The sequence below is a fragment of the Mobula hypostoma genome, chromosome 10 (genome assembly GCF_963921235.1).
Source record: "Mobula hypostoma chromosome 10, sMobHyp1.1, whole genome shotgun sequence".
In the NCBI taxonomy this organism is placed as follows: domain Eukaryota; kingdom Metazoa; phylum Chordata; class Chondrichthyes; order Myliobatiformes; family Myliobatidae; genus Mobula; species Mobula hypostoma.
In genome coordinates this window covers 32,427,842-32,572,020 of record NC_086106.1, presented here as the reverse complement: position 1 = coordinate 32,572,020, position 144,179 = coordinate 32,427,842, and the positions used below count along the sequence as shown (strand labels likewise).

Here is a 144,179-nt window from a genome sequence, read left to right as displayed (position 1 = left end):
GGGAAGGAGGAGCACCACAGAGAGGTGATGGGTGGGCAAAGTGAGAGAGGGAAAGGGGCATGAGGAATGGTGAAGGAGGGTTGGGGGAAATTACCAGAAGTTCGACAAATCAATGTTCATGCCATCAGTTTGGAGGCTTCCCAGATGCAGTGTAAGGTGCTGTTCCTCCAACGTGAGTGTGGCCTCATCATGACAGTGGAGGAGGCCATGGATGGACATATGGGAATGGGTGGCCACCTGGGAGATCCCACTTTTTCTGGCAGACAAAGTTTAGCGAAGCGGTCTGCCAATCTACATCAGGTCTCACCGATATACAGGAGGTCACACTGGGAGCCCTGGACACAGTATATGACCCCAACAGACTCACAGGTGAAGTATTGCCTTATCTGGAAGGACTGTTTGGGGCCCTGAATGTGGGGAGGGAGGAGGTGTAGGGGCAGGTGCCAGGAGGGAGATCACTGGGGAGGGACAAATAGACAAGGGAGCTACATAGGGAGCCCTACGGAATGGAGAAAGTCGGGTGGGGGAAAGATGCGCTTGGTGGTGGGATCCTGTTGGAGATGGCGGAAGTTGCGGATAATTAAGTGCTGGACACGGAGACTGGTGGGGTGGTAGGTGAGGCGAAGAGGAACTCTATCCCTAGTGGGGTGGCGGGAGGAGGGGGTGAGAGCAAACGTGCGTGAAATGGAAGAGATGCAGTAGAGAGCAGCATTGATGGTGGAGGAAAGGAAGCCCCGTTCTTTGAAGAAGGAGTACATCTCTTTATAGACAATAGGTGCAGCAGTAGGCCATTCGGCCCTTCGAGCCAGCACCGCCATTCACTGTGATCATGGCTGATCATCCACAATCAGTACCCTTTTCCTGCCTTCTCCCCATATCTCTTGACTCTTTATTTCTATATTGAAAAGCTTCATTCTGAGAGCAGATGCGGTGAGACCTGACATAGATTGGGAGACTGCTTCTCTGAGCACCTACGCTCCATCCACCAGAGAAAGCAGGATCTCCCAGTGGCCTCCCATTTTAATTCCACTTCCCATTCCCATTCCAATATGTCTATCCATGGCCTCCTCCGCTGTCATGATGAAACTACACTTGGGTTAGAGGAACAACACCTTATATTCCATCTGGGTAGCCTCCAACCTGATGGCATGAACATCAATTTCTCAAACTTCCAGTAACGACCCCCCCCCCCACACCATTCCCCATTCCCGTTTCCCTCTCTCATCTCCCTCTGGTGATCCTCCTCCCCCTTTTCTTTCGTAAAAGGTACATTTAATGTCAGAGAAATGTATACAGTATACATCATGAAATGCTTTTTCTTCATAACCATCCACAAAAACAGAGCAGTGCCCCAAAGAATGAATGACAGTTACATATTAGAGCCCCAAAGTCCCCCCCAGCTCCCCCCCCGTGCGTAAGTGGCAGCAAGTAATGATCCCCCCCCCACCGGCAAAGAAAGCGTCGGCACCACCACCAAGCACTCAAGTGTGCAGCAAAGTCACAGACTTACAGTACTCTAAAGACTACTCGTTCACCCGGTATTCAACATACCACAGGCTCTCTCTCTCTCTCCCTAATAAGGGAGAAAGAGATGTCTCCATTTCACAGCAAGAGAGGAGACATAACAAACAACTCGCTGGTTTATGAAGTTAAAAATCTGTTGCGTACCTTTCTCTGAGTTCTGTGCCCAAAGATCTCAGGTCTCTGGCACACAGCCTTAGATCTTCCAACTCCCACGACACACTGATCTCCTGCCTGGACACCGACCACCCATCCCCCCCCCACCGTCTCCAGAGCCACAAAATCTCAGACCTCTGAGGGTGAGCAAAGCTCTTAGGCCGAGCCCTTGGCGTGCCAAATAACGACCAGCTTTGAAACCCCGAGAGCGGGTCCCATTCCCGCAAAGAACCGTAGGCAGTGTGTAACTCCAGGTCAGGGTCTTCAAAAGGGAAAAATAGAGGTATTAGAGATGAAAATAGAGCTGTTTCCAAAGATGTAAGTGGAGTTGTCATTAGGTGCCATTGATTCTCCTAAACTCCACCGACTTCCATGGCCTTCTGTCCTCTTCTATCAGACTCCCCCTTCTTCACCCTGTATCTCTTCCACCAATCAACTTTGCAGATCTTCACTTTACCCTTCCCCCTCCAGCTTTCACCTAAAACCCTGTGTTTCTCTCTCCTCCCCCCACCTTTTAAATTCAGTCCTCAGCTTTTTTCTCCAGTCCTGCCGAAGGGTCTCGGCCCAAAACGTGACTGTACTCTTTTCCATGGACGCTGCCTGGCCTGCTGAGTTCCTCCAGCATTGTGTGTGTAGTACTTTATAAATCAAAGCATAATTGCTCGACACAGATTCTTTTCTTTCTTTTTTCAATCTTTTTATTGATTTTTGTAAAAAGTGTGTATACAAACAAGAGGAGAACATCTCTGGTAGGTAAAATAAACAATATCAGAATCAGACATAGTGTTAATCTATAAGGTATAAATTTCATATAGAATGTATCATACTGAAAAAAATGTAATTCATTCTCTTCTTATCAATTTATGAAGAAAGGAAGGACTGTTAGAAATTTTTATATAAAAAAAGAAAAAAAACCCACTATTCTAAACAGAAGGGGAAAAAAAGGGCAGTTTATCCTGAGAGAAAAACCAAGAAAAGAGAGACTCTCTGATCAAATCCAAGGTTCTGAAAAATAGCTGGAAGAGAATCAGTACAAAAATCAGATCATATGAAAATACTGAATAAAAGGTCCAGGCAACACACACAAAAGTTGCTGGTGAACGCAGCAGGCCAGGCAGCATCTGTAGGAAGAGGTACAGTCGACGTTTTGGGCCAAAACCCTTCGTCAGGACTAACTGAAAGAAGAGCTAGTAAGAGATTTGAAAGTGGGAGGGGGAGGAGGAGATCCAAAATGATAGGAGAAGACAGGAGGGGGAGGGATGGAGCCAAGAGCTGGACAGTTGATTGGCAAAAGGGATATGAGAGGATCATGGGACAGGAGGCCCAGGGAGAAAGAAAAGGGGGAGGGGGGGAAACCCAGAGGATGGGCAAGTTGGAGGAACAACACCTTATATTCCGTCTGGGTAGCCTCCAACCTAATGGCATGAACATTGACTTCTCAAACTTCCGCTAATGCCCCACCTCACCCTCGTACCCCATCCATTATTTATTTATATACACACATTCTTTTTCTCCCTCTGTCCCTCTCACTATACCCCTTGCCCATCCTCTGGGTCCCCCCCCCTTTTCTTTCTCCCTAGGCCTCCTGTCCCATGATCCTCTCATATCCCTTTTGCCAATCACCTGTCCAGCTCTTGGCTTCATCCCTCCCCCTCCTGTCTTCTCCTATCATTTTGGATCTCCCCCTCCCCGTCCCACTTTCAAATTTCTTACTAGCTCTTCCTCCAGTTAGTCCTGACGAAGGGTCTCGGCCCGAAACATCAACTGTACCTCTTCCTAGAGATGCTGCCTGGCCTGCTGCGTTCACCAGCAACTTTGATGTGTGTTGCTTGAATTTCCAGCATCTGCAGATTTCCTCATGTTTGAATAAAAGGTCGCCAGATTTCTGCAAATTTAAAGGATGTATCCAGTGTCTGACTTCTGATTTTCTCTAGACTTAAACGGGACCTGACAGAGGAAAGCCAATAAAAGGCAGTCCTTCCATGTAAGTAAAATGGCTTTCCTAGCTAATAAGGTTGAAAAGGCTATCATCCGCTGAGCAGAAGCAGTATATCCTGCTTCCAATAGAATAATCCCAAAAATAGCTGTAGGTAAGTTTGGTTGTAAATCCAGATCCAGCACTTTTGATAAGTTTTTAAAAACATCTTTCCAAGAATTCTCCAACTTTATGCAAGACCAAAACATGTGAGTTAAAATGGCCACCTGAGTAACACATCTATCACAAATAGGATTAATATTGGGAAAAATACGGGCTAATTTATCCTTTGACATATGGGCCCGATGCACTACCCTGAACTGTATCAAGGAATGACGGGCACAAATAGATGAAGTATTTACCAGATGAAAAATTTTACTCCATTGATTATCTGAAAGTAACTCTTGAAATTCCAATTCCCAGGCAGCTTTAATTTTATCGTTAGATATCATTTGTAAATTCAATAACCATTTATAAATTGTAGCTATAATCCTTCTTGGAGTGGTTTAACCTGGAAGAGGGTATCTATTATATTAGACGGATAAGCAAAGGGATAATTTGGAAGCAAAGTGCGAAAAAAAAATTCCTAATTTGTAAATATCTAAAAAAGTGTACATTCAATAAATCAAATTTATCCGCTAGCTGAGTAAAACACATTAAACAATCCCCTATAAACAAACCTGAAAAAATTATTATTCCTTTGGTTTTCCAAATTTAAAAAGCCTGATCTAAAATTGATGGTTTAAAAAAATAGTTACGATATATTTTACTAGAAAGGAGAAAATTATTTAATTCAAAAAATCTGTGAAATTGAAACCAAATTCTTAATGTATGTTTAATAATAGGATTAAGGTCTTGTCTACCAATCTTAGAGAACAGAAAAGAAAGAGGAGCTCCCAGTAAAAAGGCCAACGAATACCCCTTCCCTGAATTTTTCACCAAATCCACACATAAAGGACAGTCATATATGTCTGAATAATGAATCCAACAGGTAATATATGGAATATTAATTGCCCAGTAGTACAGTCTAAGATTTGGCACAGCCATACCACCATCCTTTTTTAATTTCTGCAATAAATGTTTAATCAATCTAGGATTTTTATTGTTCCAAATATAGGATGAAATTTTAGAGCCTACTCTGTCAAAAAAACTGTTTAGGAACAAATGAAGGAACTGCTTGAAATATATATAAGAATTTCGGTAGAACTATCATTTTAATAGCATTAATTCGACCAATTAATGATTGCGTCATAGGAGACCATTTAGAAAGTATTTGTTAGGTATAATCAATTAATGGGAGAAAATTATATTTATACAGATCTTTAAAATTCTTAGCAACTTTAATACCAAGGTAAGTAAATTGATTTTTAGCAGTACTAAAAGGTAATTGCTCATACTGATCCAAATGATTATTAATGGGAAATAACTCACTTTTGTATAAATTTAACTTGTATCCAGAAAAACTACTAAATTCAGAGAATATGGATAACATAGAAGGAATAGATTTCTTAGGATCTGAAATGTAGACTAACAAGTCGTCTGCATACAACGAAACCTTATGCATTTTGTCTCCTCTCGTAATACCCTGAAGAGTATTGGAATCTCTAAGAGCAATAGCAAGAGGTTCTAAAGCCAAGTTAAATAGCAAAGGACTAAGAGGACAGCCCTGCCGGGTACATCTGTATAGGGAGATTTTCGATCGTTAGTTATAACTGCAACCATAGGAGCTTGATAGATCAATTTGATCCAGGAAATGAAACCAGGACCAAAATTAAATCTTTCTAAAATTTCAAATAAATAAAACCACTCCACCCTGTCAAAGGCTTTCTCTGCGTCAAGGAAAACGATACATTCAGGTTCTTTGGATGGAGAGGAATAAATAATGTTCAATAGTCTCTGAATATTAAAGTGTGAATATCTATTCTTAATAAATCCAGTTTGATCGTTAAAGCTAACTTTAGGTAAAATATTCTCAATCCTATTAGCCAAAATTTCAGAAAGAATTTTAGAATCCACATTTAGTAAAGAAATTGGTCTATAAGAGGCACAATCAGATAAATCTTTTTCTTTTTTAGGAATTAGTGAAATTAAAGCCTCATAAAAAGTTTACAGAAGAGTCCCAGAGGATATAGAATCAGTGAAAACTTGACACAAATGAGGTGTAAATATTTCAGTAAAAGTCTTAAAACATTCCACTGTCTATCCATCTGGTCCCGGGGCCTTACCTGACTGAAGAGAGGATATAGCCCTTGTTATTTCCTCTTGTTTAATAGGCGCATCTAATGTATTCATTTCTTGAGTAGCAATTTTAGATATATTCAGCTTTTGCAAAAATCTATTCATAGTAGTATTGTCTGAAAAGTAGACACAGATTCTTACCGCCCACAATTTCATATTTGAAAGCCTCAGATGTATTTCTTGCACTGATCATTTGTAACCTGGCTTTACAGGGGAGGACTTGGCAGCCACAGAACAAAACTTGTGCATCGCATTAAGATCTGGCAGAGCACTGACCTGTGAGTGTGGGAGGAGAAATGTTTGCCAGTTCGGTCTCTGTGGAAGAAATGCAAAGCTCTGGTGTGAATGTCGGAGCTCCAAGTGTGAGAGCGATGCTCCTGTGAGAGTGTCGAGGTTCAGCGTGCGGAAAGTGTGTTGACTGGTTACAGACCCAGAGAGATCACAGCTTCCTGTTCTGCCCGTGGTTCTGGATCCAACAGACTGTCCACCCTGGAGGAGAAGAGAGAAGCACGTGAAACCGAGAAACCTTGCAAGTGTGAGGACTGTGGGAAGGGATTCAGTTACCCGTACCAACTGGAAACTCACCGGCGGACCCACACGGGGGAGAGGCCGTTCATCTGCTCTGTGTGCGGGAAGGGATTCACCCAATCGTCCCACTTGTTAACGCACCGGCGGGTCCACACGGGGGAGAGGCCGTTCACCTGCTCCGTGTGCGGGAAGGGCTTCACTCACTCGTCCCCTCTCCGAACGCACCAGCTGATTCACACCGGGGAGAAACCGTTCAAATGCTCGGACTGTGCTGACAGCTTCAAGAGCTCAGCCGAGCTGGTGAGACACCAGCGGGTTCACACCGGGGAGAAGCCGTTCACCTGCTCGCTGTGCAGGAAGGGGTTCGCCCAGTCGTCAGACCTGCTGACGCATCACCGAGTCCACACTGGGGAGAGGCCGTTCACCTGCTCCATCTGCGAGAAAGGGTTTACCCTGGTTGGCAATCTGCTGAGGCACCAGCGGGTTCACACCGGGGAGAGGCCGTACATCTGTACCGTCTGTAGGAAGGGGTTCACCCAACACTCCAGCCTGCTGACCCACCAGCGGCTTCACACCGGGGAGAGGCCCTTCATCTGTGCTGTGTGCGGGAAGAGATTCACTCAGTCGTCCAACCTCCTGACGCACCAGAGAGTTCACATGTGACTGCGGGAGTCGGCCGTTGTATCTAGGACTGAACCACGTTCATTCTGTTAGGTGGAGTTCACTTCCAATGTTAATTCTCCAACCTAAACTGGAATAGGGTTTAATACTGAATGTACAGTCAATAAAGGAGCAAGGTTTTAAACACATTGTCATTCTGTATTACATGAGTGTAAAGGAGAACAGTGATTGTTCGTCCAGATCCAATGCAGCAGAAAGAATGCCAGAAGCATAAGGAACACAATAAAAAAACACAATAAATATAAATACGAAAGCAATCCCACAAAACACAATGCACAATTGATTGTATATTTGTCCAGTGATGAGAATGGAGTGGTGCTGAGGTGGGTGAGTGGGTGGAGGTGTTGCTTGAGGGAAGTAACTGTTTCTGAATCTGGTGATCCTGGCATTAATCCCTGCACAGCCTCGTCCCTGATGGGATTGGGACAAACAGTCCCTGAGCAGGGCGGGTGGGATCATTCACAATATTGCCGGCCCTTTTCCTGGCAGTTTTATGTGTACGTGCCCTTTGTGGCGGGTAGGTTGGTGTCGGTGATACGTTGGGCAGTTTTAACTACCTGTTGTGGAGCCCACCTGTCCACCGCACAGCAGTTTCTGTGCCACAGAGCAATGCAGCTTGTAAGGATGCTCTCAACTGTGCATTTGTAGAAGGTCGTGAGTATTAGTTGAAAACGTCATTTTTCGCTATGTGACTGTTTAGCATCCAGAGAGCAAAAACAATTGCAGATACTGGTAATACTCATCAGGCAGGCCGCATCTGAGGAGGGGAAACATTTGGCCTCTCTTCAGATCCTTTGAGTGTTGATGCTCTGAGCTTTAGTTAGGTAATGACAATGAGGAAGGAAGAGGGCTTTCATGTCTTAAGAGACCCACAGCACTCTTTCCTATCTTGTACTCTGAAGCCAATGCTTTTGAATTTGTTGAGAATCACTCTGCAATACTCTGCCCCAGAACCAGAAAGTGCACAGCCTTAACAGCAAACAATACGCTGGAAGAATTCAGCAGACCAAGCAGCATCTGTGTGTCGAGTTGATCAAAATATTGACAGATTCTTTCCTCTCACAGATGCTGCTCAACCCACTGAGTTCTTCCAGCGGATTGTTTGTTCTTCAGATTCCAGCAACTGCAGCCTCTCATGTTGCTTTTTCAGATTTTAAATAAAATAGACAAAATTGATCAAGGACTTACAACAGAAAGGAAAAGCACACTATTGTTTTTTTAAAAAAATTGGTATAAACTCAAGATGGGGCAGATGTAAAGATTCCACATTTTTACAGCTGATAACAGGAATTTGGTAAATGAAGGTAAGGAAATGATAAGTAAATTTGTTTTGTGTGTGGTGTTTGTAGTAGAAGGTACTTCAGGTGTGCCAAGGAGACACTAAAACCAACTAACTCTTTTGTGTGGGATGTAACTATTGTTTAAAGGCCCGCACTTTGACACCATCCTCTCCATTTCTTCTACCTCCGAACTCTGTCTCTTCCTCTGATCCTCTCCAGTCCTTCTATTTTGTCCCTTTCTGCACATCTCCTTCAACCGCCCCCCCCCCACTCCACTCAGATCCATTCACCTCCCCTCCGGCTCTTCCATACACATACTACCCCTCCCGCTCTTCTGTACACATACTACCCCTCCCGCTCTTCCATACACATACTACCCCTCCCGCTCTCCCCCACCCCACTCGGATCCATACACATACTACCCCTCCCGCTCTCCCGCTCTTCCATACACATACTACCCCTCCTGCTCTCCTCCACCCCACTCGGATCCATACACATACTACCCCTCCCGCTCTCCCGCTCTTCCATACACATACTACCCCTCCTGCTCTCCTCCACCCCACTCGGATCCATACACATACTAGCCCTCCAGCTCTCCCCCACCCCACTCGGATCCATACACATACTACCTCTTCCGTACACATACTACCCCTCCTGCTCTCCCCCACCCCACTCAGATCCGTACACATACTACCCCTCCCACCCTACTCAGATCCGTACACATACTACCCCTCCCGCTCTCCCCCACCCCACTCGGATCCGTACACATACTACCCCTCCCACCCTACTCAGATCCGTACACATACTACCCCTCCCGCTCTCCCCCACCCCACTCGGATCCGTACACATACTACCCCTCCCACCCTACTCAGATCCGTACACATACTACCCCTCCCGCTCTCCCCCACCCCACTCGGATCCGTACACATACTACCCCTCCCACCCTACTCAGATCCGTACGCATACTACCCCTCCCGCTCTCCCCCACCCCACTCGGATCCGTACGCATACTACCCCTCCCGCTCTCCCCCACCCCACTCGGATCCATACACATACTACCCCTCCCGCTCTCCCCCACCCCACTCGGATCCGTACACATACTACCCCTCCCGCTCTCCCCCACCCCACTCGGATCCGTACACATACTACCCCTCCCGCTCTCCCCCACCCCACTCGGATCCGTACACATACTACCCCTCCCGCTCTCCCCCACCCCATTCGGATCCGTACACATACTACCCCTCCCGCTCTCCCCCACCCCACTCGGATCCGTACACATACTACCCCTCCCGCTCTCCCCCACCCCATTCAGATCTGTACACATACTACCCCTCCCGCTCTCCCCCACCCCACTCGGATCCGTACACATACTACCCCTCCCGCTCTCCCCCACCCCACTCGGATCCGTACACATACTACCCCTCCCGCTCTCCCCCACCCCACTCGGATCCGTACACATACTACCCCTCCCGCTCTCCCCCACCCCACTCGGATCCGTACACATACTACCCCTCCCGCTCTCCCCCACCCCACTCGGATCCGTACACATACTACCCCTCCTTCTCTCCCCCACCCCACTCGGATCCGTACACATACTACCCCTCCCGCTCTCCCCCTTCCCACTCGGATCCGTACACATACTACCCCTCCCGCTCTCCCCCACCCCACTCGGATCCGTACACATACTACCCCTCCCGCTCTCCCCCACCCCACTCGGATCCGTACACATACTACCCCTCCCGCTCTCCCCCACCCCACTCGGATCCGTACACATACTACCCCTCCCGCTCTCCCCCACCCCATTCAGATCCGTACACATACTACCCCTCCCGCTCTCCCCCACCCCACTCAGATCCATACACATACTACCCTTCCCACCCCACTCAGATCCATACACATACTACCCCTCCCGCTCTCCCCCACCCCACTCGGATCCATACACATACTACCCCTCCAGCTCTCCCCCACCCCACTCGGATCCATACACATACTACCCCTCCCGCTCTCCCCCACCCCACTCGGATCCATACACATACTACCCCTCCCGCTCTCCCCCACCCCACTCGGATCCGTACACATACTACCCCTCCCACTCTCCCCCACCCCACTCGGATCCATACACATACTACCCCTCCCGCTCTCCCCCACCCCATTCAGATCCGTACACATACTACCTCTTCCGTACACATACTACCCCTCCCGCTCTTCTGTACACATACTACCCCTCCCGCTCTTCCATACACATACTACCCCTCCCGCTCTCCCCCACCCCACTCGGATCCATACACATACTACCCCTCCCGCTCTCCCCCACCCCACTCGGATCCATACACATACTACCCCTCCAGCTCTCCCCCACCCCATTCAGATCCGTACACATACTACCTCTTCCGTACACATACTACCCCTCCCGCTCTTCCATACACATACTACCCCTCCCGCTCTCCCCCACCCCATTCAGATCCGTACACATACTACCCCTCCCGCTCTCCCCCACCCCATTCAGATCCGTACACATACTACCCCTCCCGCTCTCCCCCACCCCACTCAGATCCATACACATACTACCCCTCCCACCCCACTCAGATCCGTACACATACTACCTCTCCTGCTCTCCCCCACCCCACTCACTCCTCCGTGTGGTCCTGGTTCCTTCTGTCTTTCACCTGGTTTCCATTATTGCCCCCCCCGCTTTATCAGATTTTTGCTCTGGTAGCCTTTGTGTTCATGCTGGAGTCCCTCCATCAGCTGTCTGCACCTTAGATTAGATTATGGGAACACTCAGTCATCTTTTATTGTCATTTAGAAATGCATACATGCATTAAGAAATGATACAATGTTTCTCCAGAGTGATATCACAGAAAACAAGACAGGCCAAAGACTAACACTGACAGAACCACATAATTATAACATATAGTTACAGCAGTGCAAAGCAATACCGTAATTTGATGAAGAGCAGACCATGGGCACGGTAAAAAAAAGTCTCAAGTCCCGATCAACTCCTGAGTCCCCGATAGCAGGCAGCAAAAGGGAGAAACTCCCTGCCATAAACCTCCAGCCACTGACAACTTGCCAATGCATTGGAAGCACCCAACCACAGCGGACACTGAGTCCATCCATCCGAAAACTTCAAGCCTCCAACCAGCCTCCCGAGCACCATCCTCTGCCGAGTGCCTTCCACCTCGCCCCGGCCACTGAAACAAGCAAAGCCGAGGATTTGGGGGTTCTGCTCCGGCGATTCCGGTTACCACGCAGTAGCAGCGGCACTTCACCTCCCCTCCTCACTGCTCCTGGCTCTACCTTTCTCCTTTCATTTAGTCTGTCTCAATCCATCACGTCTCCCAGCTCCACCACACCCCTCTGGACAACACACACACAATGCTGGAGGAATTCAGCAGGCCAGGCAGCTTCGATGGAAAAGAGTACAGTCAACGTTTCAGGCCAAGACCCTTCAGCAGGACAGGAAGAAAGATGAGGAGTAAGAATATGAAAGTGGGGGAAGGAAGGAAGAACCACAAGGTGATAGGTGAAACCAGGCTGCGGGGAGAAGGGTGAAGTAAAGAGCTAGGAAGTTGATTGGTGAAAGAGAATGGGGAAATCTGATAGGAGAGGACAGAAGGCCGTGGAAGGAAGAAAAGGGGGAGGAGCACCAGAGGAAAGGATAGCAGAAGGTAAGGAGATGAAGAGAGAGAGGGAAATGGGAATGGGGAATGGTGAAGGAAGGGTGGGGGGGGGGGTCATTACCAGACAAGTTCACGGGAAGGAGATGTGGCTGTGATAGCGAGTCTGGGTGAGAACTTGATCAGAGAGTCAGAGGGCAGTAGAAATCACAGAGGGGGAGCAGTGGGCAATGGTTGTACTGAACCTTCATCAAAGGGAAGATCCAGGGTAGGCATCCCTGGAAGAGACTTCGCAGTGTAGAAGTCCAATCACAAATGAGAAAATCTGCTGATGCTGGAAATCAAAGCGACACACACAGAATGCTGGAGGAACTCAGCAGCCCAGGTAGCATCTATGGACTGTACTCTTTTATAGAAATCACCTCTGGCTTCAATCTGACCGGTCCTCCTCCTCTTCCATCTTCCCTCTACACCCTCAGTGCTGACACGGGGCTTGAACCCCAAACATCTCTAACAGTCTGTTTGTTGCTCCAGATTCCAGGATCCATACTCTCTTGTCATGGAGTCATAAAGCACAGAAACAGGTCCTTTGACCCAACTTGTCCTTGCTGACTGAGATGCCCATCCAAGATAGTCCCATTCGGCCCACGTACCTCCAAACCTTCCCTATCCATGTACCTGTCCAAATGCCTTTTAAATGTTTCATATCCAGTTACTATCCTTAGATAGATGGTACTGGTGAACCACGACAATGTTCTGCAGGCTACATACAATACATTCTTCAATCAGTAAAACAATCAGGAACCATCACCCTCGGCTTCCTATTACTAAATCAGCTCTGGATCCAGTTCAAAGTAAATTTATTATTATGTCACCATTTGCTATATTTTCTTGCAGGCATTCACAGTGGAACAAAGAAATACAATAGACTCAATGAAATAAATACACACACAGAAGACTGACAAACAACCAATTTGCATAGGAAGTTTTTTTTTAAAAAAGTAAATAAATAATGCTGAGACTATGAATTGTACAAAGTGACTCCATAGGTTGTGGAATCAGTTCAGAGTTGAGGTGAGTTTGCCCGATACCATGGGCGGTAATCCCTGTGGAGCTTTTGTGGACAATGTCTGCCAACTGCTCTCATGAATGTACTCATTTAACTTTACTGAGCTGAGACATTATCCCAGTGGCAGTCGTGAGAAGCAACGCGGGGTCCTAGAGGGACACAGGAATACTGGCACCACGAAGGGAGAGTGAAAACATGGGGACTGTGGCCATGGATTCAATTGCCCATCTCAGCCAGAAACTCACCAATGTCCTTACACCAGCGTGGGGCCGCTCTCCCGTTTTGTGTGTGGGGAGGGATACTCTGTGCTGCTCATCGTGCTGACAAACCAGTACATTCATTTAGGGGACAGACCACTCACTGAACACTCTGCCCCCCTGACACTCAGCTGGGGATAGACCACTTGTGCCAGAAGACTTGCAGTGCACCAAAGTGAGCACCTTTACCTCCTCCACTACAACAGGTGGGATTCCCAGGTGGCCATCCATTTTACCTCTACGTCCTATTCCTCAATCCTTCATGTCAGTCCATGGCTCCCTCTGCTGCCATGATAGGGCCACATTCAGTTTGGAGGAGCAACATCTCATATTCTGTATGGGTTAGCCTCCAACCTGATGGCATGAACTTCAATTTCTCTAACTTACAGTAATTTCTTCCCCCTCTCCCTCTCTTTTACCATTCTCCATTCTTGCTCCCCTCTTCTCAAGTTTAAAGTTCCACATTCTACTATCCTCGCCTGCCCATCTCCTCCCTCTGGTGCCCTTTACCCTTTCCTTTCTCCATGGTCTATTCTCCTCTCCTGTCAGATGCCTTCTTCAGCGCTTTGCCTTTTCCACCTATCACCTCCCAGTATCTCACATCATTCCCCATTTCCCCACCCATCTCCCTTCCCCCTCACCTGATTTCAGCTATCACCTGCCAGTTTGTACTCCCTTTCCTTCCCCCAACTTCTCATTCTGGTTTCTTCACTCTTCCATTCCAGTCCTGATGAAGAGTCTCGGCCCGAAACATTGGCAGTTTATTTCCCTCCATAGATGCTGTCCGATCTGCTGAACCAGTACTAAGTGTGTTGCTTTTAGTACTTTGTTCCACCTTGTATATGTATATTGAATAGATTTAAAAATTGTGCAAAAACAAATAATATAGTTCATGGGTTCAATGTCCATTGGATGGCAGAGGAGAAGAAGCTGTTCCTGAATCGTTGAGTGTGTGCCTTCAGGCTTCTGTACCTCCCACCTGATGGTAACAATGACAAAGGGGCATGCACTGGGTGCTGGGGGTCCTTAATAATGGGCGTTACCTTTCTGAGACACTGCTCCTTGAAAATGTTCTTGGTACTTCGTAGGCTATTACCCAAGATGGAGCTGACTAGATTTATGACCCTCTGCAGCTTCTTTCGGTCCTGTGCAGTAGCCACCTCTCTCCCCCCACCCCCCCACCACCACCAAACAGTGATGCAGCCTGTCAGAATGCTCTCCATGGTACATCTATAGAAGTTTTTGTTGATATACCAAATCTCATCAAATTCCTAATGTAGTACAGTCGCTGTCTTGACTTCTTTATAACTGCATTGATTTGTTGGGACCAAGTTAGGTACTCGGTGATCTTGACACCCAGGAACTTGAAACTGCTCACTCTCTCCACTTCTGATCCCTCTGTGGGTTGGTATGTGTTCCTTCATCTTACCCTTCCTGAAGTCCACAATCAGCTCTTTCAACTTACTGATGTTGAGTGCAAGATTGTTGCTGTGACACCATTCCACTAGGTGCATATTAGTACAAATGGTGTACTTTGGAAAATGGAGGAGGTCCTGAAGAGAGAATATCGGGAGCTAGGTATAACATTGCAAAGCTGGACCTCCATGGCAGCAGTCTCTTCAATTGCAGCCTGTGTCATGCACCAGGGAGGGGAAGAATAGAATGATTTGGCAGATGAATGTGTGGCTGAGGAATTGGTGCAAGGGGCAGTGGTTGACATTTCTGGACCATTGGGATCTCTTCTGGGGAAGATATGACCTGTACAGAAAAGACAGGTTACACCTGAACCTGAGGGCGACCAACATCCTTGGAGGTAGGTTTGCTAGAGCTGCTGGGGAGGGTTTAAACTAATTTGGTAGATGGATAAGAACCAGAATGATGGGCAGTTGGTATACAAGCAGATCTGTATGAAGTTGATTTCTTTGTGGTCATGTTTGCGGATGATACGAAGATAGGTGGAGAAGCAGGTAGTATTAAGGAAGCAGGGAGTCTGCAGAACAACTTAAACAGATTGGGATGATGGCCAAAGAAGTGCCAGATGGAATATAGTGCATGGTCATAAACTGCTTTCTAAACAGGGAGAAAAATACAAAAATCAGAGACAGATTAGATTATGAGGACACGCAGATGCAACAGGTCTTGGGAGTCGTTGAACAAGGTTAACTTGCAGGTTCAGCCAGTGCTAAAGAAGACAAATGCAATTTTGAGAAGACTAGAATATAAAAATAAGGATGTAATTCTAAAGCATTGGTCAGAGCACACTTGGGAGTATTGTCAGCAGTTTTGGGCCCCTTATCTAAGAAAAGATATGCTGACATTGGAGTGGGTCCAGAGAAGGTTCACGAGAATGATTCTATGAATGAAAGGGTTAACATATGAGGAGCATTTGATGGCTCTGGGTTTGTATTCACTGCAGTTTAGAAGAATGAAACTTACCGCATATTAAAAGATAGAATGGATGGGGAAAGGATATTTTCTAGGACAAGGGGGCACAGTTCCAGGGAATCTATTTAGAACAGAGACAAGGAAGGATATCTTTAGCCAGAGGTGGTGAATGGGTGGGATTTCTTTCCACAGATGGCAATGGAGGCCAGGTCACGGAGTATATTTAAAGTGAAGATTGATAAGTTCTTGATTAGTCAGAGTGTCTAAGGTTACAGGGAGAAGACAGGAGAATGGGGTTGAGAGGGATAATAAATTAGGCATGATGGAATGGTGGAGCAGATTCAATGGGTGAATGACCAAACTTTGCTCCTGTGTCCTATGGCCTCATGGTGTTCTTTTGCACATCGGTAGTTCGTCAGTCTTTATTTAAATCAAGTTTTTCACAAATTCTACTAAATTTCTTCATTTTCCTGTAAATGCCTGCAAGAAAATGAATCTCAAGGTAGTGTACGGTGACATATATGTATTTTGATAATAAATTTATTTGACCTTTGACTTTGAGATTGTGAAGATGTGGGCAGGTGGTTGGAGTTGCAGTGTTGTGAAGACGCCTGTAGAGGGAACACGATCCTGGTGCGGCAGGCAGGTAGTCATCAATTGAGATACAGTGAAAATGACTTTGGTTGTGGGCCATCCAGAATGCAACCACCCCTCAGAGAGTGAACGGGGAGTGGCATTAGGTATGATATTTAATGCACAGAAGTTGTGAGAGGTAAGTGGAACATTAAACAGGACTGGGATTGAGTGGGCAGTGGGACTCAGTAGGTCATGACAAAGCAGGGGAAGTGAGGGACGTAGGATTTGACCAAATATAATGTGAAAGGATGTGGAGGAGAGTGCAGAAATTAGGATTAGATGGGTGGCCAGGAGTGTACAGGGAGTGAGGAGCAAATGGAATTTGACTGGGTGGGACACTGATGGATGTCAGCAGTGAGGAGTGAATGGGATTACACTGAACAGGTCTGGAATTAAATGGGGGAAATGCAGTGGTTCACCATCTAGTGCTGCAATCCCACACAGACCCAGGTTCAGTCCTGACCTTGGGTGCCGCCTGGGTGATATTTGTTTGTTCTTGGATAGGCTGGGAATGTCACCATATCATATCCTCACATCAGCCATTCCTATCTGGTTTGATTCAGCATCCTCTCACAATATCGGAAAATGACAGCAGGAATGGTGATTAGCAGCAGTCTTCCATCACTGCATGAATTGTACATGTCCAGGTCAAGGAACTGGGCAGAAAAATTCACTGTAGACCCTACCCACCCTGCAAACTGCCTTTTCCAAATCCTCCCTCCCGGAAAGCGCAAAAGGCTCTCTCCTGGTTCCAGTGTCTTTCTCTCACTTTATCCCTTTCTCGATCGCACTCCCTTCCCTTATCTTTGCTTCTCTTTATCGCAGTCTCACTCACGTTCTCATTCCTGCTCTTTTGCTTTCTCATGTTCCTCCTCCCTTTCACACCTGTCTCTTTCTCACCTTTTTCTTCTAGTGTCTTGCGAGTATCTCTAAGTTTGCTAATTTCTCTCAATTGGGTCTCGCTCATCCTCTTCCATTTCCACAGCACCTGTATCAACCACTTCTACCCTTTCCTTTTCCCTCTTTCTAGGATGTGCATCCTGATTTTGGGAAGGCCCATTTAGTTCACTGGAATATTCTCTTACTAATCCTTCTTTTGCTCCCTTTACGCTCTGATCTCTCCTCTTGGTTTCCTCATCCACGACATTATCTGACAAATACTCTGTTTTTGTATCTGCATTGACTCCTTTCTTTTTTTGCCCATTCATCCAGCTGGGCTTTGGTCTTTGCATCTACTTTTATAATCAGCTTTTTGTCTCCCACTTAATGTTCAGGCAGAATCAGAATCAGGTTTATTATCACCGGCATGTGACATTAAATTTGTTAACTTAGCAGCAGCAGTTCAATGCAATACATCATATAGAAGAGAAAAAATAAATAAACAAATTACAGTATACATATGTTGAATAGATTTTAAAATGTGCCAACAACAGAAAGACTGTATTAAAAAAGTGAGGTGGTGTCCAAGGGTTCAATGCCCATTTAGGAATTGGATGACAGAAGCTGTTCCTGAATCGCTCAGTGTGTGCCTTCAGGCTTCTGTCCCTCCTACCCAATGGTAACAGTGAGAAAAGGGCATGCCCTGGGTGCTGGAGAGTCCTTAGTAATGGATGCTGCCTTTCTGAGACACCGCATCCTGAGGATGTCCTGGGTACTTTGTAGGCTAGTGCCCAAGATGGAGCTGACTAGATTTACAACCCTCTGCAGCTTCTTTTGGTCCTGTACAGTAGCACAGCCCCCCACCCCCATGCCAGACAGTGATGCAGCCTGTCAGAATGCTCTCCACTGTACATCTATAGAAGTTTTTGAGTGTATTTGTTGACATGCCAAATCTCTTCAAACTCCTAATGAAGTATAGCCACTGTCTTGCATTCTTTACAATTACATCGATATGTTGGGACCAGGTTAGATCCCCAGAGATCTTGACACCCAGGAATTTGAAACTGCTCACTCTCGCCACTTCTGATCCCTCTATGAAAATTGGTATGTGTTCCTTCATCTTACCCTTCCTGAAGTCCACAATCAGCTCTTTCGTCTTATTGACGTTGAGTGCCAGGTTGTTGCTGTGGCATGACTCCACTAGTTGGCATGTCTCACTCCTGTATGCCCGCTCGTCACCACCTGAGAATCTACCAATAGTAGTTGTATCATCAACAAATTTATGGATGATATTTGAGCTATGCCTAGCCACACAGTCATGTGTTTATAGAGAGTAGAGCAGTGGGCTAAGCACACACCCCTGAGGTGCACCAGTGTTGATCATCAGCGAGGAGGAGATGTTATCAGCAATCCACAGAGATTGTGGTCTTCTGGTTAAGAAGTCGAGGATCCAATTGCATTAACCTTAATGCACCCAGAGTCGATTGGTCCTTTATACTCACGAAAGCCCAATACTTGCAACTTTCCTGAAGCTCCTTGAACTCTCTTCCAGCTTAAAACCAAGTCACATTTCGCAAGTTACTGCTTGATTAACGTATCAGATGCTTTCTCAGATACGTTGCCTAAAACATTGTTGTAGTCAGACCACTGCTTTCATCACTTTCATGATTTCTCTGAGCAGAATCATCTTGTCCAATATATTTTCCAACCAGAGGCACAGTGGTTGGCACCAGCACCCGTTTGCCCTCTGTTGGGCAACGGTTCATAATCTTACATCATGAAGACAGTCGTGGCACCATCCTTTCTTAATTTGCGTTCAATAGCCTCTATTGCAGGGGATCTGGCGTGCAAACAGCGGATGGATCTCCAATCAAGCTGTAGTTGTCTCAGCCATTCATGCCACACAATGCTGGCCCTCTTGTTTTTCCCATTTACAAGCCCAATGTGGGTTGTTGGTTACTGTATTTCACTGGTATAAATGTCATCCCCACGGGGTTATCCAGCATGAGGTTCTTTGTTGGATATCTGCAGGCTTCAGTTTAGTATTTTTGAAATTCCATTCAAACTCATTTTGTGGAATGACTGAAACGGCCATGCTAGTGCAGCTATTGCAGCGCAAGTGCTACACCTGTCCCTGCACGTTCTCTCTTGCCACCACTCAGGGCCCCAAACAGTACTTCCAAGTGAGGCAACACTTCACCTGTGAGTCTGTTGGGGTCATCTATTGCATCCAGTGCGGCCTCCTCTACATCGGTGAAACCCGACGCAGATTGGGGGACCGCTTCATTGAGCACCTCCGCTCCGTCCACCAATACAGGTAGGATCTCCCAGCAGCCACCCACTTCAACTCTGCTTCCCACTCCCATTCAGATATGTCCATACATGGCCTCCTCTACTGCCATGATGAGGCTAAACTCAGGTTGGAGGAGCAACACCTTATATACCATCTAGGTAGTCTCCAGCCCTTTGGTATGAACATAGAATTCTCCAACTTCCGGTAATTCCCTCCCCCTTCCCTTCCCCTATCTCTATGTCACTCTGCCCCCTCCCCCAGCTGCCTACCTCCTCCCTCTTGGTTCCGCCTCCTTCTACTACCCATTGTGTTTTCCCCTATTCCTTCTTGACCTTTCTTGCCTATCACCTCCCTGCCTCCCCTCCCCCACCCCTTTATCTTTCCCCTTACTGGTTTTTCACCTGGAACCTACCAGCCTTCTCCTTCCCACCCTCCCCCACCTTCTTTATAGGGCCTCTGCCCCTTCACCCTACAGTCCTGACGAAGGGTTCCGGCCCAAAACATCGATCGATCTTTTCCACTGATGCTGCCTGACCTGCTGAGTTCCTCCAGCGTGTTGACAGTGGGGTGCCCCACTCTTCACTGTGATCACATTGAGTGACCGCCCTCTCTCTTCACTGAAAACATGTAGGATCCCCCTCTCCTCACTGTGATCACATATACTCCCTTTCTCCATACTGATCACGTGTGTGTCCCTCTCTCTTTACTCCTACACCCCATGGTGTGCTGGGAGATTAACCAATCACTGTAAATTACCCCTTTCTTCATGTAGGGTGCAAAAGGGAAGTTGATGCCAGTCCACATGAATCCCAATTGCTACATTGAGCCCATGTCCTTCTGCTCCTTTCCGTCCAAATGTCTTTTAAACAGTGCTTTCTGCCTTCACCATCTCTTCCCTCAGCTTGTTCCAAATTAGATTAGGTTAGATTCAACTTTATTGTCACTGTGCCGAGTACAGACACAAAGTCAATGAAATGCATTTGGCATCTGACCAGAAATGCAAAGAATAGTGTTATTTACAAAATAACTGCAAATAAAAAAAGTGCTACAGCACACAAATATAAAAGTACTGAGACAGTACAATATGGATGCAGTACTGTTTAGCGCTGTGATGAGAGGTTCAGCAGTGTCACAGCCTCAGGGAAGAAGCTCTTCCTGTGCCTGCTGGTGCGGGAGCGGAGGCTCCTGTAGTGCCTAACGGATGAGAGGAGAGTAAAAAGTCCATGGTTAGGCTGAGATGCATCCCTGATAATGCTTTTCACCTGCCCAGGCAGCGCTTATGGTAGATGTTCTCAATGGTGGGCGATTGGGTGCCGATAATCCACTGGGCAGTTTTCACCACACACTGGAGTGCTTTGCGGTCCGATACGGGACAATTGCCATACCACACTGAGGTGCAGTTGGTGAGTATGATCTCAATGGTACAGCGGTAAAAGTCCATCAGTATTCTGGGACAGAGGTGAGCTTTCTTCATGCCTTCCTCCCTTTGTGTGAGGAAGAGACTGATTTGAGACTTCAGCTCCACAGAGGAACTCTTGTACCTGTTTGTATATTGAACCTGTCCCAGTCAAAGAACATAGGTGGTTAATACATACAGGAAGAGACTATTCAGTCCATCATCTCTGTCCCTGCAACTCGCTCATTCCGCCATCATAGAGTCATAAAATACTACAGCACGGCAAGAGACCCTTTGGCCTATCTAGTCCATGCTAACTTTTCTCTGCCTAGTCCCATCTATTGCAAGGCAGACAATATCCCTCCAAATACCTCCTAACCGTGTACCTGCATCTACCGCTTCAGCTGAAAACCCGATCCACACTCTCACCACCCTCTGAGTGAACAGGTTCCCTTCAGGATCCCCTTAAATATTTCACCTTTCACCCTAAACCTATGACCTCTAATTCTAGTCTCACCAAACCTGAGGGGAAAAAGTCTGCATGCATTCACCCTACCTGTATCCTTCGTACTTCTACATACCATTGCCAGATCTCTCCTTATGCTCATATGCTCCAGGGAGTAGAGTCCTAATCTGTTCAACCTTTCACTACAACTCTTGTCCTCAACTCCTGGCAACATCCTTGTAAATCTCCTCTGTATTCTTTCAAGCTGAATGATATCTTTCCTGTACGTAGGTGACCAAATACATTACCAATGTCTTATACAACTTCATCATAACATCCCAACCCCTGACTTACGAAGGCCAATGTGCTGAAAGCTCTCTTCATAACCCTATCTACTTGTGAGACCACTTTCAAAGAATTTCCTTCTTCTACCTCAGTGTCCAACCGTTCACAGCTGATGTCAGGCTCATCAGCCTACAGTTTCCCAGCTAATTCTTACAGCCTTTCTCGAATCCTCTAGTACCTTGGCACCTCGCCAGTCACTAAAGGCTCACTCCCCACACCCTTCACTATAGTCTTGCAAATTTTTCACCATATGTTTATCCAATTCCTCCTTAAAAGTCATGATTGATCCTGTCTTCACATCTGCAGTCACTGCTTTTCAGATGCCAACTACACAGTGTTAAAAAAAAAATTCTCATGGCACTCTTATCTCTCATCGATGACTCCTCCACTAAAGAAACAGCCAGCCTTCTTCGAAGATCCCTATCTATTCGATATTCTTCTGTGCAAGTTACAGCAAGGCAAATGTTAAGATGATATGCTGATACAGACAGTGTGCAGACATTGTACAGTCACCCGAGCTAAACATGGCAACCCAAGCAAAGCTCAATCCTTGAATACCTAGCTCCATTTCTGTCCAAGCCTGGGTCCCAGGACCAGCATACCAAGATAAGAATGCTCACGAAAGTGTGATAGCACTTACAAAATATTGGGTAGTTATTTTACTAATTTTCAAGTATTATGTAGACATTATTAACAGCAGAAATATGTATTTATAATTGATATTTATCTATGCAAACAATGTGATTCTGAAGTGCAAAGTTTCTATTGGATATAGAAATGTGTATAAAAATTGACAATTGTGAGCTGTAGCTTCAGAACAGTTCAGTGACAGGGGCTGAGTTCTCCTCCTTGTGCACAAGTAAATAAAGTCTGCTTGACAAAGGTATGCAAGAGGTCCAGTTAGTCAGTAATGACACCTCTGTCAAATCTACCCTCAAATTTCTCTTTTCTAAAGAAACCAGGCAAACACATAAGAAGACATCTCCAAACTACTAAACCTAGGACTCAACACCACTTTTACAATTGGATCTTGACTTCCTCACCAACAGACCCCAATCAGTGAAGATAAGCAGATGTTTTGGTATCCTTACTGACTGACAGGTGCAGAAAGAGCAACCTCTCACTCGACATCAGCAAAACTGAAGAGCTGATTGTTGGCATGAGAAAGGCCAACATGTACCAGTCCGCATTGGAGAATCAGTGGTGGGGAGAGCCAGCAACTTTAAATCCTTGGGCATTAACTTATTGAGTGACCTGCCCTGGGACCAGCAGATAAATGCAAACACAAGGAATGTGCGCCAGTACCTTTACTCTCTTAGGAGGTTAAAGAGGTTTGGTTTGTTTCTAACAACCCTCTGGATGTACTGCTGAGTATCCTGACTGGTTGCATCATGGTCTGGCATGGCAAATTGAATGTGCAGAAACAGAAGCTGCAGAGAGAGTGGACTCTGCCCAATAAATCATGGGCTCATGCCACCCCACCATCATAGTATCCACAAAAAACAATATCTATGTTGAAAGATCCTCTCCACCATCTTTTTACAGCTATCATTGAGCAGGAGACACATAAGCCTTAAGTCCCTCACCATCTCGTTCAAGAACTTCCCTTGAACCCTTTGGTTCTTGAATCAACCAGCACAACCTTAAACACTATGACTAATGTGCAGTAAACTGGGCTATGTTTTTTGTTCTAATTGTGTTTTCCCTTGTACAAATCATGTATAATTTTAATTTGTTTTTCTTGTGAATGCTGTTTATATAAAGCAATGTGGTGGTGTTGCTGGAAGTTTTCCATTGCATCTGTGCACACATAGTATATACAGTGCCTATAAAAAGTCTTCATGTTTTATTGTTTTACAACATCCAATCACAGTGAATTTAATTTGGCTTTTTTGACACTGATCAACAGAAAAAGACTTTAGTGTCAACGTAAAAACAGATCTCAATAAAGGGATTTAAATATAAAATACGAAGTAATTGATTGCCTAAGTATTCACTCCCTTTAATATGACACATCAAATCATCACTGGAGCAGCCAATTGGTTTTAGAAGTCACATAATTAGTTTGACCTGTAACACTTCACTCTGCATTCTGTTCCTTGGACTACCTCAATGTTCTATTGTAAAGAAAAGACCTGTGTGAAAAACAAGATTTTCACTGTACATGTGACTGAAATAGTCACAACTTCTCCAATCTAACCATGTTATTGCAGTCCCAGTTTTTAGAAACCATACTCGTCAATATTTTCTGGATGCTAATTCTTCCCTGTAATTGAGACAAATCAGAATGAATGCAACACTCCAGTTAAGGCTGGACCAGTGTTTTATGAAATTCCAGCCTGACATTCCTGCTCTTATACTGGAGGTTTGTATTGGTGAAATCCAAATCGTGTATGCCTTCATAACCTGTCTCACCTCGATGGGCATTCGCTATCCAGGGTCAGGAGTCCTTTTGCTAAATTCAGCTTTTTTTAAACCACTGCAGAAGAAACTGTTCAAGGTTCAAGATATTTATTGTTAATTTTTAACTAGTATTATTTAGCCAGCCTCTTAAGAAACAATACTGTCCAGGCTCAGGGAGCCCACCATTAACTTAACTGAGATTGCAGCCTAATCACAACATTATCTGCTAACCACAGGCTCCTGCCATCTGACCAGATCAACAGAGTTGTGAGAGCACCCACATGCAGCTGAAGTCATCACTAGGTGACTGGAAAATAGAAATGAATAAAAGCAGAAGGGTGGGGAGGAGTCCACTCCTCAGCTTCCACTCACGAAGGATCATCTGCCAGAGCCTTCTCTTTTGCAACAGACAATTTGTTTGCCTGCAATTCATTGGTATGGGTTTCTAATTTGTAAGAATTGTACTTGTGTTTGGAAACTCCTTGTAGAATTTTAATCTATTAGAATTATTTATCAAAATAAACATGTTCGATGACAAATAAAATAACTGTTTAATCTGCTTCATTAGCTGGAAGTATCCCCTCCTTGGTTGGGAGGTTGGAATCACGGCTCAAAATAGTGATTAAACCCCTTCAGAAAAGAGACCACAGTAGGTCAGTAAATTAGTCTTTGAATTATAGGTTGATGCAATATAATCTCCCTAAAGTGAGGGTATTGCTAAGTATACAAGTTAAGGTCTAGGCTTAAGTTGAAGACTCTAGAATAAGGATACTGTACTCAGAATCATCACCTTACTGACCTGAGCACCTGTTAGAGTGAGCTTTTGGGTAGATGATTAATTTACACTTAAATTACTTTGGCCACCAGTCTTCTGTTTGACAAAGTACCGTGGATTGAATTCACAACAATGCATTTCCTAAAAGCTGTGAATATCAGAATACTAGCCAGACGTTGCACATGGAAGTGAGAGTTTACAGGTAGTTTCAAAACAGCCTTATCTATACTTTCTATACAGTTCCATTATATTAGCACGTAAAATACCAAATAAATGTATTGTGGATTTGACTTGCACTCCTAACGTCATAGTCCGGTCCCTGAAGTCCGTATTCTGGTTCACAGTCCGGTCCATCGACCCTTGCTCCAGGTTTTCCTGTCTACCCTATTTCTGTCCTTGTTGAGCTAATTGAGGCAGCTGATGCTAGTTGGGGCTGGCTGCATAAATACCTCCAGAGACCAGGGCGTGGCGGCTGGATTGTTCTTCTCCTTACTCCTTGTATCCCTTCCTCTGCCTTCTGTTTCCTGGCCAGAAGCCCTGCCTTGTCTTGCCGGTAACTCTCGCCTCACCTGAAGTTCTCGTCTTGCCTTGCTTTGCCAGTAGCCTTGCCTTGTCTTGCTGTCTGGTCCTGGAGCCACCCTGTTCCCAGCTCCTTTCCTGTCCCTTGCCTCCGCCCAGGTAAGGCAGGCAGTCTTGCCATTACCTGGGGTTGGTTCTGTCCCTTCTTGTCCCTTGCCTCTATCGGGTGGTGATCTGCGCCTTGCCCAGGAGTACCGCACCGTGCCCAGGAGTACCGCGCCCTGCCCAGGAGGAGCCTGCCAAGCCTCGCCTCAAGTCTCCAGCCTCCAGCCTCGCCTCAAGTCTCCAGCCTCCAGCCTCACCTCACCTCAAGGCTCCTGCCTCCAGCCTTGCCTCGTCTCCTGCCTCCAGCCTCCAGCTTGCCTCAAGCCTCCTGCCTGCAGTCTCCAGCCACGCCTCGTCTCCTGCCTCCAGCCTTGCCTTAAGCCTCCTGCCTCCAGCCTCGTCTCAAGCCTCCTGCCAAGCCTTGCCTCGTCTCTTGTCTAGCCTCCAGCCTGTAGACTCCAGCCTCTAGCCAAGCCAAGCCAAGTCTCCAGCCTCTAGCCTCTTGCCTAGCCAAGCCAAGTCTCTAGCCTCCAGCTTCTAGCCTGAAGACTCAAGCCTCATCCTGCCTGCCAGCCAAGCCTCGTCCTTGCCTCGTTCTGGGGTCCGAGCCAGAGGCAAGACCCAGGTACTGGGTCCTTGTCCAGTCTCCGGCTCGGAGTCCAAGCCTGGGCTCCTAGCTCTCTTGTTCAGTCCTGTTCCAAGTTCCTGGTTTTCCTGTCCATGTCCTTGCCATCACCCTGTATCCTAGTCCTGTCCCTAGTACTTCAGTGTCTGTGTCTTGCACTTGGGTCCGTTCCCAGCCATGCCCTTATGACACCTAAAGGCTGTGAGTACCAACCCAGACATGTTGGCGTCAGGAGGAAAGGATGAAGTCAGGTGTGATGTTTTGTATACATTTCAAAAGGAAGCATTGTCTATGCATTGTCTATAACTTTGTAAATAGGAATTGCCCTTTATGTTTAGCATATAAATATGGAGCCCACATTGGGCTAGCAGACCTTTCCACCGAAAGCGTCTCCGTCTGTATAAACCTGCTGTGCTTTGTTGTGTTGAATAAAGTAGCTGCTTTGTATCTACCAGTGACTCTGTCTCTCCGGTGATTACATCCACGCTACAACAGCACCCATACCACATCCCTCTGCTCCTACATTCACAATGATATCCTTCATTCTGCATTGCCTTTCCTTATCCCTCCTACCAGAAAGCACCACCTCACATTTCACTCACCCTGGACAGTCTCCCTTCTCCTACAGGATATACAAGATATAAAAGCCTGAAAGCACATACCACCGGGCTCAAGAGCAGCTTCCGGCCCACCTTTATAAGACTATTAAATGGTTCCCTAGGATGATAGGATGGACTGTTGACCTCACTAACTACCTCATTGCGATTTTGCAAGTTATTCTTGGCTTCCCCTGCAGTTGTTGCACTTTATTCTGCATCCTAAAATCTAAAATCTGCAGACTCAGGTCACAATTGCAGATTCCCTTTAAGAAAAAGGAAGTGAGGCAAGCATGCTGGACTACAAGTACAATTGAAACACAGATCCCTTAGACACTCACACCCCGCCCAGTCCCTACTATCTTGCTGGTGAATGCACAGTCTCTGGAAAATAAAACTAAAGACCACAGAGCAAGATTGCAGCACCAGGGGGACATCAGGGATTGCTGTTTACCGTGCTTCACAGAAGCATAGCTCACTCCCGCTGTTTTGTACCACAAAGGTAGAGGAGGCGGAGTATGCTTCATGATTAAATCACCGTGCTGCACAGACGTGGTAGTTCTATCTCAGTATTGCTCACCTGACCTGTAACATCGAGCAGTAAAGTGGCATCCATTTATCTGCCGAGGGAGTTTTCCGCCGTCATCTTGGTAGCTGTACATTACACCCCGGACCAAGGTCAGTCAGGCACTCGAGGAGGTGAGCACAGTGATAAGCATCACAAAACAGGGCACCCTGATGCCTTCTCTATCACTGCGAGGGCTTTCAATCAGGCCAGCTTGAGGAAGTCATGACCAGCTGCCACCAACACATCACCAGTGGAACCAGAGAAAGCAACACACTTGTAACCACTGACACGAGGAAATCTGCAGATGCTGGAAATTCAAGCAACACACATCAAAGTTGCTGGTGAACACAGCAGGCCAGGTAGCATCTCTAGGAAGAGGTACAGTCGACGTTTCGGGCCGAGACCCTTCGTCAGGACTAACTGAAAGAAGAGCTAGTAAGAGATTTGAACTGTACATACCATGCATACAATCACCTGAAAGTACTTCCGCTCCAGCATACAAGCAGAGACTAAACCACAGCACCAGTGGTGAGGACCAAGAAGGTATGGTAAAGGGAGGCGGAGGAGTGCTTAAGTCAGTGGATTGGATAATATTCAAGGGTTTATCTTCAGATCTGAATGAATAGCCGCAGTTGTCACTGACTTCATCAACAGCAGTATGGAAGAGTGTGCGCCTCTGAGAACATACCGGACATACCCAAGTCTAAGGGTGTGGGTCATCCTGATTTGTAGTCTGCTAAGAGCTAGATCTGACTGCTGTTTATTGATTACAGCTCAGTGTTCCAACACAATCATACCCTATGTACTAATCAACAAACTCCAAAACCTGGGCCTCCGTACCTCCCTCTGCAACTGTCAATGCAGATCAGAAATAACATCTCCTTCTCACTGACAATCAACATTGGCGTAACTCAGGGATGTGAACTTAGCCCACTGCTCTACTCTCGCTACACCCATGACTATGTGGCTAGGCACAGCTCAAATGACATTTGTCAATTACACAACCACAATCAGTAGAATTTCAGATGATGACGAGATGGTGTACAGTAGTGAGATGGGTCAAGTGGTTGAGTGGTGTCACGACAACAACAACCACAACAATGTCAGTAACACCAAGGAATTAATTCTGGACATCAGGAAGGCACAGTTGAAGGAACACACACCAGTCCTCAAGAAGGGATTAATAGTGGAAAGGGTGAGCAGTTTCAAGTTCCTGGGTGTCAACATCTGTGAAGATCTATCCTGGGCCCAACATATTGATGTAATTACAAAGAAGGCACTAGTTTCAGGAGAGTTGATATGTCACCAAATACGCTAACAGATTTCTACAGATGTACTGTAGAGAGCATTCTAACTGGTTGCATCACCGTCTGGTACGGAGAGGCCACTGCACAGGATCAGAAAAAGCTGCAGAAAGTTGCCAACTCAGCCAGTTCCATCATGAGCACCAACCTCCCCAGCATCAAGGACATCTTCAAAGCAGATGACTCAAAAGTAATGCATCCATCATTGAGGACCCCAACACCCAGGACATGCTCTCTTCTCACTGCTGCCATCAAAGAGGAGGCACAAGAGTGTTAAAACACACTCTCAATATTTTAGGAACAGCTTCGTCCTCACCACATACACTACCTCACTATTTCCTTCATTTTTGCATTACCTATTTGAGATATATTAAAAATATTTTATATATATATACACACACATACACACACTTACGATAATTTGTAGTTTTTAAAATTATGTATTGCATTGTACTGTTACCACAAAACAATAAATTTCACAATGTATGCCAAATATTAACCTGATTCAGATCTGTAATTGTTTTATCTTGTTCTACCTCAGTGTAGTGATCTGATCTGTTTTAATAGTGTGCAAAACAAACATAGAAGCATAGAAAATCTACAGCACAATACAGGCCCTTTGGCCCACAATGCTGTGCCAAACATGTACTTACTTTAGAAATTACCTAGAGTTACCCATAGCCCTCTATTTATCTAAGCTCCATGTACCTATACAGGAATCTCTTAAAAGACCCCATTGTATCCGCCTCCACCACCGTTGCCAGCAGTCCATTCCACGCACTCTGTGTAAAAAACTTACCCCGACATCTCCTCTGTACCAACTTCCAAGCACCTTAAAACTGTGCCCTCTCATGTTAGCCATTTCAGCCCTCGGAAGAAGCCTCTGACCATCCACACGTTCAATGCAAACCAACTAATGAAAACAAGAGCTGAATTTTATATAGACAGTGATAAATCTGGTAAATTATTAGCTAATCAATTAAAAACAGCTTCGGTCAAATGTCAAATCACTAAAATTCGTAAATCTGATCATACTCTGACAGTCGATCATGACGAGATAAATAAATAAATCTTTTCAAGAATTTTATACATTTTTATATCAGTCAGAATTTCCTCAAGATCTCAGTGAGATGTATGACTTTTTAAGGAAATAGAACTTTCTGAAATTGACGTCCGAAGAACGTTTAAAATTAGAAATACCTATTACGGATGAAGAAATAAAGAGTGCTATTTCTTCAATGAATTCTGGTAAATCACCCGGTCCAGATGGTTATACAGTACAATTTTTAAAGTCTTTTTCTTCCATTCTTTCTCCTTGGTTGTGCAGAATTTTTAAAGATGCAATTAGTACAGGCAAACTACCACAATCATTTTATGGAGCCTCTATCGCCCTAATTTAAAAAAAAATAAGGACCCTATTGATTGTGCATCATATAGACCGATATCCTTGCTGGATGTAGATTCTAAGGTTTTTTCTAAAATATTAGTATCTAGGTTAGAAAAGGTATTACCTCAAATCATTTCTGAGGATCAAACTGGATTTATTAAAAATCGTTGTTCATCTTTTAATATTAGATTATTGCATATTGTTTATACTCCTTCACTTAGAACTCCAGAATGTGTCATCTCATTAGATGCTGCGAAAGCCTTTGATAAAGTTGAATGGCCATATTTATTCAGTACGCTTGAGATGTTTAACTTCAGTCCGATATTTATATCTTGGATTAAATTGATATATCATATCCCTCTAGCTTCGGTTTTTACTAATAATCAAAGATCTCCCTTTTATCGATTATTTCGTGGTACTAGACAGGGTTGTCCTTTAAGTCTTTTATTATTCGATATCCCTTTAGAACCTCTAGTAATTGCTATCCAAGATTCACCAAATATTTTAAGTCTTACTCGTGGGAATGAGATACATAAGCTATCATTATATACTGATAACAACATACATCAAAGTTGCTGGTGAACACAGCAGGCCAGGCAGCATCTATAGGAAGAGGCGCAGTCGACGTTTCAGGCCGAGACCGATAATTTATTACTATATATTTCTGACCCAGAGAAATCCATTCCTGCAATATACCTTTGTTGGCCAAGTTTAGCATATTTTCTGGCTACAAGCTGAATCTTAATAAGAGTGAACTTTTTCCGTTCAACATGCAGGTTCCAAATTATAAATCCTTACCATTTAGATTGGTCACTGATTATTTTACTCATTTAGGAGTAAAAATCACCAAGAAGCATAAGGATTTATTTAAGGCTATTTTTTTTTCCCTTTATTTGATCAGATTAAATGTTTGTTTACCAAATGGTCACCAATGATGTTGTCTTTAACTGGTCGGATCAACGCCATCAAGATGATGATTTTACCCAAGTTTCTATATTTATTTCAAGCATTGCCATTCTTTTTTGATAATGTTGATTCAAAAATTTCTTCATATATACGGCAGAATAAAAATCCTAGACTAGGTAAAAGAAACTTACAGAAGCCCAAAAAGGAGGGTGGTTTAGCATTGCCGAACTTTAGATTTTATTATTGGGCAATTAATATTCACTACTTGAAATTTTGGACATGGAATTGGGACACAGTTTCAAGTCCACAGTGGGTTAATCTTGAATGTATATCCGTTTCAGGGTTTTCATTAGGTTCTATTTTAGGGTCTCCGCTTCATTTTGGTTTTTCTAAAGTGAACAAACATATGGATAACCCATTAGTTAAATATACTCTTCGAGTATGATTTCAGTTTTGAAAATTTTTTGAATTTAATCAATTTATTTTAGCAAGCCCTATTCTACTTAATTTTCTTTTTCAACCCTCTTTTTTGGATCAAGCCTATCTAGTCTGGAAAACTAAAGGTATATGTTTTTCTGATTTATTTTTAGATCATTGTTTCATGTCTTTTGAACAATTATCTAATAAATATAATTTACCTAGATCCCATTTCTTTAGATACTTACAGATTAGAAACTTTTTAAATACCGTTCTTACTACCTTTCCGATTTCATACTCATCGGATATAATGGAAAGAATTTCAGATTTAAATCCTTTTCAGAAAGGTTCAAGAGCAATTATTTATAATATGATTATGAAAATAAATCCAGATGTATCGAATACAATCAAGAATGACTGGGAAAGGGAACTTAAGCTTACTTTACCTATTGAGAAATGGCAAAAAATTCTTCAATTAGTTAATTCTTCTTCTATATGTGCTAAACACACGTTGATACAGTTTAAAGTAGTACACAGAGCTCATATGTCCAAGGATAAATTAGCTCACTATTACTCTCACATAAATCCTGTATGTGACAGCCTTGTTAACTCACATGTTTTGGTCATGCCCTTTGCTGAAGAAATACTGGGATGATATCTTTGATATTATTTCAACTGTTTTGAATATTGATTTACAACCCCATCCTATTACTGCAACCTTTGGTTTACCAATGATAGAACAACTCATCTGACTCCCTCAGCTTGTCGGATGATTGCTTTTGTTACACTAATGGCTAGAAGATCCATACTATTGAATTGGAAAGAGATTAATCCTCCTACTACATTTCAATGGTTTTCGCAAATTATGTCTTGTTTAAATTTAGAAAAAAATTAGAAGCATCATTTACAACCCTTCTATTAAATTTGAAGAGATTTGGAGACCATTTATTCAATACTTTCATATGATGTAATTTGACCCTTTCCAATTCTACTTTGTTATTCAATATACGGGGAGAGGAGCAGAGTTAATGACACTAATGGTCTTATCTGAGGTATCATAATAGCCCATTTTTTTTCTTTTTGTTAGTTTAGTTTTTCTTTAGATGGTTTAGATTTTTTTTCTTTTTTGGGGGGAGAATTTTTTTTCTTTTTTTTTCTCTTTTTTCATGATATTTTTTCCATTTTTATCTCATATTTCCCTATATTTGAGCTGTACTTTTTGAGATTTTGGGAGGCTTATGAATTATGTGTCAATTTAGATTATATTTGTATAAACTATCTTTTCAATAATGTAATCCCAATTTCTCTGTATCTATTTTTCTGTAATGTATATGACGCTGAAACTAATAAAAAGATTGAAAAATAAAAGATCAATGCCCCTCATCATCTTATACACCTCTATCAGGTCATCTCCCATCTCCGCTGCTCCAAGAAGAAAAGACTGAGTTCACTCAACCCATTCTCATAAGGCATGCTCCCCAATCCAGGAACTCAATCCCAAGTTGATGAAGGCCAATACACCGTATGCCTTCTTAACCACAGAGTCAACATGCACAGCAGCTTTGAGTGTCCTATGGACTCGGACCCCAAGATCCCTCTGATCCTCCACACTGCCAAGAGTCTTACCATTAATACTATATTCTGCCATCAGACCTACCAAACTGAACCACCTCACACTTATCTGGGTTGAACTCCATCTGTCACTTCTCAGCCCAGTTTTGCATCCTATTGATGTCCCACTGTAACCTCCAACAGCCCTCCACACTATCCACAACACCCCAAAACTTTGTCAACAGCAAACTTACTAACCCATCCCTCAACTTCCTCATCCAGGTCATTTATGCAAATCACAAACAGAAGGGGTCCCAGAACAGATCCCTGAGGCACATCACTGGTCACCAACCTCCATGCAGAATATGATCCGTCTACAACCACTCTTTGCCTTTTGTGAGCAAGCCAATTCTGGATCCACGAAGCAAGGTCCCCTTGGATCCCATACCTCCTTACTTTCTCAATAAGCCTTGCATGAGGTAGTTTATCAAATGCCTTGCTGAAATTCATAAACACTACATCTACTGCTCTACCTTTATCAATGTGTTTAGTCACATCCTCAAAAAATTCAATTAGACTCGTAAGGCACGACCTGCCTTTGACAAAGCCATGCTGACTATTCCCAATCATATTATGCCTCTCCAAATATTCATAAATCCTGCCTCTCAGGATCTTTGCCATCAACTTACCAACCACTGAAGTAAGACTCACTGATTTATAATTTCCTGGGCTATTTCTACTCCCTTTCTTGAATAAGGGAACAACATCTGCAACCCTCCAATCCTCTAGAACCTCTCCCGTCCCCGTTGATGATGCAAAGATCATTGCCAGAGGCTGAGCAATCTCCTCCATCACCTCCCACAGTAGTCTGGGGTACATCTCATCCAGTCCCGGAGACTTATTGAACTTGATGCTTTCCAAAAGCTCCACCGCATCCTCTTTCTTAATGTCTATATGCTCAAACTTTTCAATCCACTCCAAGTCATCCCTACAATCGCCAAGATCCTTTTCGGTAATGAATACTGTTATCTCCTCCAGTTCCATACACACTTTTCCACTGTCACACTTGATAGGTCCTATTCTCTCACGTCTTATCCTCTTGCTCTTCACATACTTGTAGAATGCCTTGGGGTTTTCCTTAATTCTGTCCGCCAAGGCCTTCTCATGGCCTCTTCTGGATCTCCTAATTTCATTCTTAAACTCCTTCCTGCTAGCTTTATAATCTTCTAGATCTCTATCACTATCTAGTTTTTTGAACCTTTCATAAGCTTTTCTTCTTGACTAGATTTTCAACAGCCTTTGTACACTACAGTTCCTGTACCCTACCATCCTATCCCTGTCTCATCGGAATGTACCTATGCAGAACGCCACACAAATATCCACTGAACATTTGCCACATTTCTGCCATACATTTCCCTGAGAACATCTGTTCCCAATTTACGCTTCCAAGTTCCCGTCTGATAGCTTTGTATTTCCCCTCACTCCAATTAAATGTTTTCCTAACTTGCCTGTTCCTATCGCTCCCCAATGCTATGTTAAAGGAGATAGAATTGTAATCACTATCTCCAAAATGCTCTCCCACTGAGAGACATGACACCTGATTAGGTTCATTTCCCAATACCAGATCAAGTACAGCCTCTCCTCTTGCAGGCTTACCTTGGTACATGTGACAATAATGAATCAATTGCAGGTCCACATTAAGCTTCATCTCATTCCATGTCCTGCTGCAATTTATCATCAACCCCATGAGATTCACATCATCCAGAAGCTTAGGAACTGCGGCAAGCACCCCCCAAGTCAAGGTCATTAATAGCTAAAATAAGCAAAGGCTCGAACACCAATACCTAGAGAAGACCACTATTCCCCACACCCCTCCCCGTATGAAAATCAAACATCCTGTGAGGCAGCCAACTTCATTCCCCTTTTATACAGGTGCTTCAAGCTTCTCCAGAAGCCCAATGTGCATTATCAATACCCTTCTGGAAGTTCACGTACACAACACTGATTGCCTGGCCCTACCTCAGCAAATTCTATCATGTTGCTTAAACGTGATTTGCTGAAAGCAACAACTGGCTGGCTCGCCTGAGTTAATCTATTTGTCTCTTGGTGATAATGAATCCCCTCTCATGTTGTTTTCCAAATGCCTTCCCACTTTCTGGCTTAAATGGTCCAGCCTGTAGTTGCTGGCCCCGGCCCAGCCCTTGCTCCCTATTTGGGAGGAGGGAAGTGAAGTTCACCAGTCTCCAGTCCTCTGGTGCCACCTTCACATCCAGACAAGTTTAATTTCCCCAGTGCATACCACGCATCCCATCCAATTCTGGTGACCTGCCCTAAGTTCAGCCAACTCTGCCAAGTTTCCACCTTTGAACAAGGTACTTCAGCTACCTTCTCATCTAATTCTATTTCTTTGGAGGAATGCCTTTCCCTGGAGAAGACAGATGCAGAGTACTCACTCAGTATCTCAATACCTCCTTTACTATCCATAGGCACATTCACAGTTTCATTACTAATAGTCCTCAGACCTTTTACCATTTGTGTGGTTAGAGAACAGTTCCAGGTTTACGCTTCTTTTTCCTCAAATGTTTTCTTTGCCTCTCTTCCCCTCTCATTATTTTGTAATCACTCTGGGCAACCTTTTTTTCAACTTTCTGTTACTTCTGCATTTCTTCAGGCATCTGGGGATCTCTGGATTGATTCATTCCTTTGCTTGCTCCGATTTACCTGGGCAGATTCACACTCATCCTATTGAAACTGGTCCTCCTCTGAATAATAGTTTTACTTCTTTTTTTACAGCTGACCCAAATCTCCTGATGTCATGATCATTGTTGCCATTATTTTGAGAGGACTAGAATATAAAAGCAAAGGTGTTATGCTGAGGCTTTATAAGACACTGATCAGACCACTCTTGGAATATTGTGGGCAGTTTTGGCCCCCGTATCTAATAAAAGATGAGCTGGCATTGGGAGTGGGTCCGGAGGAGGTTTATGAGAAGGGTCCCAAAAATGAAAGGGTTAACATGAGAAAAGTTTGAAGGCTCTGGGCTGTACTCTCTGGAGTTTAAAAAAATGAGGGGCGGGTGAATGTCATTGAAACATGTCGAATATTGAAAGGTCTACATAGAATGGACTTGGAGAAGATGTTTCCTACAGCAGGGGAGCGTAGGACCAGAGGGCACAGCCCCAGAATACAAGGACGTCCCTTTAGAACAGGGATGAGGAGGAATTTCTTTATCCAGGGGGTGGCGAATCTGTGGAATTCAGTATCACAGAAGGCTGCAGAGGCCAAGTCATCGGTATATTTAAAGCGGAAGTTGATAGGTTCTCAATTAGTAAGGGCAACAAAAGTCACAGGAAGAAGGCAATAGAATGGGGTTGAGAGGGATAATAGATCACCAACAATGGAACGGTGGAGCAAACTCAACAGGCCGAATAGCTCAATTGTGCTCCTCCTATGGAGTGCTAACACGGGCACTTCCTGAGGTTTAACGTCCAACAAGGGCAAATATGTTAGTATATCCTCTGACTGCAGGAGAGAGCGAATGCACCAACTCTGTGTACACATACAATCAATCGGAATCACGAGAGAAAGGGACTTTTTTATGTCATACAATTCTCTCTTTTTATTCTCCACAACTAAGATCCCAATCGTGAAATTTTAACAACTATTTCTGTAGAGAGCCTGTGTGCAGCAATTTTATATCATCCCAATTATTCGTAATTAATCAGAACCTATCTCACAACCTGCTAAGCATCCATGTTAGATGAGAAAGTAACATCTGAAAATTGGTCACTGAGTGAAAACTGATAAAAACTACAGTAACATCACGAGAATTAAGTTGTGAAGTTGAAAGCAAGAAATGAAGGAGAGGGAAGCTGAGCTCACTGTATAAAAACAACTTATTCTCTGGAAAAGCACCTCATCACTTCACCAACAGTTATATTTTGGATCAAGTGTCAACAGAAGGAAAGTGTTTGACTCTGTGGTCAAGATAAGAACAAAGCATTATAAAAAATCTATGTTTTAACTCACAGTTGAGACATCTGCATCTGATGTAGCGAAGGGAAGGGAGAGCTTGGTGTGAGAAAGGAAAAAATAATTTATAAAGTAGGAGAATTCTTTTAAAAAGCTGTCCACGAATTGATGCCAGAACTCAAGCAGGACCTGCCCGTACAATGGAACTTAGCAGCTAATCAAAATTCTTAAGACATGTTTGTGTGGGGCGACAACGTTGCAATCAGCCACTCAAAGCCTGATGAACAGAATGGAGGTAGACATCAGCCGTGACCAGTACTGTTCCTCTTACTCTAAAGCAGCTCCCTGCCGTCAGACATGACCTCGCTGGTGTCTCAGTTGGTTGGAGGACTGAGTGAAGCCCTTCCCGCACACAGAGCAGGTGAAGGGCCTCTCCCCAGTGTGGACCCGCTGATGTGTGAGGAGGTGGGATGAGTGAGCGAAGGCCTTCCCGCACACAGAACAGGTGAATGGCCGGTCTCCAGCGTGAACCCTTTGGTGCGTGAGGAGCTGGGAGGTCCGAGAGAAGCCCTTCCCGCACGCAGAGCAGGCCAACAGCTTCTCCCGGGCGTGAGTGTGCTGGTGCTTAACCAGTTCCTTGGTGCTTTTGAAGCTCTTTGCGCAGTCCGAGCACTTGAAGGGTCTTTTGGTGCTGTGGACCCTCCGGTGCTTCACCAGGCTTGTCGAAACAGCAAATCCTTTCCCACAGACAGAGCAGGTGAACGGCCTCTCCCCGGTGTGGACGTGCTGGTGGGTCAGCTGGTGCGACAACTGGGCGAAGTCCTTCCCGCACTCGGTGCAGGTGAACGGCCTCTCCCCGGTGTGGACGTGCTGGTGGGTCAGCAGGTTGGACGAGCTGACGAATCCTTTCCAGCAGATGGTGCAGGTGAAGGGCCTCTCTCCACTGTGCAGACGCTGGTGAGTCAGCAGATTTGCAGAGCTGGTGAACCCTTTCCCACACAGGGGGCAAGTAAATGGCCTCTCCCCCGTGTGGACTCGCTGGTGCATCAAAAGCGTGGACGACTGTGTGAATCCCTTCCCGCACAGCGAGCAAGTGAATGGCCTCTCCCCAGTGTGAATCCACTGGTGTGTCAACATATTGGACAGGCGTGTGAATCCTTTCCCACACACAGAGCAGGCAAACGGCCTCTCTCCAGTGTGCACACGCTGGTGTATCAGGAGGTGGGAAGACTGTGTGAATCCCTTCCCACACATAATGCAAGTGAACAGTCTCTTCCCAGTGTGGCTGCGCCGATGAATTTCCAGCAGGGACGGGTAACTGAATTGCTTCCCACAGTCCCCGCATTTACACGGTTTCTCTGTGACATGGGTGTCCTTGTGTTTCTCCAGGTTGGACAATCAGCTGCAGCCTTGTTTGTGCGTAGAAAATATAGTACAGTCTCTCCCCACAGAGAAGGGGACAATGTTTGACAGGCTGTGGAAGTGCTTAAAGCTGTTTCCAGAGGTAATAACTGGAACACTCTCCCCTGGGGAGGGGTGCATTTGTATGCGTCTCCCAGAGCTTTTAATTCTCCAGTCACACTTGTGTCTGAGATCTCTTCCCACTGTCAGAACAGACAGACATTTCTCTCTCTGCACCTTCAAAAGCCAATGACTGGTGTGACCGATGTTCAGATTCCATCTGCAAATCCTCTACTTCTAATGCCCTGTAAAAAATGTTTACAGAAGTCAGCACTAAGTATAGGACAAAAGTTCAGTGCGGACAGTCTCGTTTCTGCAGAATTTTCCTCATTCCTATCTCAAGGCTGCAGGTCACATCCTCCCTCCTGCTCCGAGACTCACCAGCTGATGTCCAAACTGCCAACTCTTTCCTCTGCTGCACTTTATCGAACACAGCCTGTTTAATGAATGGGTTGTTTTCTCTGCAGCGTCGGAGACTGGGGGGAGATCTGATAGAGGTTGATAAGAGAGTGGGACAGAGAGCATCTGTTTCCCAGGGTTGTAATGTCTAATATCAGAGGGCATGCATTGGAGGTGAGAGGGGGTGGGTTCAAGGGGGATGTGAGGGATAAGTGTTTTACTCAGAGTCATGGATGTGTGGAATGCACTGCCTGGTATGGTGGTACAGGCAGATACATTAGAAGCTTTTAAGAGATGTTCAGACAGGCACATGGACATAAGGAAGAAGGAGGGATATGATTAAGGTGTAGATAGGAGGCATTAGTGTTTTTGATTGGTTTTCAGCTGGTTTGGCACAACACTGTGGGCTGAATGGCCTGTTTCTGTGCTGTTCTATGTTCTAATATTCGGCTCTGCTCACTGGCCACAACTGCAACATTTCAAATCTGGGGAACACACAGTCTGTCTGCTCTGGTGCCTCAAACTGACATCTGCTTGCCCGGACAATGCCCAGTCATTTCCAATCTCTGACATGATGTCCCCACTCATACTTGCAGATCCAAGTATGTCTCAATCCTTGTTAGCTCCAATAAGATGACAAGACATAGGAGCAGAATTAGGCAATTTGCCCCTTCATAGCTGATCCTTTATCCCTCTCAACCTCATTCTCCTGCCTTTTCCCTACAAACTGACATCCCGATTAATCAAGCTCCACTTTAAATATACCCAATGACTTGGGCTCCACAACCGTCTACGGTAGTGAATTCCACCACCCTCTGGCTAAATAAAAAGTTATAAAGAAAACAAAAGATGGAATACAAAGGTAAGCTAGCCAATAATATCAATGAGGATACAGAGGTTCTTCAGATATATAAAGAGTAACAAGAGGCGAGAGTAGATACCAGACTATTGGAAAATGATGCTGGAGATGTTTTAATGGAAAGGCGGACAAACTGGATGAGCATTTTGCATCAGTCTTCACTGTGGAAGACACTAGCAGTGTGCCAGAAGTTTGAGAGTGTCAGGGGGCAGAAGTGTGTGAAGTTGCCAGGGAAATTTCTTAGGAAACTGAAACTGAAGGCAGATAAGTCACCTGGACCACATGGTCTACAAGATGGGTTCTGAAAGAGGTGGCTCAAGAGATTGTGGAGGCATGAGTAATGATCTTTCAATAATCAGAACTGGCAAATTGCAAATGTCACTCATTCTTCAAGAAGGGAGACAGGCAGAGGAAAGGAAATTATAGGCCAGTTAGTCTGACCTCAGAGGTTGGGAAGATGTTGGAGTCAATTGTTAAGGATAGGGTTTCAGGGTACTTGAAGGTCCATGATAAAATAGGCATAATTTCCTCAAGGGATAATGTTGCCAAAAGATCTGTTGGAATTCTTTAAAGAAATAACAAGGATGATAGACAATGGAGAATCAGTGGATGTTGTGTACTTGGATTTTCAGAAGGACTTTGACAAGATGCCACACATGAGGCCGCTTAACAAGTTAAGAGCCCATGGTATTATAGGAAAGATACCAGCATGGATAGAGCACTGGATGATTGGCAGGAGGCAAAGAGTGGGAACAAAGGGAGTCTTTTCTGATTGGCTGCCAGTGACGAGTGGTGTTCCACAGGGGTCAGTGCTAGCAGTGCTTCCTCTTACATCATATGCCAATAACTTGGATGACAGAATTGATGGCTTTGGGCCAAGTTTGCAGATGATATGAAAATAGCTGGAGAGGCAGATAGTGTTGAGGAAGCAGAGAGGCTACAGAGGGACCGAGACAGATGATAAGAATGCGCATTGAAGTGACAAATGGAATTGTATGCTCACGCACTTTGGTAGAAGAAATTAAAAATGTAGATTATCTTCTAAATGGAGAGAAAATTCAAAGATCGAGAAGCAAAGTTCTCATACAAGATTCCCGAAAGGTGAATTTGCAGGTTGAGTCAGTGGTGAGGAAGGCAAATGCAATGTTAGGATTCATTTCAAGAGGACTAGAACATAAAAGCAAGGGTGTAATGTTAAGGCTCTATAAGGTGCTGGTGAGGCCGCATTGGGAGCACTGTGAGCAGTTTTGGGCCCCTTATCCAAGAATAGTGGGGTAATCTGGGACAAAAGGCACAGCCTCAGAGTACAAAAGGGCTGTCTACAAGAAGGGTCAGAGCCGTCTCCATTTCCTGAGAAGACTGAGGTCCTTTAACATCTGCCGGACGATGATGAGGATGTTCTACGAGTCTGTGGTGGCCAGTGCTATCATGTTTGCTGTTGTGTGCTGCGGCAGAAGCTGAGGGTAGCAGAATCAACAAACTCATTTGTAAGGCCAGTGATGTTGTGGGGATGGAACTGGACTCTCTCACGGTGGTGTCTGAAAAGAGGATGCTGTCTAAGTTGCATGCCATCTACGACAATGTCTCCCATCCACTACATAATGTATTGGGTGGGCACAGGAGTACATTCAGCCAGAGACTCATTCCACCGAGATGCAACACAGAGCGTCATAGGAAGTCATTCCTGCCTGTGGCCATCAAACTTTACAACTCCTTCCTTGGAGGGTCAGACACCCTGAGCCAATAGGCTGGTCCTGGACATTTCATAATTTACATATTACTATTTAACTATTTATGGTTTTATTGCTATTTATTATTTATGGTGCAACTGTAACAAAAACCAATTTCCCCTGGGATCAATAAAGTATGACTATGACTATAGAACAGAGAGGAGGAGGAATTTCTTTAGCTAGAGGGTGGTGAATCTGTAGAATTTGTTAGTGAATATTGTTTCCTTTCAGATTTTAACGTTCATGAATTCAATTTGTAAATCTAATAATCTGCAGTTTATAAGCTATAATAATTGGTAATTATCATGTGAGTGGAAACCAGGCTGCTTTCAGTTCACATTGATTTACGGTGAGAAGGGAAAGGTTTAAACAGGTCCTGAGGGGTGGGTAACATTTCATGCAGAGTAGTGAGTATACGGAACGAGCTGATAGAGGAATTGGTTGAGGCAGGTACAATGGTATTATTTAAGAAACACAGAGAGGTACACGGAGGCGTGGGGTCTCAGAGAGAAATGTGCCACCTGCAGAAAATTGGGACTAGCAAGGTAGATGACATGGTCAGCATGGACTCATTGGGCCCAAGGGCCTGTACACATGTTGTATTGCTCTATGGCTCTATAACTTATTGCCACAGGCCAATTCACTGAGTCTATTTAAAGCGGAGGTTGATATGTTTGATATTAATGAGGACATCAAAGGTTTCAAGGATAAACGAGGACAATGAGGTTGATTGGCTCCTTTACTGAGCCAATTTCAGTGATGTTGTTTCTACTGTGATTCAGGTCTCTGCAACCCACTATCTAATTCACTATTCTATAGATTTAAATGCAAGCACTAATGTCTGCATTTAAATGATTAATTTTACTGCTGCTTGGTGACACAAACACCTTTGCTATTTGCTCTCATCCCACGGTTCATTCCCACACCAGCAGACCCAGGTCTGTAGATCCCAGTGCTGCTCCAGAAATCTAAAACTCACCCACGAGACCCATTCCTCAACACCCCACCCCCCCATACTTCTAAACTCCAATGAGTACAGACCCAGGGCCATCAAATGCTCCTCATACGCTAACCCTTTCATTCCCGGTATCACTCAAATATTCAAAGCAGTTTTACTGTGAAGCTCCTCTCAACACTCTCGATGTCAGCACATCCTTTCTTAGACGATGGCTCAAAGCTGCTCACAATACTCTGTGGGGTCTGATCAATGCCTTAAAAAGCTTCACCATTACATCCTCGTTTTTTTATTCCAATCCTCTTGAAATTAATGCAAATTATTACATTTGCCTTCCTCACCATCGACTCAACTTGCTAGTTAACCTTTAGGACTCCCAAGTCCCTTTGCACCTCTGGATGTGCTCCCTGTTTAGAAAATAGACCATCCCTTTACTGTACACTGTATTTCATCGGTCACTTCTTTGCCCATTCCACTAATCAGTCCAAGTGCTTCTGCAGACCCCCTGCTTCCTCAACACTACCTGCACCTCCACTTATCTTTGTATTCTCTACAAACTTGGCCACAAAGCCATCAATCACAGACATCCCACCCTGCAAAAACTCATTTCAGGGAGGTAGCACCACCACCCCTGCAATCCCATATCCACACCGCGCCCCCCCACCCCGGTCAACCTCCAAGGGTGTATGTATGCAGGATATTTGATTATGGAAGAACACAACAATTTATTTGATCACATATTGAAACTATTTACACACACACACATATATATACATACACATGCTATGCTAATGAACGAATGACACCTGTTAAACTCACACAACACACATAAAAATTGCTGGTGGAACACAGCAGGCCAGGCAGCATCTATAGGAAGAGCTACAGTTGACATTTCGGGCCAAGACCCTTCGTCAGGCCTAACTGAAAGAAGAGATAGTAAAGAGATTTGAAAGTGGGAAGGGGAGGGGGAGATCAGAAAGAATGTTAAACTCACCTCAACACGTCTTTTACAGTCTTAACCCACCATGGACAATAGAAAAGTCACTGTTACAAGCAGTGCAGCGAGCAACACTGTCATTATTTTGGACCCCCATTAGGCAGGGGTACTCTTTAGTGTAGTCTGGGGTGAAGTACGTTTTATATTTTCTTTTTTTGGAACACTCTGCCATGGCGCTGCAAGACACTAAGCTGAACTGATGGACAATGAAAGAGAGAGAGGAGTCGACTGTAAAGCCCGTTGTGACGAGAATACACATAAATTATGATGTTTGCTGGCCTGGGACAGCACCAGTGGCATCAGCAGTTGGTCTGCCACCTGTCCTCAGGGGAGGGAGAGATAAGGAACACAATGAGGCAGCATTTGGAGATGTTAATGAAGGAGCCATCAGTCTGGGTATTGTCAAGATTGGCTCCCCCTTTGAACCCTGAACTGTTGAAGTGATGGACAGGCGATCTGGAGCTGTGTAATGAAGGGACGGGAGAGAGAGTATTGGAAAATGTAAACGCATACATTGTATTTTCTATGTATTACAGTATTTACAATATTTACTCAACAGTATTTCAGTATTCACTCAAATGCACACATTATATTTTCTATATTTACTATGTAACCACTGCTCGCTGAATAGAGGGTATTCACTATGTAGCCATGACTTTTGACCTAATCACTATTAATTCATGAACAGAACTAGAATGAAACCAAGTAGGAAGACAACGGTGGCGAGTAAGGTAATGAAATATGTGGCAGTATGTCAAAACAAGACCAATTAAGAAATAACTGTGGTTAGGGATGAGGGGACACCTGGTCTAAAAAGTAAACTAGGACATGATTAAATTGGGGAGTAAAACAATAGTGGAAGGTCGAGAGCGGATGTATTGATGATATGTGATCACAGGCCGTCTGGATATGATAATGTAGCTAAGATAGGAGATTGCTATAAAAAATGCTGTGTACAAGCCTCGATGGGCAGTCAGCTACTAGCTTTCTGATTGTCTCAGCTCTGATTTGCAAATTAAAGTTTAAAATGTCGAAGGATTTTCTGCGTCTCCTTGTTGTTTGTAAGAAACGAGTAACCACTACAAGAGCTGTCTGGAGCGGCTCCCCCTTTGAACCCTGAACTGTTTGAAGTGATGGACAGGTGATACCCCAGCAAGGGGATAAAAAGGGACAGGTTCGCTAAGGCAGGACACACACGACACTCGAGGTAACGAGACCCTGGAAGCGGTGCGTCTCTCACGAGTCGGTGGGAAGTACCGGGCCACAAACGCACAGGGTGGAAAGGTACGATCAGCAGGAACCCGGTGTGTGTCCGCCCTTGCTTGGGTGCCAGGTTCACTGCAGAGGATCGACCGCATCTGGAGGAGGGGTCACAGTCGGTGACCTCAGGTGACATCACAAAGGACTCGCCCCGAAAGCTGCTTGTGAGCAATATCGCCGGTCTGTGAGTGGAAGCCGTTCTGAACGATCAGTCGTTCCAGTTCTCTCTCTCTCTCTCCCCCTACGTTGTCCATCGCCATGGCAACGATTACTGCAAACTGAACTAAATTGAACTGGACTTTGTGTCACTTTGAAATTGGTCATTTACCCCTAGACAACGATAGAGCTTGATTGATCCTGTTATCTTAATTCTGTGCACATGTGTGTTTATCATTGCTGAACTGTTGCATTTATTATCCTTTCGATTACTGTGTTGCTTCTTTCTTTAATAAAACTTTCTTAGTTCCAGTAATCCAGACTCTAACTGAGTGATCCATTTCTGCTGGTTTGGCAACCCAGTTACGGGGTACGTAACACCACCCACAGAGAAAACTGATAGGTCTACTTAGCACAAAGAGAGATCAATCAGGATTTCTCTCTCTCTCTCTCTCTCTCTAATTTCTGCAATTATGTCATCCTAATCATTGACTAGAACATGAAAAGAAGTGGGCCCAATACCAGCCCTTGCAGAACACCACTAGTCACCAGCAGCCAACCAGAAAAGGTCCCCTTCTTTGCCTCCTGCCAGTCACCCAATCTTCTATCCATGCTAGTATCTTTACTGTAATATGATGGGCTCGTCTTTTTTTTTTTAGCAGGCTCATCTTGTCAAAAGTTTTATGAAAATCAAACTAAATAACATCCAGACTCTCCTTTGTCTATCCTGCCTGTTATTTCCTCAAGGAATTCCAACAGATTTGTCACAGGTTTCTGTAAACAATACTATAAAGTCAGCTGGGAATGAAATGGTTAATGTATGAGGGACATGTGATGATTCTGGGCCTGTAGTCATTGGAGTTGAGAAGAATGGGGATGTGGGGATCTCATCGAAACTAATCAAATATTGAAAGGCCTAGATAGAATGGATGTGGAGAAAATGCTTCCTAAATTTGTTGAGTGTAGGACCAGAGGACGTAGCTTCAGAATAAAGGGATGTCCATCTGTAACAGAGATGAGTAATTTCTTTAGCTCCCCTTCTCCAAGAGACTTCATGATTGGCACAGTTCAGCAGGTGATCGTCCTGAGAGAACACAGTCCCTGATTGATGGCTTACTGTCGGGTGGACACGGTTTCAGCTGTTCACTCCATTAGTGTTTCTGTACACCTGCCTTACTTGGATTTTGCTTTTGTAGATGAAGTTTAAATATCCCATGATTTTATTACTTAATTTATTTAACAAAAGAGTGGTTTTTCAAGGGTTCATTAATCCTACACCCGAGAGAGGTCATTGAAAAAGCGTGACTATACTTTGTGTTGAGATTCGTGCTTTGCCTGTGTGCCAAATGGTTTAGAACTGAACTTAGCTTAAAATATAAAATGGCGATCCGCTCCAGGAGAGTTACAGAACATGACTTACAGGTTTCCGGTACCCAGCTCCCTTTATGTTAATTCCCACCACGTGCTCTATTTCTCGATCCACCCTCTCCCCCTCAACCTGCCTTCAAATCACCAGAATGGCGATGTTCCTACCCAGAATGCACAGTGCATCAAAAGGTGGCCTATGTACAGTTACTGGCCACAAGTGCGCAGGTGCGAAGGGCTTCTTGGCGGTGATGTAAGATTTCAGATGCTGGAATCTGGAGTGAAAGGGGCCGGAGGAGCTCAGCAACGGGTCAGGATTGAGAATACAGAGGGGAAAGAGCCAATAGAACGGGCTGGGCTGAGGGGTGGAACCGGGTGAGAGAAGGCAGCAATGGAACCAGATAAGGGAGGAATGAATGGGTCGGTGAAGCTAGTAGCAAAGGGGGTGTTAAGTGGGAATGGGGCTGGCGGGTGATGGGGGAAACCGATAGGGATCTTTTTTAAAGAGGGAAGAGGGAACTGGGTTTTCTCACATTGATACCTGTCCAGCAAGCCTACAGGTACTGCAAAGCAACTGAAATTTTCAGTTCCAAGAGGGGCAGAAAAATAGTGTGGATGCTGAAAATCTGAAACAAAGCGAATATGTTTTTGGATATGATCCCATGATCCGCTCCCTTCTCCTTCTCCAGTGTGGTATCCCTTTTGCCAATCACCTGTCCAGCTCTTAGATCCATCCCTCCCCTCCTGTCTTCTCCTATCATTTCTGCTCTCCCCCCCCCCACACTTGCAAATCTCTTACTAGCTCTTCCTTCAGTTAGTCCTGACGAAGGGTCTCGGCCTGAAATGTCGACTGTACCTCTTCCTAGAGATGCTGCCTGGCCTGCTGCGTTCCACCATCTTTTTTTGTGTGTGTTGCTTGAATTTCCAGCATCTGCAGATTTCCTCGTGTCTGTTTTTGGAAATGCTGAGCCGTTTATATACTCTATACAGAGACAGGGCATTTCACCCACTGGGTCTGTGCTGACCATCATCTACACGGATCCGACTCACTTCAATATCCCCAGATTCAACCGCTGTCTACACGCTCGAGGCAATCTACCCATCCTACTGTACTCCTGTCAGTTCCCGCAGATTCCACCACTAGAGGCAATCTACAGTGACCAATTAACCTACCAGCCTATTGTTGATCCTGCCGTCTTGTTGATGTGAGCATTACCGTTTGTTTTAGTCAGCTTTACCTTGAGACATTCCCACAATAATTTTTGTTTTAGAGATGGGACATTTAACAACGGTACGGTAGTGAGCTGGTTAGCACAACAATTTACAGTACCAGTGACCTGGGTCCAATTCGCACTGCTGCCTGTACATTCTCCCCATGACCAAGTGGGTTTCCTCCCACACTCAAGAAGACAAACTGGACCTGGGTTAATTGGTCATTGTAAATTTTCCCGTGATTGGGCTGGTATTAAATTGGGGGAATGCTGGGCAGCCTGGCTCCAAGGGCTGATTCTGCACTGTATTTCAGTAAATGAATAGAGAACCATCATTTAAAAAGCTGCTGGTTTCTTATTCATCTTATAAGGCTGATTTATATCAAAGCTCAAAAGTTCGAAGTAAAAATTATTATCAGAGTACATACATGTCACCACATACAACCCTGAGATTCTTTAACTGCAGACATAATCTATCGAACAGTTACTTTAAACATCAGGAACTGTTAACTGTAAATGCGAGTATAAATACAAACCAAAAATTAACAAGTAGGAAACAACAAGATAATAGTCCTAAAACAAGTGTAGCTATCCCCTTTTGTTTAGGAGTCTGATGGTTGAGGGGTAGTAACTGTTCTTGAACCTGGTGGTGTGAGTCCTGAGGCTCCTGTACCTTCTACCTGATGGCAGCAGCGAGAAAAGAGCACGGCCTGGGTGGTGAGGATCTTTGATGAGGGTGTGGCTGCTTCATGCAGATGTGCTCAATAGTTGGGAGAACTTTACCCGTGATGTACTGGGCCAAATCCACGGCCTTTCATAGGGTTTTCCACTCAAAGGCATTGGTGTCCCCATACTAGGCCGTAGCGCATCCAGTCAGCACACTTTCCACCACACATCTATAGAAGTTCGCCAAGGTTTCTGATGATCTGCTGAATCTCTGCAGAATCCTGAGCAAGTGGAGGCACTGTCGTGCTTTCTTCACAATAATGTTTATATGATGGGTCCAGGACAGGTCCTCTGCGATAATGACACACAGGAATTTAAAGTTACTGACCCTCTCCACCTCTGATCCTCTGATTACTGACTCATGGACCTCTGGTTTTCCTCTCCTGGTCTACCATCAGTTCCTTGGTCTTATTGACATTGTGTGAGAGAATATTGTTATTACACCACTCGGCCAAGTGTTCAACCTTCCCCCTCCCACCCACCTCCCCCCGTATGCGGATTCATCACAAGCCTTGATACAGCCCACGACAGTGGTGTCATCAGCAAACTTGAATCTGGTGTTGGAGCTGTACTTAGTCACACAGTCAGAGGTGTTAGCAATGTTGTGTTCTTTGGAATGTACCGCTTATTTTTACTCATTTGACCTGGTGCCTCAGACATGCTCTTTTCTCCTTCCTCCTCATTCTGGGGCTTGCCGCTATTGTCCTTCTATCTATCTCCAGTCCCAGGCAGAGGACTTGCTGTTCCTCCTTTGTCCACAGCAGTTCCTTGCCTTGTTTCAGATCATCCTTCATATTCCTGAATGATTAATTTCCCTCTGCTGTTCTGTCGCTCTGGCTGTTGCCAGGCTGCCATTACCTTGTCTCTACCTCCTTTTTAGCCTCTGACTGTTTTCCCAGCATTCTTTGAAGAACCTTGAGTTTATCTGCTCGTAAAGATGGAAATACTTTGTTACTTACATTCACGAGATGGAGCCACGGTAACATAGCGGCCAGCACACCACTGTAACAGTTCAGGGGCTTCGGCATTCCAGCCATTCTGTAAGGAGTTTGTACGTTCTCCCTGTAGAATGTGTGGGTCTTATAGACAATAGACAATAGGTGCAGGAGTAGGCCAATCGGCCCTTCGAGCCAGCACCGCCATTCACTGTGATCATGGCTGATCATCCACAATCAGTACCCCTTTCCTGCCTTCTCCCCATATCCCTTGACTCCACTATCATTAAGAGCTCTATCTAACTCTTTCTTGAAAGAATCCAGAGAATTGGCCTCCACTGCCTTCTGAGGCAGAGCAGTCCACAGAACCACAACCCTCTGTGTGAAAAAGTTTTTCCTCAACTCCATTCTAAATGGTCTACCCCTTATTCTTAAAATGTGACCTCTGGTTCTGGACTCCCCTAACATCGGGAACATGTTTCCTGCCTCTAGCATGTCCAATCCCTTAATAATCTTATATGTTTCAATCAGATCCCTTCTCATCCTTCTAAATTCCAGTGTATACAAGCCCAGTCGCTCCAATCTTTCAACATATGACAGTCCCACCATCCCGGGAATTAACCCCGTGAACCTACGCTGCACTCCCTCAATAGCTAGCGTGTCCTTCCTCAAATTTGGAGACCCAAACTGTACACAATACTCCAGGTGTGGTCTCACCAGGGCCCTGTACAACTGCAGAAGGACCTCTTTGCTCCTATACTCAACTCCCCTTGTTATGAAGGCCAACATGCCATTAGCTTTCTTCACTGCCTGCTGTACCTGCATGCTTACTTTCAGTGACTGATGAACAAGGACGCCTAGATCTTGTTATACTTCCCCTTTTCCTAACTTGACACCATTCAGATAGTAATCTGCCTTCCTGTTCTTGCCACCAAAGTGGAAGACCTCACATTTATCCACATTAAACTCATCTGCCATGCATCTCACATCAAAGTTGCTGGTGAACGCAGCAGGCCAGGCAGCATCTCTAGGAAGAGGTACAGTCAACGTTTCAGGCCGAGACCCTTCGTCAGGACCAGCAACTTTGATGTGTGTTGCTTGAAATTCCAGCATCTGCAGAATTCCTCGTGTCTGCCATGCATCTGCCCACTCACCCAACCTGTCCAAGTCACCCTGCATTCTAATAACATCCTCCTCACATTTCACACTGCCATCCAGCTTTGTGTCATCTGCAAATTTGCTAATGTTACTTTTAATCCCTTCATCTAAATCATTATTGTATATTGTAAATAGCTGTGGTCCCAGCACCAAGCCTTGCGGTACCCCACTAGTCACTGCCTGCCATTCTGAAAAGGACCCATTAATCCCTACTCTTTGTTTCCTGTCTGCCAACAAATATTCTATCCATGTCAGTACCCTACCCCCAATACTATTTGCTCTAATTTTGCCCACTAACCTCCTACGTGGGACCTTATCAAAGGCTTTCTGAAAGTCCAGGTACACTACATCCACTGGCTTTCCCATGTTCATTTTCATAGTTATATTCTCAAAAAATTCCAGAAGATTAGTCAAGCATGATTCCCCCTTCGTAAATCCAAGCTGATTCTGACCTATCCTGCTACTGCTATCCAAATATGCCGCTATTTCATCTGTTATAATGGACTCCAGCATCTTCCCCACCACTGATGTCAGGCTAACTGGTCTATAATTGCCTGTTTTCTCTCTCCCTCCTTTCTTAAAAAGTGGGACAACATTAGCTACCCTCCAGTCCTCAGGAACTGATCCTGAATCTACAGAACATTGGAAAATAATTACCAATGTGTCCACGATTTCCAGAGCCACCTCCTTAAGTACCCTGGGATGCAGACCATCAGGGCCTGGGGATTTATCAGCCTTCAGTCCCATCTCTTTATCCAACACCATTTTCTGCCTGTTTTCCTTCAGTTCCTCTGTTACCCTAGGTCCTCTGGCCACTATTACATCTGGGAGATTCTTTGTGCCTTCCCTAGTGAAGACAATCCAAAGTACCTGTTCAGCTCATCTGCCATTTCCTTGTTCCCCATAATAAATTCACCCGTTTCTGTCTTCAAGGGCCCAACTTTGGTCTTAACTAATTTTTTCCTCTTCACATACCTGAAGAAGCTTTTACTATCCTCTTTTATATTCTTGGCTAGCTTACCTTCGTACCTCATCTTTTCCCCCCGTATTGCCTTTTTAGTTATCTTCTGATGCTCCTAAAAGTCTCCCAATCCTCTGGCTTCCCACTCATCCTTGCTATGTTATACTTCCTCTCTTTTATTTTTATACTGTCCTTGACCTCCCTTGTCATCCACGGTTGCCCCTTACTCCCCTTAGAATCTTTATTCCTCTTTGGAATGAACTGATCCTGCATTTTCTGTATTTTTCCCAGAAGTACCTGCCAATGTTGTTCCACTGTCATCCCTGCTAGGGTATCTTTCCAGTCAACTTTGGCCAGCTCCTCCCTCATGGCTCCCCAGTCCCCTTTGTTCAACTGCAATACTGACACTTCCGATTTTCCCTTCTCCCTCTCAAATTGTATTTGAAAACTTATCATATTATGGTCACTACCTCCTAATGGCTTCTTTACCTCGAGTTCCCTTATCAAATCCGGTTCATTACACAACACTAAATCCGGAATTGCCTTCTCCCTGGTAGGTTCCAGTACAAGCTACTCTCGGAATCCATCTCAGAGGCACTCCACAAACTCCCTTTCTTGGGGTCCAGTACCAACCTGATTTTCCCAGTCTACCTGCATGTTGAAATCCCCCATAACAACCGTAGAATTATCTTTGCGACATGCCAATTTTAAATCTTGATTTAACTTGCACCCTATATCCAGGCTACTGTTTGGGGGCCTGTAGATAACTCCCACCAGGGTCTTTTTGCCTTTACAGTTTCTCAGTTCTATCCATACTGACTCTACATCTCCTGATTCTATGTCCCCTCTCGCAAGTGACTGAATTTCATTCCTCACCAACAGAACCACCCCATACCCTCTGCCCACCTGTCTGTCCTTTTGATAGGATGTATATCCCTGAATATTTATTTTCCAGCCCTGGTCGTCTTACAGCCATGTCTCTGTTATTCCTACAACATGATACTTGCCAATTTCCAACTGAGCCTCAAACTCATCCACCTTATTTCTTATACTCTGTGCATTCATATATAATACTTCTAATCCATTTAAAGTAATACTTTTACTCCCCTCACCTTTCACATCGATTCCTATTGCACTTGGCCATTCTCTCCGAACCCTTCGTGAGCTTTCTGCCCCTTTAATTCTGTGTCTTTCTGAACTTTTCTTATTCTGTCTTCCCCTTTAACTCCATTCTTATATTTCCAGTTCATCCCCTCCTCCCCACTACTTAGTTTAAACACACCCGTGCAGAGGTGGCAAACCTGCCTGCCAGAATGCCGGTCCCCTGTCTGTTAAGGTGCAACCCATCCCTTCTGTACAATTCATCCTTACCCCAAAACAGATCCCAGTGGTCCAAGAATCTAAATCCCTGCTTCCCGCACCAGCTCCTCAGCCACACGTTCTGAACCCCTATCTCCCTGTTCCTGCCCTCACCAGCACAAGGAACTGGAAGCAAATCCGATAACCACCCTGGAGTCCTGCTTTTCAGCCTTCTTCCAAGTTCTCTGAAGTCACGCTGCAAAATTTCTCTCCTCTTCTTCCCGACGTCATTTGTGTCGACATGCACCACCACTTCCGGCTGTTCACCTTCTCCCTTCAGGATTCCCTGCAATAGGTCCGTGATGTCCTGGATCCTGGCACCAGGGAGGCAACACACCATCCTTAAATCCCACCTGTTGCCGCAGAAACCCCTTTCTGTACCTCTCACTATGGAGTCCCCTACTACCACGGCTCTGCCTGACGTCTGTCTCCTCGGCTTTGTTTCAGCGCCAATTGTTGACTCGCAGACCCGTCCACCTCTCAGACTGGCACTGTCTTCTGTCCCGACAGCTTCCAAGAGGGAGAACCTGTTTACGAGAGGCACATCTCCCGGGGTCTCCTGTACTCCAAGCATCCATCCCTTCCTCATCATCGCCCTCCCCGACTTCTCTCTTCTGGTATCTTTGGTGTAACGATCTCGCTGCAGGTCCTGTCTGGAAAAATCTCTGTTTCCCGGATGAACCTGAGGTCATCCAGTTGCCTCTCCAGTTCCTCAACACGGTCCTTTCGGAGCTGAACCAGGACACACTTTCCACATTTGTAGCAGCCAGAGGCACCATCAACGTCCCTGACCTCCCACATCATGCAAGCAGCACACTGAATCAGTTGACCTGTCATTTCTTCACCACTTCTCACCCTCTCCAACTGTGGCGTAGTCTCCTCCCTCAGCCTCCTCGCCGAAGACTCCTGAGCCAAATACTCGCACTTTTCTCACAAGGCACTTCCCAGACAAGGCAGCTCCCCTAGAGCGAGCCTTGATTATATTGGCTGATATTTTGACTAATTTGTTTTACTTGTCGCACTTCGGCCGACCTCGAACATTTAGTAAATCTTCACTGGGTTTCTGGTTTGCAGCCACAGTCCAAAGACCTACTAGTTGGTAGGTTAATTGGTCATTGTAAATTGTCCCGTGGTTAGTGTTGTCAGGGGCTGCTGGGGCAGCGTGCCCTGGAGGGCCTACTTTGTGCTAAATCACTAAATTTAAAAAAAACTATTGCATCAAGTATCTCCATCTTTCAAAACCTTATGAGGCAGATCCTCATCTTATTGGAGGGAGGGGGTGAATATTGGTACGTTACCATTATTTTCTCTGATTCTTTTCTTTTAAACTAGTGCCTTTTCTCCCCAGCATTTACCCTTAGAATCATAGAATAATACACGTCCTTTGGCCCAAATCCACGCCAACCGTAGTGCCTACCCATCTTGTACTAAATTCCTGCATTCAGCCCAAATCCCTCTAACCCTCGACCATAGATGTACAGTACCAATCCAAGTGCTTCTTAAACGATACAATCATACCTGCCTCAGCTACTTCCTCTGACAGTTTCTTCGATATACCCATCACTGTGCATATGAAAACATTTACCCTCTCATCCTAGATCTATGCCCCCTAATCTTGAACTAGTCAAATGTTACCATCCACCTTATCTGTGCCCCTCGTGATTTTATCAGCCTCTATAACTGGGGTCCATGTCATTAAAAAGGTTGGTGAACCCCTGCCCTACAAGGTCACCCTTCATTCAGTTGTGCTCCAAGGAATAAAAACCTAACCTGGCCAACATCTCTCTGTAGCTCGGGCCTCTAGCCCAGGCAACATCCTCTTTCGGGACTCTGCAGTTCACCTTCCCTATATTATTTGTTTACTGTGTTATTTGCACGATTTGTCCTCTTGCACTGCGGACTTTGTTGCGTGTAGTTTTTTGTGGATTCTGTTGTGTTTCCAGTTCCCACAAGAAGATGAATCTCAAGGTCGTACATGGTTGTTAAATACCGTACTTTGATCATAAACTTACTTTCAACTTTAACTCTTTTCCAGTTTAACCACATCTTTTCTGATCAAAATTGAGGATCTTTCAGTAGAACTGGAAACGATAATAGGAGGTTTGACTGAAGCCTTGATTGTCATCTTTCAATATTTCAGGTTCCGGAACTTGCACACCCGGATTCTCCATGATGGCTACTCATCCCAAAACTTCTCTTTGTCCATGCTGTCTCAAGCCAACTTTAGACTCTTGTCCTTGGTAAGAATCTTCATGCTTCGTAACTTGGAAGGAGAAAGAGCAGAATCCTTTCCAGACTATAAGGGGTTCTGTTCCTGAGGCCTGTTCCTTAACCAAGATTGCAAGTGTGGCAGCCTGGCAATATATTGCGTAAGGTGCAGTTAAACCAGGACTCAACCATTTGGAATTTTCTGCAAGATGCTAATGATATTACTGCGGACTGAATTCCCACTTGGCAGAACCCTTCTGTAAGCCAGGAAATCAATGTACCTGCTCCCAAACCCTTGTCATCTGTATGGGCTGATTGTATGTTAGATACGTGTGTCATGACCAAAGGGAAAAAATGGCTGGAGTTGCCTAGCGCTTTAGTGCTAGGGTGTTATTATGTGTGTCAAAAATCAAACTTACAAAAATTAGTGAAAATAGTGAAAACTGCCAATATTTACAAAAAGATATCTACCAGAAAACATAACAATAGCTCTGTACTTTGTCCAGTGTGAACTTCTGATTTCTCAGCTCAGGGCAATCAGCTCGTTTTTTTTTTGCACACACTACAACATATGATCGTTAATTACCAAAGTTAACTGAAGACTATACGTGAATTAGAATATGACACACCCCACAAATGTCATTACAATCATTACAAAATAAACTGAAATATCCACATAAACTACAGTATGCAAATAAGATATACACGTTTACACATGAATACCCACTACTGGAGAAATGGAATTTTTCAGCACGTATGGTTGGGAAGGCACCATAAAGCCAGACCGAGCACATCGGTACATTCTCTATGAGAATGTACGGTGAAGACACAGAAGTACGCACACTTGGCGCAATGACAACAGAATGACAAGGCGGTGTCTGTGTTTGAGTGAACGGGGTGTGGAAGGAGTGTGTTTACCGAGTGCTCTCTGTCACACCACAAGTTGGGCAGTTGTAACCGGAGGGAGGACCTGTATCACTATTTAGGGAGAGGGAGGAGCAGAACACGTCACCATAAATTATTTGTATTGATATCATTTGAAGGAAGAATGCTGCATAAAAAGTAGAGACAGGACATAAGAAATAATAGGAGGGGTGAGCATGTTCAGTATGGGCTCGATGATGGACATGGATGACAGGAAAATTACATCAGACCACTTTGTTAATGTTGGAAAAGAGACAAGACTAAACCAGTGGGAATGGAGTTTTGGGATTTCATAAGGCCCTTGAGAAAGTGCCATCATTAAACAACATTTGGGATTGGGGGTGTTTCTGTGGAATGAGTACAAGTTAACAGGCAGAAAACAGGGATTGGTGGAACAGGGATGGGTCCAATGAAATGAGAAAAGGTACGGCACCTAAATGATTATTCCCCTGAGAGCCGGTGTTAACTCGATAGGCAGATTTGTCTTCTATATGTTGTTATGATGGAGAAATGCACTCATGCCAAGAGGATGTCCAGGCTGCCAATGTCTTCCTTGGACACTGTAGAGAGATTTAACTGAGATATATAACATTTTTGGAGACCCAGATAGGGTAAAAAGTCCTGCTTCCCTCTGCAGAGATATCAATAGAGTCGCAGAATCATAGAGCAACACAATTGGCCCAATTGCTTCATATTGCAACATTTTCACAAGTGTGGTGAACACCTTATTCACCGCCCTGTCTACCTGTGATGCTGCTCTCAACCAGCTCCTACATTACACTCCCGAGTGCCCTACCATTCACAGTGCAAGTTCTAATGCTGGTCTGACTTTCTAAAATGTAACACCTACGCTCATTTGCATTGAAATATTTTTGCTAATTCCATAGCTCATCAAGATTCCCTTGTAATCTACAATAACCACCTTCACTATCAACAACACGTCCTAATTTTATATCATCTGCAAACTTGCTGATCAAGCCTTGTACATTCACATGGAAATAATTTCGTTACATAATGAATAACAAGGGTTCCAACACTGATCCCTGTGGCTCGCCATTCCAGTCATCACTCTCCACACAGAGCAACAACCTCCAACCAGCACTCCGAGCCCATGATGAAGGCACATAAGTAGCTCTCGCTGGATTCCATGGGACCCAACCTTCCAGACCAGGCTGCAGTGGGATCCTGTCAAAGGCCTTACTAAACTTAAAATAGACAGCATCCACTACCCTTCCCTCATCTACCTTTTTGGTTACCTCTTCAAAAAAAATTCATCAAGCACAACTTTCCATACGCAAAGCCTAAACAGGCTCCATGTACCTAAATGCTGTTAGATCATGTTTCTCAGAAATCCCTCCAGTAATTTGCCCACTAGTGACAGCAGGCTGAGAGGCCTGTACCTTCCTATCTTGTTCTTGCTACCCAACAGAAGAACATCAGCCACCTTTGTATGGGAACTTCACCAATGGCTAACAATGAAGCAATTTCTTGTCTGGCTTCTCACAAAGTCTGAGGATGCACACTATCAGGTCCAGGGATTTATCCACACTGCAAACACCTCCTCCCTGGTAATATGTCCTCCAAAACATCACCACATTACCTCTTGAGCAACCACAATTTTCTTCTCAGTGAATATCAAGGAGATATATTTGTTGAAAATCCCGCCCGTCTCATGTGGCTAGAAACATAGATGACTGGAGGAACCTATTTTCTCCCTGGCTACCTTTAACCCTACATAGAGCTACAGAACCTCCTGGCATTTTGGTTTACCTTACCTGCCAGATCCATCTCGTGCCCTCTCACCAAAACAAGAGTGCAAGCTGACTGCTACTTTCAGTATTTGCCCTGTGTCGTTCCCTAAGAGACGGTCCAGTATTGCACCCTCCCAACTCAGGAAACTTTGCTGGAGACACCTGACAAATCCCACCCTCCAGGCACTCATTCTCAGGAAAGTCCAGTCAAAACCGGGGAAATGTCTATCTCCTACTAATACAACACTATTATTCTTTCAACAATGAGCAATTTCTCTACATCTGTGCTCCTTGTGTTCTTACTGAGTATCGGAGGTCTCTATAATACAACCCCACTAGAGTGACCGTCTCCTCTCTTTAAAGTTCTATCCATAAGGCCCCCCCGGACAATTCTATAAGAATGTCAGCTGTAAGTACTGCTGTACAACACACCCACAGAATGTTGGAGGAACTTAGCTGGTCAAGCAGTACATGAAGGAAAAGAACAGTCAACAGTTTGGGTGTCAGCTCGAATTGTCAGCTGTTCATTTCCCTCCACACATACTACCTGACCGGCTAGGTTCCTACAGCATTTGGTGTGCTTTGCTCCAGCTGTCGAGCATCTGCAGAATCACTGGTGTCTGAGTATGACTGTTACGTCTTATCAAAAACATCCCTCCTCACCCCCCTCACTCACTGGCCTCTGCCTCTGACATGCCAGAAGCATCTGTATTCTGTAATATTGAGCTGCCAATCCAGCTGCACTTTCAGCTTTCACAGCCAATCCACGCCCTGAGTTCATCGGATTTACCTGTTAAACCTTGGTGCAATGAAATTACTGTAGTTTAACTGAGTATTTCCTTCCCTGCCCCATCTGTCCTGACTGCTAAACTCACTCTTGCTTTATCCCCTGACTTGCTCCTCCTCAGAGTCCCATCCTCCAGCTACTCTACTTTAAACCCTACCATGTTGCATTAGCAACTTTCCTTGCAAGGGTATTGGTCCCTCTCTAGATCAAGTGCATTCCTTCCCTCTTGTAGACTGCTTATACCCCAGAGAAGATCTGAATAGTCCAAGAACCTCAATCCCTGCCTCCTGAACCAGCTTCCCAGGCAGCAGTTCATCTGGCCTGTGCTTCTACTTCTGACCTTACTAGCAAGGAGTCATCCGGAGGTCACTGCTCCTCCATCTAACCTCCTGCACTCATTCTGCAGAACCTCATCCCCTGTTCCACCTGTGTTGTAAGTTCATTGAGAGAGCATGAGAGGGGAGTTGAGGAAAGATTCATGCTTTGAGTCCTGAGTGGGACCTACAAAACAATGTGAAAAATGCAAAACTCCGTGCAGCATTTAAAAATTAGCTGTGGAGCACTAAACTACAACTAAAACTCAGGCACAATTAACCATGTCCATCTTAACCATAAACAATACGAGAGCGTATTGCAAGCACTCAGCTGGTCAAGCAGCATAAATCAACTTTTCAGACAAAGAGCTGGACATTAGAATTGGAAAATTGAGGGGCAGGATTGGAGGGAACACAGGCAGATGAAAGATGGGTGCAAACTGAAGTTGCCAAGGTGTTTTTTTAACAAAACTGCTAGGTTAGAGATAGAAGAGGGGAAAAATAAACAGAAAGGTTCCATGTAAAATCAAAGTCGAGTTTGTTGTCACATTCATTTTCGTACACCTAGGCACTGGTGCAATGAAAATCATTTGCAGTAGCATCACGGACACATAGCATCAAATACAAAACATTTAGAAGCATAAACGTTGCAACGTATAGTATACATTTTACTGCAACTGTGAGCAGAGAGGAGAAAAAAACCCACCTGAACGACTGTTTGCAGTTGTTAAATCTCTGATTTTGGCAGTGACTTACAGGACCTGTCCATATTGCTTGGACGTAACCGTGTCCTGTGAACCTATTATTGATGATTACTCAAACCTGAGCCTCTTTGAAAGGTCAAAGGCAAAGAGGTCAGCCGAGGTTAGGAAGCCCCGCCCACTCCACGGCCAGCTAAGGCGTCGCGCATGCGTCGTCCTACCCACACTACAAAGTTCTCTCTGGTATTTTCGTGGACGGTTATTTGGAGTTGCCAACGACGCAATTATTCACCACTAGCCCCTCAGTATTAATACGAGGGTTAATCGTTTTAAAGAATACTTTCCAAACCTCTCAACTGGCGATGCAGGATTCGATCACTCTCAACTGGCCAGCTGCAGCCCTTCTGCGGATGATGGACGTGCGTCCTGACCAATAACTACGGGGATAGCTTCCGGCGCCTTCTCGATCGTTCACCAATCACAGGGCACGGAAAGTCTTGACTTCCTGCCGCTGGGTGGACCTTCCGGCGTTGATCCGGTGTCCTTTGTCCGGTTGCAGAGATTATAAACAAAATCAAATCGAAGTTTCTTGAATGTGTAAATATAAAGTTTCTGGAGGGAAGTGTTGGTTGTGATTTTGCAGCAAACGTGCTAATCTTTGTGAGTATTGGTATGAATTTAAATATTCTGTGCGAGGAGGGCGGTGGGGTGCAGTCAGTCGAGTTTGCGGGGTAGGCCGAGGACCAGATTCTGAGCGGGGGTCTGGGTGAAGTTGGAGATTCGGTCCCGCAACCAGCAGGAAGGATCCAGTGACGGGGATGTGAGATGGTTACCATCCTGAAAGGCGAAAAGGGGAGCCATTCAACACCGAGGAGTGGTTGGAATTGACCAATGCAGAATGGAGGGGAGATTTCCATCATGGGACCACATTGCGTTATGTACGTACTCCATCTGAGGGGTGGGGGATCTTATTAAACCTACTGGATACTGAGAGCGGATGTGGGGAGGAAGTTCCATTAGGTGGAGAGTGTAGAAGCAGAGCGCACAGCCTCAGAATAGGATGTCGCTTTAGGATAGAATTTCTTCAGTCAGAAGGAAGTAAATCTTGTACTTATTGCCACAGAGGGCTGTGGAAAGCCAAGTTACTAAGGAAGAGATTGATTGGTAATGGGTTAAGAGTTATGGGGAGAAGGCAGGAGAATGGGGTCGGAAAAATATCCAGTGTGATTGAATGGTGGAACAGACTCAGGCTAAAAAACCTAATTCTGCTCTGCTATCTTATGGTCAGGAGTAGAATAGGCTCCCAGTGGTGAAGATATGGCTAGAATGTGTTTAAACAGGTGGAATGGGGCCCATTCCTGAAGTGGGACAGCAAAGGGTGCAAAAATGTCCGTTAAAGGATTGTTCTGAATTTTTATCCTGTAATATAAAGTGACCATTTGTGTAAACTCCTTTAATAGGACTGTAGAAGTGGATTTGCAAAGGTGGGATCGCAAAGTTAGCATTTTATTAGGAGTCACTCGACTCATCGGGATCTGTGGATTACCAGCCTCTCAACGTGCAAAGAAAATTGTTTGTCTGTGCAATCGATGGGAAAACGTTTCAGAGATTACCCAGACTGAGCCCTGCTCAGAGTGAGAATTTCCAGGTGCAGTAACTGTGGAATAAACTTCAGCCAGTAACGCAACCTGAAAGGTTTTCGCCCCATTCACGGCGCAGGGAGGCTGCAAGAGTGTCGTATTTGTCGAAAGGGATTCAGCCATTCTTCCAGACTGGAGAAATTCCGGGAACAACTCTGCAGCACGGAGAGACCCTGCAAGTGCGGGGACTGTGGGAAACGCTTCAATTACCCATCTCAGCTGGAAACTCACCGGCGCACTCACACCGGGGAGAGGCCATTCCCATGCTGTGTGTGTGGAAAGCGTTTCACGCTGTCTTCCTCCTTGCTGACACACCAGAGCGTACACAGTGGGGATACCATGTTTGAGTGCTGTGTGTGCAGGAAGGGGTTCAAACATGCCTCGCACCTCTTCCAGCACCAGTACACACACACTGATGAGAGACCGTTCCACTGCCCCGACTGTGGCAAGGGATTCAAGAACTCCAGCGATCTGAAGGTCCACCGGCGAATCCACGTGGGGGACAGGCCCTTTGGCTGCTCCCACTGCGGCCGAAGGTTCAGCCAGTCGTCCAACCTGCTGCGGCACCAGCGGGTCCACACCATGGAGCGGCCGTTCACCTGCTCCGTTTGCAGCCGTAGCTTTGCCCAGTCCTCGAACCTGCTCACCCACCTGCGTGTCCACACCGGCGAACGGCCCTTCGCCTGCATCGAGTGTGGCCGGGGCTTCTCCCGCTACTCCAACCTCATCAACCACCAGCGCGTCCACACCGACGAGAGACCCTACCGGTGTGACAGCTGCAGCAAGAGCTTTAAGAGGTCAGAGGACCTGCTGAGGCACCAGCGGGTGCACACGGACGAGCGCCCCTTCCGCTGCCCGCTCTGCACCAAGAGATTCCGCCACTCCTCCTCCCTGGTGAAGCACCGGCAGGTCCACACCGGGGAACGCCCTTTCACCTGCTCCAGGTGCGGGAAGGGCTTTGCCTACTCCTCCAGCCTACTGAGGCATCAGCGGGTCCACGTGTGACTCCATTAGCCACCCTGTCTATCCCTACCGCCAGTGTAGCGAGGGTGGTAGAACTGCCTGGCAGTGCCCAAGGTCCAGATTTGGTCACAGCCCTTGGTATGGAGTTAGCCCTGTGGCTGGATGTGTGTTCCACCACCCCTCACCCCCAATGTTCTACAGATGTGCTGGTGGATAGGTTAATTGTCCAGTGCAAATTGCCCTGTCATGTTGGTTAATCTGGGGTAGAGTTGATGGGAACGTGAGAATAATTTTTTTTTAAATACAATTAATACAATACTGGTATGTAAATGGGTGGTTGATTGTGAGCACGGACTCATTGGGACAAAGGGCCTGTTTTCCTGCTTAACGGATCTGTGATGGGTTCAGTAAATGAGGCCCTCGTGGGCTGCTGACAGAACATTCCCCTCCGCTGCCTGTTGAGGAAAACGTAGCTGGTCCATTCATACCCTCTGTCTGATTGACCCATTCAACGGGAACAGCCTGTGGGGTCTGGCAGGGGTCTCGATGCTGGTAACGGACACTGTCAATAGCCAATACAGTCTGACCATAAAAATGTAAATTAAAACTATCCTCTCTAAATATCAATCACTCCTTTGGGTTGGACCTCACGGTGGTGCGTCATTAACCAGTGTTGGAATCACGGGTCCTGCTCATTCCTGGTGGAGGGTCTCGGCCCAAAGTGTTGACTGCTTCTTCTGCTCCGTGGAAGCTGCCTGACCTGCTGAGCTCCTCCAGCATTTTATGTGTGTTGTGCTGGATTTGCAGGAATCTCAGGCCATGCTCTTTGAAATTATGCATTTCAAGAAGGTTTCTTCATTTTTTTCTAAAATATATTTATTTTGCATTCTTAATCAAAGTCTCTGTCCCAGGAGTCAAATTGGTCAACCTTCAATGCACTCTATGCACTGTGCACACGCCTTTTCTTGGATCAGGAAATCAGACACAATAGACGGGACTCCCAAACTCATCCCATTGCAGTAAAGAGCCAAAACCATTTTCTTCCAGTATTAAGTTTGAATAAGTCATATACAAGGGCATCTAGGTTATTCTAAGCAACAGCACTTTTCAGGATCTTAGCATTTAAAAATACTCTACTTTTCTTCCTTTCCAGTCTTGATAAAGCGTCTTAGCCCAAAAATGTCATCTGTTTATTCCTCTCCATAGACACTAGTTGATTCGCTGTGTTCCCCCCAGCAGTTTATATTTGTTACACTATCTTTCCTTGTTTCCTGCCAAAGAGGATTAGCTGAAACGTTTCTGCATTGAGCACCACCTATCATTTCCATGCCACCAGCCCATGAAATGTTTGCATCCTCCTGTGTTCCACACTCCAGCTCCGAGCTTTATACCACTGGATGGATAATAGTGACCACACCCTCCCCCAATCCAAATGGTTAAAGTGGATTGTGAACAGTGGGTAAACATCACAGATTCCAATGTGAAAATTACTTCTTTATTCCCTTTCTGTTATTGGCCATTAACCAATCCGGAATATTAACGTTAACAAATTTCATGTCATGTGCCGGTGATAAGAAACCTGATTCTGCTATTGGCGAATCGATCCAGAGGACAAGTGAGAAACTGCAAACTACCTTCCCTTCATTCTAGAGCCAGCCTCAGGGTTTCAGGTGAACAGTCTTTAAGATGAGTGGTTTTAGCTCAGTGACCCAGTCATAGAGCACTGCAACGGGCCTTTCTGCCCATCTAGTCTCTGCCAAACTATTCTGCCAAGTCCCATCAACCTACAACTGGACCAGAGGCCTCATCCTCTTCCCCTCCATTTACTTAGCCACATCTGGCTTACTTGTTGAACTTGAACCTGCATCAGATCCACCCCCTCCCCCCACGTTCCACTGGCAGCTCGATCCACACTCTCACCACCCTCTAGAGTTAAGGAGTATCCCCTCAGGTTCCCCTTAAATATTTCACCTTTCACTCTTAACCTATAGCTCTGGACTTGCCCAACTTCAGTAGAAAAAGCCTGGTTGTATTTATCCTATTTATACCCCTCTTAATTTTGTATACCTCTATCAAATCTCCGGTCAGTCTATGTTCTCTGGAGGAGTTCTATTCTTCAACCTTTCTGTATAATTCAGAACCTCAAGTCCTGGCAACATCCCTGTACATTGAGCTCTGCACTCTTTCAATCTTACTGATACCCTTTCTGTAATCAGGTGACCAGAACTGCACAGATTAGGCCTCACCAATGTCTTGTACAACTTCAGCACAAAATGAGAACGTACAAATGACATTTCCTTCACTGTGAAACCAGTCTCTGTCATTAAGGTGAATGCACTCGTCTGACGATGAGTGTGTTTAGCTTCTAAAAATACGCTGGCAGGCTAAATGGCCCAGTCGCGGCTAAAACTGAGTCGTATCGTTTACCGGACTGACTCCTGAGAAAAGACACTCCTGACTGTCATGGCAGGAGATTATAATGTGAATGATGCCTGCATGGAAAGGAAATGGCATGTTGGCATTTTTGAGGGCAAGTGTAAAGATGACTGACTGCATTCGTATAGATCTTTGAGACCGGGCAGTTCAGCTGTCTACCTTGGGGTACACTTAGTGAAGGAGGGGTGCAGTAAAGATTCACTGGACTAGTTCCAAAGTTTGCTGTGTGATCAGAAGGTGTGTAAACTAGGCTTGTATTGCAGTGACATACTTGCTTGCTGTGAGTCTGTGATGCTGCAATAAGCAAGTCTTCCAGTCTATCTGTACATACATGTAATTGTGCAGATGAAAATAAACTCAACTTTGACTTTGAATTAAGTATCTCATTGAAACTTACAAATTTCCCACAGGGTCAACAGGCTGGGTGGCCAGGAGAACACTTTCCCAGGTTGCTGAGTCTAAAACTAGGGGTCATAGTCTCAATGGGAGTTGGTCACTAAGGGCAGAGGTGAACTGAAATATTGTTCACGGGGGTCTGGGTGGGGGGAAACAAGTCTCTGGAATCCTCTGCTTTGTAGAGTTGTGGCTGTTCAACAGAGAAACAGGTATATTTCTGGACATTGGGAGTTTCGGCATAGTGCAACAAAATGTCATCAAGGTAGAAGATCAGCCATAGTTATTCGAAGGGGAATATGGCCTGCACCTGCTCATATTTCTCGAGTAAATTTAAGAGACTGTGCTCCATGTCAACATCAGTGTTTATTGACAATGAACCTACTGCTTCACATCCGCAAACCAGATGTAACCTACAACTTGACCCTGCCGTACAGTATTGCAATGCTTTCCCTCCCCAAAACATACCTAAGAACAACTGGTCCACTTTCTGCAACTTGGGAGCCACCTTTCAATGAAGACCAGGCACTAATGATGAAATTACCATTGGTCAGTAAGGAGTTTGTATGTTCACCCCGTGACCACAAGGTTCTCCGGTGTCCTCCCATATTCCAATGGCGTACGGGTTGGTAAGTTAATTGGTCACATGGGTATAATTGGGTGGCGTGGGCTTGTTGGGCCGGAAGAGCCTGTTACCAATCTGTGTCTCTCAGTTAAATAAGATCATGACTCAGATCTGGTCTACTAGGTAGCACCAATCTATGCCTTTCCATATTCTACAGCGTACACCTCAAAGCACAGGAGGTGTACTGCCAACGGTAGCCAGGGTTGTCGTGACACTAACAGCTCGGGGTGTTCCAGAGTGTGAAGTTCAATTCTGGCGCTGTTCTGTCAGGAGTCTGTAATCCTCCCTGTGGAATGTGTGGGTTTTCTCTGGGATAGATGTACCAATGGCAGTCTCCTCTCACGGGTTATTAACTATTTTTCTCCCTGTGGAATGTGTGGGTTTTCTCTGGGATAGATGTACCAATGGCAGTCTCCTCTCACAGGTCAACACCCCCAGTACTAGGTTGAGCTTATTGTTTACCAGACTCCTGAAACAGACAGCCCTTGTCCTGTCATGGCAAGAGATCTTCAGTACGGCAGAATATATTTACAATCTCCATGGGAATTGGTCACCAAAGGCAGAGGTGAACTGAAATTTTATTCAAGGTGGTTCTCAAAGCCTTTAAAGAGAGGTAATACCATCCCAACTCACAGAGTGCTCTCTGATTGGGAGCAGCGTTCCCAACTTTTTTTATGTCATGGCTCCCTAACATTAACCGAGAGGGCAGCATTGCAAATCTTTTAATTTAATTAATTCGGCAGTACATAGAATCCCTGGCAGAAAGATGGAAGCATTTCCCAGAGTCTTACCTTTTATGTCTTTACATTGTGGTGATCTGAAACAGCATCTGTGCTGGTCAACCCACTGACAACCCGGCTGTTTGATCAGCCAAGTGCTTCTGGTGTTCTTTGTTTCTGTTTGACATTTGCAGACTTCTGCTCTAGTGACCTCCCTGCCCATACACCTGTTGTGCTGAAGGCCGCCTGTCTGTACCTCCTGCCTCAGCCTCAGCGGTTGCCTCCAAACTTTGAGGACTGAGCGTAAAGCAAATTATCTGAACCCCAGTGGATGGAATAGGGAGATTTTGTTTTAAAATATTCCAATGTTTTGTACATTGCATAAGAATAATATGAATGAAGGATCCTACCCAATTTCTGCAGAAAGAGTTGGTAAATGGATTAGTACAGACGGGCATCTGATAATTGGGCCAGAGGGTCTGTTCACAAGAATGATTCCAGGAATGAGAGGGTTATCATACGAGGAATGTAAAATCTGTGAGTAGAACTGAAAAAGCGTGTGCAAGCAAGGAGGCCTACAAACCTGACTCAGTTACACCAGTTCTGTTTGGAGGAATGGAACAAAATTCCAGCAACTTACTGTGAGAAGCTTGTGGAAGGCTACCCAAAACGTTTGACCCAAGTTAAACAATTTAAAGCCAATGCAACCAAATTGTCTTTAAATCTGTATGTAAACTTCCGACCCACTAGGAAAGTGATGAAAGAAATAAAAACAGAAATCATTCTGACTACTATTATTCTGACATTTCACATTCTTAAAGTAGTGATCCTAACTGACCTAAGACAGGGAATGTTTTCTCGGGAATGTCAGGAATTGTGAAAAACAGAGCTTAAATGTATTTGGCTAAGGTGTATGTAAACTTATGACTTCAACTGTATGTATGTTTTTTCTCTATTTATTATGTATTTCATTATACTGCTATGGTAAAGTTAACAAATTCCACGACATATACGGGTGATATTAAATCTGATTCTGAAGAGAAGCTTTTTCACTGTACAATTATTGTACAAGTGACCATAATAAACCATGGAGGGCTTGCAGCTGAGCTGAGGGGATGTTGTTATTTTACACAGTGGTAGGTGTCTGGAATATGCAGCCAGGGGTGTTGGCGGACGCAAATACCATAGTTACCTTAGAAAGGCATATGAATGGGCAGAGGCATTATGTAAGCAAATGGCACTATATCAGTTCGGTGGGCCGAAGGGCTTAGTCCTGTGCTGTTGCCAGGGACAACCGAGTACGTTGTCAATCACTCGGGCAAGTCACGCCCCCTTCTGCATCATTTCTCCGGTCAGGTCGGCTGCCACCTGACGCGTGCGCACTGGGTCGCCTCGCCGGTGGAACATTGCGCACGCGCAGTCTGGCTGGCGGCGGCGCGGACAGTCTTGGTAGAAATAGAGCGTTTAATGTCGGAGCAAGTCAGCACATGAGTGCGGATGGCTCAATCCGCAGGCAACTTCAAAGAGGGGATGAACGAATCAGCCAGTCCCGCCTCGCTGCCAGGGGCAACGTCCCCATCGGCACGCCACTGACGTCATCACCTGACACCAGGCGAATTGGGGCAATTACATGTACACCTCCAAACCCAGTGCCTAACTTTCCATCGGCTACGTGAACAGTCCATCTTCCGTTACTGTGGTAATGTTTTCCACATCTTTCTACACTGCATTAGTGTACTCGATTAGTTCCAAGGGTTTAGATGGGGCAGAGTTTAAATGTGTCCAGGACGGATTCCTGTCACAGTATGTGGACAGACCGACCGGGGGAATGCCATACTACATCTAGTATTAGGTAACGAACCGGGTCAGGTCACAGATCTCTCAGTGGGTGAGCATCTGTGGGACAGTGACCACCGCTCCCTGGCCTTTATAATTATCATGGAAAAGGATAGAATCAGAGAGGACAGGAAAATTTTTAATTCGGGAAGAGCAAATTATGAGGCTATAAGGCTAGAACTTGCGGGTGTGAATTGGGATGATGCTTTTGCAGGCAAATGTACTATGGACATGTGGTCGATGTCTCTTGCAGGATATTAGGGATAAATTTGTCCCGGTGAGGAAGATAAAGAATGGTAGGGTGAAGGAACCATGGGTGGCAAGTGATGTGGAAAATCTAGTCAGGTAGAAGAAGGCAGCATACATGAGGTTTAGGAAGCAAGGATCAGATGGGTCTATTGAGGAATATAGGGTATCACGAAAGGAGCTTAAGAAGGGGCTGAGAAGGCCTTGGCGAGTAGGGTAAAGGAAAACCCCAAGGCATTCTTCAATTATGTGAAGAACAAAAGGATGACAGGAGTGAAGGTAGGACCGATTAGAGATAAAGGTGGGAAGATGTGCCTGGAGGCTGTGGAAGTGAGCGAGATCCTCAATGAATACTTCTCTTTGGTATTCACCAATGAGAGGGAACTTGATGTCAGTGAGGACAATATGAGTGAGGTTGATGTTCTGGAGCATGTTGATATTAAGGGAGAGGAGGTGTTGGAGTTGTTAAAATACATTAGGACTGATAAGTTCCCGGGGCCTGACGGAATATTCCCCAGGCTGCTCCACGAGGCAAGGGAAGAGATTGCTGAGCCTCTGGCTAGGATCTCTATGTCTTTGTTGTCTACGGGAATGGTACCGGATTGGAGGGAGGCCGATGTTGTCCCCTTGTTCAAAAAAGGTAGTAGGGATAGTCCAGGTAATTATAGACCAGTGAGCCTTACGTCTGTGGTGGGAAAGCTGTTGGAAAAGATTCTTAGAGATGGGATCTGTGGGCATTTAGAGAATCATGGTCTGATCAGGGACAGTCAGCATTGCCTTGTGAAGGGCATCGTGTCTAACAAGCCTGACAGAGTTCTTTGAGGAGGTGACCAGGCATATAGATGAGGGTAGTGCAGTGGATGTGATCTATATGGATTTTAGTATATGGTCTTTATTCTTTGGAGCATAGAAGGTTGAGGGGGGACTTGATAGATGTATTTAAAATTATGAGTGGGATAGATAGAGTTGATGTGGATAGGCTTTTTCCATTGAGAGTGGGGGAGATTCAAACAAGAGGACATGAGTTGAGAGTTAAAGGGCAAAAGTTTAGGGGTAACATGAGGGGGAACTTCTTTACTCAGAGAATGGTAGCTGTGTGGAACGAGCTTCCAGCAGAAGTGGTTGAGGCAGGTTCGATGTTGTCATTTAAAGTTAAATTGGATAGATATATGGACAGGAAAGGAATGGAGGGTTATGGGCTGAGTGCAGGTCGGTGGGACTAGGTGAGAGTAAGAGTTTGGCACAGTCTAGGAGGGCCGAGATGGCCTGTTTCCATGCTGTAATTGTTATATGGTTATAGTAAGGCATTTGACAAGGTTCCACATGGTAGGCTTATTCAGAAAGTCAGAAGGCATGGGATCTAGGGAAGTTTGGCCAGGTGGATTCAGAATTGGCTTGCCTGCTGAAGGCAGAGGGTCGTGGTGGAGGGAGTACATTCGGATTGGAGGGTTGTGACTAGTGGTGTCCCACAAGGATCAGTTCTGGGGCCTCTACTTTTCGTGATTTTTATTAACGACCTGGATGTGGGGGTAGAAGGATGGGTTGGCAAGTTTGCAGATGACACAAAGGTTGGTGGTGTTGTGGATAGTGTAGGAGATTGTCAAAGATTGCAGAGAGACATTGATAGGTTGCAGAAGTGGGCTGAGAAGTGGCAGATGGAGTTCAACCCAGAGAAGTGTGAGGTGGTATACTTTGGAAGGACAAACTCCAAGGCAGAGTACAAAGTAAATGGCAGGATACTTGGTAGTTTGGAGGAGCAGAGGGATCTGGGGGTACATGTCCACAGATCCCTGAAAGTTGTCTCACAGGTAGATAGGGTAGTTAAGAAAGCTTATGGGTTGTTAACTTTCATAAGTCAAGGGATAGAGTTTAAGAGTCGCGATGTAATGATGCAGCTCTATAAAACTCTGGTTAGGCCACACTTGGGAGTACTGTGTCCAGTTCTGGTCGCCTCACTATAGGAAGGATGAGAAAGCATTGGAAAGGGTACAGAGATTTACCAGGATGCAGCCTGGTTTAGAGAGTATGGATTATGATCAGAGATTGAGGGAGCTAGAGCTTTACTCTTTGGAGAGAAGGAGGATGAGAGGAGACATGATAGAGGTGTACAAGATATTAAGAGGAATAGAAAGAGTGGATAGCCAGAGCCTCTTCCCCAGGGCACAACTGTTCAATACAAGGGGACATGGCTTTAAGGTAAGAGGTGGGAAGTTCAAGGGGGATATTAGAGGAAGGTTTTTTTTCACTCAGAGAGTGGTTGGTGCGTGGAATGCACTGCCTGAGTCAGTGGAGGCAGATACACTAGTGAAGTTTAAGAGACTACTACACAGGTATATGGAGGAATTTAAGGTGGGGGGGTTATATGGGAGGCAGGGTTTGAGGGTCAGCACAACAATGTGGGCCAAAAGGCCTGTACTGTGCTGTACTATCCTATGTTCTACATTGACGACTGCTTTGGTGCTGCTTCATGAGCTCATCAATTTAATCAACTTTGCCTCCAACTTCCAGTCTGCCCTCAAAGTTACTTAGGGCACCTCCGCCACCTCTCTCCCTTTTCTCGAGACAGATTATCGACAGATATATTTTATACACTTACAGACCCTCACAATGATTTCAACTGTACCTCTTCCCACCCTGTCCTTTTACTTCATTCTCTGTAAATTGGGAGACGGCTTTGTGTTGAGCACCTCTGCTTCATCGCCAAAAGCAGAATTTCTCGGGGGGGGGGGAGCCATTTTAATTCCCATTCCCAGCAACACCTCAAACTATTCCATCTGTTAGCCTCCAAACTTATGGCATGAAAATCGATTTCTCCTTCTGGTTAAGTTTTTTTCCCTCCTCCTTCCCTCTTCTTGTATTCCCCACTCTGGCCTCTTACCTCTTCCCATCTGCCTTTCACTTCCCCTCGAGCCCCCCCCCCCCGCCTTCTCTTTCTTCCATGGTCCACTGTTCTCTCCTATCAGATTCCTTCCTCTCCAGCCATTTACCTTTCCCATCACTTGGCTCTACCTATCACCTTTTAGCTAGCCTCCTTCTCCTCCCCATTTTATTTGTATCTTTCCCCTTCCTTTCCAGTTACGGAGAAGAATTTTGGCCTGAAACAACATTTCAGTAGTTGCTGCCTGAGTTCCTCCAGTATTTTTGTGTGTTGCTTTGGATTTCCAGCATCTGCAGAATTTCCCATGTTAATTCTCCATAACTTCTTCCATCTCCAACGTTCAGAGTAAATTTATTATCAAAGTACATATATGTCACTATATATAACCCTGAGATTAATTTTCTTGTGGGCATTCACAGTAATTACAAGAAACACAAGAGAATCAAAAAGACCATCCCTAACAGGATGACAACAAATTCCAAATACAAAAGAAATAACAATAATAGTAATAATAAATATTGAGAACATGAGACGAAGAGTCCTTATGTTGTAGGAAATTTCAATGATGGGAGCAAGTGAAGTTGAATGAAGTTATCTCCTCTGGTTGAAGAGCCTAACAGTTGAGGGGTAATAAGTGTTCCTGAACCTGGTGGTGTGAGTCCTGAACCTTCCAGATGGAAGCAGTGAGAAGACAGCATGTTCTGGATGTTGGGTTTCCTTGATGATGGATGCTGCCCTCCTGCAAAAGCACTCCATGTAGATGTGCCCTGTGGTGGGGAAGGCCTTACCCATGATGGACTGGGCCATGTCCACTACTTTTTGTTGGCTTTTCCATTCAAGGGCATTGATGATTTCATACCAGGCCACGATGCAACCTTTCAATATACTCTTCACCACACATCGATAGAAGTTTGTCAGTTTTAGATAACATGCTGAATCTTTGCAAACTGCTAAGAAAGTAGAAGCGGTCCTGTGCCTTCTTTGTAATGTTGCTTTTACAGCTGGACCAAGCACAGGTCCTCTGTAATGATAACACCAAGTTGCTGACCCTCTCCACTTCTGATCCCCTGATGGGAACTGCCTCACGGACCTCTGGTTTCTTCCTCCTGAGGTCAGTATCAGCTCCTTGGTCTTGCTGACAGTGTGAGGTTGTTGTTGTGCCACCACTCAGCCAGATTTTCAGTCTCCCTCCTATATGCTGATTTGTCACCACCTTTGATTCCGCCAATGACAGTGGTGTTGTCAGCAAATTTTAATTTAAATATGGCATTGGAATTGTGCTTAGCCACACAGTCATAAATGTAAAATGAGTAGAGCAGAGGACTATACACACAGCCTTGCAGTGCACACCCGAGCTGATGGAGATCTTGGAGGAGATGTTGCTGCCAATCCAAACTGACTGGGGTCTGCAAGTGAGGAAATTGAGGCTCACAGAACTCAGGTCAGAGACCCTTTATCGTCACTGGGAAGGAAGGAAACGAGGGAGGGAGGGAGGAGAAGGGGGGGAGAGGGCTGGGTGGTTGTGAGTATGAGTTTTAAATGGGACTGTCAGAGGTTCACAAAGAAGTGTGATACAGATGTGTTACAATAGGTTGCAGTGTACTGAAGGAGAGGGGTGAAACAGTGCTGAAATCACAGACGCGTCTGACAGCAAAGGCAGCCAGTTCTGATAGACAGGGACAATGAATGATAAAGTTTGCCAATGATACCACTGTTGTGGGCTGTTTCAAAGGTGGTGAGGAATCAGCGTAGAGGAGGGAGAATGTCAGCAACTTTAAATTCCTGGGTGTTACTATTTCCAAGGACCTGTCCTGGACCCAGCATCGAAGTGCAACTGTGAAGAAAGCACAGCAGCGCCTCTGCTTCCTTAGGAGCCTGTGGGAAGTCGGCATGACATCAATAACTTCCACAAACTCACATGGATGTGTAATGGAGAGTATACTGACTGGCTGCATTACGGCCCGTTATGGGAACACGAATGCCTTTTTATGGAAAATCCTACAAAAGGTAGTCGATTTGGCCCAGTACATCACGGGTAAAACCCTCCCAGCCATTGAGCACATCTACATGAAATGCTAACATAAGAAAGAGGTCCTCACCATCCAGGCCATGTTCCTTTCTCATCGCTGCCATCAGGTATTGAATTGAACGATCTTTATTGTCATTATACATAGTTACAATGAATTGAAACTCTGTTTGGCTTCCTCTCGGGCAATTAAATATAGCAGTAGAAGGTACCAAACGTGTAAGAGCCTCAGGGCTCACACCACCGGGTTCAAGAACAGTTACTACCCCTCAACCACCAAGCTCTTGAACAAAAAGACATAACTACTCACCTGCCCCAACATTGAGATGTTCCCACAACCAATGATCTCACTTTAAGGACTCTTTATCTTGTAATGTTTGTTATTTATTGCTTTTTATTTATATTTACACAGTTTATCTTCTGCACGCTCGTTGATCTTTCATTGATAGTTGCCTTCTATAGATTTGCTGAGTATGCCTGCAGGAAAATGAATCTCAGGGTTATATGTGACATACATGTTCTCTGGTAATGAAATTTACTTTGAACTTCGATCAGAATGTTGCAAAGTGGCCTAATAGAAGAGGAGATGCCATTCTTCAAGTCCACATGGGTGTGATCTACAGACTCGAGATTCTGCAGAAGTTGGAAATCAGGTCTATCAAAGTAAATTTATTATCAGAGTGTATACATCTCGTGTTAGTATATAGTGACGTATACATGTCAGTATATACTACCTCGATATATGTTTGCAGGCACTTATGAGAAAATAAAGAAATACAATAGATTTTATGGGGGGGGGGGAGAGAGTCTATACATAAAGACTGAGAACCAACCAATGTGCAAAAGAAGACAAATTGTGGAAATTTAAAAAAAATTAATAACGTCAGTTGTAGAGTCCTGAAAGTGATTCTGTAGGTTGTGAATAAGTTCAGAGTAGAGGGTGAGTTAAGTTATCCACACTGGTTCAGGAGCCTAAGGGTTGTAGAGTAATAATTGTTCTTATACCTGGTAGTGTGGTACTTATCTTCTGCCTGATGGTAGTAGGGAGAAGAGAGTGTGCCCAGATGGTGAGTGTCCTTGATGATGGATGCAGCTTCCTTTTAGCAACGCTCCTTGTAAACATGGTAAACGGTGGGGAGAAGTTGCCTATAATGGATTGGGCTGCGTCCACAACTTTCTGTAGACTTCTCAGTTCATGAACATTGGTATTTCCATTCAGGGCTGTGATTTAACTGGTCAGGAGACTCTCCACTGTGCACCTATACAGGTTTGTCAAAGTTGTAGGTGACATTCCAACTCTATGTAAACCTGTAAGAAAGTGGAATCTTGAGGTAGTATATGGTGACATTTCCATACTTTGATAATAAATTTACTGACTGATCTTAAGGAGAACACAACATGGTGGAGGGGTTCGGCAAGCCACCATTTCTGGCCAAGACCTTAAGTCCTGATGAAACATCGACTATCCATTTCCCTCTATAAATGTTGCCTGACATGATGACTTCCTCCAGCATTTTCTAGGTGTGTGTTATGGTCTCGGTATTGTCGAACGTTGTATGTACTGTATGTCTCAGTACAGATCAGAGTTCAGAGTTAGAGGCTGCTTTACCAATAGCAGCAAGCAGAGCACATGGCTGTTGCTCAATAGTACTTGGTCAACTCTCCCAATCTCTCCTAACAGGGCAGTCAGCCCTTTTTCCAGTTGCTCCCACAGACTGCAGCCCAGGAAGTCAGAGGATAATTTAGCACAGGAACAGACCCTCTGGCCCAATTATCAGATGCCCGTCTGTACTAATCCACTTACCAACCCTTTCTGCAGAAATTGGGTAGGATCCTTTATTCATATTATTTTTATGCAATGTACAAAGCATTGGAATGTTTTAAAACAAAATCTCCCGATTCCATCCCTTAGGTTTAAGATAATTTGCTTTACGCTCAGTAAAGTTTGGAGGCAACCGCTGAGGCTGAGGCAGGAGGTACAGACTGGCGGCCTTCAGCACAACAGGTGTATGGGCAGGTAGGTCACTAGAGCCGAAGTCTGCAAATGTCAAACAGAAACAAAGAACACCAGAAGCACTTGGCTGATCAAACAGCCGGGTTGTCAGTGGGTTGACCAGCACAGATGCTGTTTCAGATCACCACAATGTAAAGACATAAAAGGTAAGACTCTGGGAAGTGGTGCAATGCTTCCATCTTTCTGCCAGGGATTCTATGTACTGCCAAGAAATTAATTAAAAGATTTGCAATGCTGCCCTTTCGGTTAATGTTAGGGAGCCACTGCTTAAAAAATGTTGGGAACCCTGCTCCCAATCAGAGAGCACTCTGTGAGTTGGGATGGTATTACCTCTCTTTAAAGGCTTTGAGAACCACCTTGAATAAAATTTCAGTTCACCTCTGCCCTTGGTGACCAATTCCCATGGAGATTGTAAATGTACTCTGCCGTACTGAAGATCTCTTGCCATGACAGGACAAGGGCTGTCTGTTTCAGGAGTCTGGTAAACAATAAGCTGAACCTAGTACTGGGGGTGTTGACCCGTGAGAGGAGACTGCCATTGGTACATCTATCCCAGAGAAAACCCACACATTCCACAGGGAGGATTACAGACTCCTGACAGAACAGTGCCAGAATTGAACTCCACACTCTGGAACACCCCGAGCTGTTAGTGTCACGACAACCCTGGCTACCGTTGGCAGTACACCTCCTGTGCTTTGAGGTGTACGCTGTAGAATATGGAAAGGCATAGATTGGTGCTACCAGTAGACCAGATCTGAGTCATGATCTTATTTAATTGAGAGACATAGATTGGCCCAACAAGCCCACGCCACCCAATTATACCCATGTGACCAATTAACTTACCAACCCGTATGCCATTGGAATGTGAGAGGAAACTGGAGCACCTGGAGGAAACCTTGTGGTCACGGGGTGAACATACAAACTCCTTACTGACCAATGGTAATTTCATCATTAGTGCCTGGTCTTCATTAAAGGTGGCTCCCAAGTTACAGAAAATGGACCAGTTGTTCTTAGGTATGTTTTGGGGAGGGAAAGCATTGCAATACTGTACGGCAGGGTCAAGTTGTAGGTTACATCTGGTTTGCGGATGTGAAGCAGTAGGTTCATTGTCAATAAACACTGATGTTGACATGGAGCACAGTCTCTTAAATTTACTCGAGAAATATGAGCAGGTGCAGGCCATATTCCCCTTCGAATAACTATGGCTGATCTTCTACCTTGATGACATTTTGTTGCACTATGCCGAAACTCCCAATGTCCAGAAATATACCTGTTTCTCTGTTGAACAGCCACAACTCTACAAAGCAGAGGATTCCAGAGACTTGTTTCCCCCCACCCAGACCCCCGTGAACAATATTTCAGTTCACCTCTGCCCTTAGTGACCAATTCCCATTGAGACTATGACCCCTAGTTTTAGACTCAGCAACCTGGGAAAGTGTTCTCCTGGCCACCCAGCCTGTTGACCCTGTGGGAAATTTGTAAGTTTCAATGAGATACTTAATTCAAAGTCAAAGTTGAGTTTATTTTCATCTGCACAATTACATGTATGTACAGATAGACTGGAAGACTTGCTTATTGCAGCATCACAGACTCACAGCAAGCAAGTATGTCACTGCAATACAAGCCTAGTTTACACACCTTCTGATCACACAGCAAACTTTGGAACTAGTCCAGTGAATCTTTACTGCACCCCTCCTTCACTAAGTGTACCCCAAGATAGACAGCTGAACTGCCCGGTCTCAAAGATCTATACGAATGCAGTCAGTCATCTTTACACTTGCCCTCAAAAATGCCAACATGCCATTTCCTTTCCATGCAGGCATCATTCACATTATAATCTCCTGCCATGACAGTCAGGAATGTCTTTTCTCAGGAGTCAGTCCAGTAAACGATACGGCTCAGTTTTAGCCGCCACTGGGCCATTTAGCCTGCCAGCGTATTTTTAGAAGCTAAACACACTCATCGTCAGACGAGTGCATTCACCTTAATGACAGAGACTGGTTTCACAGTGAAGGAAATGTCATTTGTACGTTCTCATTTTGTGCTGAAGTTGTACAAGACATTGGTGAGGCCTAATCTGTGCAGTTCTGGTCACCTGATTACAGAAAGGGTATCAGTAAGATTGAAAGAGTGCAGAGCTCAATGTACAGGGATGTTGCCAGGACTTGAGGTTCTGAATTATACAGAAAGGTTGAAGAATAGAACTCTTCCAGAGAACATAGACTGACGGGAGATTTGATAGAGGTATACAAAATTAAGAGGCGTATAAATAGGATAAATACAACCAGGCTTTTTCTACTGAAGTTGGGCAAGTCCAGAGCTATAGGTTAAGAGTGAAAGGTGAAATATTTAAGGGGAACCTGAGGGGATACTCCTTAACTCTAGAGGGTGGTGAGAGTGTGGATCGAGCTGCCAGTGGAACGTGGGGGGAGGGGGTGGATCTGATGCAGGTTCAACAAGTAAGCCAGATGTGGCTAAGTAAATGGAGGGGAAGGGGATGAGGCCTCTGGTCCAGTTGTAGGTTGATGGGACTTGGCAGAATAGTTTGGCAGAGACTAGATGGGCAGAAAGGCCCGTTGCAGTGCTCTATGACTGGGTCACTGAGCTAAAACCACTCATCTTAAAGACTGTTCACCTGAAACCCTGAGGCTGGCTCTAGAATGAAGGGAAGGTAGTTTGCAGTTTCTCACTTGTCCTCTGGATTGATTCACCAATAGCAGAATCAGGTTTCTTATCACCGGCACATGACATGAAATTTGTTAACGTTAATATTCCGGATTGATTAATGGCTAATAACAGAAAGGGAATAAAGAAGTAATTTTCACATTGGAATCTGTGATGTTTACCCACTGTTCACAATCCACTTTAACCATTTGGATTGGGGGAGGGTGTGGTCACTATTATCCATCCAGTGGTATAAAGCTCGGAGCTGGAGTGTGGAACACAGGAGGATGCAAACGTTTCATGGGCTGGTGGCATGGAAATGATAGGTGGTGCTCAATGCAGAAACGTTTCAGCTAATCCTCTTTGGCAGGAAACAAGGAAAGATAGTGTAACAAATATAAACTGCTGGGGGGAACTCAGCGAATCAACTAGTGTCTATGGAGAGGAATAAACAGATGACATTTTTGGGCTAAGACGCTTTATCAAGACTGGAAAGGAAGAAAAGTAGAGTATTTTTAAATGCTAAGATCCTGAAAAGTGCTGTTGCTTAGAATAACCTAGATGCCCTTGTATATGACTTATTCAAACTTAATACTGGAAGAAAATGGTTTTGGCTCTTTACTGCAATGGGATGAGTTTGGGAGTCCCGTCTACTGTGTCTGATTTCCTGATCCAAGAAAAGGCGTGTGCACAGTGCATAGAGTGCATTGAAGGTTGACCAATTTGACTCCCGGGACAGAGATTGTGTTGTGCAAGAGTTTAAGAATACAAAATAAATATATTTTAGAAAAAATGAAGAAATTCCTTAATATGCATAAATTCATACAGCATGCCCCGAGATTCCTGCAAATCCAGAGCAATACACACAAAATACAGGAGGAACATCCAAAACTGGATAAATTATTTATACCTATCCAAATGTCCTTTAAATGTTCTTCACCCTCTGCGGGACGTGATCCCTCAGGTCCTGTTTAAATCTTTCCCTCTCAGCATTAATCCATAAACACAAGATGCTGGAACTCCAGAACAACACACATAAAATGCTGGAGGAGCTCAGCAGGTCAGGCAGCTTCTACGGAGCAGAAGAAGCAGTCAACACTTTGGGCCGAGACCCTCCACCAGGAATGAGCAGGACCCGTGATTCCAACACTGGTTAATGACGCACCACCGTGAGGTCCAACCCAAAGGAGTGATTGATATTTAGAGAGGATAGTTTTAATTTACATTTTTATGGTCAGACTGTATTGGCTATTGACAGTGTCCGTTACCAGCATCGAGACCCCTGCCAGACCCCACAGGCTGTTCCCGTTGAATGGGTCAATCAGACAGAGGGTATGAATGGACCAGCTACGTTTTCCTCAACAGGCAGCGGAGGGGAATGTTCTGTCAGCAGCCCACGAGGGCCTCATTTACTGAACCCATCACAGATCCGTTAAGCAGGAAAACAGGCCCTTTGTCCCAATGAGTCCGTGCTCACAATCAACCACCCATTTACATACCAGTGTTGTATTAATTGTATTTAAAAAAAAATTATTCTCACGTTCCCATCAACTCTACCCCAGATTAACCAACATGACAGGGCAATTTGCACTGGACAATTAACCTATCCACCAGCACATCTGTAGAACATTGGGGGTGAGGGGTGGTGGAACACACATCCAGCCACAGGGCTAACTCCATACCAAGGGCTGTGACCAAATCTGGACCTTGGGCACTGCCAGGCAGTTCTACCACCCTCGCTACACTGGCGGTAGGGATAGACAGGGTGGCTAATGGAGTCACACGTGGACCCGCTGATGCCTCAGTAAGTTGGAGGAGTAGGCAAAGCCCTTCCCGCACCTGGAGCAGGTGAAAGGGCGTTCACCGGTGTGGACCCGCCGGTGCTTCACCAGGGTGGAGGAGTGGCGGAATCTCTTGGTGCAGAGCGGGCAGCGGAAGGGGCGCTCGTCCGTGTGCACCCGCTGGTGCCTCAGCAGGTCCTCTGACCTCTTAAAGCTCTTGCTGCAGCTGTCACACCGGTAGGGCCTCTCGTCGGTGTGGACGCGCTGGTGGCTGACGAGGTGGGAAGAGCGGGAGAAGCCCCGGCCACACTCGATGCAGGCGAAGGGCCGTTCGCCGGTGTGGACACGCAGGTGGGTGAGCAGGTTCGAGGACTGGGCAAAGCCACGACTGCAAACGGAGCAGGTGAACGGCCGCTCTTTGGTGTGGACCCGCTGGTGCCGCAGCAGGTTGGACGACTGGCTGAACCTTCGGCCGCAGTGGGAGCAGCCAAAGGGCCTGTCCCCCACGTGGATTCGCCGGTGGACCTTCAGCTCATTGGAGTTCTTGAATCTCTTGCCACAGTTCGGGCAGTGGAACGGTCTCTCGTCAGTGTGGGCGTACTGGTGCCGGAAGAGGTGCGAGGAGTGCATAAACCCCTTCCTGCACACACAGCACTCAAACATGGTATCCCCACTGTGTACGCTCTGGTGTGTCAGCAAGGCGGAAGACAGCGTGAAACGCTTTCCACATACAGAGCATGGGAATGGCCTCTCCCCGGTGTGCGTGCGCCGGTGAGTTTCCAGCTGAGATGGGTAATTGAAGCGTTTCCCACAATCTCCACACTTGCAGGGTCTCTCCGTGCTGCAGAGTTGTTCCCAGAATTTCTCCAGTCCGGAAGAATGGCTGAATCCCTTTCGACAAATACGACACTCTTGCAGCCTCCCTGCACCGTGAATGGGGCGAAAACCTTTCAGGCTGCGTTACTGGCTGAAGTTTGTTCCACAGTTACTGCACCTGGAAATTCTCACTCTGAGCAGGGCTCAGTCTGGGTAATCTCTGAAATGTTTTCCCATCGATTGCACAGACAAACAATTTTCTTTGCATGTTGAGAGGCTGGTAATCCACAGATCCCGATGAGTCGAGTGACTCCTAATAAAATGCTAACTTTGCGATCCCACCTTTGCAAATCCACTTCTACAGTCCTATTAAAGGAGTTTACACAAATGGTCACTTTATATTACAGGATAAAAATTCAGAACAATCCTTTAACGGACATTTTTGCACCCTTTGCTGTCCCACTTCAGGAATGTGCCCCATTCCACCTGTTTAAACACATTCTATCTGCATCTTCACCACTGGGAGCCTATTCTACTCCTGACCATAAGATAGCAGAGCAGAATTAGGTTTTTTAGCCTGAGTCTGTTCCACCATTCAATCACACTGGATATTTTTCCGACCCCATTCTCCTGCCTTCTCCCCATAACTCTTAACCCATTACCAATCAATCTCTTCCTTAGTAACTTGGCTTTCCACAGCCCTCTGTGGCAATAAGTACAAGATTTACTTCCTTCTGACTGAAGAAATTCTATCCTAAAGCGACATCCTATTCTGAGGCTGTGCACTCTGCTTCTACACTCTCCACCTAATGGAACTTCCTCCCCACATCCGCTCTCAGTATCCAGTAGGTTTAATAAGATCCCCCACCCCTCAGATGGAGTACGTACATAACGCAATGTGGTCCCATGATGGAAATCTCCCCTCCATTCTGCATTGGTCAATTCCAACCACTCCTCGGTGTTGAATGGCTCCCCTTTTCGCCTTTCAGGATGGTAACCATCTCACATCCCCGTCACTGGATCCTTCCTGCTGGTTGCGGGACCGAATCTCCAACTTCACCCAGACCCCCGCTCAGAATCTGGTCCTCGGCCTACCCCGCAAACTCGACTGACTGCACCCCACCGCCCTCCTCGCACAGAATATTTAAATTCATACCAATACTCACAAAGATTAGCACGTTCGCTGCAAAATCACAGCCAACACTTCCCTCCAGAAACTTTATATTTACACATTCAAGAAACTTCGATTTGATTTTGTTTATAATCTCTGCAACCGGACAAAGGACAGCGGATCAACGCCGGAAGGTCCACCCAGCGGCAGGAAGTCAAGCCTTTCCGCGCCCTGTGATTGGTGAACGATCGAGAGGGCGCCGGAAGCTATCCCCGTAGTTATTGGTCAGGACCCACGTCCATCATCCGCATTGTCTTAGATAGAAGGAAAGAATGTCAGAAAGGTTGTAAGCTGTTCGGACAGTTTGTCTGCATTGTCCTCTATCAAATCAAGAAAATGAGAAAGTAGGCAGAATATTTTATTGGAAAATCTGTGTAAGTTATATACACTGACCGAAAATGGGGTAGAAGTAAGCTTTCTTTGGGTTCCTGCTCATTGTGGAGCGAAGGGTTATGAAAAGGTGGATATATAGCTAAACAATTGCTCAAATCGTCTATAATAGATGTCCAAATCCCTCTAAGCAAAGCGGAAGTCAAGAACATTATTAAAACAAGTATTGAGGAGGCATGGCAGAAGCACTGGGATGAGAGTGAAACAGGGAGACAACTGTACAAAATACAGAGGCAAGTCAGATGCAAAAGATTGTCAAGTGGACATAGATAGAAGTGATTATCAGTCGTTTAAGAATTGAACACACAAGTCTTAATTACACATTACCTAAAACAGGGAAACAGCCAACTGGATTGTGTGAATACTGTAATCAACCAGAAACAGTTGAACATGTATTGATAAAGTGTTAGAAGTACCAAAGAGAAAGAGTGAAGATAAAAGGAGTGCTTAAAATAAACAAAAAAAAACTTCTGTGGGTATAGATGATATTTTAAGTGGGATTTCAAAAGAAATACAGACCTATATCATGAAGTATCTGAAAGACTGGTTTATTATATATATAGGCATCTGTTAGTCTCATGAGACCATGGATTTGCGCCTTGGAAAGTTTCCAGGGTGCAGGCCTGGGCAAGGTTGTATGGAAGACTGGCAGTTCCCATGCTGCCAGTCTCCCCTCTCTGCGCTACCGATATTGCCCAAGGGAAAGGCATTGAGACCCATACAGCTTGGCACCGGTGTCGTCGCAATGTGTAGTTAAGTGCCTTGCTCAAGGACACTACACGCTGCCTCAGCCAAGGCTCAAACTAGCAACCTTCAGATCACTAGACGAACGCCTTAAACACTTGGCCATGCGCTTGCATGATTTATATAGAACATAGGGAATGCAATTCTTTTCCCTCCTGTTTATCAAACGATCCACACTCCAGTCTAGCAGGTGGTGGTAAAGTACCTTAAAGCTGGTTTGCCAACCGCCATAAAACAACGCAAGAGGAAGTAGAAGGGCCACAGCTGGCCAGTTGAGAGTAATGGAATCCTGCATCGCCAATTGAGAGGTTGGGAAAGTATTCATTGTAAAGGTTAATTCAGTGCCTCGTATTAAGACAGAGGGGCTTGCAGTGAATAATTGCGTCGTTGCCAATTCTTAATAGCTGTCCACAAAACTAAGGGACATCCAGAGATGTCAGGGCACTGACAACTGTCTTTGAAGTGTGGGTATGAGGACACATGCGCAGCACCTTAGCTGGGCCGTGGAGTGGGCGGGGTTTCTTAACCCTGGCTGACCTCCTGGACTTTGACCTTTCAAAGAGGCTCAGGTTTGAGTAATCATCAATAATAGGTTCACAGGACACGGGTATGTCCAAGGAATATGGACAGCGCTCTGCAAGTCACCGCCCTTCAGTCCATCAGTCCGAAATTGGCAAAATCAGAGATTTAACAACTGCAAGCAGTCGTTCAAATGTTTTTTTCCCTCTCTGCTCACAGTTGCAGTAAAATGTATAATTTACGTTGCAAAGTTTATGCTTCTGAATGTTTTGTATTTGATGCTATGGGCCTGTGATACTACTGCAAATGATTTTCATTTGCCTAGGTGTACTAAAATGCATGTGACAACAAATTCGACTTTCATCTTGCACTTTTCCAATTCTAATGACCAGCTCTTTGTCTGAAAAGTTGAGTTATGCTGCTTGACTAGCTGAGTGCTTGCAATACGCTCTCGTATTGTTTATGGTTAAGATGGACATGGTTAATTGTGCCTGAGTTTTAGTTGTAGTTTAGTGCTCCACAGCTAATTTTTAAATGCTGCACGGAGTTTTGCATTTTTCACATTGTTTTGTAGGTCCCACTCAGGACTCAAAGCATGAATCTTTCCTCAACTCCCCTCTCATGCTCTCTCAATGAACTTACAACACAGGTGGAACAGGGGATGAGGTTCTGCAGAATGAGTGCAGGAGGTTAGATGGAGGAGCAGTGACCTCCGGATGACTCCTTGCTAGTAAGGTCAGAAGTAGAAGCACAGGCCAGATGAACTGCTGCCTGGGAAGCTGGTTCAGGAGGCAGGGATTGAGGTTCTTGGACTATTCAGATCTTCTCTGGGGTATAAGCAGTCTACAAGAGGGAAGGAATGCACTTGATCTAGAGAGGGACCAATACCCTTGCAAGGAAAGTTGCTAATGCAACATGGTAGGGTTTAAAGTAGAGTAGCTGGAGGATGGGACTCTGAGGAGGAGCAAGTCAGGGGATAAAGCAAGAGTGAGTTTAGCAGTCAGGACAGATGGGGCAGGGAAGGAAATACTCAGTTAAACTACAGTAATTTCATTGCACCAAGGTTTAACAGGTAAATCCGATGAACTCAGGGCGTGGATTGGCTGTGAAAGCTGAAAGTGCAGCTGGATTGGCAGCTCAATATTACAGAATACAGATGCTTCTGGCATGTCAGAGGCAAGAGGCCAGTGAGTGAGGGGGGTGAGGAGGGATGTTTTTGATAAGACGTAACAGTCATACTCAGACACCAGTGATTCTGCAGATGCTCGACAGCTGGAGCAAAGCACACCAAATGCTGTAGGAACCTAGCCGGTCAGGTAGTATGTGTGGAGGGAAATGAACAGCTGACAATTCGAGCTGACACCCAAACTGTTGACTGTTCTTTTCCTTCATGTACTGCTTGACCAGCTAAGTTCCTCCAACATTCTGTGGGTGTGTTGTACAGCAGTACTTACAGCTGACATTCTTATAGAATTGTCCGGGGGGGCCTTATGGATAGAACTTTAAAGAGAGGAGACGGTCACTCTAGTGGGGTTGTATTATAGAGACCTCCGATACTCAGTAAGAACACAAGGAGCACAGATGTAGAGAAATTGCTCATTGTTGAAAGAATAATAGTGTTGTATTAGTAGGAGATAGACATTTCCCCGGTTTTGACTGGACTTTCCTGAGAATGAGTGCCTGGAGGGTGGGATTTGTCAGGTGTCTCCAGCAAAGTTTCCTGAGTTGGGAGGGTGCAATACTGGACCGTCTCTTAGGGAACGACACAGGGCAAATACTGAAAGTAGCAGTCAGCTTGCACTCTTGTTTTGGTGAGAGGGCACGAGATGGATCTGGCAGGTAAGGTAAACCAAAATGCCAGGAGGTTCTGTAGCTCTATGTAGGGTTAAAGGTAGCCAGGGAGAAAATAGGTTCCTCCAGTCATCTATGTTTCTAGCCACATGAGACGGGCGGGATTTTCAACAAATATATCTCCTTGATATTCACTGAGAAGAAAATTGTGGTTGCTCAAGAGGTAATGTGGTGATGTTTTGGAGGACATATTACCAGGGAGGAGGTGTTTGCAGTGTGGATAAATCCCTGGACCTGATAGTGTGCATCCTCAGACTTTGTGAGAAGCCAGACAAGAAATTGCTTCATTGTTAGCCATTGGTGAAGTTCCCATACAAAGGTGGCTGATGTTCTTCTGTTGGGTAGCAAGAACAAGATAGGAAGGTACAGGCCTCTCAGCCTGCTGTCACTAGTGGGCAAATTACTGGAGGGATTTCTGAGAAACATGATCTAACAGCATTTAGGTACATGGAGCCTGTTTAGGCTTTGCGTATGGAAAGTTGTGCTTGATGAATTTTTTTTGAAGAGGTAACCAAAAAGGTAGATGAGGGAAGGGTAGTGGATGCTGTCTATTTTAAGTTTAGTAAGGCCTTTGACAGGATCCCACTGCAGCCTGGTCTGGAAGGTTGGGTCCCATGGAATCCAGCGAGAGCTACTTATGTGCCTTCATCATGGGCTCGGAGTGCTGGTTGGAGGTTGTTGCTCTGTGTGGAGAGTGATGACTGGAATGGCGAGCCACAGGGATCAGTGTTGGAACCCTTGTTATTCATTATGTAACGAAATTATTTCCATGTGAATGTACAAGGCTTGATCAGCAAGTTTGCAGATGATATAAAATTAGGACGTGTTGTTGATAGTGAAGGTGGTTATTGTAGATTACAAGGGAATCTTGATGAGCTATGGAATTAGCAAAAATATTTCAATGCAAATGAGTGTAGGTGTTACATTTTAGAAAGTCAGACCAGCATTAGAACTTGCACTGTGAATGGTAGGGCACTCGGGAGTGTAATGTAGGAGCTGGTTGAGAGCAGCATCACAGGTAGACAGGGCGGTGAATAAGGTGTTCACCACACTTGTGAAAATGTTGCAATATGAAGCAATTGGGCCAATTGTGTTGCTCTATGATTCTGCGACTCTATTGATATCTCTGCAGAGGGAAGCAGGACTTTTTACCCTATCTGGGTCTCCAAAAATGTTATATATCTCAGTTAAATCTCTCTACAGTGTCCAAGGAAGACATTGGCAGCCTGGACATCCTCTTGGCATGAGTGCATTTCTCCATCATAACAACATATAGAAGACAAATCTGCCTATCGAGTTAACACCGGCTCTCAGGGGAATAATCATTTAGGTGCCGTACCTTTTCTCATTTCATTGGACCCATCCCTGTTCCACCAATCCCTGTTTTCTGCCTGTTAACTTGTACTCATTCCACAGAAACACCCCCAATCCCAAATGTTGTTTAATGATGGCACTTTCTCAAGGGCCTTATGAAATCCCAAAACTCCATTCCCACTGGTTTAGTCTTGTCTCTTTTCCAACATTAACAAAGTGGTCTGATGTAATTTTCCTGTCATCCATGTCCATCATCGAGCCCATACTGAACATGCTCACCCCTCCTATTATTTCTTATGTCCTGTCTCTACTTTTTATGCAGCATTCTTCCTTCAAATGATATCAATACAAATAATTTATGGTGACGTGTTCTGCTCCTCCCTCTCCCTAAATAGTGATACAGGTCCTCCCTCCGGTTACAACTGCCCAACTTGTGGTGTGACAGAGAGCACTCGGTAAACACACTCCTTCCACACCCCGTTCACTCAAACACAGACACCGCCTTGTCATTCTGTTGTCATTGCGCCAAGTGTGCGTACTTCTGTGTCTTCACCGTACATTCTCATAGAGAATGTACCGATGTGCTCGGTCTGGCTTTATGGTGCCTTCCCAACCATACGTGCTGAAAAATTCCATTTCTCCAGTAGTGGGTATTCATGTGTAAACGTGTATATCTTATTTGCATACTGTAGTTTATGTGGATATTTCAGTTTATTTTGTAATGATTGTAATGACATTTGTGGGGTGTGTCATATTCTAATTCACGTATAGTCTTCAGTTAACTTTGGTAATTAACGATCATATGTTGTAGTGTGTGCAAAAAAAAAACGAGCTGATTGCCCTGAGCTGAGAAATCAGAAGTTCACACTGGACAAAGTACAGAGCTATTGTTATGTTTTCTGGTAGATATCTTTTTGTAAATATTGGCAGTTTTCACTATTTTCACTAATTTTTGTAAGTTTGATTTTTGACACACATAATAACACCCTAGCACTAAAGCGCTAGGCAACTCCAGCCATTTTTTCCCTTTGGTCATGACACACGTATCTAACATACAATCAGCCCATACAGATGACAAGGGTTTGGGAGCAGGTACATTGATTTCCTGGCTTACAGAAGGGTTCTGCCAAGTGGGAGTTCAGTCCGCAGTAATATCATTAGCATCTTGCAGAAAATTCCAAATGGTTGAGTCCTGGTTTAACTGCACCTTACGCAATATATTGCCAGGCTGCCACACTTGCAATCTTGGTTAAGGAACAGGCCTCAGGAACAGAACCCCTTATAGTCTGGAAAGGATTCTGCTCTTTCTCAGGGCCAGATGGTCTGCATCCCAGAGTGCTTAAGGAAGTGGCCCAAGAAATAGTGGATGCATTAGTGATAATTTTTCAAAACTCGTTAGATTCTGGACTAGTTCCTGAGGATTGGAGGGTGGCTAATGTAACCCCACTTTTTAAAAAAGGAGGGAGAGAGAAACCGGGGAATTATAGGCCGGTTAGCCTAACGTCGGTGGTGGGGAAACTGCTGGAGTCAGTTATCAAGGATGTGATAACAGCACATTTGGAAAGCGGTGAAATGATCGGACAAAGTCAGCATGGATTTGTGAAAGGAAAATCATGTCTGACGAATCTCATAGAATTTTTTGAGGATGTAACTAGTAGAGTGGATAGGGGAGAACCAGTGGATGTGGTATATTTGGATTTTCAAAAGGCTTTTGACAAGGTCCCACACAGGAGATTAGTGTGCAAACTTAAAGCACATGGTATTGGGGGTAAGGTATTGGTGTGGGTGGAGAATTGGTTAGCAGACAGGAAGCAAAGAGTGGGAATAAACGGGACCTTTTCAGAATGGCAGGCGGTGACTAGTGGGGTACCGCAAGGCTCAGTGCTGGGACCCCAGTTGTTTACAATATATATTAATGACTTGGATGAGGGAATTAAATGCAGCATCTCCAAGTTTGCGGATGACACGAAGCTGGGTGGCAGTGTTAGCAGTGAGGAGGATGCTAAGAGGATGCAGGGTGACTTGGATAGGTTGGGTGAGTGGGCAAACTCATGGCAGATGCAATTTAATGTGGATAAATGTGAAGTTATCCACTTTGGTGGCAAAAATAGGAAAACAGATTATTATCTGAATGGTGGCCGATTAGGAAAAGGGGAGGTGCAACGAGACCTGGGTGTCATTATACACCAGTCATTGAAAGTGGGCATGCAGGTACAGCAGGCGGTGAAAAAGGCGAACGGTATGCTGGCATTTATAGCGAGAGGATTCGAGTACAGGAGCAGGGAGGTACTACTGCAGTTGTACAAGGCCTTGGTGAGACCACACCTGGAGTATTGTGTGCAGTTTTGGTCCCCTAATCTGAGGAAAGACATCCTTGCCATAGAGGGAGTACAAAGAAGGTTCACCAGATTGATTCCTGGGATGGCAGGTCTTTCATATGAAGAAAGACTGGATGAACTGGGCTTGTACTCGTTGGAATTTAGAAGATTGAGGGGGGATCTGATTGAAACGTATAAGATCCTAAAGGGATTGGACAGGCTAGATGCGGGAAGATTGTTCCCGATGTTGGGGAGGTCTAGAACGAGGGGTCACAGTTTGAGGATAGAGGGGAAGCCTTTTAGGACCGAGGTTAGGAAAAACTTCTTCACACAGAGAGTGGTGAATCTGTGGAATTCTCTGCCACAGCAAACTGTTGAGGCCAGTTCATTAGCTATGTTTAAAAGGAAGTTAGATATGGCCCTTGTGGCTACAGGGGTCACGGGGTATGGAGGGAAGGCTGGGTTCTGAGTTGGATGATCAGCCATGATCATAATAAATGGCGGTGCAGGCTCGAAGGGCCGAATGGCCTACTCCTGCACCTATTTTCTATGTTTCTATGTTTCTATGTTTCTCCTTCCAAGTTACGAAGCATGAAGATTCTTACCAAGGACAAGAGTCTAAAGTTGGCTTGAGACAGCATGGACAAAGAGAAGTTTTGGGATGAGTAGCCATCATGGAGAATCCGGGTGTGCAAGTTCCGGAACCTGAAATATTGAAAGATGACAATCAAGGCTTCAGTCAAACCTCCTATTATCGTTTCCAGTTCTACTGAAAGATCCTCAATTTTGATCAGAAAAGATGTGGTTAAACTGGAAAAGAGTTAAAGTTGAAAGTAAGTTTATGATCAAAGTACGGTATTTAACAACCATGTACGACCTTGAGATTCATCTTCTTGTGGGAACTGGAAACACAACAGAATCCACAAAAAACTACACGCAACAAAGTCCGCAGTGCAAGAGGACAAATCGTGCAAATAACACAGTAAACAAATAATATAGGGAAGGTGAACTGCAGAGTCCCGAAAGAGGATGTTGCCTGGGCTAGAGGCCCGAGCTACAGAGAGATGTTGGCCAGGTTAGGTTTTTATTCCTTGGAGCACAACTGAATGAAGGGTGACCTTGTAGGGCAGGGGTTCACCAACCTTTTTAATGACATGGACCCCAGTTATAGAGGCTGATAAAATCACGAGGGGCACAGATAAGGTGGATGGTAACATTTGACTAGTTCAAGATTAGGGGGCATAGATCTAGGATGAGAGGGTAAATGTTTTCATATGCACAGTGATGGGTATATCGAAGAAACTGTCAGAGGAAGTAGCTGAGGCAGGTATGATTGTATCATTTAAGAAGCACTCGGATTGGTACTGTACATCTATGGTCGAGGGTTAGAGGGATTTGGGCTGAATGCAGGAATTTAGTACAAGATGGGTAGGCACTACGGTTGGCGTGGATTTGGGCCAAAGGACGTGTATTATTCTATGATTCTAAGGGTAAATGCTGGGGAGAAAAGGCACTAGTTTAAAAGAAAAGAATCGGAGAAAATAATGGTAACGTACCAATATTCACCCCCTCCCTCCAATAAGATGAGGATCTGCCTCATAAGGTTTTGAAAGATGGAGATACTTGATGCAATAGTTTTTTTTTAATTTAGTGATTTAGCACAAAGTAGACCCTCCAGGGCATGCTGCCCCAGCAGCCCCTGACAACACTAACCACGGGACAATTTACAATGACCAATTAACCTACCAACTAGTAGGTCTTTGGACTGTGGCTGCAAACCAGAAACCCAGTGAAGATTTACTAAATGTTCGAGGTTGGCCGAAGTGCGACAAGTAAAACAAATTAGTCAAAATATCAGCCAATATAATCAAGGCTCGCTCTAGGGGAGCTGCCTTGTCTGGGAAGTGCCTTGTGAGAAAAGTGCGAGTCTTTGGCTCGGGAGTCTTCGGCGAGGAGGCTGAGGGAGGAGACTACGCCACAGTTGGAGAGGGTGAGAAGTGGTGAAGAAATGACAGGTCAACTGATTCAGTGTGCTGCTTGCATGATGTGGGAGATCAGGGACGTTGATGGTGCCTCTGGCTGCTACAAATGTGGAAAGTGTGTCCTGGTTCAGCTCCGAAAGGACCGTGTTGAGGAACTGGAGAGGCAACTGGATGACCTCAGGTTCATCCGGGAATCAGAGATTTTTCCAGACAGGACCTGCAGCGAGATCGTTACACCAAAGATACCAGAAGAGAGAAGTGGGGGAGGGCGATGATGAGGAAGGGATGGATGCTTGGAGTACAGGAGACCCCGGGAGATGTGCCTCACGTAAACAGGTTCTCCCTCTTGGAAGCTGTCGGGACAGAAAACAGTGCCAGTCTGAGAGGTGGACGGGTCTGCGAGTCAACAATTGGCGCTGAAACAAAGCCGAGGAGACAGACGTCAGGCAAAGCCGTGGTAGTAGGGGACTCCATAGTGAGAGGTACAGAAAGGGGTTTCTGCGGCAACAGGCGGGATTTAAGGATGGTGTGTTGCCTCCCTGGTGCCAGGATCCAGGACATCACGGACCTATTGCAGGGAATCCTAAAGGGAGAAGGTGAACAGCCGAGGTGGTGGTGCATGTCGGCACAAATGACGTCGGGAAGAAGAGGAGAGAAATTTTGCAGCGTGACTTCAGAGAACTCGGAAGAAGGCTGAAAAGCAGGACTCCAGGGTGGTTATCTCGGATTTGCTTCCAGTTCCTTGTGCTGGTGAGGGCAGGAACAGGGAGATAGGGGTTCAGAACGTGTGGCTGAGGAGCTGGTGCGGGAAGCAGGGATTTAGATTCTTGGACCACTGGGATCTGTTTTGGGGTAAAGATGAATTGTACAGAAGGGATGGGTTGCACCTTAACAGACAGGGGACCGGCATTCTGGCAGGCAGGTTTGCCACCTCTGCACGGGTGTGTTTAAACTAAGTAGTGGGGAGGAGGGGACGAACTGGAAATATAAGAATGGAGTTAAAGGGAAAGACAGAATAAGAAAAGTTCAGAAAGACACAGAATTAAAGGGGCAGAAAGCTCAGGAAGGGTTCGGAGAGAATGGCCAAGTGCAATAGGAATCGATGTGAAAGGTGAGGGGAGTAAAAGTATTACTTTAAATGGATTAGAAGTATTATATATGAATGCACAGAGTATAAGAAATAAGGTGGATGAGTTTGAGGCTCAGTTGGAAATTGGCAAGTATCATGTTGTAGGAATAACAGAGACATGGCTGTAAGACGACCAGGGCTGGAAAATAAATATTCAGGGATATACATCCTATCAGAAGGACAGACAGGTGGGCAGAGGGTATGGGGTGGTTCTGTTGGTGAGGAATGAAATTCAGTCACTTGCGAGAGGGGACATAGAATCAGGAGATGTAGAGTCAGTATGGATAGAACTGAGAAACTGTAAAGGCAAAAAGACCCTGGTGGGAGTTATCTACAGGCCCCCAAACAGTAGCCTGGATATAGGGTGCAAGTTAAATCAAGATTTAAAATTGGCATGTCGCAAAGATAATTCTACGGTTGTTATGGGGGATTTCAACATGCAGGTAGACTGGGAAAATCAGGTTGGTACTGGACCCCAAGAAAGGGAGTTTGTGGAGTGCCTCTGAGATGGATTCTGAGAGTAGCTTGTACTGGAACCTACCAGGGAGAAGGCAATTCCGGATTTAGTGTTGTGTAATGAACCGGATTTGATAAGGGAACTCGAGGTAAAGAAGCCATTAGGAGGTAGTGACCATAATATGATAAGTTTTCAAATACAATTTGAGAGGGTGAAGGGAAAATCGGAAGTGTCAGTATTGCAGTTGAACAAAGGGGACTATGGAGCCATGAGGGAGGAGCTGGCCAAAGTTGACTGGAAAGATACCCTAGCAGGGATGACAGTGGAACAACATTGGCAGGTACTTCTGGGAAAAATACAGAAAATGCAGGATCAGTTCATTCCAAAGAGGAAGAAAGATTCTAAGGGGAGTAAGGGGCAACCGTGGATGACAAGGGAGGTCAAGGACAGTATAAAAATAAAAGAGAGGAAGTATAACATAGCAAGGATGAGTGGGAAGCCAGAGGATTGGGAGACTTTTAGGAGCATCAGAAGATAACTAAAAAGGCAATACGGGGGGAAAAGATGAGGTACGAAGGTAAGCTAGCCAAGAATATAAAAGAGGATAGTAAAAGCTTCTTCAGGTATGTGAAGAGGAAAAAATTAGTTAAGACCAAAGTTGGGCCCTTGAAGACAGAAACGGGTGAATTTATTATGGGGAACAAGGAAATGGCAGATGAGCTGAACAGGTACTTTGGATTGTCTTCACTAGGGAAGGCACAAAGAATCTCCCAGATGTAATAGTGGCCAGAGGACCTAGGGTAACAGAGGAACTGAAGGAAAACAGGCAGAAAATGGTGTTGGATAAAGAGATGGGACTGAAGGCTCATAAATCCCCAGGCCCTGATGGTCTGCATCCCAGGGTACTTAAGGAGGTGGCTCTGGAAATCGTGGACACATTGGTAATTATTTTCCAATGTTCTATAGATTCAGGATCAGTTCCTGAGGACTGGAGGGTAGCTAATGTTGTCCCACTTTTTAAGAAAGGAGGGAGAGAGAAAACAGGCAATTATAGACCAGTTAGCCTGACATCAGTGGTGGGGAAGATGCTGGAGTCCATTATAACAGATGAAATAGCGGCATATTTGGATAGCTGTGGCAGGACAGGTCAGAATCAGCTTGGATTTACGAAGGGGAAATCATGCTTGACTAATCTTCTGGAATTTTTTGAGAATATAACTATGAAAATGGACATGGGAAAGCCAGTGGATGTAGTGTACCTGGACTTTCAGAAAGCCTTTGATAAGGTCCCACGTAGGAGGTTAGTGGGCAAAATTAGAGCAAATAGTATTGGGGGTAGGGTACTGACATGGATAGAATATTTGTTGGCAGACAGGAAACAAAGAGTAGGGATTAATGGGTCCTTTTCAGAATGGCAGGCAGTGACTAGTGGGGTACCGCAAGGCTTGGTGCTGGGACCACAGCTATTTACAATATACAATAATGATTTAGATGAAGGGATTAAAAGTAACATTAGCAAATTTGCAAATGACACAAAGCTGGATGGCAGTGTGAAATGTGAGGAGGATGTTATGAGAATGCAGGGTGACTTGGACAGGTTGGGTGAGTGGGCAGATGCATGGCAGACACGAGGAATTCTGCAGATGCTGGAATTTCAAGCAACACACATCAAAGTTGCTGGTCCTGACGAAGGGTCTCGGCCTGAAACGTTGACTGTACCTCTTCCTAGAGATGCTGCCTGGCCTGCTGCGTTCACCAGCAACTTTGATGTGAGATGCATGGCAGATGAGTTTAATGTGGATAAATGTGAGGTCTTCCACTTTGGTGGCAAGAACAGGAAGGCAGATTACTATCTGAATGGTGTCAAGTTAGGAAAAGGGGAAGTATAACAAGATCTAGGCGTCCTTGTTCATCAGTCACTGAAAGTAAGCATGCAGGTACAGCAGGCAGTGAAGAAAGCTAATGGCATGTTGGCCTTCATAACAAGGGGAGTTGAGTATAGGAGCAAAGAAGTCCTTCTGCAGTTGTACAGGGCCCTGGTGAGACCACACCTGAAGTATTGTGTACAGTTTTGGTCTCCAAATTTGAGGAAGGACACGCTAGCTATTGAGGGAGTGCAGCGTAGGTTCACGGGGTTAATTCCCGGGATGGTGGGACTGTCATATGTTGAAAGATTGGAGCGACTGGGCTTGTATACACTGGAATTTAGAAGGATGAGAAGGGATCTGATTGAAACATATAAGATTATTAAGGGATTGGACATGCTAGAGGCAGGAAACATGTTCCCGATGTTAGGGGAGTCCAGAACCAGAGGTCACATTTTAAGAATAAGGGGTAGACCATTTAGAATGGAGTTGAGGAAAAACTTTTTCACACAGAGGGTTGTGGTTCTGTGGAATGCTCTGCCTCAGAAGGCAGTGGAGGCCAATTCTCTGGATTCTTTCAAGAAAGAGTTAGATAGAGCTCTTAATGATAGTGGAGTCAAGGGATATGGGGAGAAGGCAGGAAAGGGGTACTGATTGTGGATGATCAGCCATGATCACAGTGAATGGCGGTGCTGGCTCGAAGGGCCGATTGGCCTACTCCTGCACCTATTGTCTATTGTCTATAAGACCCACACATTCTACAGGGAGAACATACAAACTCCTTACAGAATGGCTGGAACGCCGAAGCCCCTGAACTGTTACAGTGGTGTGCTGGCCGCTATGTTACCGTGGCTCCATCTCGTGAATGTAAGTAACAAAGTATTTCCATCTTTACGAGCAGATAAACTCAAGGTTCTTCAAAGAATGCTGGGAAAACAGTCAGAGGCTAAAAAGGAGGTAGAGACAAGGTAATGGCAGCCTGGCAACAGCCAGAGCGACAGAACTGCAGAGGGAAATTAATCATTCAGGAATATGAAGGATGATCTGAAACAAGGCAAGGAACTGCTGAGGACAAAGGAAGAACAGCAAGTCCTCTGCCTGGGACTGGAGATAGATAGAAGGACAATAGTGGCAAGCCCCAGAATGAGGAGGAAGGAGAAAAGAGCATGTCTGAGGCACCAGGTCAAATGAGTAAAAATAAGCGGTACATTCCAAAGAACACAACATTGCTAACACCTCTGACTGTGTGACTAAGTACAGCTCCAACACCAGATTCAAGTTTGCTGATGACACCACTGTCGTGGGCCGTATCAAGGCTTGTGATGAATCCGCATACGGGGGGAGGGGGGGAGGTTGAACACTTGGCCGAGTGGTGTAATAACAATATTCTCTCACACAATGTCAATAAGACCAAGGAACTGATGGTAGACCAGGAGAGGAAAACCAGAGGTCCATGAGTCAGTAATAAGAGGATCAGAGGTGGAGTGGGTCAGTAACTTTAAATTCCTGTGTGTCATTATCGCAGAGGACCTGTCCTGGACCCATCATATAAACATTATTGTGAAGAAAGCACGACAGTGCCTCCACTTCCTCAGGATTCTGCAGAGATTCAGCAGATCATCAGAAACCTTGGCGAACTTCTATAGATGTGTGGTGGAAAGTGTGCTGACTGGATGCGCTACGGCCTGGTATGGGGACACCAATGCCTTTGAGTGGAAAACCCTATAAAAGGCTGTGGATTTGGCCCAGTACATCACGGGTAAAGTTCTCCCAACTATTGAGCACATCTACATGAAGCAGCCACACCCTCATCAAAGATCCTCACCACCCAGGCCGTGCTCTTTTCTCGCTGCTGCCATCAGGTAGAAGGTACAGGAGCCTCAGGACTCACACCACCAGGTTCAAGAACAGTTACTACCCCTCAACCATCAGACTCCTAAACAAAAGGGGATAGCTACACTTGTTTTAGGACTATTATCTTGTTGTTTCCTACTTGTTAATTTTTGGTTTGTATTTATACTCGCATTTACAGTTAACAGTTCCTGATGTTTAAAGTAACTGTTCGATAGATTATGTCTGCAGTAAAAGAATCTCAGGGTTGTATGTGGTGACATGTATGTACTCTGATAATAATTTTTACTTCGAACTTTTGAGCTTTGATATAAATCAGCCTTACAAGATGAATAAGAAACCAGCAGCTTTTTAAATGATGGTTCTCTATTCATTTACTGAAATACAGTGCAGAATCAGCCCTTGGAGCCAGGCTGCCCAGCATTCCCCCAATTTAATACCAGCCCAATCACGGGAAAATTTACAATGACCAATTAACCCAGGTCCAGTTTGTCTTCTTGAGTGTGGGAGGAAACCCACTTGGTCATGGGGAGAATGTACAGGCAGCAGTGCGAATTGGACCCAGGTCACTGGTACTGTAAATTGTTGTGCTAACCAGTTCACTACCGTACCGTTGTTAAATGTCCCATCTCTAAAACAAAAATTATTGTGGGAATGTCTCAAGGTAAAGCTGACTAAAACAAACGGTAATGCTCACATCAACAAGACGGCAGGATCAACAATAGGCTGGTAGGTTAATTGGTCACTGTAGATTGCCTCTAGTGGTGGAATCTGCGGGAACTGACAGGAGTACAGTAGGATGGGTAGATTGCCTCGAGCGTGTAGACAGCGGTTGAATCTGGGGATATTGAAGTGAGTCGGATCCGTGTAGATGATGGTCAGCACAGACCCAGTGGGTGAAATGCCCTGTCTCTGTATAGAGTATATAAACGGCTCAGCATTTCCAAAAACAGACACGAGGAAATCTGCAGATGCTGGAAATTCAAGCAACACACACAAAAAAATGGTGGTGGAACGCAGCAGGCCAGGCAGCATCTCTAGTAAGAGGTACAGTCGACGTTTCTGGCCGAGACCCTTCGTCAGGACCAACTGAAAGAAGAGCTAGTAAGAGATTTGAAAGTAGGAGGGGGAGGAGGAGATCGGAAATGACAGGAGAAGACAGGAGGGGGAGGGATGGAGCCAGGTGATTGGCAAAAGGGATACCACACTGGAGAAGGAGAAGGGAGAGGATCATGGGATCATATCCAAAAACATATTCCCTTTGTTTCAGATTTTCAGCATCCACGCTATTTTTCTGTCCCTCTTGGAACTGAAAATTTCAGTTGCTTTGCAGTACTTGTAGGCTTGCTGTACAGGTATCAATGTGAGAAAACCCACTTCCCTCTTCCCTCTTTAAAAAAGATCCCTATCGGTTTCCCCCTATCACCCGCCAGCCCCATTCCCACTTAACACCCCCTTTACTACTAGCTTCACCGACCCATTCATTCCTCCCTTATCTGGTTCCATTGCCGCCTTCTCTCACCCGGTTCCACCCCTCAGCCCAGCCCGTTCTATTGGCTCTTTCCCCTCTGTATTCTCAATCCTGACCCGTTGCTGAGCTCCTCCGGCCCCTTTCACTCCAGATTCCAGCATCTGAAATCTTACTTTGCGCCTGCGCACTTGTGGCCATTAAATATACATAGGCCGCCTTCTGCCGCACTGTGCATTCTGGGTAGGAACATCGCCATTTTGGCGATTTGAAGGTGGGTTGGTGGGAGAGGGCGGATCGAGAAATAGAGCATGTAGTGGGAATAAGCATAAAGGGAGCTGGGTACCGGAAACCTCTATGTCATGTCCTGTCACTGTCCTGGAGCGGATCGCCATTTTATATTTTAAGCAGGATTTGTAGTTGAGAAATCGTTTCGAATCACCTTTACTCCGTTTTCCAAAGATGAATGCGTCAAATTGTTTACCATAACATTCTCGGCTACACAAATCACAATATTTAAGACAGCTGCTTCATGGCGCTGGGAGATTTGATTGACGTCTACAGTCAGCCAATCAAAGTGTGAGGAGCCGGCTGGCGGCTGACTGGGCGAGGTCTTTCCACCAATCGGTGCACAGGAAGGATGGGATTTGCAGGTGTCCAACTCAGGGCAAGAGAGACGGGGCTGGTTCAGGATCAGGAGATACTGGCAGTGGCTGGGATGTTTTGAAAAATCTCCCAATCAGGAACCAAGTGAGTAAAAAAAATGTATTTAACAGGGGTTTAATTATAATTTAAAGTAGCTTGAGGGAGAGTTGAAGTTTCTTGGGTGAACGGTTACAGATGATGAGATCACTGTTGGGATTGCAAATTTAATCATTGGGGAAAAGCACTTAGAAATAATGATGTCTCTTTCTCTGCGCCCTTCAGCAGCCCAAAGGGTTCTATACCTATTTGTTCACAACATTATGGTGACAAGCTGTTTATAACGCCCAGAAGCTTATGGACAATCTGTGGCCCAAATGCCCTCAAAGGTGGAGAGCGGTCAGATAAATTCCCTCCTTTGTCCTTGCCGGTAATTTCCCCTCATCCAGCTGCCTGTAACGTATGGACTCACGTGTAGGGTTTCCGATATTGAATGGATCGGTTAAGAACGTCCTTCCCTGAACGATATTAGACTATCAGCTATTTTCAAGCATTTAGACGTGTTCTGGTCACTCCGATCCCCGCTTGTTCTGTGCGTCAGGGTTTTAAGAAATGTTGAGTTTAAACTCAACATTTTCTGTGATGGGATTTGAATTTTTGTCTGCGGCTAATACAAAATCCACTCTGTGGGTTCTTTACATATTCTGAAGAAGTTAGTAAAAGATTGTCCTGTGCCCATTCGGTTGGATGTAAAAGATCCCTGGGGATACAGTATTCTTTATTCATGTGTCAGTCTGTTGTAATCCCATTGTTTAGTGATTATCGACAGTCAGGAGTACTGTACTGCCCAGACCAAATGATCTTTTCACGTAGGAGCTCCGGTGGCTTCCAGTACGCTGAAGGTGGAGGGACGAAAGGGTGCGTTGGAGAGGAAATCTGCAGCTTAAATAAAAGAAGAACAAAACGGAGTTGTGCAGTACGGAAACAGGCCTTTTCAGTGTACCTGTACCTGAAAAGTGTACTTTTCGCTCTCTGAATCAGCAATGACTGTCATCTACACCCTTCCCCATGTTCTCGTCCCCCAGACTGGGGGCTCAGTCGTCAGCGCAGAACCAATAGGCTGAGAGGCCTGTTTCAACACTGTACCTTTCTGCTATTGGCCTCGCACCCACAGCTTAGGGGCAATTCACAGCGGCTTGCAAACAGTAAACCCATATGCCTTTGGGATGAGGGAGGGAACCGAAACACCTAGTCAAAACCCGCGAGGAGAACATGCAAACTCCACACCGACTGAACCTGTGTTCACATAGACAGCATCTCTGCCATCAATGGCACCTTTCAACAATCCACCGAAACTAGCATCGTTGTTCCTTCATTTCCAGTTGTAGAGCAGATAATTGAGTCCATTGCTGTCACTCATATCCATGGCAACGTTGATGCCTGTCCACTCCAATGCGTTTGTGCATGTCAGCCCTCGTCCTTCTGCCGTTTCCTGCTGGCCCGCGTCCTTCTGCCGTTTCCTGCTGGCCCGCGTCCTTCTGCCGTTTCCTGCTGAGCCTCGTCCTCCTACCGTTTCCTGCTGGGCCTCGTCCTTCTGCCGTTTCCTGCTGGCCCGCGTCCTCCTGCCGTTTCCTGCTGGGCCTCGTCCTCCTGCCGTTTCCTGCTGGGCCTCGTCCTCCTGCCGTTTCCTGCTGGGCCTCGTCCTCCTGCCGTTTCCTGCTGGCCCGCGTCCTCCTGCCGTTTCCTGCTGGGCCCCGTCCTCCTGCCGTTTCCTGCTGGGCCCCGTCCTCCTGCCGTTTCCTGCTGGGCCTCGTCCTTCTGCCGTTTCCTGCTGGCCCACGTCCTCCTGCCGTTTCCTGCTGGGCCTCGTCCTCCTGCCGTTTCCTGCTGGGCCTCGTCCTCCTGCCGTTTCCTGCTGGGCCTCGTCCTCCTGCCGGGCCTCGTCCTCCTGCCGTTTCCTGCTGGGCCCCGTCCTCCTGCCGTTTCCTGCTGGGCCCCGTCCTCCTGCCGTTTCCTGCTGGGCCTCGTCCTCCTGCCGTTTCCTGCTGGGCCTCGTGCTCCTGCCGTTTCCTGTTGGCCCGCGTCCTTCTGCCGTTTCCTGTTGGCCCGCGTCCTCCTGCCGTTTCCTGCTGGGCCCGCGTCCTCCTGCCGTTTCCTGCTGGGCCCCGTCCTCCTGCCGTTTCCTGCTAGGCCCGCGTCCTCCTGCCGTTTCCTGTTGGCCCGCGTCCTCCTGCCGTTTCCTGCTGGCCCGCGTCCTTCTGCCGTTTCCTGCTGGCCCGCGTCCTTCTGCCGTTTCCTGTTGGGCCTCGTCCTTCTGCCGTTTCCTGTTGGCCCGCGTCCTTCTGCCGTTTCCTGCTGGCCCGCGTCCTTCTGCCGTTTCCTGCTGGCCCGCGTCCTTCTGCCGTTTCCTGCTGGCCCGCGTCCTTCTGCCGTTTCCTGCTGGCCCGCGTCCTTCTGCCGTTTCCTGCTGGGCCTCGTCCTGCTGCCATTTCCTGTTGGGCCCGCGTCCTCCTGCCGTTTCCTGTTGGCCCGCGTCCTCCTGCCGTTTCCTGTTGGCCCGCGTCCTTCTGCCGTTTCCTGCTGGGCCACGTCCTTCTGCCGTTTCCTGTTGGCCCGCGTCCTTCTGCCGTTTCCTGCTGGGCCTCGTCCTCCTGCCGTTTCCTGCTGGCCCGCGTCCTCCTGCCGTTTCCTGCTGGGCCCGCGTCCTCCTGCCGTTTCCTGCTGGGCCTCCTCCTTCTGTCCTTTCCTGCTGGGCCTCGTCCTTCTGCCGTTTCCTGCTGGGCCTCGTCCTTCTGCCGTTTCCTGTTGGGCCTCGTCCTTCTGCCATTTTTATTCACATGATGGTAAGATGGACTCTTTGTCTCATGGCCTTGCACCTTATTATCTGTCTGCACTGCCTTTCTCATTAACTGTTACAGTTCACTCTGCACTCTGTTATTCTTTTTCCCCTGTGCAGCTTCTGCGCACTGTTGTAAAGAAATGATTGTCTGGGTGGCATGTTTTTCACTGTACCTTGGTACATGTGACCATAATAAACCAATTTGCCCATGCAGTTGTCTTTTAAAGGTAATTGTACCAGCTTCAGCACCACTACTGGCACCTCATCCCATAAACACACTGCTTTCTGTGTGACCTCAGCTCCCTTTTAAATTTATCCCCTAGGGTCCCTTTTAAATTTCACCCTTCTTACCTTAAAACTACGCCCTCTAGTTTCAGAAACCCCTACCCACCCTGGGGAAAAGGCCGACCCTCATATATTTGCAGTTTACCCTCAGCTGTAATATTAACCGGGACTTCCATAGTCTTAAGGAATGGGATGGGTGGAATTTGTTAAGTTCATCCAGAAAAGTTTTCTGAAGCAAAATGCAGAAACCCTCGACTAAATAACATTCTGGTGAATCTCATCTGTGCTCCTAATGCTGCCACATCCTTCCTGTAGGGCAGTGACCAGACCTGTATGCAGTTTTCCAAGCGTGCTTGGCCAACGTCAATGTGACACCATAGCTCTTATACTCAAAGCCTTGGCCTATGAAGGCAAACATGCCAAATGCCTTCTTCCAGTGGCGCAGTGCTAGCTGGAGTGCATGGGAGCGCGTCCCGCACATCGTTAAGAAAAAAGCTGAAATAAACAAGCTAATTAATTAGGTGCCGCCTAGGGTGATTTGAGTATCACAGAAACTGCTGATCTCCTGGGATTTTTACACACAGCAGACTCTGGAGTTTACAAAGAATGGTGCCAAAGGCAAAAAAAAATCCAGTGAGTGGCTGTTCTGTGAGCGAAAACGTCTTGTTAAATCCACTCGCTGGATGTGTTAAGATGCTCTCTATGGTGCAGTGGCAAAAGGTCACCAGCATCTGTTCAGGTAGACCAGCTTTCTTCAGCGTCCTGAGGAAAAACAAGTATTGCTGTGCTTTCTCAACTATCGTTAGTGGTGTTAGTGGACCATGTAAGGTCTTCTGAGTTGTGTATTCCCAGAAACCTGAAACTGGACACTCTTCTGGGCCAGAGGTGGACAGTACAAAAGGGACAGGTTGCAGCTGGACTTTGTCCTTGCAGGGAGATTTGCTTGCCACACACGCACCTCTCTGTCTGTTACCCACATCACTGCACTGCATGTCGACACTTTAAACCACATAAATAGATGCCGGTATTTATTTAATAATGTCCATTTTATTCCATATCTGACTTTTAACCTGTAACTTTCTTTGTGTTTTAATATGTAATTCTATATTCTTTATCATTGTTGAATGTTCTTGCTTTTATGTTCCATGTTGTGCCCTGACCAGCGCAGCACAGCAAATTCCTAACACGTGAATGTATGTGGTGAATAAATTTAATCCTTGATCATTGATCCTTTGGTGAGTTTGAACTACCTTGGCAGGCAGATCAGACCCGAAGTAATAATCTGACATCAGAAAGTCCAAACAGTGCAGAGTTCGGAGCTAGCAAATACAAGAGGCAGAATGTGGAGAAGCTAAGCGGTCAGAAGGCTGACGGGTAATACAGAGGAACTTGGGAGGCTGCGGAATGCTCTGCCTCAGAAGGCAGTGGAGGCCAATTCTCTGGATGCTTTCAAGAAAGAGCTAGATAGAGCTCTTAATGATAGCGGAGTGAAGGGATATGGGGAGAAGGCAGGAACGGGGTACTGATTGTGGATGATCAGCCATGATCACAGTGAATGTCGGTGCTGGCTCGAAGGGCCGAATGGTCTACTCCTGCACCTATTGTCTATTGTCTATTGGAACATGGACTGGCCCATTGTAAAGTTATAGCTGGAAACATGGCTGAGTGACGGGGAGGACTGGTAGCTCCGTGTTCCAGGGTATGGGTCATATGGGTGGAGCTGAGGAAGGGGGAATGGGGGTTAGACTATTGGTGAAGGTTAAAATCACTGTAGTACTAAAGACAGGCTATACCTTGGGGAGCATCTAGTGAGTCCATTCATCCCTCCCCACTGATCTTCCTCCTGGCCAGTGGAACAAATTCCCCTTCACCTCCTCCCTTTCTACCATTCAGCACCCCAAACCGTTCTCCCAGGTTCTCCTGTGAGTCACCAGCCTGGAACTCCTGGGACTGGCCTTGCAGTCCGTCTTAACCAAAGACATAATGCTAGTGAGTCTTTTGGGATCATCTACTGTATCCGGTGCTCCCTGTGTGGCTTGCATTGTATGTCGATGAGACCTGACGTAGATTGGGAGACCGCTTCACCGAGCGCCTACGCTCCGTCCGCCAGAAAAAGTGGGATCTCCCAGTGGCCACCCATTTTAATTCCACTTTCCATTCCCATTCCATCATGTCAATCCATAGCCTCCTCTGCTGTCATAACGAGGCCACACTCAGACTGAAGGAACAACACCTTATACTTCCGTCTGGATAGTCTCCCACCTGAAGGCATGAACATCGATTCCTGAAAGTTCCAGTTAATGCCACGCCCCCTCCCCAGCACCTTCACCATTCCCAACCCCCTTTCCCTCTCTCACCTTATCTATCTCCCTGCCTGCCCATCTCCACCCTCTGGAGCTCCTCCCCCTTTTCTTTCTTCCATGGCACTTCTGTCCCCTCCTATTAGATTTTCCCTTCCCCAGCCCTGTATCCCTCTCACCAATCGACTTCCCAGCTCTTTACTTCACCCCTCCCTCCCGGTTTCACCTCTCCCCTGGTGTTTCTCCCTCCCCTCCCCCCACCTTCTAACTCTAACTCCTCACCTTTTTTTCCCTCCAGTCCTGCCGAAGGGTCTCGGCCCGAAACATCGACTGCGCGCTGTTCCACAGATGCTGCCTGGCCCGCTGAGTTCCTCCAGCATTTTGTGTTTGTTGCTCTGGATTTCCAGCATCTGCAGATTCTCTCTTGTTTGTTATCTACTGAATCTGTGTAGGTAGAGCGTAGAAATACAAAACTGGTGGTCATGTTCATAGGATTGTAATGACTGCGCTCTCCGCCCACCTCCACCACTTAGGGTGGTGGTGGGAACTACGTGAGGAAACCGGTAAGGAGATAGGAATAATATACTCGTAACAGTAGGCAATTTTGAGTTTCCGAGAATTAACTGGGACTGTTATAATGCTGAGGGATTAGATGGGGTGGAATTTGTTTAGGGAAGTTTTCTGAAGCACTATGTAGACACTCTCTGAAGAGGGAGCTACACTGCTGGGAAATGAAGCAGGACTCACAGTGCTTATATTGATGGGAGACCACTTTGGGACTAGTCACCGGCATTCTCTTAGTTTCAAAATTGGTATGGAATTGCTAGGACTGGTCCACATTGGTTGAAATGGGGGAGCGAAAGCGAGTTTTGACGAGGAATTTTGCTGATTGAGGGAGCCGATTAGAATGCAAAAGGGCATCCTTGGGTTATCCCCCGCTGCCTGTAAGGAGTTTGTAAGTTATCCCTGATACCACGTGGGTTTCCTCTGGGTGGCCAGGTTTCCTCCCACAGTCCAAAGATGCACCGGTTGGTAGACTAATTGGTAAATTGTACCACGATTAGACAAGTAAATTGGGGGATTGCCAAGCAGCACGGCTGAAAGGGCCAGAAGTCTGTCCCGAGCCTTTGTGGCCCAGTTTCTGTGGTGTGAAGCGACTGAGAGTAGACTCCCCCCCCCCCCGCCCCCGGATAGGACGCCAGTCTATTGCGAGGCTAACCCCCAGCATTTTGCCGGTACCCATTTTCAGCTGGGTGGACTGGAGCACTGTGTGGTTAAGTGCCTTGCTCAAGGACACACCCACTGCCTCGGCCGAGACTCGAACCCACGACCTTCACATCATGAGCCCAACACCCTAACCACTTGACCACGCGCTACACAATATATGCGCTGTATCTCGATAAATAAAGTGGAGGCTTTGAGAAGTGACGTGGGATGAGTTCAGGTTCCTGCTAGAATGAAGGACAAGGCTGCACGGAGCAGTGGCGGAGCAGACAAGATTGCTCATGCGGACTCCTCCTCTGTACTTACAGTGACAGGATGTGGAAGTAGTGAGCTCCTGGACGTCCGGGAGCAAAGCTACATCACAAAGGAGGCGACGTTGGAGGTCTTGAAGGAGAAATCCCTGAAGCCCAGCCAGGTGCATCCTAGGATGTTCCAGGAAGCAAGCGAGGAGGTTCCTGCAGCCTTGGCAGAGACTTTTATACTTCCGTAGCCATGTGAGAGTTCTGGAAGTCTAGAGGATAACTAGCATTAAGAAGGACTGCATGGCTAAACCCGGGAATTCCAGGCTGGTTAGGGATCTGTCTGTGGTGGGAAAGTTACTGGGACGGATTCCAAGGGACAGGATTTTTTTTTTGCATTTGGAAAGGCGGGGACTGATTGAGGACAGTCAGCTGTGCTTTGTGCCTCCAGTTTGAGAGGTGAGGTCGTGGCCAAGAGGATTGATTAGATTATGAGGACACACAGTCGTCTTTTATTGTCATTTAGTAATGCATGCATTAAGAAATGATACAATATTCCTCCGGTGTGGTATCACAGAAACACAGGAGAGACCAAGACTGAAAAACTAACAAAAACCACATAATTATAACATATAGTTACAACAGTGCAAAAATACCATAACTTAATGAAGAACAGGCCATGATCACAGTAAAAAAGTCTCTCATAAGTCCCACATCTCACGCAGATGTGAGAAGGAAGAAAACTCTCCCTGCCATGCCCGACCACAGTCCAACTCTGAGTCGTTCGAAAACTTTAAGCTCCGATCAGCCCTCCAACACCCAGTACCGAGCACCATCTGTGCCAAACGCCTCGACCCCAGCCTCGGTCGCCAGCAGCAGACAAAGCTGGGGATTTTTGAGGCCTTCCCTCCGGAGATTCTCGATCGCACAGTAGCAGCGGCAGCGAACCGGGCATTTCAGAAGTTTCTCCAGATGTTCCTCTGTGCTTCTCATGTCTGTCTCCATCAAATCAGAATTGTGCACAGCCCCTACTTGACAAATACGATATCATTTCACCAGAGAGCTGCACGCGCTGCATCGCGCCGCCATCTTCTCCTCCCACCTTGATGGGGCTTGTTCTCCCTGTACTCAGCAAAGCTTTCGAGAAGGTTCTGCATGATAGGCTGGCCCCGAAGGTTAGATCTTAGGGGATCCAGAGTGAGTTAGCAAACTGAATGCAAAACTGGCTCCGAGGAAGGACTTAGAGAGTGGTATGAAAGTTTGCTTTTCAGAATTGAGAGGCCAACTAGGGTACCTAAGATTTTTGCACAGCACTGCAGTAATTTTATGTATTGCATTGTACTGCTGCCGTTATAAAAAAAGCAAATTTAATGACATGTGAGTGATGATCGTTTCTCTATTGTGGACTAAGCGTGGGAAGGGGGCAGGGAATCATAGTAGCACACACAAAGTGCTGGAGGAACTCAACAGGCCAGGTGAAGGGTCTGGGCCCAAAATGTTGACTGTTCCCTCTTTTCCATAGATGCTGCCTGGCCTGCTGAGTTCTTCCAGCACTTTGAGTGAATCATGGTTGCGAGAGGGGGAAGGAGGAGAGGCATTCTGTAATGATCAATCAACCAATTGTTAGGACCTTTCCTGGTGTCTCAGGGCTGGGCGTGTCTGTATCAGCACCACCCCCTCCCCCCACCGCACCTGGCACTCCTTCTCTGCCACCTGTGCCACACCCCTCCCACAGTGCCCCAGCTTCACCGATCCCAACATCCTTCGCTCCCGCCAGACTTTCAACCTCGCTGTCCGCTCCACATTGACAAATACAGCGCTGTGCAAAAGTGTTAGGCTCCCTAGCTTTATCTGTGTGTGTGTGTGTGTGTGTGTGTGTGTCTGTGTGTGTGTCTGTGTGTGTGTGTGTGTGTCTGTGTGTGTGCGTGTGTCTGTGTGTGTGTGTGTGTGTCTGTGTGTGTGTGTGTGTGTGCGTGTGTCTGTGTGTGTGTGTGTGTCTGTGTGTGTGTGTGTGTGTGTGTGTCTGTGTGTGTGTGTGTGCGTGTGTCTGTGTGTGTGTGTGTGTTTCTGTGTGTGTGTGTGTGTGTGTTTCTGTGTGTGTGTGTGTGTTTCTGTGTGTGTGTGTGTGTGTGTGTGTGTGTGTGTGTGTGTGTGTGTGTGTGTGTGTGTGTGTGTGTGTGTGTGTGTGTGTGTGTGTGTGTGTGTGTGTGTGTGTGTGTGTCTGTGTGTGTCGAAGACTGTGGCACAGTACTGCACTTTGGAAAGTGAAGGTTTTCTGGCGTTACAACTGGATAGTGATCAAGTGGGGAAGCGGGCAAGGAGGTGGCAGATGGAATTAATTCAACTCTGGCAAACGTAAAGACATTTGGCAAGTTCCACCACTGCAGGATGTACTGGGGAGTGTTTTTGAACAAAGATACTTTGGTGTACAAGGAGCTGAGAACATGGGTAGGTAGGATGGGGAGAAAGGCTTTTGGCACATTTGCCCTCATTGGTTAGGGCATTTCGTGCAAGTGTTGCGACATCAGGTTATGATGTTGGTTCGGGCCACACTTGGGAGTGTTGTGTGCGGTTTTGGTGTAGGGAGGAAGGAATTAAAATGGAGAGAGCACAGAAAAAGTTCACAAGGATGATGGCGGGAGCGAAGGTCTTGGCTTATCAGGGTGTGCTGGAGGAAAGGGAGCTGAGAGCTGACGTGAGGAAAGTATAGAGAATTGCCGGGGATATGATATAGTAGGAAAGAGAAGCAGAGCCTGCTTCCATGACAGGGGAGTCTGAAATTAGGGAGCAGGTGGTGAGAGGGAGAAGTACAGGGGATCTGAGCAATAGAATCTTCACACCAGGAACAGCTGGTGGAAGCAAGAGCAGTAACAGTTCAGAGGAATATGGAGAGGCCCTTGAATTCCATCAAGCTATACGGAGCACAAGATTCTGCAGATTTTACAAATCCAGAGCAAAAACACAGAAGGAACTCAGCAGGTTGGGCAGCTTCTGTGCAGAGGAATAAGTAGTTGACATTCTGGATTGAGACCCTTCAAGAGGACTGGGAGGCAAGGGGGCTGAAGATGGAATGAGAAGGTGGGGAGGGGAAGGACTACAAGCAGGTGATAGGTGAGATCGGGTGAGGGGGAAAGGGGATGAAGCAAGAAGCTGGCGGGTGATAGGTGAGATCGGGTGAGGGGGAAGGGGGATGAAGCAAGAAGCTGGCGGGTGATAGGTGAGATCGGGTGAGGGGGAGAGGGATGAAGCAAGAAGCTGGCAGGTGATAGGTGAGATCAGGTGAGGGGGAAGAGGGATGAAGCAAGAAGCTGGTGGGTGATAGGTGAGATCGGGTGAGGGGGAAGGGGGATGAAGCAAGAAGCTGGCGGGTGATAGGTGAGATCGGGTGAGGGGGAAGAGGGATGAAGCAAGAAGCTGGTGGGTGATAGGTGAGATCGGGTGAGGGGGAAGGGGGATGAAGCAAGAAGCTGGCGGGTGATAGGTGAGATCGGGTGAGGGGGAAGGGGGATGAAGCAAGAAGCTGGCGGGTGATAGGTGAGATCGGGTGAGGGGGAAGGGGGATGAAGCAAGAAGCTGGCGGGTGATAGGTGAGATCGGGTGAGGGGGAAGGGGGATGAAGCAAGAAGCTGGCGGGTGATAGGTGAGATCGGGTGAGGGGGAAGGGGGATGAAGCAGGAAGCTGGCGGGTGACAGGTGGACAAGGTAAAGGGCTGAAGTGGAAGGTATCTGATAGGAGAGGAGAGTGGGCCTTGGGAGAAAGGGAAGGATGAGGAGCACCACAGGGAGGGATGGGCAGGTGAGAAGAAGAGGAGTAAGTGGGAAGTTAGAATGGGAGAAGGGGAAGGAGGAGAAATTACTGAAACAGAGAAATGGATGTCCATGGCATCAAGTGGGAATTATGGGATTCATGCAGGCCTGGGTTTTAAGTAGCTAGGCATATAGATCATCATCGATGTATTGGGCCAAGGGGCCAGTTTTAAGCTGTAGAGCTCTCTGTCTGAGTGTTTTCCAGCAGTTATGCCAATGATGTAACATCTCTGCACTCACCACAGGGGGAATTCGTGCGTGTGTTCTGCTGAAGAAGAGGCTTCACCTGACCTTCCACGCTGGAGAGGCTGAAAGAGCACCACGCGACACAGAAGCCATATCAATGCGGGGACTGCGGGAAGGCATTTAACTACCCGTCCCAGCTGGAGGTTCACCGCCGCTCTCACACCGGGGAGAGGCCATTCCCCTGCACCGTGTGTAAGAAAGGATTCGCCCAGTCCTCTGCCCTGCTGACCCACCAGCGGGTCCACACCGGCGAGAGGCCGTTCACCTGCACCATCTGCGGCAAAGGCTTCACCCACTCTTCGCATCTGGTCAGGCACCGGCGAAGTCACACCGGGGAGAGGCCGTTCCCCTGCTCCGTCTGTGGGAAGGGCTTCACCCAGTCATCCCACCTGCTGAAGCACCAGCGGGTTCACACCGAGGAGAGGCCATTCAGTTGTCCGGACTGTGGCAAAAGCTTCAAGAGTCCCGGGGAGGTGAGGATCCACCGGCAGACTCACACAGGCGAGAGACCCTTCGGGTGCTCTCACTGTGGCAAGTGCTTCGGGCAGTCCAGTGACCTCCTGAAACACCAGACCGTCCACACCGGGGAGAGGCCCTTCACCTGCTCCGAGTGCAGGAAGGGCTTCACCCGCTCGTCCCACCTGCTGAAGCACCACTGCAGCCAGAGCGACGAGCGATGCTTCACCTGCTCCGAGTGCGGGAGGAGCTTCAAGAGGTACGCCGAGAGGATGAAGCATCAGCTGACGCACACCGGGGAGAGGCCCTTCAGCTGTGCCGTGTGTGGGAGGGGATACACGCAGGCCTTCCTCCTGCTCAGACACCAGCGAGTTCACAAGTGATGGCGGAGGTTACATTCGGCCATTGCTGCCACGGTTAGTAATGCCCGACACGGAGCCTCAACCTGGACGGGAGCCGGACTTTGTTCGTGGTGACAGTCGCTTTTGGTGATGCCCGGAACGGAACCGCGTCCCGGACTGGAGCCGGAGTTTGTTCTCAGTGACAGTCGCTTGAGGTGGTTGGTGATGCCCGGAACGGAGCCGCGTCCCGGACTGGAGCCGAGGTTTGTTCTCAGTGACAGTGGTTGGAGCTGGCTGGTGCTTATTGTCCTGGGCATCAGTCAAATAAATATTGTTGAGAGAACATTTCTGAATTAATAACTGTTTGGTGTTGCTCGTGGTTGGTGTTTGTCCCTGTAAGGAACACAGTTTGTGAGTTGCCCTATGAGATTAAATCGATTTGAATTTTTCTTTCATAGTAAAATCCCCTTCAATTAAAAATAATTGATTTAATAACACATTCTAGAAATAGAAACAGGAAGAGGCTATTTGGCCCTTCGAGCCTGTTCTATCATTCAAGATTAAGACAGCTGAACTGTTGTTCCGGCTTCCTACCCATCTAATCTGATCCCTCTCACCCCAGGATCAAGCTCCCTCTTGAATATAATTCTTCTGTTTGGAAATGTTATTATTCAGTCCTTACTAACAAGAGAGTGATTGGCATACAGTGGGAATTCTGAAGGGGAATTAGAATGGTTGAAAATGGAGCAATCCCCAAATCACAGCCACAGCTGGAAATGGAAGTGCTCAGTTAATGCCAGGACCCCTAATAGAACCGGCAGATGGAGGGTCTGAGTCCAGGTCTCCCTGAAAGTGACCTTGCAAGGAGATAGAGTGGTAAAAGCTGTGCAGAATGCTTGCCTTCGTTGGCCGGAGAATAGAATGGAACAATCAGGATGTTGTTGCAGTTATGTGAAACTTTGGTCAGCTCACACATGGAGTATCATTTGTGGTTCCAGTTGCTCCGTTACAATAAGGATGTGCAGGCTTCGTGAAGGGCACGACAGCGGTTTACCAGCATGCTACCTGGATCAGACAGTATGAGCTATAAGGAAATTTGCTCAAACTTGGGTTTTTTTTGGGTGTTAAGGACTGAGGGGAGATTGAATAGAAGTTTATAAAGTTATGAGTGGCACAGATAAGGTACAGAATCTTTCTCCCAGGGTAAAAATGTCGAATACTCGAGGGCACGCAGTTACGGTGAGAGGGGGAATGTTTAAAGCACATGGAGAGAGCACTTTTTTTCATATCACATCAAGAGTGGAATTTTTCCTGGAACAAGCTGGAAGGCCTTGGTGGAAGCAGATATGATGGTGGTGGTTAAGAGGCTTTTGGACAGACACATGAATATGCAGGCACTGGAGAGAGATGGATATGCAGGCACAGGTAGCAGAGATTTAGTTAATTTGACAGGGTGTCCAGTACAGACATTGTGCGCCGAATGGCCTGTACGTTTGCTATACTGTTCTATGAATTGGACAGGAAGGAAAACTCAGCTAATATTTCAGACTGATGATCTTTTATCAGAGTGAGGGGGTTGGTTACTAACAGACAGACTTGAGTACAAGGATGGGGCCTTGTTGATGGGAATCCCCTGAGCTTTATCAGCTTCAAAACATCAGTCGTAACTGGGAGGTATTCAGACCAAGCAGTAATTCAGTCTGGCAATGTAAACGTGGATTCTCCAGCTTCCAGTAACCGCATTTCTCTGGCCCTCTTCTCTCTCCTCCTGATCAATGGGAGTTGTGGGTGGCACGGTATTGTGGTGGTTAGCACCGTGCTTCACAGTACCGGTGAGTTCAATTCCCGCCACTGCCTGTAAGGAATTTGTACGTTTTCCCAATTACTGGTTTGCTACCACAGTCCAAAGACACACCGGTTAGATGGTTAAGTGGTCATTGTAAGTTGTCACATGATTAGGCAAGGATTAAATTGGGGGATTGTTGGGCACACAGCTCAAAGAGCCAGAAGGGCCAATTCCACACTGTATCTCAATAGATAAGTAAATCTGACCCCCACCACAATGATCCCCCCCCCACCCATCAAACCCTTGTCCACCTCCCTCCCTTTACTGCATGCTCCACCTTCGTCTTCTGTCCTGGTAAAGGATCTTGGACCGAGACGTTAACTGTTTATTTCTCTCCATAGATGCTGCCAGGCCTCGAATCCTCTCCACATCTGTCTATCAGCCCCCTCACCTCCCAGCTCCTGCTGCACCCCTTCCCCTCCCCTTTTAAATCTGCTGCCTCCTTTTTGTTCTTTAAAGTGGATGAAGGGTCTGAGCCCCAAACGCCAACTGTCCATTTCCCTCCCCACCTCACCAAGCACTCTGTGTGTTGCTTCAGAGTGCAGTGTGTGCAACCTCCAAAATAAAAATGATGCCCTCCATCCAGCTCGGTACAACTCATCTGGCAATGCTTCATTGTGTCACTGTGCTGATGGATTGGCTGCATGTTGTTTCAGTCGATGTTTCTCAGACCGCCAGCCACAACCCAGCACTTGACGGTTTGCCCACAGAACCCGAGGTGCGGTTTACTGAGGCTAGTTCTGACAATTTGGGTTTCACACCACAACAATCCCTGAAACTGGGGCTCTCTGCTGCTTGCAAGGTTTGGTATCAGATGTGGTTTTACTGGTGTCTCTTCAATGTGAAAAGCCTTTCGCAATATCATTGTGTTACAATTACAGAGAGCGTGTCAGTCATACATAGTGTTACAATTACAGAGAGTGTCAGAGTCGTACATAGTGTTACAATTATAGAGAGAGTGTCAGTCGTACATAGTGTTACAATTACAGAGAGTGTCAGAGTCGTACATAGTGTTACAATTACAGAGAGTGTCAGAGTCGTACATAGTGTTGCAATTATAGAGAGAGTGTCAGTCGTACATAGTGTTACAATTACAGAGAGTGTCAGAGTCGTACATAGTGTTGCAATTACAGAGAGTGTCAGAGTCGTACATAGTGTTGCAATTATAGAGAGAGTGTCAGTCGTACATAGTGTTACAATTACAGAGAGTGTCAGAGTCGTACATAGTGTTACAATTACAGAGAGTGTCAGAGTCGTACATAGTGTTGCAATTATACAGAGAGTGTCAGTCGTACATAGTGTTACAATTACAGAGAGTGTCAGAGTCGTACATAGTGTTGCAATTATAGAGAGAGTGTCAGTCGTACATAGTGTTACAATTACAGAGAGTGTCAGAGTCGTACATAGTGTTGCAATTATAGAGAGAGTGTCAGTCGTACATAGTGTTACAATTACAGAGAGAGTGTCAGAGTCGTACAGAGTGTTACAATTACAGAGAGAGTGTCAGAGTCGTACATAGTGTTACAATTACAGAGAGAGTGTCAGAGTCGTACATAGTGTTACAATTACAGAGAGAGTGTCAGTCATACATAGTGTTGCAATTATAGAGAGAGTGTCAGTCGTACATAGTGTTACAATTATAGGGAGTGTGTCAGAGTTGTACATAGTGTTACAATTATAGGGAGTGTGTCAGAGTCGTACACAGTGTTACAATTACAGAGAGTGTCAGAGTCGTACACCGTGTTACAATTTCGGACAGTGTGTCAGAGTCGTACATAGTGTTACAACTACAGAGAGAGTGTCAGAGTAGTTACAGGAGTGTCCTGGTTACAGGAGGGGTGTGATTGGCAACTAGACCTTCCTGGATTTAATTGCTTCAGGTGTGATAGAATCAGAGGGACAAGAGGGGGAGATGTTGCATTGCTTGTCAGAGAAAATATTACAGCAGTGCTCTGGCAGGATAGATTAGAGGGCTGGTCTAGGGAGGCTATTTGAGTGGAATTGAGGAATGGGAATGGTATAGTAACTCTTATGGGGATGTATTATAGACCACCTATCGGGGAGCGAGAAGTGGAGGAGCAAATTTGTAAGGAGATAGCAGATATTTGTAGTAAGCACAAGGTTGTGATTGTGGGAGATTTTAATTTTCCACACATAGACTGGGAAGCCCATACTGTAAAAGGGCTGGATGGTTTGGAGTTTGTAAAATGTGTGCAAGATAGTTTTTTGCAGCAATACATAGAGGTACCAGCTAGAGACAGGGCAGTGTTGGATCTCCTGTTAGGGAATGATATAGGTCAGGTGACAGAGGTATGTGTTGGGGAGCACTTCGGGTCCAGTGATCACAATGCCATTAGTTTCAATATAATTATGGAGAAGGACAGGTCTGGACCAGGGTTGAGATTTTTGATTGGAGAAAGACTAACTTTGAGGAGATGCGAAAGGATTTAAATGGAGTGGATTGGGACAATTTGTTTTATGGGAAGAATGTAATAGAGAAATGGAGGTCATTTAACAGTGAAATTTTGAGAGTACAGAATCTTTATGTTCCTGTTAGGTTGAAAGGAAAGGTTAAAGGTTTGAGAGAGCCATGGTTTTCAAGGGATATTGGAAACTTGGTTCAGAAAAAGAGAGATATCTACAAAAATTATAGGCAGCATAGAGTAAATGAGGTGCTCGAGGAATATTAAGAATGTAAAAAGAAGCTTAAGAAAGAAATTAGAAAAGCTGAAAGAAGATATGAGGTTGCTCTGGCAAGTAAAGTGAAAATAAATCCCAAGGGTTTCTACCGTTATATTAATAGCAAAAGGATAGTGTGGGATAAAATTAGTCCCTTGGAGAATCAGAGTGGACAGCTATGTGTGGAGCCAAAAGAGACGGGGGAGATTCTAAACAATTTCTTTTCCTCGGTATTCACTAAGGAGAAGGATATAGAATTGTGTAAGAGAAGCGAAACGGGTAGGGAAGTTATGGAAACTGTGATGATTAAAGAAGAGGAATATTTTAAGGAATATTTAAGGAATATAAAAGTGGCTACGTTTCCAGGTCCTGACAGGATATTCCCTGGGACCTTGAGGGAAGTTAGTGTGGAAATAACTGGGGCTCTGACAGAAATATTTCAAATGTCATTAGAAACAGGGATGGTGCCGGAGGATTGGCGTATTGCTCATGTTGTTCCATTGTTTAAAAAGGGTTCAAAGAGTAAACCTAGCAATTATCGCCCTATGAGTTTGACGTCAGTGGTGGGTAAATTGATGGAAAGTATTCTTAGAGATGGTATATATAATTATCTGGATAGACAGGGTCTGATTAGGAACAGTCAACATGGATTTGTGCAGGGAAGGTCACATTTGAAAAATCTTATTGAATTTTTTGAAGAGGTTACTAGGAATGTTGACGAGGGTAAAATGATGGATGTTGTCTATATGGACTTCAGTAAGGCCTTTGACAAGGTCCCAGATGGAAGGTTGGTTAGGAAGGTTCAATTGTTAGGTATTAATATTGAAGTAGTAAAATGGATTCAGCAGTGGCTGGATGGGTGATGCCAGAGAGTGGTGGTGGATAACTGTTTGTCAGATTGGAGGCCGGTGACTAGTGGTGTGCCTCAGGGATCTGTACTGGGTCCAATGTTGTTTGTCATATACATTAATGATCTGGATGATGGGGTGGTAAATTGGATTAGTAAGTATGCAGATGATACTAAGATAGGTGGAGTTGTGGATAATGAAGTAGGTTTTCAAAGCTTGCAGAGAGATTTAGGCCAGTTAGAAGAGTGGGCTGAAAGATGGCAGATGGAGTTTAATGCTGATAAATGTGAGGTGCTACATTTTGGTAGGACTAATCAAAATAGGACATGCATGGCAAATGGTAGGGCATTGAAGAATGCAGTGGAACAGAGGGATCTAGGAATAATGGTGCATAGTTCCCTGAAGGTGGAATCTCATGTGGATAGGTTGGTGAAGAAAGCTTTTGGTATGCTGGACTTTATAAATCAGAGCATTGAGTATAGGAGTGGGATGTAATTTGAAATTGTACAAGGCATTGGTGAGGCCAAATTTGGAGTATTATGTACAGTTTTGGTCACCGAATTATAGGAAAGATATGAACAAAATTGAGAGAGTACAGAGAAGATTTATGAGAATGTTACCTGGGTTTCATCACCTAAGTTACAGAGAGAGTTTGAACAAATTGGGTCTTTGTTCTTTGGAACGTAGAAGGTTGAGGGGGGACTTGATAGAGGTATTTAAAATTATAGATAGAGTTGCCATGGATAGGCTTTTTCCATTGAGAGTGGGGAAGATTCAAACAAGAGGACATGAGTTGAGAGTTAAAGGACAAAAGTATAGGGGTAACTTGAGGGGGAAATTCTTTACTCAGAGAGTGGTAGCTGTGTGGAACGAGCTTCCAGCAGAAGTGGTTGAGGCAGGTTCGATGTTCTCGTTTAAAGTTAAATTGGATAGATATATTGACAGGAAAGGAATGGAGGGTTATGGGCTGAGTGCAGGTTGGTGGGACTAGTTGAGAGTAAGAGTTCGGCACGGACTAGAAGGGCCGAGATGGCCTGTTTCCGTGATGTGTTGTTATATGGTCGTACATAGTGTTACAATTACAGAGAGAGTGTCAGAGTCGTACATAGTGTTACACTTACAGAGGGAGTGTCAGAGTCGTACATAGTGTTACAATTACAGAGAGAGTGTCAGAGTCATACATAGTGTTACAATTACAGAGAGAGTGTCAGAGTCGTACATAGTGTTACAATTACAGAGAGAGTGTCAGAGTCATACATAGTGTTACAATTACAGAGAGAGTGTCAGAGTCGTACATAGTGTTACAATTACAGAGAGAGTGTCAGAGTCATACATAGTGTTACAATTACAGAGAGAGTGTCAGAGTCATACATAGTGTTACAATTACAGAGAGAGTGTCAGAGTCGTACATAGTGTTACAATTATAGAGAGAGTGTCATGTCGTACATAGTGTTACAATTACAAAGAGTGTCAGAGTCGTACATAGTGTTACAATTACAGAGAGAGTGTTAGAGTTGTACATAGTGTTACAGTTATAGAGAGAGTCATGTCATACATAGTGTTACAATTACAAAGAGAGTGTCAGAGTCGTACACAGTGTTACAATTACAGAGAGAGTGTCAGAGTCATACATAGTGTTACAATTACAGAGAGCGTGTCAGAGTCATACATGGTGTTACAATTACAGAGAGAGTGTTAGAGTCGTACATAGTGTTACAATTACAGAGAGAGTGTTAGAGTCGTACATAGTGTTGGATACAGAGAGAGCATTATAGAGTTGTGCATAGTATTACAGTTGCAGAAATTCACAGAGTCACATTAAGTGTTATAGAGAATGTCATAGTCGTATGTAATGTTAAAGTTTCAGAGAGCCATAGATCGTATGTAGTTTTACAGTTACAGTGAGAATGTCTTTGTGTCATACATAGTGTTATAGAAACAGAGAGAGTGTCATAGAATCATACGTCAAGTTGCAGAGTCTCATTAAATCATCAGTAGTGTTGCAGTTACAGAGAGTGCCATAGACTTGTACGTCGAGTTTTAGTTGCAGAGAGTGTCATACGTAGTGTTACAGAGAGAGTTTCATGGAGTCATACGTAGTGTTACAGTGACAGGGAGTGTCATAGTCATAATTAGTATTGCAGCTACAGAGAGTATCACTGATTCACGCATAGTGTTCCAGTTATAGAGAGTGTCACAGTCGTACATAGTATTACAGTTACAGACACAGTGTCATACTCTACGTATGACAGAAGACATTTTCTCTGTAACGGTAAAACTATCCTTGACACTCTATCTGAAACTGTAAAAATACGCACAACTCCAGGACACTCTGTCTGTAACAGTAACAATATGTACGAATCTATGACAGTCTCTATGTAACTGTAACACTACGTACAACTCTATGTCACTCTCTCCAAAACTGTAACACTATGTACGAATCTATGACAGTCTCTATGTAACTGTAACACTACAGACAACTTTGACACTCTCTGTAAATGTAAAACTATGTACGACTCTATGGTAGTCTCTCTGTAACTGTAACACTATGGACGACCCCATGACACTCTCTGAGTACTGGTATTTTCTCTGTAATGTAACACTGTGTATGATTCTATGACACTCTCTCTGAAACTGTAACACAACGTACAACTCTGTGATGCTCTCTGTGACTGTAACAGCCGGTCCTACTCCATGACACTCTCTCCGAAACTGTAAATCGACATACAGTATGACAAAATAACATTCTGTCTGTAACTGTAAAACTACATACAACTCAATGACACTCTCTCTGTAATGTAACACTATAAACACTATATATGACTCTGACACACTCTCCATAACTGTGAAACTACGTATGACTTGAAGACACTGTCTCTTCAACTGTAAAACTATGTATGATGACGCTCTCCCTGTAGCTCCAACACTACGTACAGCTCCATGACACTCTTTCTCTCTAACTCTAACTCTACATATGACTATGAAACTTTCTCTAACTGTAACACAACGTACGACTCGAAGACAGTCTCTCTTTAGCTGTAAAACTATGTACAACTCTATGACACTCTCTCTGTAACTATAACACCACATACAACTCTATGACCATGTACAACATAGTGTAACTGTAACACTATGTATGAATCTGATACTCTCTCCAAAACTGTAAAACTATGTACGTCTCTGTGGCACTCTCTCTGTAACTATAACTCGACATATGACTAATATTCTCTCTCTCTAATTGTAACACAATGTATGGTTCAAAGACAGTCTCTCTTTAACTGTAAAATTAAATATGACTCTATGGCACTCTCTGTAATGTAACACCACGTACGACACTCTCTGTAACTGTAAAACCCTGTAGGATGCTATGACACTCTCTGAAGCTGTAACACAATGTACAACTCTATGATGCTCTCTGTAACACTACATATGGCTCTGTGACTGTCTCTCTGTAACTGTAACAGTCCGTACAACTCTATGACACCCTCTCTGAAACTGTAGCAGTACATCTTTGTATCTGTAACACTACATATGACTGTGGAACTCTCTCTGGAATTGTAACTCAACGTATGAAACTGTGACTCTCTCTAACACTATTGACAGTCCCTCTGAAACAGTAACACGAGAAAATTCTATGTAGTGTTACAAAAAGAGTGTCACAGAGTCGTACGTTGTGTTACAGTTACTGAGCGAGCATCACAGAGTCGTATGTAGTGTTGCATTACAGAGAGGGTTTCATAGAGTCATACGGAGAGTCACACTTACAGAGAGTGTCATAGACTTGCACATAGTTTTAAAGTTACACAGAGAATATTATAAAGTCATAGGTGGTGTTACAGTTACAGAGAGAGCATCATAGATTTGTACATAGTGTTAAAGTTACAGAGAGTGTCGCAGAGTCGTACGTAGTTTTACAGTGAAAGACAGGGTGTCATACAGTCTTACATAGTGTTGCAGTTACAGAGTGCCAGCAAGTCATACTTTGTGTTACATTACAGAGAGACTGTCATAGATTCATGCGTACTGCTACAGTTACAGAGAGTGTGATGGTCATATATAATGTTACATTACAGAGAGTGTCACAGAGTCGTGCATAGTGTTGCAGTTACAGAGTACTCTCGATTCATGCGTGGTGTTACATTCCAGACAGTGTCATAGTTGTACGTAGTATTACAGTAACAGAGAGTGTGTCACAGAGTCGTCCATAGTGTTACAGTTACAGAGGGAATGTCATAGTCATACATAGTGTTACAGTTACAGGGAGAGTATCGTAGAGTTGTACCTAGTGTTACATTTACAGAGAGAATGTCATAGAATGGTAGTTTAAACCAAGGCTTGTTAATATGTAAATTGAGGGGTCAGGAGTTCATCTTCATCATGTGAAAGTCATTTCGGGTCTCTTATAACAGTGGGATAGAAGCTGGTCTTGTATCTGGTGACATAGTTACTTCACGTTACTTTATTGTCGCCGAACAATTGATACTAGAGCGTACAATCATCACAGCGATATTTGATTCTGTGCTTCGCGCTCCCTGGAGTACAAATTGATAGTAAATAGTAAAAATTTAAATTATAAATTATAAATAGAAAGTCGAAAAGGGAAAGTATGGTAGCAATGTAGCAGATTAGAAGGGTTTCTCGGGTTCAGGCATTTGTATCTTCTGCCCAATGGGAGAGGAGAGAATAGAAAATAACCATGGTGAGAGGGGTCTTTGATCTGTCTGCTGCTTTTCTGAGGCCACAGGAAGTGTCAATAGATAGAGTCAGCGGAGGGTGGGTTGGTTTGCATCATGCCCTGGGCTGTATTCACAACTCTCTGCTGTTTAATGAAGAGTCACATAGAACGATCGTTCTACAACACAAAAACAAACCATTTGGCTCTTCCAGTCTGTGCCAAACTGTTATTCTGCCTAATCTGATTGATCTGCACCTCGACGATAGCCCTCCAAATTCCCCCTAAACCCCTCCAAACTTCTCCTAAACAAGCCACATCCACTACTTCCATTGGCCGCTCGTTCCACACTCACCACCCTCTGAGTGAAGAAGTTCTCCTTAAATATTTCACCTTTTACCCTAATCCTAAGTCTCAGCCAACCCCAGTAGAAACAGCCTGCTTGCGTTTACCCTCATAATTTTCTGTACCGCTATTAAATCTAATCATCAGCGGTAAAGATTGGGTAAATGCAAGCAGGCTTTTTCCACAGAACTTGCTTAGCTGTGAAGCATGTGGATGTTACACTTTCGGTAGGACGTCTGTAAAAGAGTCTTTGGGGCCCTGCCAAATTTCCTTAGCCTTCTGAGGATGGAATTGAAGAATTCCATGGCTTCTGTAGGTAGGAGAGGGAACTTTCCCGGCCATTTGGAGTTTCACATTTCTCTGCCATTCATCTTTCTCTTTTCAAATACCAATCAGTGTTTTCGCCCTGTTGGATTGTGTGCAGAGGCGGATTCCTACGTCACCACAGTGGCTATGGAGGAGTCTGGGACATTCCGAACGGTTGTGAAAGGATTGACAGGAGTGGAGTTCCATTCCTTTTTGTGCCAAAGGTCAATTCGTAGAAATAAAACTACTCCCAAGTCCAGCAGCATTTGTGATGTGGAACTAAAACAAAAATGCTGGAAAATGTCAGGAGGTCAGGCAGCATCTGTGGAAATAGAAATAGGTCCACGACCCCTCGGCAAAACCAAGGGGAGTGGAGAGAGAGAGCTTCAAGTTGGTTTTCACTTACAGCCAGGGTTCGCAACCTGAGGTCCATGGACCCCTCGGTTAATGTTAAGGCTCCATAACATAAAAAAAGGTGGGGAACCGCTGACTCAGAAAGAAGGTGGGAGACCGATGGGCAGAATAAAGGGAATGTGTGTGATAGGATGAATGGTAACAGTTTCTTGACTGTCGTCACAAGGACGTTAGGATTGTGGGTCTGCACAATGAGTTATTCATGGTAAAGAAGAGAGACCTGGCCAACATCGACTTGTGTTTGGGATATGGTGCCTCCAAAGTGTGTTTCTCTCACTGAATGAATGATCTGGGCATAAGCTCAAGCACCATCACAACAGCAGGTGGGTTTAAATTCCATTGACACATTTGGAATGAAATGCTGGCAAGAGTCAGAATTGCAGCTTTGAAACCAATGGACCCATTTTGTCCAGTCACGTTGTACACAGCCTCAAAAAAGGGCCTGTACTCACTGGAGTTTCAAAAATGAGGGAGATCTCATTGAAGCCTTCTGATTATTGAAAGGCTTAGATAGAATGGACGTTGGGACGACGGTTCCAATAGGAGACAGTCACAGACCAGAGGGCAAAGCCTTGGAATAGGAGGATGTCCCTATAGAATAGAGAGAAGGAGGAATTTCATTAGCCGGAGGGTGGTGAATCTGTGGAAATCATTGCCATAGACAGGCCAAGTCATTGGATATGTTTAAAGTGGATGTTGAAAAGTTCTTGATCAATAAGGGTATAAGAGATTATGGGGAGGAGGCGGGAGAATAAGATGGGGGAGGGGGAGGGTGGAATAAATCAACCATGATCATGGCAGTTCCAACTCAATGGGCTGAATGGCCTACTTCTATTCTTATGTCTTATAGTACTCCTTTTATCCCCACACTCTGAGAATCAGAATCATTATCACTGATACATGTATGGTGTGAACTTTGTTGATTTCCAGTCACACTCCACTGACCATAAATGAGTTTGTTACTGCCCTGGTTATTTATTTCTCTAGCAGTCATGGGCCATTCGCAAATCTGAGAAGGGCAAGGAACCGTGTCTGAGTCTTTCAGTGCAGGTCTTCAGACTTTTCCGCTGCCTCCCCAACAAGAGGACGTGTCTCAGACGGTGAGGGTCCTTAGTAATGGATGCCACCTCCAGAGTCACCACCTCTTGAAGATGTCCTGGAGAGTGGAGAGAGTTGTGCCCGTGACTGAGAAGGCCGAGTCTATAATCCTTTTCAGCCTCTTGAAATCCTGTGCATTGGAGGCTCCAAGTCGACTGGTGATGCATCCAGTCAGAATGCTCCACCCAGTGTACATATACAGGGATGGTAAGAGCATTTGGTCACATCCAAATCTCCTCAAAGTCCAAATGAAGTGGAGTCATTAACGAGCTCTTTTCATGACTGCCAGGTCCAGGACAGACCCTCTGAGATGCTGACGCCCAGGAACTTGAAGCTACTCGCCCATTTCACCACTGACCCCTCACCGAGGATTCGTGCTCCCTCCGCTTCCCCTTCGCGAAGTCCTCAATCAATTCCTTGGCCTGGCCGGTGTTGAGTGCGAGGCTAGCGTTGTGACACCACTCACCCAGCTGATCTGTCTCACTCGCGTACGCCTCCTTGTTGCCACTCGGGGTTCCATCAACTGCAGCAGTGGGTTTATAGATGGCATGGGAACCAAGCTTAGCTGCAGCATCGGGATTACAGAGAGAGTAGAGCAACGGGCTGAGCATGCATCCTTGAGGTGTACCAGTGTTAGAACACAGAACACTACGATGCAACACGGGCCCTTTGATCCGCGGTATTGTGCTGCACCTTCCACACTTAAAGCTTTGACATCCTTCCTATAATAAGGTGACTAGAACTGCACACAATATACATTGGCAGGGTTACATCAGCATCGCACAAAAAGTCCTGAGGGACCACGTACCAGATCCTGAGGGTCCCGGGGTTACATAACCACCAGAGGGACCCAGGTTACATCAGCACGTCTCAGGGTTCTAACAGCACCACTTAGCGAATCCAGTTGACCCCCAGAGCTACAACGCCATCACATGATTCCATCACCACCATCACGTCCTAGGTTCCATCACCACCACACACCGTATCCCAATGGTCCTGAGGTGACAACATCAAGACACATGGAATCCAGAGGGTGCCAATGTTACTTCACCATCGCACCCTGTACCCTGAGCACCCATGGGATCCGTCACCACCGCGTGTGGAATCCTTTCTTTGTTAATCTTTTTATTGATTTAAAAGGAGCATAAATACAATCAAGAGGAGAATTATCTCAAATATATATATCAGTAACAAAACAAACCGAGATTAAGATAGACATTGTCAAAATAATACATATTGTTAAGCTAGTATAAAATATATAATTTTAAAAAATGAAAACAGCAATTCTCCTCTTATCAGTTCATGAAAAGGAAAAAAAGCATTGAGTTTTAAAGGAGAGAAAAAAAAACCACTACACTATGTAAAAAAAAAAGAAACAAAAAAAAAGGGACTGGGCAGTCCATTTTGAGGATACGACCAAAAAAAAGAAAAAAAGACTTTCTGATCAAATCTAAAACGTCAAAAAAAAAGACTGAAAGAGTAATAAATTAAATTAAATGAAAATATTGGATAAAAGGTCGCCAGATTTGCTCAAATTTAAAGGATGTATCAAATGTCCGACTTCTTATTTTCTCTAAACTTAAACAGGACATAATGGAGGAGAGCCAATAGAAGACCGTAGGTGGATTAGAATCATAAAATGGCTCTCCTAGCCAGTAAAGTCGAAAAGGCTATCCTACGTTGAGCGGAAACAGGAATATTTCCTGCTTCCGATGGGATAATCCCAAAAATTGCCTTAAGCAAATTAGGTTGTAGATCCAGATCCAAGACTTCTGATAGCATTTTAAAAACATCTCTCCAAAAGTTATCTAGCTTTATACAAGACCAATACATATGAGTTAAAGTGGCCAGCTCAGTATTACATCTAGGATTGATATTGGAGAAAATACGCGTTAGATTATCCTTTGACATATGGGCCCGATGCACTACTTTGAACTGTATCAAGGAATGACAGGCACAAATAGATGAGTTGTTAACCAAATGAAAAATTTTCCTCCATTGATTAACTGAAAATGACTCTTGAAATTCCGATTCCCAAGAGCGTTTAATTTTATCATTAGATATCATTCGTGAGTTCAATAACTGTTTATAGATTATAACTATCAACCCTTTTTGAAATGGTTTAAACTGAAAGAGAGCATCTGTCATATTAGGTGGATAAGCAGAAGGGTAATTTGGCAACAAACCATGTAAAAAAAATCCTAATTTGTAAATATCTAAAAAAAAGTGTACATTAGATAAATCATATTTATCCACTAACTGAGAAGAAGACATTAAACAGTCCCCTAAAAACAAATCTGAAAAAGTTATTATTCCCTTGGTTTTCCAAATTAAAAAGGCCTTTGTGCAATCCTGATGGTCCCAGGGTTACATCGCCACGCACCGAATCCTGAGGGACAGAGAATTCCAACACCACCACACACCAAATCCTGAGGTTCCTGGGGTTACGTCACCACCTCACACTGAATCCTGTGGGGCCCGGGTGTGGGATGAGGGTTGTTACCTACTGAAAGCCTTTAATGCTTGACTTTTGTATTTCTTTGTGACATAAAGGTGATCTATTTAACTAGTCGAGTTTACGTCTGTCAAGAGAGCTCAGCCCAGAAGTAATCCCACTCCTAATGTTCCCTCTACTTTTTTTTACAGTGGTGTGGTCCAACCTTTGCTCTGAGCAGGGACCTGGTGATTCCCCATCAATGAAAGTTTTACATAGCCTGAAAACAGCACGACACTTTAAATGTGTTTTTTTACATGCAGAGTATGAATATTTAGAATGAAAATTGAAAAATCACTTACTTTTGATTTTATTTAATTGAAGGGTATAATGAAATACAGTAAACAAAGAAAATCTTTCATGTTTTATAAACCTTTAAACTTAGATGGTGCCATCATTCTGCAGGCTGGTGGGTTACTAACAATGAGCTACTGACTTCCATTCTGTGACTATTGTTGCAATTTGTACCAGTGTCATAACTTGAAACACTGACAATGTAAATACATTGAAACTCCGAAATGTTTTGAAGTAAAGGTTGTGGTATGTTTATCATTTTAAATGTTATGGATTATATTCATTCACACATAATTAATTACAGTAATTAATTACAGCTAGCACCTCTGGTGAGGGGGCTTGATGTGTCCAGCTCACTCACCTTTGGACCACACCTGGACACTGAGCTCTCAGCTGTGGCTCTAAGTAGCTGTTTGCATGTAATAGCAACCACACCCCGGTACACTGCTTTGACAGGTGGGCTAAACCAGGTGAAGGTAGTCCTGGCCTTGTATTCCAGTAAGACGGGGACATACCTCTCTTAGTACGCGAAATCAGCTGATGTGGACTGGGCGTATGAGATCTGCAGTGAGATCCGATGGCCAGGAAGGTGGTCCTGCAATGCTCCATGGAGAGTGAAGGCATGACAATGCACAGAAGATGTCAACGCAACCAAGGAAGACCCTGGTCTGTGACGCTTGTTTGTACCACTGGACCGGGCCTTCTGAGGTCAAGAGAATGGAACTGCCCCAGTGCAATCGGCTTTTCCACTTAAAAAACTCTTGGGCACACCAGACAGCCACCACACTTCACGATTATACTAATATAGATTTCAAAATTATATTAGCTTTATATAAAACAAAATTCTAGCTGCACGGCAACAAAAGGCTACGTGCGCGGGAGCATTTCAGTTACTGCGAGGCCATGTACCTGCTCAGCTCAGAGGGAACAGTGCACACTTCCCACTGACGTTTCCCATCACATCCCCCTAAACCACTCACTTATCCCGGATTCGACACGCACTCTCCGCAGACACAATTTACAGTAGCAAATTAACCGACCAGCCCACCAATCTTTGGGATGACAGAAGAAAGCTTAGTATCCCAGGAAACCCATGCGGTCACCAAAAGAATGTGTGCAAATTCCACACAGTCATCTCTGAATCTCAGGAAAGGATCAATCTGGAATGCGCTGCCTGGGGATTGGTCCAGGCAGATACATCAGGGACTTTTAAGAGATGGGCAAATGAATGTGAGGGAAATGGAAGGATCTGGGCATTGTAATGGCTGAAGGGATTAGTTTAGCTGGTGATTTGATTATTAATTGAATAGGTTCAATACAACATTATGGGCAGGAGACCTGTTACTGTGCTGTACTGTACAATGTTCTATGTAACCGGGCTATGAGGCAGCAGCTCTCTCAACTGCAACCAGGTGCTGTTTATGGAATGCGTTAAAGTTACCCAAGGAAACATGGTGAATTTGTGTTCTTCCAGTTTTACCTGTGAAATCACAAGAAAGCCGAGACTCCATCGGGGTTACCTATGGAAACCCGAGAGACTCAACCGGTTTCCTTCTCTCTCAATTTCTACCCTAAGCTGAAGTTCCCTGGTTGAACTGTCCAGTGGTGGCCTGGGACTCCTTGGCAGAGGCTGCAACAAAGAGGCAGTTTGACATCACAATGAGCCATTCTATCTTTCACCAATGGGTGCGCAGGAGATCAAGGAGAGAGCCACTCATTGCTCTCTGCCTCAGCCATTCATTCTCAGCAAAGTTTGGGGTGTTGTGGATCGTGTGAAGGGCTGTCAGAGGTTACAACAGGACACTGATAGGATGCAAAACTGGGCTGAGAAGTGGCAGATGGAGTTTAACCCAGATAAGTGTGAGGTGATTCATTTTGGTAGGTCAAATATGATGGCAGAATATAGTATTAATGGTAAGATTCTTGGCAGTGTGGAGGATCAGAGGGATCTTGGGGTCCGAGTCCATAGGACACTCAAGGCTGCTACGCAGGTTGACTCTGTGGTTAAGAAGGCATACAGTGCATTGGCCTTCATCAATTGTGGGATTGAGTTTAAGAGCCGAGAGGTAATGTTGCAGCTATATAGGACCCTGGTCAGACCACACCTGGAGTACTGTCCTCAATTCTGGTCGCCTCACTACGGGAAGGATGTGGAAACCATAGAAAGGGTGCAGAAGAGATTTACAAGGATGTTGCCTGTATTGGGGAGCATGCCTGATGAAAACAAGTTGAGTGACTGGGCCTTTTCTCCTTGGAGCGACGGAGGATGAGAGGTGACCTGATAGAGGTGTGTAAGATGATGAGAGGCATTGATCGTCTGGATAGTCAGAGGCTTTTCCCCAGGGCTGAAATGGCTAGTATGAGAGGGCATAGTTTTAAGGTGCTTGGAAGAAGGTTCAGAGGAGATGTCAAGGATAAGTTTTTTATGCAGAGTGGTGAATACGTGGAATGAGCTGCCAGCGGCAGTGGTGGAGGTGGAAACAATAGGGTCTTTTAAGAGCCTAGGTAGGGACATGTTCGGCACAGCCGAAGAGCCTGTATTGTGCTGTAGGTTTTCTGTGTTTCTAAATGAGTGGGCCGAGTGCTCCTCGTGGAAACCCAGGCCGGTGGGAATCTGCGTGCGGGGCTGATTTTCAGCTGGTGACGGGACTGAATGCATAGGATCGGGAATCTCAGTGTGTGAGCAAATGTGTCCAGAGATGGAGGGTGTCTGTGGCAGGAGAGTTAGAAGTGGGTGGTGACTGATACGCAAAACCGAGAGATTGGGAAACAGGACGGACGGTGGGGGCAAAGGAGAAAAGGCAGTTGGCAAAGGTATCTGTGAGCCAAGATGCGTGTTGCTGGAGGCAAAGCCCGCACCTGTGCTCTTCCTCTCCTTTGAGACTGCAGAAGGCTGGGAGGAAATGATCGGCAGCTAAACTGGGAAACGGTTGGAGCAGGGTCCGGCCCTTTTCGCCTGCACCACCACCATTCAGCGTGATCAGGCTGAACCAACCCGAGACTCAACTCCCCGTCGCCCTCAGACCTCTGATCTTCCAAACAATTACCTATCCCTTCTTTAAATGGTCTGCCATCCACAACTCCCAGAAGTCAGATGTTTTCAGAGTTTCAGTTCCCTCTCGGAGAAGGAATTTCTGTACATTCCAGATTTTTTAACAGACTGACCCTTTATCTTGTGTTTACACCGCCCCTCATTCAAGAATCTCCACTGGTGAAAACATCTGGATGTCTGTCATGTTGGGCCCTCTTAGGACCTTGGATATTTCAGTAAGGTCACACCTCTGGACTTCAAAGGGTGCAGACCTGACCCGTTAAAACTGACAATAGGACAACCCTCTCATCCCAGGAAAGGACCTCATCCAGGCTGCTTCCAAAGCTGCTATTCCCCTTTGTTAGGGGAGGGAACTAGAACTATACAATGCTCCAGATGTGGCCCCAGCAACACATTGTATAATCAGCATGAAGAACTGTCCCATTTCGATCCATAGAACAGAAGCAGACCCTTCAGCCCAACTCGTCCATGCTGCCCAACCCATCCATGTTACTCCCATTTGACAAATGACCTTCTAAGCCTTTCGTATCCATTACCTATCCCATTGTCTTCTGCCATTTCACCCCTGGAAAAGCACTGCCTATTTATGAGCTCTCATTATTCTATAGACTTCTATCAGGACACCAGTTTCCAATGTCCAGAAAACAAACAATCCAAATATGTCCAGATCTTTTTTATGTTCTTACCATCTCTAATCCAGGTAACATCTGATGAACCCCTTCTGTACCTTCTCCAAACCTTCATGTCTTTCAGCTATTGCAGAGACTAGAACTAGACATAATACTCCAAGTGTGGCCTCACCAAAACTTTACATACTGCAGTGTAAATTCCCAACTCCTATATTCAACACCAGAACTGATTTCGGCAATTATGCCATTGCCTTCTTTAGAGCCCTGTCTACTCGCACTGCCACAGTTAGGGAGCTGTGGCTTTGCACCCCAAGGTCCTCTCTGGTACATCAGTGCTCCTAAGGGACCTGACATTTACTGTATGCTTCCCTGTTATGTTTGATCTCCCAAAATGCCACATCTAAGCTCCAACCCATTTGCAATAAAGGCCAACATAATGACTTGGTGCACCTTCTTGCTAATTCTCTTCTTTACCTTGTCCCTCCCATCTCCCACCCAATTCCATATATGGCTCTTAGTCCTGATACAGGGTCCAAACTAAAGCAATGGCTATCCCTTAGTCTCTGTAGATGTTGCTTGAGAGGCTGAATTCCTGCAGCTGTTAATTCCTTGCTGTTGATTCCCTTGTGTCCCAACCACAGTCCCTTGTGTCTGCAGTACCTTGTTCCCTCTGTACTTCGCTCACTTCCAGCCTCGTTCAATGATGGTTAAAACCTGCCCTTTAGTTCCTCATACAAAGCAAGGCAGGCGCAAGCTCATTTGTCACAGGTGCTGGAAGAGGAGATGGGTGGTTTCAGATCCCGGTGCGGACTGGCACCTACCTCTGCCCTCCAGTGTCTTTCCTTTTAAAGGATACATTGGCTTCTTAAGAATGTGTGCAGTTTAGATGGGTGGCATCTCCTGTTCTCAATCTGCACTTCAGATGACCCTGTCAGAAAGTTGATGGTCCTGATTTAAGTACCAAAATAAAATCGTGTGAATGCCCTTTTAAAGCAGAAGTTGTGGAGTGGCCTCGTCTGGTGAATGTAGAACTCTGGGAGTTTTGCCCCGGGTCCATATTTATCCCCTTTCTCAACTTACAGGGGTGGCAAGGTTGGATAGTGGTTAGCGAACACTTTACAGTGTGCTGGCTGTAAGATCAGGGTTTGATTCCTGACGTTCTCTGTAATGAGTTTGTGAACGTGTGGGCTCCGGTTTCCTGCCACACACTAAAGATGCACAGTAGGGTTAGTGAGCTGTGGGTGTCGTATGTTGGCATCAGAGGCATGGTGACAGTCGCGAACCATCCAGCACAATCTTCACTGAGTTGATGTGGCACAAGCAAATGTGTTATGCATGTGTAAGGTTCAAAACTCGAAGTATATTTATTATCAAAGAATGGATAAATTATACACCTTGAGATTTGTCTGCTTGCAGGCATCTGCAGACATCCCACCTCTCCCGGAAGTTCTGAGAGTCTCCCACATATTGATAGAGGCTCCCTGACGCCCGCAAATTATATATAATATCCCAGAAATCGATTTTTTTGAGAGAGAGACAGAGAGAGCGAGTGACAGATGTAGCAAGAGAGTGACAGAGAGAGCATCCTGATTGGTCTCTCTTTGTGCTAAGTAGACCTATCAGTTTTCTCTGTGGGCGGGCTTTACAGTCGACCTCTCTCTCGCTTTCATTGTCCATCAGTTCAGTTTAGTGTCCTGCAGCGCCATGGCAGAGTGTTCCAAAAAAAGAAAATATAAAACATACTTCGCCCCAGACTAAAGTGTAATAATAGGGGTCCAAAATAATGACAGTGTTGCACGCTGCGCTGTTTGCAACAGTAACTTTTCTATTGCCCATGGTGGGTTAAGTGACTGTAAAAGACATGTTGAGGTGAGTTTAACAGGTGTCATTGAGAGACCAAATCTTGAAGAATCTGTCAGTGGTCAATACAGAGAGCCAAGATGAGGTGAATCCAGACCAGATGTTGACTTTGGCAGAGAGATTTCCAAATGTGATCAAGGCAGATGCAAGAGAACAGCTCCACTTGGAACTCCTGGATTATGTCTCAACTAACCTTGAAGGACTGGTGCTAAACTACAAAAGTTTGCCAGTTGATGAGTTCTGGGGGAAGCTGTCCAAAATAAAATCTGTGAGCACAGGGCAGTCGAGATTCAAAGAGCTCTGCCAGTTGATGAAGCTGCTTTTGGTGCTGCCAAATTCTAATTGTGATGTAGAAAGGGCAGTCAGCATGGTGCATCACATTAAAATGGAATTCAGAAGTCAGCTGTCTCACAAAACACTTGTGAATCTGATGTCTTGCAAAATTAACAAATTCATTGACACAGACTGCTATGAGGTTGAGACTTCCGGTTGAGACCTCCCTGAAATGAGTTTTTGTAGAGTGGGATGTCTGCATCTGCAAACCGAGAAACCCAAAAGAACCCAATTTTAAAAAAAAGACTAACCCCCAATGTGCAGGGAGAGAGAAAATAACACAAATCCCGCAAACAATAGAAATGAGCAACAGCATTCCGAACCAAAATGATCCGAATTCCTGGAGCAGCCTGGAGTAGGCCCAAGCCTTGCTCTCAGCTCATCATGTTACCGGGGCAAATTGCCACAAAGCACAGCAGCCGGGGTAGACGCACAGCCTCAGTGTTGCGGAGAGAGGAGTAAATCATGGGAAAATGAGCAAAATTGGCCTGACTCTCACCTCCAGTCCCAACACCCTTCCTTTCCAGTCTATCTGGGCCGGCATTTAAATTGTCCATACAGCAGGTCATGCCTCACATAAGGAGCCAGGCCCCGCTGCAGCAAAAACTCATTGGGCTGAGACCACGCCGCCCAGCGGTTCGCTCTGGGCCTAGCTTCCGTCACTCAGCACAAAGCTGTTCTCGACCTCTCGAAATCTGCTCGGTGCCAGGAGCCATCCTACCGGGTCAGTTAGGTGGGCATCGACAGTCCTCTGCCTCGACTCCTCCCTTCCGAATCACTCACTCCAACTCCAGCGGCATCGACTTTGCAACGCAGCCCCCAGCACAGCTCATCCCTCGAATTTGCTCACCTCTTCATTGTTTGCAGTGATAGTTCACCACAATTTACTTCGGGAAAGGTGTTCATAATAATGTTTTTAATCAAACTACCAGTAAACTGTCAGTGGCCTTCAGTAGCACAGTCTTAAAACCGGACTACATGTGACAAATAAAGCTAATCTTTATCTCTCGTTCTCATTTTCATTAAAACCAGCCATCGGGCTGTTTTTGCCTGCTTTGCTGACAGTGTTGTGTCTCCTGCACTGTGAGGTAAGGGTTGAAATACTGCACAGGTGAGTGGTGCATTGGGGTCACCCAGAACAGAGCCCACAGGCAGAAACCACTATAACTTTTCAGAAAGCTTGGCCTTATTACAAACAGCTCTCAGCTCTCGTACTGTAGATTTTAAATTTAGATATACAGAACAGTAATGGGCCCTTTTATGCCATCCAATTACACCCATGTGACCAGTTAACCTACTGACCTGTCTGCCTTTGGAATGTAAGCAGGAGGTGACTTGGAGTGGATAAGGAAACTGCAAAGCTTAATTTTAGTGAAGGGTTTCTCTTTCTGTTGAGTTTTCAAGCCACAGGGATGCAAAGGAGTGAAAATTTGCTTCAAAGTTTCTCTCAGATGCTGCAACTTCCTTTTATAGGGTATTAGAAGCTCAGCTGCAGCTGAGTGTCCATTCGAGCGCTGGGAGAGTCTGTCGAGTCATCAGAAGCTGAATTACTATCACACTCTCATACACAAGGTGAGGCATGTTCCCCTGTCCTGACAGTGAGATCTCAGACAGCAGTCTGAACAAAACACACCCTCTCACTCACACATACATTCATACATGTGCACACACACATGAACACACGTGTACACACTTACACACACATGCATGGGAGGACACATACAAGCTCATTCTCCCAGGTGAAGGTGAGGCGGAGGAAAGATTTTTCACAGGGACAGCGTGAAGACTGGGCCAGTCGCAATGGTGGGAAACTCTGCTCTGTGCAAGTTCAGCAGATCCTCCAACCTGGAGAAAGGTTGAACAAGTTGTGTCTTTATCCTTTGGAGCATAGAAGGTTGAGGGGGGACTTGATAGAGGTATTTAAAATTATGAGGGGGATAGATAGAGTTGACGTGGATAGGCTTTTTCCATTGAGAGTGGGGGAGATTCAAACAAGAGGACATGAGTTGAAAGTTAAAGGGCAAAAGTTTAGGGATAACATGAGGGGGAACTTCTTTACTCAGAGAGTGGTAGCTGTGTGGAACGAGCTTCCAGCAGAAGTGGTTGAGGCAGGTTCGAAGTTGTCATTTGAAGTTAAAGTGGATAGATATATGGACAGGAAAGGAATGGAGGGTTATGGGCTGAGTGCAAGTCGCTTGGACTAGGTGAGAGTAAGAGTTCGGCACGGACTAGAAGGGTCAAGATGGCCTATTTCCGTCCTGTAATTGTTATATGGCTATATGGAGAGACACGAGGGAACCGGATAAATGTGTGCACTGTGGGAAGAGACTCAGTTACTCGGCAAGCTGGCAACTCGCTGACACACTTATGCCGAGGAGAGGCCGTTGGCTTCACCCAGTTCTCCAGCCTCCTGAAACACCAGACCATCCACACCGGGGAGAGGCCCTTCACCTGCTCCGAGTGCAGGAAGGGCTTCACCCGCTCGTCCCACCTGCTGAAGCACCACTGCAGCCAGAGCGACGAGCGATGCTTCACCTGCTCCGAGTGCGGGAGGAGCTTCAAGAGGTACGCCGAGAGGATGAAGCACCAGCTGACGCACACCGGGGAGAGGCCCTTCAGCTGTGCCGTGTGTGGGAGGGGATACACGCAGGCCTTCCTCCTGCTCAGACACCAGCGAGTTCACAAGTGATGGCGGAGGTTACATTCGGCCATTGCTGCCACGGTTAGTAATGCCCGACACGGAGCCTCAGCCTGGACGGGAGCCGGACTTTGTTCGTGGCGACAGTCGCTTTTGGTGATGCCCGGAACGGAACCGCGTCCCGGACTGGAGCCGGAGTTTGTTCTCAGTGACAGTCGCTTGAGGTGGTTGGTGATGCCCGGAACGGAGCCGCGTCCCGGACTGGAGCCGGGGTTTGTTCTCAGTGACAGTGGTTGGAGCTGGCTGGTGCTTATTGTCCTGGGTGTCAGTCAAATAAATATTTTTGAGAGAACATTTCCGAATTGATAACTGTTTGGTGTTGCTCATGGTTGGTGGATATCCCTTTAAGGGACACAGTTTGTGAGCTCTCTTTTCAGCTTAAGTGGATTTGAATGGGCTGAGAGTAAAACAAGCAGGATCTGTCCCCGTCCCAGGGTAGCAGAGCTAAAACTATAAGGCAGAGGTCTGCAAGTCGAGAGAGGAAGGATCGAGGAGGAGCCCGAGGAACAAGTTCTTGACACAGACCGTGGGAGGTCTGTGCAGCACACCGCCAGAGGAAGTGCTAGATGCAGTACAATTTTTAATAAATCAAAATAAACTTTATTTTTAGTAAAACCATGTTTACAAGAATAAACCATGCAATTCATTCTGACCTCACAATTGATGTGTTATGTAGTGTTCTATTACATTCCTGAGGTGCTACAGTACTATATTAACTGAGGGGCTTCCTCACTCACTCTCCAGAAGCAGAGGTACCCAACACTGTGGTCCTTTCCCACCGAGCCCCTGCAGTAGCTGCACCACCCAGCTTCACTGTGTCCCTTAACACGTACTCCTGCAGCTGGTCAGCACTGTTCCTCTGTGGACATGCCTCCACATGTGGATACAATCATGGGCATTCTACACGCGTGCATATGGAAATTCTACACATGTGCATATGGAAATTCTACACATGTGCATATAGACATTCTACGTGAGTGCATATGCATATTCTACATATGGGTACAATTACGACACTTAAGGCATTTAAGTGAGGACGTGACTAGGAAAGGTTCGGAGGGATGTGGGCCAGACAGGGGCAATTGAATTGATGTCTTGGTCTGCATGTAATGATGAGTCAAACAGATGTTTACTTGCTCTCCTCCTTTCACAGCTGGGCTTTGCATCATCTATGGCTGAGTTTTCTGTGCTATATTACTATGAAAAATGAAGATTAATTTAAGAGAAAGCTCCCCCTTTAGAATATTCTCAGCAGATGTGACTAACAGCACTGACTGATGTGCATATTGTACATGGTGGGAACTCTCAGGAATGGAATGGCTACACAAAGGAGAATCCTCAAATCTTGGATCCCCTCTTCCACACAGGAATCTCTTTGGCAAAAGAATGGAGAGGTTGCTAGCACAGGCATTATGTTCAACATCTCCTAGGATTTGGGATAGGTTTCTCTAAGAGGACATGAGACAGACCCCAGTGGGGTCAGAGCTGGTGGAAGATATCAGTGACAGTTGTACAAGAGATTGAGGTCTTAAAGGGGTCATCCATTTAAGGCAGAGATGTGACTTCTGTTTTCTATAATAGTTTTCAACCTGAATTGTCCACAGTTCTCTTCCCGCCATGGTGCTGCTCGACTCACTGTGTTCCTCAGTCAGGCTGTCTATTGCTCTCGATTCCAGCAGTCTGCTGTGTTTCTCTAAGTCTTTGAGCCTCAGGCCAGTGGAAGCAGAGTCTTTGAACAATGTTAAGGCAACGCAGCCAGGCATCGGGGAATAAACTGATATGAGGGTCTGCATGAGTACAGAGGTAAGATTACCGTGAGACCAGCCGTGATGTGACGGAATGGGGGAGCAGGTGGGGTTGAAGAATCCAATTTCTGCTCCTTATTTGTGGGTTCATGAGTTTCCCCAGAAACCTCTCACCAACATCCAGAAATGTGTGGTTAGCACAACGTTGCATGGTGCCAGTGACCCAGGCTCCATTCCAACAGCTACCTGTAAGGAGCTTGTACGTTCTCCCGGTGACCGCGTGGTTTTCCTCTGGGTACTCTGGTTTCCTCCCACAGTCCAAAGGCGTACCGGTTGGTAGGTTAATTGGTCATGGTAAATTGTCCCGTGATTAAGCTATGGTTAAATCAGGGGTTTAATGGGCAGTGTGGGTGGCAGGGATGTCTCCACTCTATATGTCAATAAATAAGTAAAAGGAAATGTCAGAAATATCTACAGACTGTCCCCCAGTAAACCGGGTCCTGTTATTACAGATGTTCATAAGTCAGTTTTGTCCGTAAGTGGGAAAATACACAAATATCGCTCTGCGGTAGTTGTACCTCCACAGTACTGGAACGAACGGTGTCAAAAGCATGAGAGTGATAAGAAAGAACAATTATTCAATGTGGGGAGACAGAGTCTTTGGTTGGAGCAAACATCAGACTGGATTTAGTAATTATACGGGAGCTTGCTTATACGTGGGGTGAGGAAGGTGCCCTAAACCCAGGGAAATCCTACTCTTCTCTCTGTCCCTTCCTCGCCCTTTGCAATTTGAAAGCACATGGTTCCTGTTCATCCGTCTCCATAGGAGAACTGAGAGGGAAATTTTCTGCCCAGAGGACACTGGGCATGTGGAACCATGGAACAAGCTGCTAGAGGAAGTAGAGTTCAGTACAGTTACCACATTGAGCACATTTACAGGGAGTGCTGCCACAAAAAAGCAGCACCTTTTAAGTCTTTCTCATCTCACCTTAAAACTTTTCCGTCTAGTATCAGACTTCCTTTCCCTGGGGGAAGAGACTGTGACCATCCAACTTACCCATGCTGCTCAGAAACCTCCCGGGAGGGGGGGAGAAGATGGCAGTGCGATGACGGCGCACACAGCCATTTCGGTGATGAATATCTGTTATCTGTCAAGTAGGGGACCATGCACAATTCTGATTTGATGGAGGTAGACATGACAGCATGGAGGAACATCTGGAAAATTTCTGAAATGCCCGCTTTGCTGCCACTGCTACTGTGTGGTAACCAGAATCTCTGGAGCTGAAGGCCTCAAAATTCTCGGCTTTGCATGTTTCAGCGGCCGGGGAGAGGTCGAAGGCGCTCGGCAGAGGATGGCGTTCGGGAGGCTGTATCGGAGAGGCTGCTCGGAAGCTCACAGTTTTCGGACGGATGGACTGAGGGTCAGCTGAGGTTGGTTGTTTCCAAGGTATCAGCAAGTTGACGGTGCCTGGAGGCTTATGGCAGGGAGTTTCTCCCTTTTGCTGCCTGCTATCGGGGACTCGGGAGTCGATCGACTCGGGTCTTTGAGACTTTTTTTTTACTGTGCCCATGGTCTGTTCTTCATCAAATTATGGTATTGTTTTGCACTGCTGTAACTACATGTTATAATTATATGGTTCTGTCAGTGTTAGTCTTTGATTTGTTCTGTTTTCTGTGATATCACTCCGGAGAAACATTGTATCATTTCTTAATGCATGCATTTCTAAATGACAATAAAAGAGGACTGAGTGTTCTCATAATCTAATAATAATTGTGTACAGGACCAAAGGAGTGGCCAGCCCATTGGCCTCCGATGCGGCTGAGAGATATCAAAGCTAACACTCCAACAGAAATCCGACCGTGCACAAGTTCAATCTGCGTCACTGGTCTGGAATAGAGGAGATCTCCTGCGTCCATCACTGTAGAATTGTGACCTGCCCAAGCGTCCCTCAAGTGTCACGAATTGAAGCCATGACACTTCAGTTCTAACAATGTCATGTGTGGGATCCTGGGAGACGGGGTATCAACAGTATGTGCATCTCCTGATATACTTGGGTTCCAACACCATCACTGATGTAATCTGGTGACTAGGGGTTGTTTTGTCGTCAGGGATGGAAATCTGAGGCGATCACGATCCCATCATTGACCTGACAACTGGTGACTCCTCTTGCCTCCCACACTGAGCCGAAGCCGTTTATGTCAAAGATCCTGAGGTCAGACCAGCCCGCTGGACCCTGATTGGCTCGGCCCTGCGCCAGCCAAGAGGTAAGAAGACTAGAGGCCTTCGGACACCCAGCTTTGGGCACAGACGGGACGGAGTGTGCTCAGCTCGTGACCCGGGGCCGAAGGGAGTGCAGAGACCTGGTGCCAGCAGCTTGAACAAGACAGACGGAGATCGGGGAATAGATTAGAGAGGTTCAGACCCTACTGTGGATTATCGCCAGCCCTTTTTCTTCACAGAACAGTTCATGTGAAATGGACACAACAGAAATCACCTGATGAGGCAGGCGATGTACTTCGAAGTCCTGCGCTAAAACAAACAGACTCGTCAACCACTACGCAAAGTCAAAGCCTGTCTATCGTCATAGGCACAGGGATATGTTAGGTTTTTCTGCTCAATACTTTGTGCTGCATCGGGCGGCCATTTCTTTGGCATTAGTCTGTTTTACTACAAGGCCAAGTCGCCAGCTCGATGCTCAACCCAGCACGAGTGGAAAGCGTGCAAGAAGCCGGCAGAATTCGAACCCGGGACCACTCTCCTGGAAGTGCAATGCTGAAGCCACTGCACCGATTGACCGCTGCACAAGGTCATGTATGTAGAGGTAAAGTGAAAAACATATTGGCAATCACAGAATTGGTGCTTCTATCTCCAAAGAGACCAGATGTCAGCCTATGATCCAGAGGATGCGTGAGAGCTGTGAGACGAGATGTGTGACGAGCTGCCAGTTTGCCGTTCAAGAGGAAAGATGATTTGCCGGCTGTTAATCCCAGACCCCAGCCTCACCTTCACAGATTGCTGGGGTGCGGCGCAAATTGTTGTCATGGTAACGATCGAGCCACGGATGCTGGAGTCCAGCTTGCCTCACCGGAGGATCTCAGGCAGCCAGGTGAAGGGTCTCGACCCGAAACGTCAACTGTCCACCTCTCCGCAGATGCTGCCTGACAAACAGAGTTCCCCCAGCACCTTGTGTGCTGCCCAGGATTGAGACGAAGGGGACAGGGAGTAAAATCACTCTCAAATACCGTATTTATTTTATGCAAAGTGAAACCACCTTATTTTCTTTGGCTGCCTAAGTCGAGGGAAGAGAACCTCAGGCCCTGCCAAACTCATGAGACTGAGGCGCGAGCCCAACCCAACCTCCTGTTTGTGTCGATGCTGGGTATTTCGCTACCCCGTTACAAATTAATGCCTCGAAATAACAGACCGTGCACTGCATACGATTAAAGGAATTATATTTATGAATCTTAACTGAAGGTATAATAAAGAATAACAAAAAGAAAAGGGCCCATTTTAACTAAACAGTCAAATGTGCAGAAGTTGGAGCTGATCTTGAACTTCTCTGTCACTCACACGCTGGGCCCTCGGTCAACGTGAACGCCCACACCACCTTCCGAACGTCGCTCACAATCCAACTCCAACAAACGGGTCTCCCACCGGATCGTACGCTATGACCAGTTCTACCAAGTGTCTTCTGTCTTCATCTCCTCTAGAACAAAAATCCCAAGCCCAACATTATTGTACCTCACTAAGAAAACCTCTCGCTAATTGGATGGCACACATTCCATATCATCCCTTATCATCAACAATAACCCAAACAGGCTGAAATCAGAACAAACAGCTCTTAAAGAGCTGTGAAATGAAATACCTGCAGCATAACAGTAAAGATGTGAACCAGGGCGTTACAAAAGTAATTCAGAGTTACAGTACCCCTGCTGCCTCTCCCCTCCCTCAATACACACACACACACACACACCTCACAGCGTCTTTTGCTACTGGGGCATCAGAATCAGAATGGTGCAGCTGAAAGGAATGGCATCCCCTGCTCTCTCTGCTCTGGCAGGAGTGCCCCTGAATCCAGAGTTCAGCAGAAAAAAAGTTGCCCTCGTGGCCACACACCATACTGAGAGAGCGCCTGTCCGAGGAGACCCTAAAGTGAAGGCCTCCTCTGTTCCCTCTGTTACGTACCCCGTAACTGGGTTGCCAAACCAGCAGAAATGGATCACTCAGTAGGAGTCTGGAGTACTAGAACTAAGAAAGTTTTATTAAAGAAACAAGCAACACAGTAATTGAAAGGATAATAAATGCAACAGTTCAGCGATGATAAACACACATGTGCACAGAATTAAGATAACAGCATCAATCAAGCTCTATCGTTGTCTCGGGGTAAATGACCAAATTTCAAAATGACTCAAAGTTCAGTCCAGTTCAGTTCGCAGTAATCGTTGCCATGGCGATGGACAACGTGGGGGGAGAGAGAGAGAGAGAGAACAGGAACAACTGATCATTCAGACACGGCTTCACTCACAGACCTGCGAGATGGCTCACAAGCAGCTTTTGGGCAGGTCCTTGGTGATGTCACCTGAGGTCACCGACTGTGACCCCTCCTCCAGATGCGGTCGATCCTCTGCGGTGAACCCGGCACCCAGGCAAGGGCGGACACACACCGGGTTCCTGCTGATCGTACCTTTCCACCCTTGTCGTTGTCTGGCACTTCTCACCCACTCGTGAGAGGCGCACCGCTTCCAGGGTCTCGTTACCTCGGGTGGCGTGTGTGTCCTGCCTTAGCGAACCTGTCCCTTTTTATCCCCCTGCTGGGGTATCGCCTGTCCATCACTTCAAACAGTTCAGGGTTCAAAGGGGGGAGCCGCTCCAGACAGCTCTCTCTCTCCCCCGTCCCTTCATTACACATCTCCAGACGCTGCTCCATTGTTCCTTATCTCTCCTTCCCCTGAGGGCAGGTGGCAGACCAACTGCTGATGTCACTGATGCTAACCCAGGCCAGCAAACATCTTAATTTTATGTGTATTCTCGTAACACCTCAGATTCAGATGAGTTTATTGCCATATGCACCACGGTGTGATGAAATTCCCTTTTCTCGTGAGGGTCACAAATACGATGACAAGATCCGGTACGTTGCCGGAGACTCTTACAGCTGTACCGTGGAGAGTCTGTCTGGTTGCACCTCAGCCTGGTACGAGGCTCCAATGCATGGAACCGCAAGAGCCTGCAGGGCCTGCTCCATCCAGGGACCACCCGTCTCTACCGTCACAGAGATTTTTAAGGGCCTGTGCCTCAGAAAGGTGGCATCCATCATTAAGAACCTTTCCCACTCTCCTTACTACCATCAGGGAGGAGGTGCAGGAGCCTGAGGGTATTCACTCAATCATTCAGGAACTCAATCCTCCTCCTCCCCCATCTGGTTTCTGAATGGCCATGAACACCACATTATTCGTTTTTTTAAATACTTACTCTGAAATGTATAATAATTTTGGTGTCAAAATGATTGTCGTGCATTTAGTGTGGTAGTGTAGCGGGTAGAGCTTGTCGCTCTCACTTTCATTTCCACAGCTGGCGAGCAGTCTCACGAAAAGGAGAGCGGAGTGTGTCAGTCTCTCCCTGACCGTACACAGCCTCTCCAACAGCAAGCCTCATGTAGTGCCTCCTTGCTGGCGACACACGGAAACTGAACTCCTTTCGGACTCAGTCTGAACTACAGACAGGGAGGAGGTCTGGCCTCTGCACACGTCGCATACAGGACCACCGGTGTGTTGACACGCCCTGGTGCTCGTGAACCAGACCCCCAGCTATGGGTAAATAGCCCCTCTGCCTTGTGGGCAGCCTCGGGAGAGACAAAGGCAATGGAGTAAACCCAGTCAGCAAATCCAGAGTGGAGACCCTCAGGTGGCTGGACGTCATTGAACATCCTTCCGGCAGCTCCTGTAGCTAAGCTGGTGCTAAACATATTGCTTCATAAACTTTCCTTTGGACTACACTGGTGAGGCCGGGAGGGGGATCTTGATGACTGGACATCTCAGGATCTCCATACCTTCTGCCCAGGCTTGTGATGATGATCACCATCAACCATTGTCCTTCGAGACAGACGGATGCCAACCACCAATAGTGACTTTAAGCCTTTGATTTGCATCACCACCACAAAACAACACATTTCATAATAATCAATGGGAATTCATGGGAATCATACCTGACACAAAGGAAGATGGTTGTGGTGGCTGGAGGTCAGTCATCTCATCCTCAGGACATCACCTCAGGAGTTCCTCAGGGAAGTGTCTTCACCTTCTTCAACCATCTTCACCTGCTTCATCAATGACCTTCCTTCCATCATAGGGTCAGAAGTGGGGATGTTCGCAGGTGACTGCACAATGTTCTGCACAGTTCGTGACTCCTCAGATAGTGAAGCAGCTCATACCCAAGTGCAGCAGGACCTGGACAATATCCAGGCTTGGGCTGACAAGTGGCAAGGAACATTCAAGCCCTGAAAGTCCCAGGCAATGACCATCTCCATCAGGAGAGGCTCTAACCATCATCCCCTTGACATTCAGTAGCATCACCATCACCGAATCCCCACTACGAACATCCTGGGGTTATCATTGACAGGATACTGAACTGGTCTGGCCATATAAACACCGTGGCTACTAGAGCAGGTGAAAGACTAGGACCCCTGCAGTGTGTAACTCACCTCCTGACTCCCCAAAGCCTGTCCACCATCTACAAGGCTCAGGTCAGGAGTATAATGGAATACTCACCACTCCCCTGGATGAGTGAAGCTCCATCAACACTCAAAAAGCTCGACACCATCCAGTACAAGGCAGCCAACTTGATTGGTACCCCTTCCACAAGCATCCTATCCCTCCACCATCGATGAACAGTTGCAGCAGTGTGCACTATCTACAAGGTGCATTGCAATAACACAGCACAGTTCCGAAGGCAGCACCTTCCAGTCCCACAACCACTGCTATCTAGAAGGACGAGAACAGCAGTTACCTGGGAACACCACCGCTTGGAAATCCCCCTCCAAGTCACTCACCATCCTGACTTGGAGACATATCACCGTTCCTTCATTGTCGCTGGGTCAAAATCATTCAATTCCCTCCCTAACTGTACAGTGGGTGTACCTACACCTCAGGGACTGCAGCGGTTCAAGAAAGCAGTTCATCACCACCTTCTCAAGGGCAACTAGGGATGGGCAATAAATGCTGGCTTAGCTGGCGATGTCCACATCCCATAAATAAATGAATTAATAAATAAATGCAATCCAGATTCTGAACGCTGGAAGTTTTTTTATTTCAGAAATAAATTTTTCATTTGAAAATAGATAGAGGCAATTCAGTAGAGTGAGTGGATTAGATTCCAAGGAGTTTGTTGTGACATACACCAGGGTGCAGAGTAACGAGCGTACGTGATGATAATAACCAGCACGGAGCGACGGGACAGTGCAGCACCGTTCCCTCTAAGCTGCGCGGGTGTGCAGCCACGCTGTAGCTGAAGTGCTCCCGCGCAGTAAAAATTTCCTGCTCAGATCAATGAGTGGTACGCGCAGTTATAAAACCACATTAGAGGAGCGTTGGTGCAGAGATCGCAGAGCAGTCTCAATAGTGTATAAAGAAAAGCTGGAAGTGGCAGTAAGCGAGGGAGGCAGGATTAAGAGTTTGAGACTACTGGGAAGGGCATGTGAGAGAGGTGACTGGTTTAGAAGTCTGATCTCAGTGGGGATGAAACTGTTCTAATCTTTCCTTACATTGTGTCGCCGACCCATACCTTCTATTTGTATCAAAGCGGCCCATGTTTCCTCTTTCAGCGATTCACCCACGAAGTGCTCAAGGGGCTGTTCCACAGCACCTAACTCCCACACTCTTCAGGCCATGGTCCTCCCCCACAGAGGCTCCGTGCTCGCTGCACTGAGCCCTCGGTACCTCCTTACCACACACCCCCACAGTCTGGACTGGGTCAGCTGACCACGTTCACCGTCAGACACCCCACCGCGTGGAACACCAAGTTTCAAGTCAAGCAGAACGTGTCTTTCACTGAGTTGATGATCTTGATGTGTCTCACTAGGTGACTCTGCAAATCAGGATGAATCTCCACTGGGGCCCTTGTATCTCTGTCCAGCCTTTCTTTGCAATTGCACAGCAAACAACCAGGAACACTATTCTTTTATTTCAGAAGTAAACTTTATCAATTAAAATGTACAAAAAATATAATACGATATATGGCATTCAATGCTGCCCTGTCTACATTCTGTGTTGATAGTTTTATCAAATCTATGCATTGAATGTATGAACTTGTTGACGCTACCAAAGTCAAAGTTGACTTTAGAACAGAGAACAGCCTGCAATATTGTACCAACCTTTAATCTACTCAAAGATCAATCTAACCCTTCCCTCCATTTTCCTATCATCTCTGTGCCTATCTAAGAGTTTCTTAAGTGTCCCTGAAGTATCTGCCTCTACCACCTCCCCTTACAGGGTATTCCACGGGCCCACCACTCTCACTGTGTAAAAAACTATTCTCTGACATCTCCCCCCCCCCAACCAATCACCTTAAAATTGTGCCCCATGGTGTTAGCCATTTGGGAAAAAGCCTCTGGCTATCCACTGGATCTATGCCTCTTATCGTCTTGTACATCTCTATCCTCCTTTGCTCCAAAGAGAAAACAATTAACTCGCTCCAACTATCCTCTTAAAACATGTTCTTTCATCCAGGCAGCGTCCTGGCAAATCTTCTCTGCACCCTCTCTAAAGCTTCCACGTCCTTCATCATCGTCACCCGCACAGGTGCCAGGAAAAACTTACTTGCAGCAGCGTCACCAGCACATGGCACAATTTACGCGGCATTCGCAAGGGTAACAAGACAAAGAACACAAAAAGCAAAGGTTCATTTTAGTGCAAGATTATCAAAGTTTTCATAGTATTCTCAAACTACTGATTAGGGTTCAAGCATGGGATCAAGAGACCCATGATCAATCACCAATCTAAGGGGTAGGTAGTCTCCTAGTTTGGAGAGAACTGCCCCCTGTCACGGGTACCACTGTGAGTGGCTGCAAAAGCGAGCAATTACTGATATCCCCCCAAGCGTGAAAGCCAGAAAATGACAGGAAAAATAAAAAATCCCAAATAATTTGTCCGACTTTTGCAATTTTCATAAAACTCTACAGTCTGTGGTTTGCACGAAACTCTTGCTCGATTTTCAATTCTGTAATTAGAAAAAAAATTGTTGAAAGAAAAATACACAGTAAACCGATTTAAGCCACAACACGGCAGGTAGCAATTGGTCCCGCCTTCTTCCGGACGATATTGGGTAGCCCATCGCGGTCTTTTCCCATT

At 45.7% G+C, this 144,179-nt stretch overlaps 4 protein-coding genes, 1 long non-coding RNA gene and 1 pseudogene across 5 annotated transcripts; 3 read left to right on the top strand and 3 right to left on the bottom strand.

The window, feature by feature from the left end:
- Positions 1–6,256: 6,256 nt before the first annotated feature.
- Positions 6,257–7,356, top strand: LOC134352815 (gastrula zinc finger protein XlCGF71.1-like; the record flags this gene model as incomplete). Its single annotated transcript, XM_063060305.1, has 1 exon — positions 6,257–7,356. A coding segment is annotated over one exon (825 nt), but the record flags the coding sequence as incomplete, so codon positions are not given.
- A 9,484-nt stretch (positions 7,357–16,840) lies between these two features.
- Positions 16,841–19,645, bottom strand: LOC134353263 (RNA-binding protein 25-like; annotated as a pseudogene).
- Positions 19,646–36,719: 17,074 nt separating this feature from the next.
- On the bottom strand, positions 36,720–80,062 carry LOC134352488 (zinc finger protein 436-like). Its single transcript, XM_063059761.1, has 4 exons — positions 79,270–80,062; positions 74,745–74,849; positions 61,077–61,450; positions 36,720–38,215 (listed from the first exon to the last, which is right to left on the bottom strand). The coding sequence occupies exons 1-4, from the start codon at positions 79,931–79,933 to the stop codon at positions 37,184–37,186; spliced, it is 2,175 nt and encodes a 724-aa protein (XP_062915831.1). The 5' UTR covers positions 79,934–80,062; the 3' UTR covers positions 36,720–37,183.
- Positions 59,570–64,463, top strand: LOC134352811 (zinc finger protein 586-like). Its single transcript, XM_063060298.1, has 2 exons — positions 59,570–59,709; positions 60,510–64,463. Exon 2 carries the CDS (start codon positions 61,029–61,031, stop codon positions 61,692–61,694), a length of 666 nt encoding a protein of 221 aa, XP_062916368.1. The 5' UTR covers positions 59,570–59,709; positions 60,510–61,028; the 3' UTR covers positions 61,695–64,463.
- Positions 80,063–80,085: 23 nt separating the features above from the next.
- Positions 80,086–97,297, bottom strand: LOC134352820 (uncharacterized). Its single transcript, XR_010019465.1, has 4 exons — positions 97,265–97,297; positions 88,999–89,098; positions 81,253–81,511; positions 80,086–80,452 (listed from the first exon to the last, which is right to left on the bottom strand). It is a non-coding gene; the product is annotated as an uncharacterized LOC134352820 (long non-coding RNA).
- A 10,009-nt stretch (positions 97,298–107,306) lies between these two features.
- Positions 107,307–124,761, top strand: LOC134352487 (gastrula zinc finger protein XlCGF71.1-like). Its single transcript, XM_063059760.1, has 3 exons — positions 107,307–107,369; positions 108,787–109,787; positions 124,379–124,761. Exons 1-2 carry the CDS (start codon positions 107,307–107,309, stop codon positions 109,564–109,566), a joined length of 843 nt encoding a protein of 280 aa, XP_062915830.1. The 3' UTR covers positions 109,567–109,787; positions 124,379–124,761.
- Positions 124,762–144,179: the final 19,418 nt, after the last annotated feature.

Bases quoted from the DNA above. Each gene is read 5' to 3' on its own strand.
- LOC134352487 (XM_063059760.1), top strand. From the start codon at position 107,307: ATGGCGGGAGCGAAGGTCTTGGCTTATCAGGGTGTGCTGGAGGAAAGG. The intron at 107,370-108,786 runs GTGAGGAAAGTA...TCCACGCTGGAG, and splicing joins AAAGGGAGCTGAGAGCTGAC to AGGCTGAAAGAGCACCACGC.
- LOC134352488 (XM_063059761.1), bottom strand. From the start codon at position 79,933: ATGTTTGAGTGCTGTGTGTGCAGGAAGGGGTTTATGCACTCCTCGCAC. The intron at 74,850-79,269 runs GACTCCATTAGC...TGACATTTGCAG, and splicing joins GCATCAGCGGGTCCACGTGT to ACTTCGGCTCTAGTGACCTA. The intron at 61,451-74,744 runs GTAAAGCAAATT...TCACACCGGTAG, and splicing joins GCCTCCAAACTTTACTGAGC to GGTCTCTCGTCGGTGTGGAC.
- LOC134352811 (XM_063060298.1), top strand. From the start codon at position 61,029: ATGTTTGAGTGCTGTGTGTGCAGGAAGGGGTTCAAACATGCCTCGCAC.